Consider the following 121,896-nt stretch of genomic DNA (forward strand, 5'->3'; position numbering starts at 1 on the left):
GCTAGTAAGCTCAGGGTGCTGCTGATCTTGATGAGAACTAACATAGACTCAATGTGGAGCGTATGGGTATCTCCTTTGTCTCTGTGTCAGTGCAAGTGTTGCCCTTCCCGTTTTTTCCCTCACTTGCCTCAATCTATGTGACCTTAAGACTGTCAGGTGTTGTGCTGAAACCAGTGGCTGATGTAGCCCTTACCTAGAATTGCCAAACCCAAAAAGCATCCTCCCTCAGCCATCCTTACCCCTCCCTGTACTATCCCTGGCTAATCTAATATCCCTTCTTCCAGCCGAGCCCTAGCTCAAAAAACCTGTGAAAGCTATTTGCACACTCTCCCTCTGCCTCCACTTTCCTAAGAGTTGGGGGGCAAGAGTGTTTTTTTCAACTGTTTAGGATGAGCTTCTGGGATTGTGGGTAGTGTGCAGGGCAACTAATTAGTGGCTGATGCCTCAAGGGCTTAACTTGCACCTCTTGATCTAGCAATGCCTTGATAACAACTATTCCAGCAGTACCTGGCTGAGCATGTGGGGCCTTGTGAAAGCCTTTGAAAATCCTGAATAGGCAGCCACCCCCTTAACCATGCCCAGGCACGCTCTCTGGGAGCTTTCAACCTCTGGAGCAGGGGTAGTCAATTATTTTTGTGGAGGTCTGAATTTCTCGGTCAAGGGACAGTCGAGGTCCAGACAGAGAAAAACAACAACAACAATAATAATTAATAATAAGTAAATAAAAAGATTTTGGGGTCTGTTCAAAAGCTTCTGGCAGTCTGGTTTTGGCCCGCAGTCTGCCTTTTGACTACCTCTGCTCTAAAGCATTCAGAGGGTTTAGGCACTACTACCAAGCTGCTTTGAAAATCCTAAATGCCTGAACATACACTGAGTCCCATTTGCACTGTGCAGCAGGCTACATACTTTTTTTCTTGCTATCTATTTTTGCAATGTGAAGACCAAAGGCTAATTAGTGGGAGCTGATCAGGCTTTTAGATTTACTGGCTGATCTCCATCCAGGTCCTCCAAGAGTCTGGATTGACATTGCTTATTGAAAGAAATGTCTCTGTATCTTTATATAACTAGTATTAAAATTATTAAACGAAAAAATCCAGAAAACATATCACCAAAGCTAAGCTGTTGTTAATAAACTAAAAATAAAACAATACAACAGTTAAATCAAATCAGGATCAAATCAATAAATTAGCCTCAATATTGGATTAACCATCAGATTAATACACACACAAAATAGTCAATCCATATAAATTGTAACAAGGAATCTAAGGAAATAGCTGTCCCTTTGTTTATAAACACTCACTAAAGAACTATACCTAAGTCAATCAGATCTATAACTCAGTGCCAGTTAAATAACTTAAAACAGAAACCAAATTATTATCTAATGTCTGATCTACAATCTCAGAGCCAATTATAAAACGTCCTCCTTAGATTTCAGTTCTTGCATGGTGAGTAACCCTTCTTCCTGTCCCCTCCCCCACAGAGATTGTGTCATACAGACTTTAACAGAACACTTCAGGTAACCAGAAATTTGACAAATCTTAATCTACCAGAAATTCCTAATGATAATTTCAAATCTCTTAGCACTTTTGAAAACACTCAGATTAATTTTATGAGACTCATATTTAGGGCTGCTTAAATCTTGGTGTGATGGGGTGCGCACCCTCACACAAGCTCTGAGCAGGTTAATGTGGGCCAGAAGGTGCCAGTTAACCTTAGGTGCTGCACCTGGAGAGGAAGTTAGGGATTGTAGGGTTGCCAACTCTGATTGAAGTTATTCCGGGAGATTTTTTCCCCCTAACGTGACATAATGTTATTTTCTTAAAATAGCCTATTAAAATCTCCTGGATTGCTTTCAATAGTCTGTGGGAGATTGATTCTGAATCCAGGAGATGCCAGGCCAATCCTGGAGGGTTGGCAACCCTAGGGGATGGGTAAGGCCTACTGGCAGATGAACCCCAGCTGAGGAAGGAACTGGGATAGGATTATAAACCAGGAAGTGAGCAGAAAGTTGTAGGGAGGAGGCTTGTAGTCACTCTCTAGAGGGCAAGGAAGCTGACAAGGTACAAGGAGGCAATCTAGGAGGAGAGTAAGACCTGGGATCCTGTTCTGGAATGAGGATTCTGGTAAGAGGCCAAGCAGGGTGAAGTAGCCCTGGTGAGCAGAGGAATCTCTGACAGGAAACCTGAGATAGACAAGCAGGTAGAGAGGTGGGGTAGGAAGGAACCAAGGGAAACAGCATCAGACTCTGAGGCGTTTATACCGATTTTAGCAGTGTTAAACCGATTTAACGCTGCACCCGTCCACACAACAAGGCCCTTTATATCGATATAAAGGGCTCTTTAAACCGGTTTCTGTACTCCTCCCCGACGAGAGGAGTAGCGCTGAAATCGGTATTATCATATCAGATTAAGGTTAGTGTGGCCGCAAATCGACGGTATTGGCCTCTGGGCGGTATCCCACAGTGCACCACTGTGACCACTCTGGAAAGCAATCTGAACTCGGATGCACTGGCCAGGTAGACAGGAAAAACCCCGCGAACTTTTGAATTGCATTTCCTGTTTGCCCAACGTGGAACTCTGATCAGCATGGGTGGCGATGCAGTCCGAAATCCAAAAAGAGCTCCAGCATGAACCGTACGGGAGATACTGGATCTGATCGCTGTATGGGGAGACAAATCTGTTCTATCAGAGCTCCGTTCCAGAAGACGAAATGACAAAGCATTTGAAAAAAAATCTCCAGGCTATGATGCAGAGTCCACAGCACAGTGCTGTGTGACAAGCGTAACGGAAAGCCAAAGAATCAAATGGACAGTCATGGAGGAAGGGAGGGGGGACTGAGGACTCCAGCTATCCAACAGTCCCCGCAGTGTCCGAAAAGCATTTGTATTCTTGGCTGAGCTCCCAATGCCTGTAGGGTCAAACATGTTGTCCGGGGTAGTTCAGGGTATATCTTGTCAATTTACTCCCCCTCCCCCCCCCCGTGAAAGAAAAGGGAAAAAAATCATTTGCTGACTTTTTTCAATGTCACCGTATGTCTACTGCATGCTGCTGGTAGACTTGGTGCTGGGGCAATGAACAGCAGCATCCTCTCCCCTCCCTTCCCTGGTGGCAGACGGTACAGTGCAGTAGGACTGGTAACCGTCCTCGTCATCAGCCCGTGAGTGCTCCTAGCTGGCCCAGGTGAGGTCGGCTAGGGGCGCCTGGGTAAAAATAGAAATGACTCCCGGTTATTCCTGGCAGATGGTACAGAACGGCTGGTAACCGTCCTCATCATAGCAACTGGGGGCTGAACTCCATCAGCTCCCCCCCTTTCATGTCTAAAGAAAAGATTCTGTACTGCCTGGACTAGCATAGCAGCGGGATGCTGCGCTCCTCTCCCCTCCACCATTTAATGTCCTGCCTGGACTATCCTAGCAGCTGGAGGCTGCCTCCCCCTCATTTTATCTCACTAAAAAGTCAGTGTTGCTTATTCCTGCATTCTTTATTACTTCATCACCTAAATGGGGGGACCCTGCAATGGTAGCCCAGAAGGGTTGGGGGAGGAGGGAAGCAACGGGTGGAGTTGTTGCACGGACACCCCCTAGAATGGCATGCAGCTCATCATTTCTGTGGGATCTGACGGAGCGGCTATGCTCTCTGGTTCTCTAGTACACTTGCCCCATATTCTAGGCAGGACTGACTCTATTTTTAGATACAACATAAAGGAGGAAATGACCTGGGGAGTCATTCCCATTTTTGTCTTTGCGTCCCCGGCCGACCTCAGCGAAGGTCAGCCAGGAGCACCCATGACAGCAGCAGACGGTACAGAACGACTGATAACCATCTCTTCTACCTTGCAAAGGCAAATGAATGCTGCTGTGTAGCGCTGCAGTACTGCCTCTGTCAGCAGCATCCAGTACACATACGGTGACAGTGACAAAAGGCAAAACAGGCTCCATGGTTGCCATGCTATGGCGTCTGCCATGGCAATCCAGGGAAAAAGGGCGCGAAATGATTGTCTGTCGTTGCTTTCCCGGAGGAAGGAATGAGTGATGACATTTACCCAGAATTACCCGCGACACTGTTTTTGCACCATCATGCATTGGGATCTCAACTCAGAATTCCAGTGGGCTGCGGGAACTATGGGATAGCTACGGGATAGCTGCCCACAGTGCAACACTCCAGAAATCAACGCTAGCCTCGGTACATGGACGCACACCGCCGAATTATTGTGCTTTGTGTGGCCACATGCATTCGACTTTATACAATCTGTTTTACAAAACGGGTTTATGTAAAATCGTAATAATCCTGTAGTGTAGACGTACCCTGAGACTGAGCAACCCTGGACTGCTAATCGCAGGGGCCTGGATTCCTCTACCAGCCACTGGGAAAGTGGCACAGGACCTAGAGATGTGGAATGAAAGATTGTTTCAGGCAGCATCTGGAAAGTTTGTCTGGTGAGACTTTGATAGTCTGGGGTGGGGAGAAGAGGCTATATAATGACCTGGCTGGAGGGCTGAATCAGGAAGAGAGAGTATACTGAGTCATAAGGGGAGAGAGAGGAGACACAGAACAAACAGAGGGGATGAGAACTAATTCCCGGACCTGGACACAAGGAGATGCCTCGGGAGTGGACCAGTTTACACTTGGGAGCTTTATTTTCAGGTGCCTTCCCCATATTGGCTTTAGGGATGCACACACACCTGCATGCACACAGTCACACTTTCACACCCTACAGTAAAAGAATATAAAAAGTTTAGCTCATCCCCCAGATGATGAAGAAAAAATTAAAACAAGATACTTAAGATAACTGTGAACCCCTCAGCTCTCAGTCTTCTGGACTCTCAGAGAAAAGGAGCTGAACTGCAGTCAAGGAGCCAGACAGTGAAATTCTGCAGGCACAGTGCTTTGGGCCTCCTATGGGTTCAGGGAGAGACTGGTCAAAGGCTGGTGTAGCCTGGTTGTTGATGCCATGTGTGAAGGCTGATTTCCCCACTCTGGCACTTTGAGTGCAGAAAGTGGGGGCCCACAAGGATTCTAAAAATTAATACTGGCCACTCCAGGCTTGTATTAAACTCCCAAGGTTACAGCTTCTTTCTGACCTTGGAGGGGTACATGCTGCCACCACCCAAGTGCAAAACCTCCTTTTAGAACCCAGAAGGGCACACTTGGGAATTCCTTCCTATGGGGTACCCTCAAGCCCTTTCTCGTGCTCTCTCACAAACACCACACATGCACATGCACACCAGCTGAGAAAGAAAACAAAGGAAATCAGCTGTTGCCACCAGCTAATTAAACAACATCTGCACAAGCCTCTTAGGGACACAAATCCAATTCTGTTCTTAAAAAAAAAAGTAAATTTTATTAAAAACAAAAAGAAAGAAAATACATCTGGAATTTAGGCTTTTTGCTAGGTTTATAAAAACAATTACAGGGATTAAGCATCAAGATAGATTCTTGAGGTCCAGTTTAAAGGCTACAAGCAAAACAAAAGCACCTGGGGTTAGCACAGAGGAGTCCACAAGCCATAAAGAAATAAGAGAGAAACCTAACCATGTCTTCCTAAACATTTCTTGATCTACTTACATATCTGGGGTTTCCAATGAGTAGTTTCTAGGTATTATCTGATGATTTTCATATCTGGCCCAAAGCTTTTTGCAGCATAGTTCCAGCCCTGTTTCTGCTCTGTCCCCTCTCTCTGGAGAACCACCACAGACAGACAAAAGGGAATTTTTTTTCCCAATTTTAAAAAGTTCTAGCTTTCCCATTGGCTCTTTTGGTCAGGTGCCCACTCCCTTCCTTTTACCTAGGGACTTTTTTAACCCTTTAAAGGTAAAGCAAATAGAGAACAGCTACTAACAGGGATTTTATAGCTAACGGGCTGGCTGGGTGTCCATAAAAGGGAGCTACCCCTACTCCCTTCATTTATCACGCCATGGCTTCCTCTCCCCAAGATGACTGGAGATTCTGGAAGGTCAGCCTTCCTTTGGGTGGCTTGTTGACCCAAACGGTGAGGCTTCTCAGCCTTATCTTTGATTCTTATGATTTGTGAGCTTTGCTTACCTCATCTTGCAGTGCTGCTGTCCAAGGCTTTTGGACAAGACAGGTTTGAGGCCTACCTGGGAGCTAAAAATAGTCTCAGGGGTATGCAAAAACACTGACTGTCTATGGACCTCTCTCCCTCCTTCCCTAAAAATTAAAAAAGTGGATAGATGAGACCATTATGTGGAAGTTGGCATGATCTTACCTGACATTGTCTCACCAGAGTTTGACACAATACTGTAAAAATAGCTGATTGCGAGGGTTCTTTTTCAACAACCAGTCACTCAAGTTTCATTCACCAGCAAAATTAAAAAAAATAAATTTGCATAATGTATGACTTTTGTCATTCTTACAAACATGACAACATCCAGTAATCTTTCTAGTTTGGAACTTGGCTATAAGTCAAACAGCTTGTCTTCTGGATTCTTCATCTTGACAGAGAAAAAGTTACTCTAAAACTTATCAAGAAGGAAACCCATTTAAGAAATCAAGTATTTAATGTTTATATAAGGTCTGGATTCCCATATATGCTATTTTTCTCAGCACAAGCAACACCCATTTTTTGTACTGCAGTAACCATCTGAAGGACCTGTGGTAGAAGGGAGACTGTGGCCACTGAGATCTCCTTACAGCAGACTGTGACTGGAGGGCTTGTTGCCTGATCTACATTGCCAGAAGTTGGCATAGACCAGTGTTGAAACTGCCCCTACATCTTACAACAGTGATAGTGAGGGGTTGGAGCAATTAATAAAAAATTAGTGCCAAAAGGTTCTAATCTCAACCAGGGCCCGTTTGTGCTAGATGTTGTACAAACACCTAAGACATGCTCCCTGGCTCAGAAAATTTACAATCTACTATATAAGAGGAAGAATGCTCCAGGGCTTAGGACACTAGCCTGTGATCGGGAAGACCCACGTTCAAGTCCTTGCTTTGCCACAGGCTTCCTTTCTGACCTTGGGCAAGTCACATAGGTCCAGATTTTCAAAGGTAAAGATTCAGAGGTGCTCTGATACTATGGTGATTAGGGGGTGGGACACATAAGTACCTATGATAGATAGGTAAGAGAGATCAAGTTGCAACAAGTTAGCGTAACAAACAATGGAACGGAGGAGCTAGGAAAGGGGTCTGAGGATACAACAACAGGAACATGTGGTTTCATAGACAAGCTGTATGAACTTGATGCCTCTGTATCATATGAACTTTTCTGTTAGATCAGTCAAATGAGCTTTTCTCTGCTGCTGCTCAACTTAGCATTGTTACTTGGCTGATTGCTTGTAGGTCTTCAGGAGGGATTTGAAGGAGGAAGAGGCAATTGTCTGACAGAATAGTTCAACTACTATTAAATACTGTAATATTATTTTACCTGGTGTTTGGGGACCTAAAAATGCAGTGCATCAAGGCGGCCTTGGGTAGGCCCTCTGCAGTGGAGCAGAAGGTGAATTTTACCCTGATGTCTGCTCAGGATTGTCCGCACCAAAGTTGCCCTTGTAAAAGAATTCAAGCATGTAATTTTTTTTTCCAAAGGGGGGGAGAGGGAGAGAGAAGATTTGGAGCCACTAGCTTGATACAAACATTAAAGGGATTTTGCATGCTTATGTTTCTTTCCTTAGAGACAAATTGTACTGTTTTAGGTTGCTATGGTTTCTGGTTTCCTTGGTTACCCCTTTTGTGGTGGGTTGGGGGAACACATGGGGATGAGAGGAAGGAGGAGTCCAAAAAATGTGGGAACCAATTGAAAAGAGCATGGAGAATGCTAATAATGTGTAGGTTTTCCTAGGGAGAAACAACAAAAGGCAAATATCCTGGCTTTGTTTTGTCCTTTTAGGTGGGTTTTTTTATTATTATTAAAAGAATGAAAATATTGTGTAGTGTAATTGGGCTACGGTTTTCTCTGAAGATGAATATTTCAGATTCCCTTAAATTTAGAATGATGAGAAAATCAATTGATAGAAAAGAAATATGGGGCAAAAGGAGGGTGTGCTCAGCTGTGGACATCTGAAAGTGCATTGGTGAAACTGTATCCTAGAAGGAGCATTCCCAGTTGCTTCACAGCAATGAGTAAAGAACATAATGCATCCTATTCCAAAAAGGATAGGTAGGTAAAGCTCACTTTGTCATCCCCCACATTGTTAGGTTCTAATCCTGCAAAGCCTTACACAAGCAATCCTTATGCAAGTATCCCCATTGAAGGCAATGCGACTGTATACCTGAGGAATGCTTGCAGGATTGGGCCCTGTTATCAGTTGGATTAAACCTCATAGAAACTGCTAGGTATAACAGTTGCCCTTCATTACTAACAAATGTAAGAAACAACTGAGCTCCTTTATGGAACCAGCTAGCTGAAACAATAACAGCCTCCACCCAAACACAGTCACACAGCTGCCAAAAACAAAGGCACACGGGGATGGAGGGATTTCTCAGGGGCGTATGGTGTATGAAGTCTGTGTATCAGTGAGAAGTCAAGGACAGAACAAGCACTAGGAATGTGGCCACTAGAAAAGCCTCATGAGAGAGTTTTGGGGCTAAGAACTGTCTGGAAAGGAGCTTGGAATCCTCAGCAAAGAAACTGTCTCCTGCTGATTGACTCCTGCTTTGTTCAGGGAAACAGGGTTTTGTACATCCTTTGTAAATAAACAGGATGGCATCAAATAAATATTTGACTCCAACATCAGTTTCCCCTCCTAACTGAAAACCTGAAAACAACCTTCAGTTACACCTGAAGAAGTGGGGGGGGGGTTTACCCACGAAAGCTTATGCCCAAATAAATCTGTTAGTCTTTAAGATGCCATCGGACTCCTCATTGTTTTTGTGGATACAGACTAACACACCTATCCCCTCTGATACTTGAAACAACCTGCTGCATCCCAAATTTTGGCTAACCATTGGCATCAAAAAGGGTAGCTTTCAATTGACTGAAGTAGTGAAGTCAAGGGAGTTTCGACTGAGTAAGGACTAAATCAGGACTGCATAATCTGCCTTTACATCACTATGTGTGTCACCAGTTGTTGGAAAATAAATCCAATCTGATCCTGCATGACAGATTACAAAGATTCACCTAATATCCAGTGGCACAGTCAGGCTGTTCAGCAGAGCCGGTAAAGTTCAGGTGCTATGCCAGTTGTGTTGAGTGGATGAGGAGACCTGCTAGTTGAGTGTGAAATAGGTCAAAGGAATGAGTTAACTAATAAATTATATTAATGGAAAGTTCTTTAGGGAGCTTTTGTATTTATAGTTCTGTGGAAGAGAAGAGAGTAAACAGGAGACAACTAGGAGAAGAGGTGATGGGAGGAAATGGCAAGGACTAGGGTGTGGGAGAGCAGAGAGCTGAAAGAGAATTAACCAGAAAATAATATGAGCTGAGCAAGGAGGATCAAAAGTCAGCTCTGTCCCTCTCCCATACCCAATTACATTAAGGCACAGTGACAGAGGCCAGAACCAAAAGCCATTGAAGTCAGTGAGAGATTCCCCGTTGACTTTAATGGGCTTTGGATCAAGCCCCCAGTCTAGTATCTAGTATAGACTCATACCACTGAAAATGAGACCATTGCCATGGACACTTTATACCCATATTTGCTGGAACTATCATTTATGGTGCAGTTTCAAAAATATTCACATTTGAGCCAGAAGCTAGGAATATCAGAAACCTTAATACAGCATCAACAAGTTTAGAAAAGTTTATCATATGTAATATTAATAACAAATGCATATATATGCACACAAACATACCATGAGATTCAGGTTGCTTTTATTCACAATTTATTTGTACATGGATTTTTAAAGACTAATTTGTTTTTTTCTGTTTGCATGAAAAGTTGGAGAATCCATAAGACAATAACCTTCCTAGCATGTACAAAGCAACTTTCCTTTCATAGTTCAAATTCCTCCTCAATATGCTTTCTCATGAATCCTTTCAATACTCATTGTCCAAGTAACGATGTCTGCATTTGAAATGGCTTCTGGAGTGTATATTTATGACCATGTACCATATTGCATATGTATGAATGAGATTGAAAACTCCTTGAGACAGGGACCTAGTTTTCCATATGTGGAGGTGTAGATCTGTGTGTATTCAGAGCAATCTATAACGATATAATAACTTATGTGGTTGAAGAAATCATAATGTCCATGGGATGATATCTGACTGTGGCAGAAGAATTCAATGGCTGTGTTTTTTGCCAAAAAATGTCCTCCATGCTCAGTGGTTCAGCCCCACCAATGGTAGTAATGGTGGCAGCACCACTGTAAACAAGGTGCAGGCAGGTGCTGGCACTTTGACTACTATACCATATAACCCTGCTCAGTGCGGGTCTAAAGGACATTTGGTAAACACCCTGGCAGCTGCAGTATCCCTTTGCGCACTCCGGTTTCCAGTGTTGTTACCATCAGTGGAATGGAGCTGGACATAGCAATGGTGGAATTTTTATGGCAAAAAGCCTGGGGTAGATAAGGCCAATAACTAGCATGCTTCCAAATACAAGTGCTTTCTTAGCAGTGCCACCCACAGAATAAACTTAAGAATGGGATTGGTAAATGTGCAGAGTGATAGTAAGAAGGTTCATGCTGTGTCAATATCTTGGAGCTCTGGCTTATTTGTTTCATATCAAAGCTAAGTATACATCTTATTGCTGACTACAGCTGAATTCCAATTGAGTTCCATTCTGTGAAAATGGAAAGGCAACCTTCATCAAAACATACAATTGTTGTTGTTGTAAAACTTCTTCAAATCCAGTTACAGTTCTGATAGCTTGAAAGATATTCTTCAGCATTGTGACGTGTTATAAATCAGGGCTTTTATGTATCACAGATGGAGCAATAAATGCCATAATAGATTTACTGGTTATTGCTGCTCTGATAAAAGGGTCATTAGAAGTTGTAGAACTCTAAACGTTAATGGGAAGATGTTGTAAATACTCAAGTATCAGAGGGTAGCCGTGTTAGTCTGGATCTGTAAAAGCAGCAAAGAATCCTGTGGCACCTTATAGACTAACAGACGTTTTGGAGCATGAGCTTTCGTGGGTGAATACCCACTTCTTCAGATGCATGTTGTAAATACTGTAAATGAAGAGAATGAAAGAACGTGATATATTAGTCATCTGAGATAACTTCTTAATTTATAACCGTTTTCTAACAATGCAGAAGAAGCAGGGGGTTGCCTTTCGAGGAAATAGAAAGTGCAAATTCAGTTACTGCCACTTATAAGAACAACCTTTGTGACAGCTCCTGCACAGCACTGTTCTGATAGGGCCTAATCTAAAGCCCATTCATATCACTGGGATTTGGATCAGCCCATATACTTAGGGTATGTATGCACTGCAGTTAAAAACATGTGGCTGTGCCAGCTGACTTGGGCTTGGGCTAAGGCACTGTTTAATTGCCCGGAACCTCCCACCTCTCAGGGTCCTAGAGCCCGGGCACGAGCTCGAGCCCAAATGTCTACACTGCAATTTAAAAGCCCTTAGTGCCCGAGGCGTGTGCCTGAGTCAGCTGCCATGGATCAGCTGCTGGTTTTTAATTGTAGCGTAGACATACCTTGTGTGGACTGCACTCAGAGCATATATGAAAGCTTAGAATAGCGCATACATAATACACTGCAGACTTTACTATGAGTATTTCTGAGTGATACATTCACAAAAATAAACTTACTCATCCTGAACCTGTAGCTAATCAATGGGCGTTTTCCCTGAATCAGAACTGCAGGATTAGACCTAATGATGCTAATTTAGCAACATGATTTGATTTAGCTGGTCTGCACGTAATGTCTGACCAACGATCCCATAAAAATTCAAATACGAAAATGGTCTTCAAATGGACACCCTCAATTTCCAAAACTGCTTATAGGCAGAGCTGCTGGTGCTGCCTGTTATTAAGGTTGCCCGACTCATCCCATTGTAAGACTGTTTTCAGAGGTTAATAACATTAACTGTTTAGGCTAAATTTTTCCATGTGAGGATCTGCCTCAGGCTTATTATTTATTAATAACAATAATAACTTCAGACAAAGCAGTTCTGTGTTTCTCAGAACTAGGCTAGGGGAAAATACATTGTTTTGCCTATGTTAGAAAGTTCTAGCAACCTTTTCTTTAAGAAGATCTAATGCTCCCATGCTTTGGGTAGGGACTTGAAATCTGATAGCAATGTGGCCTTTTTGTCAGGCATTTGCCTTTTGGGTCCCCAAGAAAGTTTGCCCAAATTTGGCAAGTTATAAACCTTTGAAAAATTGCAGTTTGCACGTGTTCTATAAAGACTTCTTAGAGCTTTGCAGCTAAATTCCGTAAGATTCCATCCACCATGGGATGGAAGGTTGCCTATGCAACTTTAATTTGGCCCCCTTGTGCATATGTATTAACTATGGTCTTTAATTACATGGTCACGTATTAGTTTTGCACAGGATGGACCTGCTCAGGATTGTGTAATGAAAGTTGCATGAGTAACCTTAATTCAGGCATTTCTTAATTTTTGAATGCTTACTGAAGTTGTTGCAAAATCAATATTCTTGGCTTCTCTTATTGGTAAGTGTTGCATGTAGCACACCAGCAACACATTGCGGATTTTGTTCTGACCTAGTGAGAGAGGCATATCAGTTCTATTTATGCAACAGAATCTGACCAGGGATATTTCAGAAGTGTTTTCAGTAATAGATGATGATCTAAGTGGTTTAGCATTCTAACTGGAGAAGTAAAAGGAGGATAGGCAAATCATTTGTTAATTTCTCATTGAGTCCATCTATGGAATCTAAATGTTTTATAGCATATAACTTATATATAACTTAATTATAGAATGTAATGTTGTTGTTATAATTGCTGTAACATGCATTAGAGCACTTTGAAAGATCAATCCAGCAAAATTAGAGTTGTCTGAATAATGAAAACAAAATCACTTAATATTTGTGTAAAGGGTACTAAGGTTTTTCTCCGTATGAGCTGTGGATCATGTTTTATTTGAATAGTCAGATAACTGTCAGATATTAATGAACATATTCTCAAATCCTTTAACTTATTTGTAACAAAAGACCATTGTTGTACATTATGTTCTTGTTTTAAAATGTTTCAATCATCCAGTCAAGGAGCAGGAACAATGCCATACATTTACGGTATTTTAGGATTGTGTCTTAGGTGACCAACAACAAAATACAAATAACAAAGCATGAACAGTTAAAGAGTTTGTGAACCACCCACAGGGTGGAAAATCTTCAGCTAAATTATCTGTGAAACATTTACAAATAATGGAGATAATTAGGACCAGTTTATGACCTGAAAAAGTGATGATGCATATTATTCATAACAAATAGTTTCACCACATGTAAGTACCATACAATTTTTTTTTAATGATGCTGACGCATGTCAGAAAATAGTGAGGGCGAGACTCTTAAACCAACTGATCAATTGGTCTATACCATTCAGAATTACCTGATTTAGGTACTGATCCTGCAAAGACATAAACACGTGCTTAGCTTTATGTACTGGGAGTAATCACATACCCTAGAGATGAATTTATCATACATTGTATCACCAGTGATACCACTGTGATAACGCCGTTCATTTCATTTTCTACTTAATTTCATTTCTAGTTCTCAATAATAATACAATATTTTGCTTTTATAACACTAATTATTTTATTTACTTTTTGGGAGCAGTGTGATTGGCCTTGCTGCCCCTTATCAACTTGAGTGGTAAGCCAAAATTTGAGGCCCTACAGGTTGTCTTTATTTAGGGTTGCCAATTTTCTGATTGCAGAAAACCAAACACCCTTGCCCTGCCCTTGCCCTGCCCCTTCTCTGAGGCTCTGCCCCCACTCACTCCATCCCCCCTCTTTCAGTCTCCCCAACGCTCTCTCACTCGCTCATTTTCACCGGGCTGGGGCAGGGGATTGGAATGTGGGAGGGGGTGAAGGCTCCAGCTGGGGGTGCAGGCTCTGAGGTGGGGCAGGGATGAGGGTTTCAGGGTGTGGGAGAGGACTATGGGCTGGGGCAAGGGGTTGAGGTGCAGGAGGGGGTGAGGGTTCTGGCTGGGGATGCAGGCTCCAGGATGGGGCCAGAAATGGGGGGTTCAGAGTGCGGGAGGGGGCTCCGGGCTGGGGCAGGAGGTTGAGGTGCAAGGGGGGGTAAGGGCTCTGGCTTGGAGTGCGGGCTATTGGGTGGGACTGAGGATGAGAGGTTTGAGGTGTGGGAGGGGTCTCAGGACTGTGGCAGGGGGTTAGGGTATGGGAGAGAGTGAGGACTGGTTCTGTGTGGTATCAATGGAAAGGAACCCCTAGATATTGAACTCGGCCCTGGTTGCTGCTGGCTCCACCTGGCAGAAGGGTTACACGCACATACAAAATGGGAAATGACTGCCTAGGAAGGAGTACTGTGGAAAGGGATCTGTTAACAATTTTGTATCTGCTTTATTTTTCTCTGTTTATGCTCTTTATCTTTTTGCAGCTCAGGAGAACGATGATAAAAAAGATTAATCAGGTTTACTTTTTGTTTCTAGTACCTCCTGGTTCTCCCGTGCTTGCACAATATTGCACACTTTTAACACCAAAGGAAACAAAACTGTTGATCAAAAAAGGAATATAAAGTCTTAAAACATTCCTATTAATAGCAGGTTTTGTAAAACTTTATTTTAAACAAAATATAAATGTTGGACAGAGAATACTTGGTTGTTTCCCTTTAAATGATCTGGTTTTGTGAATACATTATCAGCAAAGGCAAAGCTGGCCTGCTGGCCTTCAGAGAGCAGCACTTCCACAAAAAAACAATTTTATTATCACAGTCACGTGGTCTCAGATAAACTACAAAGACAGATTGGGGCAAGGAACAGGCAAGAAATCAATACACCATTATGAAACAAAAGGCTGTTACTCTTAGGAGTGAAACAGATAAAAGAGAGCAAATCAGCTGACCTGTTGTTCACTGAACAATCTAATGAAAGAAAATTAGTGTGCTGGAACCTGACAGCTACCAATGATTCAAAAACAATTTAAAGCTCACCTACTAGGTTGGGAGCTATAATGATATTTTTAAAAATATGTTGCATACCAAAAAAATGGCAGACTAGCCCAAAATAATTACCCTGAAGTGGCAAACAAAGGGCCCAAACTGCTTGTAACCCTTTTAAAAAATGTTATTCTTCAGTAGTGATCCAAAATATTACAGCTTACAATGGTCCTACTGCAGTATTTGAAAGTATTGCTGTTGAATAAATGTTGGTTGGTTGGCTTTGCTATGATGAGGGTGGCAATATATATGTTACTTATGTTGGTAAAATAATCCTGAAAATGTTTTAATTAAGTGTGAACATATGGGTTTTTTTCTGCCTGGTATGCCACAAATCAGTTTGGGGCAAATTCTTCTATATGTTAGGTTTCCTTTTGAGACATTTCCACTCCGTTTATCAAGAACACCTCATCCAGTTTTGCTGTGCTGTAACGAGGTCGAGGTGAGTGAGGCACTTGCCTCAGGCGCAGAAGGTGAGGGGCACAGAAAGTCTCTTCTTTGGCTGCAATTCAGCGGCAAGTCCTTTCCTCTGAGAGGGACTGAGGGACCCGCCGCCAAATTGCCGCCGATCGTCAGCAAGGGAGAGGGGCGGCAAGTCCGGCTCTTCAGAAATTTGGCGGCGAGTCCGTCAGTCCCTCTCGGAGGGAAGGACCTGCTGCTGAATTGCCGCCAAAGAACAGCAGCAATTCGGCGGCAGGTCCTTCCCTCCGAGAGGAAGCCACCGCCAAAGAGCTGGACGTGCTGCCCCTGTCCCTTGCCTCGGTGCAAAAATCCCTAGTTACGGCTCTGCAATTTTGGGAGAACACTTCATTCTATTCCCTGGGATCCACAAAACTCAGTTTGACTCCAGCTCATTACTCAGGTTACTTTGTTAGGCATGTAACAGCTCTTTCCCCGCATTGACTTGGCCCAGACAAAGTGGTACCACAATTTCAATTCATATAATACACCACACAGTTGATATACATCTTTCCCAGCTACTGATATCTATACTTCTTGCATGTAAAGACCAAACGTCTTGCAGATTGCGTGCAGAACAATCACTTTGCAGATTGCATGAGGCAACCTTATCAGTTCAGTATGTTTCTGCCCACTTTATTTACTATAAACATACCCACAATAATTAATTTAGTAAGTTTCTGCCTCCCTTAGGCAGATTTGATCAGTTAGATCTAGTCATAGATTGTAATTATCTATGGAAATAGAAAATTGGCACACATACAAATATGTTGCACAAGTTCGTATTTACTGAGTGCCATTTATTTATAAACAGAGAAATCCAGCATTTATTACTACAGCTGTACAGTCCAATTGTACGGGGAGACTTTGGAAAACCAGTAAAGTGCCTGAAACCACTATGGCTTATTGTTAAAGACAGCCTAGTCAGCAAGCTGTTAAAAGCAAGTCTCAGCTTGACCAAGGCAGGAGGGGAGGGGGATTTAGGGTGCCACTGAAAGGGCAGCTTGACCCCACGTCCTTCCTGATAAGAATTGGGTTAAAATTTGCTGATACATGCGTTTTCAAAGAGTAGGATATGCCCAGGAATGTTTATTGAGGTCTCAAGGCTGCAAGTTCTGGAAAAACCCACATTTGGTTAATCAATAATCAGAAGGAACCTTTTGCTTGAAACTGCTTATTTAACAAGGTTTCTTTAATTACTAATGTATAAATAAGGGGAAAAAGCTTGAGACAGGTGGGACTCGTTTCGGGACTGTCCTCTCCCCCTGGATGCATCTTCTGTTCCCTAGCAGCAGATGGGCTACCGCTGTATCACTCGAAAGCCACACTCAGCTTTGGTAATTATCAAGGGTTGGGGGTGTTTTACTAACTTGTTGCAGACATGTGTAAGTGCTTGAGACTAAGTAAAGTTTAGCTTTAAGTGAAAGCACTTGTGTTGTCCTGTTTGTACCAGACATCTATCGGTCGGACAGCCGTGTCTCCCCTGATTTATTTCCTGACGCCTCCTTGCACAGAGTAAAAGTTACCAAGAGCTTTGGGTTGAAAGAACCCAGGGTAACACAATCATGTTTGGAACTTAGATGCTCATATTAATCAGTTTATATTACAGCAAATCAATGTATTATTCTTTGTCACAGTCTGAAATCACAGGTCAAATTAGCACAGAGTAGACTGAAAAGAACACAAGGTGCCAATATAACAATACAGTGCCATAACATTTCTAAGTAGGGCTGTCCATTAATAGCAGTTAACTCACGCGATTAACTCAAAAAAAATTAATCATGATTAATCGCAGTTTTAATTACACTGTTAAACAAGAGAATACCAATTGAAATGTATTAAATATTTTGGATATTTTGCTACATTTTCATATATATTGTATTCTGTGTTGTAATTGAAATCAAATTGTATATACTTTTTTACAAATATTTGCACTGTAAAAATGATAAACAGAAGAAATAGTATTTTTCGATTCACCTCATACAAGTACTGTAGTGCAAACTTTGTCCTGAAAGAGCAACTCGCAAATGTAGATTTTTTTTTGTTACATAAATGCACTCAAAAACAAAACAATGTAAAACTTCAGAGCCTACAAGTCCACTCAGTCCTACTTCTTGTTCCGCCAATCACTAAGACAAAGAAGTTTGTTTACATTTACAGGAGATAATGCTGCCCTCTTCTTATTTACAGTGTCACTAGAAAGTGAGAACAGGTATTTGCATGGCACTTTTGTAGCTGGCATTGCAAGGTATTTACATGCTGTATATGTTATGCCCCTTCATGCTTTGGCCACCATTCCAGGGGACATGCCGATGATGCTCGTTAAAAAAAAATGTGTTAATTAAATTTGTGATTGAACTCCTTAGGGGAGAATTGTACATCCTCCGATCGGTTTTACCTGCATTCTGTTATATAGTTCATGTTATAGCAGTCTCGGATGATGACCCAGCGCATGTTGTTTATTTTAAGAACACTTTCAATGCAGATTTGACAAAATGCAAAGAAGGTACCAATATGAGATTTCTAAAGATAGCTACAACACTTGACCAAAGATTTAAGAATCTGAAGTGCCTTCCAAAATCTGAGAAGGACGAGGTGTGGAGCATGCTTTCAGATGTCTTAAAAGAGCAACACTCTGATGTGGAATCTACAGAACGCAAACCACCAAAAAAGAAAATCAGCCTTCTGCTGGTGGCATCTGATTCAGATAATGAAATGGACATGCATCAGTCTGTACTGCTTTGGATTGTTATCGAGCAGAACCCATCACCAGCATGGTCACATGTCCCCTGGAATGGTGATTGAAGCATGAAGGGACGTATGAATCTTTAGCTCATCTGGCATGTAAATATCGTGCAACGTCAGCTTCAACAGTGCCATGCAAATGCCTGTTCTCACTTTCAGGTGACATTTTAAACAAGAAACGGGCAGCATTACCTCCTGCAAATGTAAACAAACTTGTTTGTCTGAGCAATTGTTTGAACAAGAAGTAGGACTGAGTTGACTTGCAGGCTCTAAAATTTTACATTGTTTTATTTTTAATGCAGTACATAATTCTTTTTTGTACATAATTCTACATTTGTAAGTTCAACTTTCATGATAAAGAAATTGCACTACAGTACTTGTATAAGGTGAATTGAAAAATATTATTTCTTTTACTTTTTATAGTGTAGATACTTGTAATCATAAATATAAAGTGAGCACAGTACACTTTGTATTCTGTGCTGTAATTGAAATCTATATATTTGAAAATGTGGAAAACATCAAAAAATATTTAAATAAATGGTATTCTGTTATTAAGTGTGATTAATCATGATTGATTTTTTTAATCACATGATTAATCATGATTTATTTTTTTAATTGCTTGACAGCCCTATTTCTAAGAAATAGCAACCCTCCTGAGAGTGGCATATGTGGCACTTATTCACTTCAGTGCCTCCCATTTTGTTTTAAAAGCCATCTCTTTCAAATTATATAGGCCAAATTCTGCCTTGATTTAATAACTGTTTCTGTGAGTTGCTCAGCTTTGTGACACTTTCTTGGTGTGTTCAGGACTGTAAGTCAGTTTGTTCTCTCTCTCCTACCCCCGGCCTCTAACAAGAAGAAAATTTGCTTGTGCTTAACTGCATGTCGGCTCTTTGATACCACCAGGTTATTAGCCACTCAAACAATCTTCTCAGGGCTCTGCTAGCCCTCACTTTGCCTTACAGATTAACAGTAGGTGAACCCAAGCCTCTGGTCCCCTCCAAAAGCATTACCCTCCAAAAAAATTACCACATTTGCTGTCCCCAAGGGAACAGTATACACACAGCTTGACTGATACAACTCAAGATCAGTCCTTTATAAATATCACAGCACTGAGATACATTTATTATCAAAAGCTAAGATTTAAGAGATAGTGAATAAGAATAGTGGAAACAGAAATGGTTACATATAAAACAAAAAATATGTCATGCTTCTTAGAATCTAAACTTAGATTTAACAGGCTCAGTTCCTGCTCGAAAGGAGTTTCTCATCTAAAGCAATCTTCCAGCATCATCAACCAACATGACTAGGATCTAACTTCTATAAATGCAAAAAGTGCTGTCCTTTTTGCTTCCTTGGTGAAGGATAAAATGGTGTCCTCTTGCCTTTTTCATATACCCCTAAAGTTAATTGTTTTGTCCCCAGAATTATGATGACCCCTACCCCTGGGATTTATTCTCCAGTGTCTTGGCTCCTGTTGGCTTCCCATCCCGCTGTTGACTTGTAAGTAAATGGGGTTTCCATTGTGTTGGCCTATAATGCTTAACGTACATGGCCGACAGACACAGATGAATCAATGTCCTTTTTTTTACCTCAAAACCTGTTAGTCAGCCCTGTCTGGGATTTATACTTTAAAAGAGTGGTCCCCAACCTTTTTGTGGCCAGTAGCACATTCATGTTTTCAGCAGAGTGTGGCGGGCACCAACAATTACTCACATACAGGGCTGGCTCCAGGCACCAGTGGAGCAAGCATGTGCCTGGGGCAGCACATGCTATGGGGTGGCATTCCGTCCATTCTGCAGAGTCGGAGTGGTTTTTGCTTTGTTTTGTTTTGTTTTGTTTTTGTGTTTTGGGGTTTTTTGGCGCCAGTTCTGGGCAATGCAGAGAGAAACCGGGAGGACAGAGAACACCAGTGCCCACAGCCTGCAGCCCCAGAGTTCTCTGTCCCCAGGTGGCGCGGTGCCGCGGCTTCTCTCCCCTGCTGGGCACTAGGCGGGTGCAAATAAATGCCCTGGCGGGGGCTATGGTCCCCCCCAGGCACCACATTGGGGACCACTGCTTTAATACATGTGTTGAATACATTGTAAAAGGGGGATTAGAGGGCCAATCTGCCTAGTGGTTGGAGTACTTGCATTCCTGCCCCCTGATTCTGTGGTCGAGTTGCCTCAGTCTTTAAGGCAGGGGAGTAGGAGGACTTGGGCCCTGCCACTTCACCAGGTCCAGCCCAGGGCCCTGTGAAAGTCAACCTCTCAGTAGGGGTACCTCCCAGTGGGAACTCTTTGTCCACTACCTTGGGCTACTTCCTACATGGCCCCTACAGGTCAAGTTTCTGTGGTAGCATGTCAGTAGTAGTGCCCGCTTATGGGCCCTAGGCAGCATCCTGTTGAAGTCCCAGGTTCCTGTGGGCAAGTCAGCCATAAATTTGGTGGGGTCAGAACCCTCACAAGGTCTCCATGCTTCGGTCACCCGGATTCCTCTTAGTCCAGATGCTCATAGGCCTCTTTCTCTGTCTCCTGTGGCCAGGAAGACAGTGCTTGGTTCTTGGTAGCTGCTTCAACTACCAGGCTAGTGAGCCTTTCTTCAGGTGGGGAGGCAGCTAGTTCCTGCTTCTTCACCAGTCAGCCACAAACTAAGCCAGACTCCCTCCTTTTCTCACCCCTCCAGGCCTGGCATTGGCTGCAGGTATAACAGGGCAGGGCTACCTGGGTCCAAAGGTTCTCTTTAACCCCTTCCATGTGGGTGGGTGGTTTCTCCGCTTCACCACATATAGTGTCTTAAATATCATCCGTACATACATCAGGCGTACTTATGAGGATCAATGTGAACCTGGCTTTTATTGATAGCTCCTTTGACCCTCTTTGGATAAATACTATGAAAGCAATGTGTTTGGGTGCAGTAAGTTTGTCAGGTCTGTCAAGAGTTACTGTTACAGTTGCCACTGAGGGGTTTTTAGGGTCACAAGCTTCCATTCAGTTGAAGGAACTCAATACCTCACCAGAAAAATCACAGGGCTGGTCTGTTACACCCAGCACAACCCCACTGAATCCAACAGAGTTGTGTGAGTTGTAAATTGGGACAGATATTTTTGGCCCAATATTTCTCCTAAAGCTCATTAAAAATGGGGTGGGGAGGAATTGGGGAAAAAATGTCCCTCCATTTGTTCAAACATTTCTAATCAGCTGTATTATCTATATCAGTTGATTTTTGTATTAACCTTTCTGAGGAAAAGTAGGAAAAATGTAGAAAACTCATTTATCAGTGTGATAGTTTGTCACATATTTAAGGCCCCTTTTTTCTTCTTCCAGTTATACATATATTCTTTGTCCAGCCTGTCCTGCTAATTGTAAAGTACTTAAAGTTAAAACTTACTATAGGAGGCAGGTGGTTGGATTTGCAGCTCTACACACCTAGAATTATTATTATTATTTTTTCACCGCAGTGCCAAGGAACCATGGATCAGGACCCCAATGCATTAGGTGCTACACAAACACAGAACAAAAAGATGGCCTCTGTTCCAGAGAACTTACATCTCATCAATCCAAGCCCTGTGCAGTCTTTGAATTTAAGAACGTTTTTAAACACTTAAGAAACCTTATCAGTATAAAATTAATTGACCTCTTGATTATTCAGTGTTGCTGTTGGCTTTCTATAATTTATAGTAAAATCCTGAGCACCTTATTCACATGTCTCAGTGTTAGTGGGACTCTTTGAGTAAATAAGGCAATCCAAGTTTGGCCCTTAGTGTTAGTCATTTTATCATACTGAAGTACGCCAGGGTAAGAGTGTATGATTGCTGTTGCCTTGGGACCCTTGTCTGAGTAAGATGTGCACTGTATCCCCTGAGCTATCTTAATGAGAATGTTTATATTGATTCATGAATAACCTAGCCCATGATCACACAATTCAAAGGAATTTTCTCTCCTAGAGGGAATCCATGTTTTGTCTCTGCCTATGTCTCCTTTACTCCCTCTAGGGTGACCAGACAGCAAATGTGAAAAATCGGGATGGGGTGAAGGGTAATAGGAGTCTGTATAAGAAAAAGACCCCAAAATTGGGACTTTCCCTATAAAATTGGGACATCTGGTCACCCTAACTTCCTGCCACCTCTTTTTAGTCTTCTTTCTTTTCCTTTTATACTGCTTTTCCTGGTGAGGGTCATGGTGGCAGCATGGAGAGTAGGGAGGACCAGACTTCCTTTTCCTCTGCAACAGGTTCCTCCTGGGGGACTCCCCAGTGTTCTCAGGCCAGCCGGGAGATATAATCCCTCCAGTGTGTCCTGAGTCAGCCTCGGGGCCTCTGCCCAGTGAGATGTGCCTGGTAGAATTCCAGTGGAAGCCTCTGAGGGGACATTCTTATCAGGGGCCCAAACCATCTCAGCTGGCTCCTCTTGGTCTGGAGGAATAGCAGCTCTAATCTGAGGCCCTCCCGAATAGCTGAGCTTCCTATCTTGAAGAGCCAGCCCAGCCACTCTATGGAGAAACATCATTTCCACCGCTTGTACCCGCGAGATCGTCCTTTCAGTCATTATCCAGAGTTCATGACCATAGGTGAGGATGGGGACATAGAGTGACCTGTAAACCGAGAGCTTCATCTGAGAACTCAGCTCCTGCTTCACCACAACACATTGGTACAGCGCCCGCATCACTGCCACCACCACTCCAATTTGCAGGTTGATATCCCAGTTACCATCATTTGTGAAAAAGACCCCTAGATACTTGAGCTCTTCCACTAAGGGCATCTGCTACCCCCTGACCTGGAGAGAACAGTCCACTTTCTTCTGTGAGAGAACCATGACCTCTGATTTGGAGGTGCTGATTCTCATCCTAGCCACTTCACACTCAGCAGTGAAACATTTGAGTGCACATCAGAGATTGTACTCTGAGGAAGCAAAAGGACAACATCATCTGAAAACAGCAGAGATGACCCCTCCAAGTTCCCATACTGGATGCACTCCACAACTCAGCTGCACCTTGATATCTCTCCCATGAAAATCACAAACAGAAATGGGGACAAGACGTGCCTTTGGTGGAGTCCAACACCCACCTCAAATGAATTCGACTTAATGCCAAGAATATGAACAAAACTCTGACTCCAAGAATAGAGGGACAAGATAGCATGCAAAAGCGGCTCTGGCACCTCATATTCCTGCAGAACTTCCCATAACACATCTTGGGGAACATGGTCATATGCCTTCTCCAGGTCTACAAAACAAAGGTAGACTGGATTAGCAAAGTCCCACAATCCCTCAAATATCTGCGAGAGAGCAAAGAGCTGATCTGTTGTTCCTCAGCCAAGATAGAATCCACATTATTCCTCCTGAATCTGAGGTTCAGCTAATGGGCATAACCTCCTCTCCAGCAGCCTGGCATAGGCTTTGCCGGGGAGGCTGAGGAGTATGATCTCCCTATAGTTGGAACACACCCTTTGGTCTCCTTTTTTAAAGGAGACCAACCCCAGGTTGCCAGTCCAGAGGTATTGCACCCGCCTTCCATGCAACATTGAAGAGGCATGTTAACCACAACACCCCAACATTGTCCAGTGCTTGCCACCTGTCTCTGCCAAATCTGATTAATTCAAGGGATAAGCCAAAATTCCCTACCAATTCCTGTTCAGCTCTGATTCTGTTGACATCCAACCCCACCAAGGAATCAAAAAGAAAGTAATTATCTACTTGTCTCAACAAATGTCATTCACTTTGTTTGCAATCCTTAGGGCAGGGCCAACTGTTCAATTATGAGTTCAAAGTTACATAAGTCTGGGAGGGATGAGAACAACAATATTCAAACATGCTCTTGAACATTGACGTGTACAGGAAAAAGTAAGATAGTCAACAAAGCTTAACCACAAAGGCTTGTTCTCAAGGTTCTTCCATCATAGTCACAATGTCAATACCTGGCACTTTTACTATAAATATGCAGCAACATGTCATTAGTACAAAATCTCTTCATAAATTATTTGGTTAAGCTAGTTTTCCAATGAGTCTACTGATCAGAATGCCTGAAGAATGCCTCTTTTTTCTTTTTTCTTTTCTTTTCTTTTCTTTTCTTTTCTTTTCTTTTCTCAGTACAGAAGTATCTGTATAGTTAATTCAAAAGTTACCTGCAAGATTAACAGGTATATGCAAGATCTCCTTTTTCCTGGGATTAATACATTCATATCTACCATGGGACTTTCTACTTCAACAAGGATTGGATAAACAGCCCACAGCTTTCTCTGTTGGCTTCCATGTGCCTTTGCACAGTTCTTACTTTTGCACACTTTCCTGACAGCAGATATAGTAATAATAATAATAATAATACTTTGTGCTAATATGGCTCCTTTACAACTAATACGGACATTTCTCCCTCCTCACACCCCTCAACATGGGAATGCATCTCCTTTTCAAGGTAACCAATTAGGTAGGGCGGGGGAAGGCTGCTCTGCCTCTCCCCCCCTAAGTTTCATACAGGAGGTGTGTTCCCAGACAGAGCTCTTAACTGCTCTGCATTAGTGTGGAATGTGAGTTCTGCAGAGAGGTGCTTCTCCCAATCAGCGGCACTGCTATGGGTACCCACATGGCCCCACAGTATGCCAACATTTTTATGGCTGCCTTAGAACAACGTTTCCTCAGCTGTCATACCCTAGCACCCCTACTCTACTTGCACTGCACTGATGACATCTTCATCATCTGGACCCATAGGAAGGAGGCCCTTGAGGAATTCCACCAGGTTTTCAAGATATTTCACCCCACCATCAACCTCAGTCTGGACCAGTTTTACACAAGAGATCCACTTCCTGGACACTACAGTGCAAATAAGCAATGGTCACATAAACACCACCTTATATCGGAAACCTACTGACCACTATACTTACCTACATGCCTCCAGCTTTCATCCAGACCACATCACATAATCCATGTCTACAGCCAGCCCTAAGATACAACTGTGTTTGCTCCAATCCTTCAGACCGAGACAAACACCTACAGGATCTCTATCAAGCGTTCTTAAAACTACAGTACCCACCTGGGAAAGTGAAGAAACATTGACAGAGCCAGAAGGGTACCCAGAAGTCACCTACTACAGGACAGGCCCAACAAAGAAAGTAACAGAACATCACTAGCCATCACCTACAGCCCCCAACTAAAACCTCTTCAGCACATCATCAAGGATCTACAATCTATCCTGAAGGACAATCCCTCACTCTCACAGACCTTGGGAGACAGGCTAGTCCTCGCTTACAGACAGCCCCCCAACCTGAAGCAAATACTCACCAGCAACTACACACCACATAACAGAAACACTAACCCAGGAACCAATCCCTGCAATAAACCCCGTTGCCAACTCTGTCCACATATCTATTCAAGGGACACCATCATAGGACCTAACCACATCAGCCACACCGTCAGGGGCTCGTTCACCTGCACATCTACCAGTGTGATATATGCCCTCATGTGCCAGCAATGCCCCTCTGCCATGTACATTGGCCAAACTGGACAGTCTACACAAAAGAATAAATGGACACAAATCAGACATCAAGAATTGTAACATTCAAAAATCAGTAGGCGAGCACTTCATTCTCTCTGGACACTCAATAACAGACTTAAAAGTGGCCATTCTTCAACAAAAAAACTTCAAAAACAGACTTCAATGAGAAACTGCAGCTGGAATTAATTTGCAAACTGGACATCATCAAATTAGGCCTGAATAAAGACTGGGAGTGAGTGGGTCACTGCAAAAAATAATTTTCTCTCTGTTGATACGAACACCTTCTTATCAACTGTTGGGAATGGGCCACATGCACCCTGATTGAATTGGCTTCATTAACACTGACCCCCCACACACACTTGGTCAGGCAATTCCCGTCTTTTCATGTGCTGTATATTTATACCTGCCTACTGTATTTTTCACTCCATGTATCTGATGAAGTGGGTTCTAGCCCACAAAAGCTTATGCCCAAATACATTTGTTAGTCTCTCTCTAAGGTGCCACAAGGACTTATTGTTTTTGCTGATTCAGACTAACATGGCTACCCCTCTGAAACCTTCTCCCAGCTTGTGTCCCTGAGGCAGGAAGTCAGAGTTTTGTTTATAAACAGAGGAAGGGTGATTACGATAAGAAAAGGCTGGTAATTAACTTAAGGGTCTGGAAGTCCTTAGATGAACCTGTAAAACAGGAATCCTGCGGCGTGGGGAAAGGGAAGAGGGGGTTTGAAGAGACAACTTAGGGGACTCAGAAGAAATATAGCCAAGCCTTCTGAGCCAATGTTACATTCAGAAAAGAGGAAGATGTGAGGGGCATAAGTGAAAAGAAGGGGCTAAAACCCAGGGAAGGGATAGCAGTGGTATAGAGAAGTTTCCACTCTACCTCTGGTACTTATGTGGCCCCATCACTGTAGTATCTGAGTGCGTCATATCACGGTGAAGTAGAGCAGTGCTGATATCCCCATTGTACAGATGGGGCACTGAGGCACAGACAGACTGACAGCCAGCATGGGCGGCTCTATGTATTTTGCCGCCCCAAGCACGGCAGTCAGGCTGCTTTTGGCGGCATGCCTGCGGGAGGTCCGCTGGTCCCACGCCTTCTGCGTACCCACCGCCGAATTGCCGCTGAAATCACGGGACCCGCCGTCCACCACGCCTTGCTGCCCCAGGCACAGGCTTGGTGCACTGGTGCCTGGAGCTGCCCCTGACAGCCAGATTATCAAAGGTATTTTGGCACCTAGTGGGATTTTCAAGAGCGCCTAGAAGGTTAGGTGCTTTGTAAACCCCACTAGATGCCTAGCTGCATCTTTGGGTGCCTAAAAACCTTTGAAACTCTGTCCCTAAGGCACTGACCTGAGGTCATACAGGAAGTCCATGGAGGGCAAGGAGGAAGTAGAACCCAGGTCTCTCAGGGCTAGCTCTCTGTCCACTGGACCAGCCTCTCTCTCTGCTGCGTGCTGTGAAAAAGAGGCCTCTGATGGATGGGAGGAAAACCAAGAAAGCCAGTTCTCTGACACTCCAGCAATTGGTCCCAGATGATTGGGAACGATGTCACGGTTGACGGTATGAAAAGCAACACAGAGGTCAGGAAGGATGAAGAAAGAAAGAGAAATGAGAGTCTGATGAGAGGAGAGCACTTAACCTCCAATGGGTGGCAGGTTCTGCCCCAGACTAAGTTGTACAGCAATGCCTGCTGTGTGATTTTAGATTTTAACTGAAAACCATTTTGTTTTGTCATTTTTTGTTCTAAGTTTGAGAAAAGGGAGGAATGAGAAAGTGTTGTATGAGTATCAGATGTGATTATACATCAAATTCTTAGGGTTTCAGCTGTATTCAGACCAATTCCAGAACAAAGAACAGAAATTGTACAATTATTGCCATGATTTGTAGTATTCACTGGGCACGATCTGTGCGCTCAGCACTGTTCAGAATATGCCAGAAAATGTAGTCCCTGAGCTAATGTATATAAGATGTGTAACTCTGAATAAGATGGCTCAGATATTTAAGTATGAACTGTATAGTTATTGACCACACATGTTATCACATGTTCACTGTAATGTTTATATCTATGAAGGGAGGTATTGATGGCAATAGAAGTTTTACTTGATTAAGGACTAGAAGATTTGACCCTCCAACTTTCTTTCGAGAGGAAGAGCTGCCCAGAGCTCCTGTGCCTGTTTAGTTTCCTGTGCCTGTTTAGTTTCCTACTTGCAGTGGCCCTGATATACCTCAGAAGTCTCACATTTTTCCCCAACTTTAAAACGTGGAGGTTTTTTTGGTGTTTGATTTAAAATATTCTCCTGTGAAAACAACAACTCAATTGCTGTAGTGTTGTGTTTAAGAGCCTTCTGGAAAGTAACTAGCCTTTAAACAGAAGTGAAAGCAGTATTGCCAACTCTCATGATTTTGTCATGAATCTCGTGATAATTATTGACAAAGAGTCCTGGGGCACCTTATAGACTAACAGATGTATTGGAGCATAAGCTTTTGTGGGTGAATACTCTCTTCGTCAGACATGTATCTGACGAAGTGAGTATTCAGCCACAAAAGCTTATGCTCCAATACATCTGTTAGTCTATAAGGTGCCCCAGGACTCTTTGTTGCTATTTACAGATCCAGACTAACACGGCTACCCCTCTGATACATGATAATTATTGTTTTCCTTAAAGCCCAAGCTCCTGGAGTCAAGTGGATATGTGATCATTCCAGCTTTCATTCTTAAAGAAAAATGAAGTTTCTAGCCCTTGTGGCTGTGGCGAAAGCTTCAAAATGTGACCCCAGTGCACCTTAAAGGCTCAAAAAGCAAAATGTAAATTAAAAAAAAATCAAATCTATTATTTTTACATAATCTCATTATTTTAAAGCCAGTCTCCTGATTTTTGGTGAGCCTGATTCTTAGTTTAGAACATTTGGGGTTGGCAATACTATGTGACTTGAAAGTGTCAGTTTCACTCCTGTTTAAAGTCAGTTTCTAGTCTATTATTTTATTGTAGTGGAGTAAGACCCCCTAGAGCCCCAGGCAGGTGCAGTATAAACTCATGGGACCTTGCCCTAATAGGATGTTTCCGAAAGTTAAATGATCTATTCCAAGCTTGTGGAACTGCAAAAAAGTGATAGAAAGTAATCTAGTCTTTTCTACAATTATTTCAATTGTTGTATTCAAGAGTTAATAATAAAGTAGGAATATACATTAATTTTTTAAACCTAACCAGTGTCCCTTAAGTGAATTGACACGATGTCAGAATAAGTATTAGAGCTGAATGGGTCTAATATTTATTTAATTTTCTTTCTTTTTATATGGGAATTTGAAATTATTATCTGACAGGAGCACTGTATCTAAGTTATTATCTGTAAAAAAGAGTTTTCAGGTGCCCAAGTAGTCTCTGGAATCACAATTAAAGTTGCCCCTCCCGCCAATCTGAAACAGTGCCCCTGCTCCTTTTGAATGGAATAAGATGAGATCTCTGCTGAGCAGTATTAGGTTGTGCTCCGCTGTCTGTCTCTCCAGGTTGTGGCATGTCTTATACTTAGCTTATAAGGTCTTTGGGACAAGGACTGTCTTTATGTTCTTTGTTCAGTGCCTACCACACGAGGACCCTGATCAATGACTTGGGCTCCTAGGTGTTTCTACAATATAGCCTCCTTCCCAAAAAACAACAAAAACAACCTAATAATAATGTTATGTGAAACCTCCCTGAAGCTGGTGGGTGTGACAACCCGTCAATCATGATAAATGTAAAAAGTAATTAAGCTCCTTCATGGAATACGGATTTTTCCATGTGGAGATTTTGTGCGCAGCAAGCAATGTGAATCTGCAGTGCACCCGGCCTGCCATGCACTAAGTGACCACATGGACCCCGGTGCCACACACTAAATGTTCCATAGTGTGCTTTGATCCATTGCTGTTTGAAATGTAGTGTGTGTGGCAGCAGGGTCCACAAAGCCACAATTTATATGCAGCAGGCTGGTGCGCTTTAGATTCACAACTGGCTTGTGCACGAAGTCTCCACATGGAAAAGTCCTTATTCCATGAAGGACCTTAATTACTTTTTATGTTTATCATGATTAAGTCTCTGTATGGACAAAGCTCTAAGACAGCTGAAACAATAGAAGCCACCATGCAAAACACAGTCCACATCCAAGGCCTCTTAGGAATTTGAGCTATGTGGGCAGAGGAGTTTGATTGGGGGCTGAATGCAAATAGACAGGGGATAGGCATTGTTTGAAGGGGAGGGGAATCTGCACCAAAACATCAAAAATTCTGCAACAAAAAACTAAACATAAAAATTCTGTGTACAATATTTTAAAATTCTGCAAGTTTTGTCAATAAATAAATATGGAGGTTCCAGCATGGCAGTGGGGAGCATGGGCCACTGGCTGCACAGAGGTGGGAGATCCCCCTGAAGCCCTCCCTGCCCCCAGGACAGGCACTCAACAGTGAGGTTGCACTCAACCCTGACACAGCGCAAGCGCCAGGCTTGCGAGAAACACCCCGGAGCCCTGACCCTCTGAGCCAGGCGCACCAGATGTGGGCAGGCAAGCTCAGCCCAGCAGGATCCAAGTGTGGAGGGGCTTGGTGTGGGGTCAGAGGGTTCTGTGTGGGGCAATCAGGATGCGGTGCAGGGGAATCTGGATGCACAGGCTCATTGGGGGGTTTCTGGGTGCAAAGATAATGGAAATCTGCAGGAGAATCCAGGTGAAGGTGGCTGGGGCTCAGCTGGGAGGTCCAGGTGCTGGAGGAGTGGAGCTTAGTGAGATTGGGTTCCAGGTGCAGCTGGTTGGGGCTCATTGTGGTGGGGGTTTGATGAGCCTGCTTAACGAGAGAGCTCCAGATGCTGATGCTGCCGCCACCTAGGAGACACAACATGCTGGGCTCCGACTCCCCCCCCATCCACTTCCCTTGCCCATCCCCTCCGCCTTCCTCTCCCCCCTGCTCCTGTCCCACTCCCTGTGCCCTATCCCACACCCTCCCTTCCCCGCTGCCTTTTCACCCCACCTCCTTCACCCATTTTCCCAGCCCCCCTTGCCTGCCCCACTGCGGGCACACAGCCTTGCACAGAAAATAGGTTGGCTCCTAACAAACCTAGAAGGGGAGCATGACTGACACTAGGACCTAGGAGGTGGCATCCAGCTGCAAAGTCAGCAGAGCTGGGCAACACCCTCCTTCATCCAGGCAGCTCTACACTCACAAAATGCAGGGGGGAGGCAGTGGGATGTAACTCTATGTTCCCCCCACACACCTTGCCTCTGTTTGGGGGGGCAAAGACCCCCACCTCTTCCAAACTATGCCCATGGGCATCCCCAGCTCCCACTCCCAACGAGGCTTCCCTTTGCTTCCCCCTCATTTTCTGCAGGAAATCAAAGAAATCTGCAGGACGACTTGAATTCTGCATGCACATGGTGGCACATAAATCCTCCAGGAGGTAAAGTGTGCGTGTGTGGGGGCGTGGGGAGCGGAGTAGCATAAACTCCACAGATGCACATAATGAAGGCAGCATGAAAGCCCCAAGAGACAGCTAGAGAAGCACTTGTAGCATGACCCTGAAAAAGAGGCTGAGAGAGAGCAAGCTTTTGGGTAGAGTGCTGGCTATAAGGAGGCTTTGAACGGTGAGCAAAGAAACTGTCTCCTGGTATTTGATTCCTACTCTGTTCAGGGATAGAGGACTGCACCTTTTTTTTTTTAATAGGATTACATCAAAGCAACTACTGACTGTGTCATCAATTTCTCCTCTTAATGGAAACAACCCACAAGAAATCAAAGACTAACTGCTCATGTCAAATAGGAGTAATAAAATAATAATAATAATAATAATAATAATAATAATAATAATAAAGTTTAAAAAGAAAAGTCATCTTTGCTGAGAATAGTAGCAACATTTTTATGGTATTTTCTGTTGCCAACATTCAGAGTAAGTATAATGTAAGGGATGCTGGGGAAAGCCTTGAGGATCATAAGCAAGGGAATTTGAGCAAAAGTTTAAAAATATATAGCTGATGGTGACCATACTGTACAACCAAGAAGCAAATGGGGCTAACGGGGGACTGGCAGAAACTTGGAGCAATGAGGGCTGTGAGGATTGTCATGTGATGGCAAGTGTGGGGAAGGTTTATTGGGTTGTTGAAGAAAAAAAGCTGGATTGTGAAGAGCTGTGAAAGCAGTGTGTCACAGATGGAAAGATGTGGAGTTTTTAGATGGGGCAGGATCTAAGTGATATTTATTGAAACAAAATAGCCAAGTCTTGGGATCGCTTGATTGCTACCCTGGCAGGGGGAAATGCTACTGTCAATTATCGGAGAGGAAGGGTCATTTTGCAAATGGGTAGGTAGTATTTTAGTGTTGCCCCAGTAATGCTGAGAACTTTGAAATATGGATCAAACCATTCTCACCAATCAGGCCTCCTTTTTCCCCAACAGATCCAAAGTTTTGCATAATTAATTTAATGGCTTGCCTTCATGAATTATCATTGGAATAATTCCTAAAGCTGGGACCAGTTCTAGGTAGAAACTCATTTGTTGTACAAGCAGGAAACAAAATATTATGATTCACCGCTCTAACTAGTCTAAACACGATAGGCAGAGCAGGCTTCAATCACTGGTGATTCGCAGGGAAAAGCTTTTTATGCAACAGTTTAGTTTTGCATAATTATCAGGTGGGTCATGTCCTGCATACTTGTTACATCTATTCATACCATTTGTTTTTCGTAATTCACTGTTTCATAAAAAGAGTTATCCCAGAGGATAGAGGTGGCAATAGGAAATAATTTCAAATGCTGCAATTTAATTCACACAGCTACAAGCCTGGGGAGAGTGAATACCAGCAATGACATCAAAACCATGATGATGCCAACCATGACTCAGGCAATGCAAAAAAAAAAAACAGAACAAAGCTGCCCTACTGCAAGGGTTCTGGGGTTCATGCACCTTGTTAGCCCTCTGCCTTCCACAAGAGGCCGAATTGCTTGTGCTTATCTGGGTATCAGCTCCCTGACATCTCTAGTCTGTTAGCAATCCAGTCAGTCTCCTCAGGGCAATGTCAGCCCTACTTTGCCTTGCAGGTTAACAATAAGTGTATTCCTGTAGTATTCAGCTCCTTATCCACTGAACACTCACAGAATTACCATGTCAGCTGTCCCCAAAGGGACAGTGTACACACCAGCTTGGTATAGTGGGGATGTTGAGAGCCATTGAACCAAACTGTAAACCCTGTATATGACGGAAACCATTCCAAGCCCAGGGGTGCGGCTAGTTCCAGCACCTATGTTAGGATCAGCTTCTTTATAACACCAGAGCACTTAGATATATTTATAGTGAAAACAAGGAAACGTTTAATATCAAAGATGAGATTCAAGTGATATTGAGTAAGAATTTTGAAAACAAACTGTTACATAAAAAAAAAATAACTCGGTTATTGAGACTATACTTAATAGGCTAACCTGTCTAAATAAGTTTATCCCACCTCAAATGTTTCATTCAGCATTTCAACCAAGCCTCATGGAGCTCTGTTTTGATTAATATAATTGGATTGCCCGATTCTCAAGTGCAGGATGCAAGGGTGTCTCCTTGCCTTCTATTTATACTCGCTGAAGTTCATTATTTGTGCACAAGGCCAGGCTAACCCCCACGGTTTGTGTTTTTCTGTGTGCTCCTTTCCTGTTGATTTCATAGGTAAATGGGGCTTCTAACGTGTTGGCTTACAATGCTTCATTTACACGTGAACCAAGATAGGGGAATATACATCCTTTGTTTGGCAGAAACCTGGAACATATTTTCACTGTATGTACATAACTAGTTGCATGGTATCTGTACATACATTTAACAATGATATTAATAATCAGTGTGATCCTACTTTTCATTTAAGATCACATGACATCATTTATGGATAAATACCTGGAAACCATTGTCCTAGGTGTAGTTAGTTTGTCAGGCCTGTTAGGCATTGCTTTACAAAACAGTGAACCCATTGCCAGCTGGCACCAATAGACCTTTGTCACACCAATATTGTGAACTCATATTCCTTCATACCTGCTTGACCCACCTCTGCTTCTTGGAAATGCACAGCTGAGATTTTCAAAGCTGCCTGTAAATGGGGTGTCCAAATCCCTTAAACTACTTTAAAAATTGCACTCTGTGTTTGAGCCATACACAATCCAGGCCGTCTCTTGCTATTGTATAGCAAGTTCAATATTCCAGTATACAATATACAGTTCAATATCCCAGCTGAACTACCCATTTGCATGGTATGTGGCTCACACTGAAGTCTGTTACTATGGTTCCTTGGAAACACAGAACAAGTTGCTGAGAGCTGCCAAGTCTGAGCATGTTTTAGTAATGTCAGAGACAATCCTTGCAAAGGGTAATATTACCAATTTGACGTCAGGGGCGTTAGCTGCATTAATGATTGATAATCTTCACATGTCAGGCCAAATTCATCCCTGTTTCAACCTGGGAACTCCTCCTTATGCCAGCAGTGAATACGGTTTGTCAAACTGAGACTATAGAACAAAGTATCTGATCCTTTGTGCGGTCAGTGGAGGAAGAGTACATGGTTAGTATTATTTAATGAAACACTAAAATGGGAATAAATTAAATTTAAATTGAAGTTCTATGCTGAAAAGAGCTTATATAAAAAAGACACCTTCTTATTCAGTAGACCTGCTCTCTGTGTGTAGTCAGTCATATCTGCTGAGAGTTGCAGCAAAAATAAATTTTTTCACTGATTTCTACTCCTGTTAAACCTGCAGAGACAACACTGTTAAATGGGAGTGAATTGGATTCCATTACTACTTTCACATCATCAACAGAATTGTTTATTAAACTCTAATCAGATATACCTGTGCAAACCCACTGACCGCACTGTCCCTGCACAGGTGTCACTGAGGACATAATTTGAAGACTGAGATTGCACAGCTATTTAAATAACTTTGATTAATGATGACTGACAATACACAACAAGGGAGAACCCAGCTTGATGCTCAGAGCATAGGCTAAGTGTGCAGGACTGACTGACTGGATAAAAATACCTTGTTACTTAGAAACTGAGCACATTTAATTCAGAGTCTGAGAGACAATAAATATGAAATCCCACAATGTCATTTTAAAGAGTTACTTTTCAGAATAGAACTACACTTTTAAGTTCAAACAGCACAAAATGCAAGGCATTATGAGTGTATCACAATCTGTGTATCACAATTCAGTTTACAGAAAAAGTCCATAATAACCTGCAAAGAAACAGAAGATTTGAAGGTGCAATTTAAGAATGGAAAGTATCGTGAAGGGTTCAGAATGGGGGACAGAGTCCCAGACAGATGGGATAGCATGAGCAAAAGAGCAACCCCCCACAAAAAGTGAGACAAAAGAGAGGAAAAGTATAGGAGAAGTTGAGTGAATAGATGGATTTGAAATCAGAGCCTGTGGACAAACCCTCTAAGGGTTTAGGACAGCCTCACAAAAGAGTACATTGCAATAGTTAGAATATGAAGTGGACAGGTGAAGGCATGGACATAAATTTCAGAGATAGAATCAAGGAAGTAACTTGGAAATGTTGGAAGAAAAGGGGGCTTTGGAGTGAAAGATGACTTCATCATTGCTGGCCTTCGAAACCAACAGAGCTGGTAAAAAAAAAAAAATCAAAATTCCAAAATATTTGACAAAACACAGGGACACACTTTTCATGAACTTTTAAAAACAAATTGTTTTGACCAACTTTGGGAAGAGAGTTAAAGTCTGAGTTGAAGAAAGTGATAGTGGAGTCAGAGTCATGGACAGCGAAGACTTTAGTCTTTGGTAACAGGAAGCTGTGGTTTAGCCAAGAGCTGACAGAGGTAATAGGAGGTGCAGAGCTGTGTGTCATCCACATAAAAGTATTTCAACCTTTGACAATAATCAAAGAAACATCTAAGAAGAGAAAAAGACGTGGGTCAATGACAGAGCCTTCAGCCTCTTCATACTGCTGTAACAGAGTGGGGGGAGTGAGTGGATAACCATTTATTACTATAATTTACAGTTATTTCTGGTAGCACATACAATGTGCTATGTGCCGTACAAACGAAAGGGCAAGGTTCCTGCACGGAAGATCTTACAGTCTAGAAAACAAACACAGAAACAGACAAATGGAAGGGGGAAATGGTACTATAGGCAAATAAAGGCACCAAAGTAGTGATTGGGCAAGTCATCTTAATATTATGTTTTTTACAGTACCCCTTCAAAAAATAGACATATAAAACTATTGCCAATTACCCCTTTACCATGACATTATTAGTTGGTTGTTTTCTTATAGTCATCAAAGTAGATATGAATTTGAATGCAATGTGTCAGCCAAAGAGATCCCTGTACTTTGCATATGGGGAAGCATCACATGCTGGAAAAGAGAGAAGATAGGCCCTCTCTATAGTGCTCTCAGGAGACTGCACCTAGAGCAGCATTTCTCAGATGCAGCCATGGTGGCCGCATGTGGCCACCAGGGCTTTTCATGTGACCATGACAACCTCCTGGATGTTGATGGGGGTGGTGGGCAAAGTATTGGCCTCTTCTCCTTCCCCTCCCCCCCCGTTGTTCCTGGAGGTGCTGTTCTGCACAGCCACTGGAGACAAGTTGAGCACAACACTGCAGGAGCAAGGTGAGTTCTTGACCCACCTTGTGGTGGGGCCTTGGTCTTCAGCCTTGGGGTGGTTGGGCGGCGCCATAGCGGGTTCCAGCAGCGGGACTTTGAAAGCCTGGCCATGAGGCTTTGGCACCGACTCCCGGCTCCAACTATATGGCTTCAGCCTCTGGCTCCAGCCACTGGCTGCTGTCTCTGGTCCCGGGCTCCAGCTGCATGGCAGCAGGAGCCAGTCCTGAGTGCTGACCCCTGCCCCCACTGTGCGGCAGTGGGCTCCGACTCCTGGCTTCAGCTGTGCAGACCTCAACTCTGATCATGCAGCAGCGCATGCTGACCCCCCGGCTCCAGCCATGCAGGCTCACCACCACCATCTCCCATCACCCCAGGCCCCCAGTGCTTTCCCCAGCCCTGCATCCATTCCCTCATCTCCCCTGGCCCTCGCTGCCTCCCCTTTTGATACCCCCATCCAAGGCTTAGTTTGTCCTGGGGCTTGCTGAGAAAAGTGGTATTAACAAACATGCAAGATCACTTTTCACAGCAGACTTATTAGCTAGCTGGGAGGCTGTATAAATGATACAGTACTTGTATGTTTGTTAATATCACTTATCACAGCCTCCCAGCTAGCTACTAAGTCTGCTGTGAAAAGTGATATTAACTAACATACAAACATCACTTTTCACAGCATTATTTTTATTATTGAGTCCACAAAACAAAAACCTACATAAATTAATTACAATGATTTGGATATGTATATGTGCATATTTATTTGTTTTTCCTACAGCTAATTAAGTATTTTAGGAAAAAGTGTCAGTGCAGCCACCAGCAAGAGTTGATGAGACCACCAAAAAAATTGCTGTGAGAACCCCTGACCTAGAGTATCATGTTCTGTTCTGGGCATCACAAAACCAGTAAGAAATAGATGAATTGGAGTGAGCTTAGACAAGAGCAACAACAATTATTAGTGATCTGGAGGTGGAACTTAGGAAGAAAGAGTGGAAGTGCTAAACAAGTATATAGAATGAAGAGTCAGCTAAGGGGTCTCATTTTACCCCTCACTCCAATTTTGGAAACATTTTAAAGAAACTTTCATCAAAACCTGTGAAGAAGTGCTGTGATTCAGAAAGAAACACCATAATGAATGGTTGCCTGAGGATATATGGCAGAAAATAGAAGAAAGATGTAAAATAAAACTGAAATCAAGCAGGAACAAGAACAAAGAAACAGTGATTCCAGCAGAAATATGCTGCTAAGAACAAGAAGGTCAAAAAAAGTGCTAGGAAAGATAAACGAGGTTTTATAGACAAAATGGCAACAGATGGACAGGTCGCTGCAGCACAAAATGACATGAAGACACTGTATAACCCCACTAGACAGGAAGAACAAACACCAGTCAACCAAGACAAGTAGGACAATTTAGCAATGAAGACATCAGAACAATTAAATATATAGAGACGATACTTTAGTCAGCTACTGAATTGTGAGCCGGTGGTCAACATCCACCCCTGCACTCCCACCCGATATAGAGGAAGGAGAAGGTCTGGATACCAAACGAGGACTTGTCACTAGAGTAGAAATGGAGATGGCAGTCAATCCGTTAAAGAGTGGAAAGGCACCAGGTCTGGACAACATCTCAATGGAGGCCCTCCAAAAAGATTCAAAGAATACAGTAGGCATTTTGAAAAACCTCTTACAAAAGATACAGGAAGAAGAAAAAATACCAAACAAGTGGGAAAATGGTCATATAGTGAAGCTGCTGCCAAGGAAAGGAGACCTCAGTCAGTGCAAAAACTTGAGGGGCGTTCACTTGCTGTCCATGCCAAGTAAAATACTTACATGCGTTATCCCAGACAGACTAAAGAAGGCAGTAGAGACAAGGCTGCAGCAAGAACAGGCAGGGTTCAGACAGGAGAAATCATGCATAGATCAAATAGCAGTCCTGCGTATCATCACAGAACTGTTGCTACAGTGGCAGTCACCGCTCTCCGTGAATTTAATAGATTTCAAAAAGCCTTTTGGCACAGTGGATAGAACAGCCTTATGGAAGTTGCTACACTATTATGGAATCCCCCCCAAATCTGTAAATATTATCTAGAGCCTCTATGAAAATATGACATGCCAAGTAATACATAACAAATTGAATAAGCCATTAGGGGTAACTACTGGTGTCAGACAAGGATGTCTTATGTCACCCATGACCTTCCTAATGGTAATGAACTGGGTAATCAAAAAGACCACAGAACAGCCAAGATGTATACAATGGACTTTCACAAAGAAGCCGCAACACCTTGTCTTGGCAGACAACATCAGCCTGCTGTCCCATATCCACACAGATATGCAAACTAAAACTAATGCTCTCCAGACCCATGCACAGTAAGTAGGGCTGAAAATCAACACCAACAAATCCAAAACCATGAGAACAAACACACAACAAGAAACAACAACAACACTTGCTGGCACTGACATAAAAGGATTTAGCACTTCACATATCTCAGCAGCATCATAAGCAAAACAGGTGTTCACTTTGCCATCGCTGCCAACTGCAACCATTGTTCACTCTGCTGCTGTTGGCCATTGCACCATCATTTACTCTGCCACCCAGGGCCGGTGCAACCATTTAGGCGGACTAGGCGGTTGCCTAGGGTGCCAAGATTTGGGGGTGCCAAAAAGCACCCCCCAATTTTTTTTAAATGGTTGAGCAGCTGCTGCTGGGACAGAGAGGGAGTCTGAGCTGCCAGCGGCAGCCAGAAGCCCAGGGCGCCCCCTGGGTCAGGAGGCCGCCGTGGCAGCCGGCAGCCCAGGGTGTCCCCAGGTCAGGGCGCCTCCGCGGCAGCCCGCAGTCCAGGGTGTCCCCTGGGTCAGGGCGCCGCCGCGGCAGTCAGCATCCCAGGGTGTCCCCAGGTCAGGGCGCCGCCGCAGCAGCCGGCAGCCCAGGGTGTCCCCGGGTCAGGGCACCTCCGCGGCAGCCCGCAGTCCAGGGTGTCCCCTGGGTCAGGGCACCTCCGCGGCAGCCCGCAGTCCAGGGTGTCCCCTGGGTCAGGCCGCCGCCGCAGCAGCCAGCAGCCCAGGGGCTCCCTGGGTCAGGGCGCCGCCGCGGCAGCCCACAGTCCAGGGTGTCCCCGAGTCAGGGCGCCGCCGTGGCAGCCGGCAGCCCAGGGTGTCCCCGGGTCAGGGCGCCTCCGCGGCAGCCCGCAGTCCAGGGTGTCCCATGGGTCAGGGTGCCGCCGCAGCAGCCGGCAGCCCAGGGGCCCCGTGGGTCAGGGCGCCGCTGGAGGGGGCGGCAGGCAGCTCCCGTGGAGCTGCTGCAGTGGTGCCTGCGGAGGGTCCATTGGTCCGTGACTCCGGTGGAGCTGCCGCAGTTGTGCCTGCGGACGGTCGGCTGCTTGCGCGGCTCCGGTGGACCGCCCACAGACACCACTGCGTCAGCTCCACCAGAGCCATGGGACCAGTGGGTGGGGTGGCGAAATTGCCGTCCGCCTAGGGTGCTCAAAACTCTAGCGCCAGTCCTGCTGCCACCATTGGCCACTGTGCCATTGTTCACTCTGTTGCCACTTCTGTGCTGCCACCTACCTCTCTACTGCCATCCCACATTCTGAAGTATCACCACTTAGCCCAGGTCTCAGCGATTTCAGAGGACAGTGAGGAATCTTACTGCCAGTTCAGGCTGTGCAGTCTCCTTCCCTGCAATACTGTCCCACACTGCATCTAAGGGCTGGTCTACACTACAAACTTAGGTCGACATAAGCTACGCTAAGTCAATTTAATAATGTAGGTGTCTACACTACTGAGTCCCCTCTGCCGATCTAAGTGGCCTGTAAACTCAACTTCTGTACTCCACCTCCACGAGAGGTAGCCCTTGATTCGACATCCACGGCTTGACATGGGGATATGTAGGCACTGCGTTGTGTGATTTGAATGAATTGGCCTCCTGGAGGTGTTCCACTGTGCTCTGTTGTGACCTCTCTGGAGAGCACTTTCAACTCCACTGCATGTCAGCAAGGTACACAGGAAACAGCTGCTTGCTCCCTTGTTAAAGCCCCAGGAATTTTTGAATTTCAATTTCCTGTTTGATCAGCATGGAGAACTTGCCAGAACAGCTGATCATGGAGATCAAGGCCGCAAACATGTTCCAGCGTGGAGTACACAGGAGGTGGTGGATCTTATTGCTGTGTTGGGAGAATAGTCTGTGCAGGCAGAGCTCCAATCCAGCAGAAGCAGTGCTGACATCTTTGTCAAGATTGCGTGGGGAATAGGGGAGAAGAGCTACGCCAGGGACACGCAGCAGTGTCACATGAAAACAAAGGCGCTTCTGCAAGCATATCATAGAATCATAGCTAGACCTATACACCTTTGAGGACAGTTCTGCCACAGACTCAATTAACATAGAATCATAGAATCTCAGGGTTGGAAGGGAACTCAGGAGGCATCTAGTCCAACCCCTTGCTCAAAGCAAGACCAATCCCCAGGAATAACACATCCACTGTTTTCCCCTCATCCACAGAGCCAGTTATCTCATCATAGAAGGCAATTAGGTTAATCAGGCATGACTTGCTCTTGGTGAATCCATGTTGACTGTTCCTGATCACTTTCCTCTCCTGTACGTGCTTCAAGACCAGCATACCAGAAGACAAGAGAGGTGAACAGTCATTCTGGTTCTGCCCCACAGATATGCTGCTTTTATGAGGAGCTGCATGCGATTCTAAGTGGCGACCCCACCACTACCCCAAAACATTCTATGGATACTTCCCAGGAGCCCCAGGTGATCTCGAGCAAAAACAAGGACATTGTTGGTGAGGAAGAAGAGGAGGAGGAGAAGAATGTGAGCCAGGCAAGCAGAGGTTCCATTCTCCCCGACAGCCAAGAACTGTTTTTAACCCTGTAGTCCATCCCTTCACAGGACCAGTTGGCAGCAGAGCATTAGGTCAGGGAAGGCACCTCTGGTGAGTGCACATTTCCAATCAAACTGTAGGGATTACATGCTATTATTTTTTATGGTTAATCTGAACAAAAAAGTAGGTGGTCGGTGGCCACTCCAGCTACATGCTCTCCGAAAAAGACTGTTTATGTGCATGGGGATGGCCCAGGAATCCCCGATGGAGATCTCTAGGAAGCTTTCATGGCAGTACTCTGTGATCATTTGCAGAAGGTTTCTGGGAAGGGCTGACTTCTTTCATCCACCATGGTAGGACACTTTCCTGGGCCACTTCAGTATTAATTCTGCTGGCATCATTACAGCACACAGCATTGCAGCATAAGGACCAGGTTTGAACCCAGACGAATGTAGAATCTGCTCCCTTGCTGCCTCTGTTACCCTCAGAAGAGTGATATTGCATAGAGTCACCTAGGGGAAACAGGGGAAGTTTTCAATGTGAGCCCTTAAACTGCAAACAGTTCAACAAGTAATTTGCCCGTTTGGTGAAATCTGGGTCACACAACCATGCTTTCCCAAACATGTTGTGGTTGTGGTTGGAAGGGATCACTGTGTATTGCAAGCAGCATTGAAAAAAAGGGGAGGTGGCAGCTTCCTGTTTGTCTTCCTTCCCCACAACCTAGTATCACTCTTATAAAAAACAAACTACTTGGGGGGCTTTACACTGGTGCCTGTCCTCAAGCACCATCCAAGTTACTAGGGGAAAGGGGGCTTTTCTCAGGTTTCAACCTGTGATTCCCAAGGATGTGTTCATAAAAGCAGCAGCACAAGATCTCTCGCCCAGGCCTCATGGCCTGGTCTTACTCACCATGGCTGGAGCAGCAAAATGACTCTTGCAATAGCCACCCATTATGATTACATTGTGGCTTGCAGTGAAGTGTATTGGGGGGGGGTTATAAAAAAAATTAACCTTGCTCCAGAAACTATGTATCCACTATCAATGCTACCCTTGTGCTTTGTATTCCTTGCAGCCGAAACCTTGTCCGTCAGCGCATCCTCCACACCAGGACAGAGACTTTCCCAGATTAGAAGGCAGAAAAAGAAGACTTGCGAAGACATGTTCAATGAGTTAATGCGCACCTCCGAGAGTGACAAGATGGAGCTCAGAGCATGGAGAATTACACTGTCCAAGAATCTGGACCAATGGTTATTTTGCAGTCTGGAAAGCAAGTCTCTCCTTGCAGCTTTCTGAACAGACCTGCATTCCTAAAGATGCTTGCATCATGCACCTTTCCCAACCATCCCACATTGATGTGAGTGAAATGGCACCTGTGATCCACCAGGGCTTGCAACACCATTGAGAAGTACCCCTTTCAGTTTATGTACTCTTTGGCAAGGTGGTCTGGTGCTGTCTATTGCCCCCACCGCAGTTAGGGAACCCCATCACGGCAAAACCATCCACTATGTCCTGCAAGTTGCCCAGGGTCACTACCCTTCTTAGCAGAAGTTGTTGGTCCTGCAAACTTGGATCACAACAGTTCCCACAGTAGATTTATCCTTCCAAATTAATGCCCCACTGACTAGTAGCAGTCTGGCATTGCAAGCTTCCACAGAGCTATTGCCACTCACTTCTCCACTGTCAGAGCAGCTCTAATTTTAGTATTGCTGCGCATCAGGGCTGGGGAAAGCTCTTCACACAGTTCCTGGAACGTGGCTTTACACATTCGAAAGTTCTGCAGCCACTGCTCATCATTCCATAACTGCATAATGATGCGGTCCCACCAGTCAGTGCTTGTTTCCCAGGCCCAGAAACGGCACTCAGCCGGGTCAAGGTGATGCGTGACTGTCACCAGCAACTGTGAATTGCTCCACAATGTGTCTTTCAGAAGGGCTGCTTGAGTGTCATCACACTGTTCCATGAGGCAGCTCCTGTATCCACTGTGTAAATACTGCAGGATAAGACACAAGGTGTTTGTAATGCTCACAACAACAGTGTATAGCTGAGCGGGGTCCATGCTTTTCAAGGTGTACTGTTGGTGCAAGTAACCCAGGCTTACGAAAAAGCTTTGGTTTGTTTGCCATTGATTTCAGGGTGGGCAGGAGGGAGGGAAGGAGATAAGTGCATCATGGGAGGCTAACGCCATATTCCCATAACCAATCGCGCCAATGTTTTGGTCCCATATGGCATTGCAAGCCTAGCCCTTAATTCCACTCAGCTACGTGCACTGTGGGATAGCTACCCACAGTGCAGTGTTCTGTGCATCAATGCAAGCCCTGCTAGTGAGGATGCATTCCATTGCCACAATGAGTGTAGTGTGTACACGCAAGATCAACTTGCTTAAATTGGAGGCTCAATATCAACTTACATGAAGTCAACTTAACTTTGTAGTGTAAACATGGCCTAGACTTAACACACACACCTGGTTATCAGAAATATCAGCCCTACCGATCTCTGAATAAAAAAGAGACTTTGAACTGAGTCTAACCACCTTTGTCTTTAAACACTGATGAGGGAAGAGTCAAATGGTGTTTGGGACAGACCAAGCGGAAACAGCTATTCTCCCCTCCTCTCTGTTCACTGGAATTTGGCATCCCTACCACCTGTTTAGCGAGTGAGTTCAGTTTAGGATGACCCCCTCAATCAGGTCAGGCTACGTACAGTTCTGCTGCACTTTACTCAGACAATGAGGATAATTATATTTCATTACTTCTGCACTCACTACTAAAATGATTTGTATCCCTACACCACCCAAATGTGATCACTTTGGCAAAGTGCTCCCTTTGCTGAATACCTAGGTAGAGTAGTTGTGTTTATGCAAATATAGTCTGTTCCTGAAGTCTTTCCTCCTAGCTCACCACTAGATGTTAGGGGAGAGCATTCAGACCCTGCTTACATCTGGAATGAAACTCGAGATAGCTAGGACACAGATGGAGGAAAGTATTGAATAACACAGCGTTTCCCAAAGTTTTTTGGCCACAGAACACTTTTTAGCCTATTACGGAACACTTATTATTTTGTAGTCGCTTGGTTTTCAAGTAAAAAATCGTGTTATTTATGCTCAAATTTATTTTATAAAACAAAGCAACAATACAAATTTAAAATAACTTGAACTAACAATTTCTAACTGGAAAGCGCATATAAAGTAGTACAAAAATCAAGTGCAAGAGTCTTTCATGGAACACCTATTCACATCGTGCAGAACACCAGTGTTCCGTGGAACACAGTTTGGGAAATGCTGGAATAATAGAACACGAAAGGTGCTGGATTGGAGTCCCCTGGCAAGAGGGAACAGGGTAGACCAATGACAACATGGAAATGTACAACTGAAAGCTATAAACATGACATGAGAAGAAGCTCAGACTGCAGCAAGAGACCACCTAAGATTGGAATCAACGGTGAAAGCCTTGTATTTGCATGGAATAAATAAGCACATTAGTCAATTAAGTCAAAAAGGCTGATGATAATGGTGTAAAACATTTGATGGGTGAAAACACAAAAAACAGAGAGGGAGTATTTAAGGTGGTACAAAGTGGAATAGTAGCAATGATAGGATCATGGGTGGTGGGTGAAACCCTGCTTTGGGGAGGCTACGCCACCCGCCCTGCCCCTTCCGCCCAGGCCCCGTCCCTGGCATGCCAGAGCCCCAAACTCCCTCTGCCCTGTAAATGGAAAAACTCTGAGGGCCCTCCCCCGAAACCAGAGGAGCCCCTGCCTGCCTGCCCCAGCCACATCGGGCTGAGCCACCACCACCGGCGACCGCCAACACACACACCCCTCCCCAGAACCACCAGCCTCCCCGAGTGCCAGGCCAGCCCCAGCACCATCAGAGTCGGGTTGGCCCCAGTGCTGGGCCGAGTTGCTGGCCCCCAAATCCCTGACAGCCCCACCCCCGCCAGAATCGGGCTTGGCCCAGCATCAGGCCAAGCCAGCAGCCTCCCTGAGAACCAGTTCCTCCTGCCCCTGAGGGCCTCCCCACACACACACCAAGCCCAACCAGCCCCAGCACCCAGCCAAGCCTCCTCAATTCGCCAGCCGCTGGCTCCCCGCATCACTCCTCACTCCCCCAGCCTGAGGAGGAGGGACACGGTCAGCAGCGGAGACCTTTGGGTGGGGTGGAGTAGAGGAGGCGGTGGGGGTGTCGGGGAAGGGGCGGACCACCATGGCCTAGCTGTCCAGCGACAGGTCGGTGGCAGTCCCAGAGAAGGCTAAGCTTTCCCTGGCCTATTATACCCGCTACCCATAGATAGGATGAAATTAAGACGAGGAAAAATTAGGGTCAATTAGATTTATAAATTATTTTCTAAGGGTAGGTGTGGAAACCACAATGGTTGGGACATCTTAAACAAAAGTGAACAAAAAATATAGAAAATATACTGTAGGGCAAAAATTCTGAACAGTTAGGGGAAAGTGTAGATGAGAAAACTGGTGCAGTATTTTTATCTCTAGTTTTTAGTATAATGATAGATAGGAAGAGAAAGAGATGCAAAGTCACTTGTAGAACTAAAAGGAGATGCTGGAGAGGTACCCTAGGATTCATGCCTGAAGAGAAACATGCTCGAAACACAGGTCCAAGTTCTGATCTTAGTTTCATTGGTGTAAATCACTGGTAAAATAACCTCTCAGCTCCTACTTGAGATTTCCCTTTTTAATGCATCTCACATTAGCACATTAGCTCTTTTGGCCTGAGTGTCATTCTGGGATCTCTCGTTCAGCTGATTATCTTACCAAATCTGTTTCAGAGTCACTGCTTTCCAGGATAGAGTCCTCCATTCTATAAGAATGACCTACATTTTGTTCTTTGTTTCTTTGTTCCCAGATGTATACATTTACATTTAACCATATTGAAATGCATAGTGTTTGCTTGTTCCCAATTTGCCAAGTGATCTAGATCACTCTGAATCAGTGACCTGTCCCCTTCATTATTTACCACTCTGCCAGTTTTTGTGTCATCTTCAAACTTTATCAGTGATGATTTTATGTTTTCTTCCAGGTCATTGATAAAAATATTAAATATTGCAGGGGCAAGACCCAGTCCTTCTGGAACTCCCATTGAAAACAGACTGCTGAAAGATTATTCCCCATTTACAGTTACATTCTGAGACCTATCTGTTAGCCAGTTTTTAATCCATTTAATGTGCGCCATGTTAATTGTATATTCTAGTTTTTTAATCAAAATGTCATGCAGTACTAAGTCAAATGACTTTGAGAAGTCTAAGTATATTGCATCAACACTATTACCTTTATCACAAACTCACACCTTTATCTGAAACTTGTAATCTCACCAAAAAAAACCCCAAAACAAATCACGTTAGTTTGACAGGATTTATTTTCCATAAACCCGTGATGATTTGCTTTAATTACGGTGTCCTCCTTTAGCTCTTTATTAATCAAGTCCCATTTCAGCCACTTCAGTATCTTGCCCAGGATCAATGTCAATCTGACAGCCTATAATCACCTGGGATATTCTGTTTACCCTTTTTAAAAAGTGGCACTATTAGCTTTCTTTCAGTCTTCTGGAACTTCCCCAGTGCTCCAAGGCTTGCTGAAAATCAGTGTTAATGGTCCATTAAGCTCCTATCCAGCTCTTTTAAAACTCTTGAATGCAAGTTATCTGGACCTGCTTATTTTAAAATGTCTGACTTTACAATCTTCTGTTTAACATCCTCCAGAGATACTAGTGGAATGGAAAGACTGTCATCATCACCATATGATGAGATTGATTCATCTTTTTCCAAATATAGAACAATCATATTGACTGAATACCTTTTCCCTTTTCTTGATCATTTTAGTATTTATGTCTGGTAATGGATCAATACCATTGTCAGGGTTCTTTTTGTTCCTAATATATTTTTAAAAACTCTTTTTTATTTTCCTTAATTCTGCTGGCCATAAAGGTTTTGTTATGGCCTTTAGCTTCCCATATCAATCTTCTACAGTTCCTAACTTCTGATTTATATTCATTACTATCTACTTTTCCTTTCTTCCTATTGTATATTATATTTTTATTTTTTACAGCTGCCTTCACTTCCCCTCTAAACCAGGTTGGTTTTTAACCAACATGGCCATCTTCCAAAGTTGTGGGATTGTGGGTTTTTGAGCATCTAGTAAAGTGTTCTTAAATGATTCTCAATTACTCCCAGCTGATTTGGTTGACAATTGTTTTCAGCTTTGTGAAATTGATCCTATTAACAGGGCCAATGCAAGGATGTTTTGCGCCCTAGGTGAAACTTCAACCTTGGACCCTCCCCTGTCCCCTTGCCCTGAGGCACCCCCCCACGGCAGCTCCCTCCCTCCACCCTCCACCCTGAGGCACCCCCCACCCCACCTCACCCCTGCTCTGCCTCCACCCTGAGCACGCCATCGCTGCTTCACTTCTCCCGCCTCCCAGGCTTGCGGCACCAATCAGCTTAGGTGCTGCAAGCTTGGGAGGCGGGAGAAGTGAAGCAGCCATGGCGTGCTTGGGGAGGAGGCGGGGCAGGGGTGAGCTGGGGCGGGGAGTTCCCCTGGGTGCCCCCCCCACTTGCTGCAGACAGCCCTCCCTGCGCCCCCCTGCCCCAGCTCCTTCCACCTAAATGCCAGCGGTGACCAGGGTGGCCGAAGATCCAGTCGCTGCCGAAGAAAATGCCGCCCCCCAAATCCTAGTGCCCTAGGCGACCGCGTGGGTCGCCTAAATGGTTGCACCGGCCCTGCCTAGTAACATACCAAGAACGTATATTATTGGTATGTTTGCATATACATGCATGTATATATATACACACCAATAATATATTATATAATATAAAAAACCAAGTGTGTGTGTGTGTTGTGTATTATGAGTATTCCTACTGCGTTCAGTGAGTCTATATACTGCATAAAGTTACTCACATGCTTAAGTGTTCACAAAAAATTGGAACCCAATTTTAGAAGTGATGTGACAAGGCAAAGTAACAAAAAAGCAGGTATGGGGCAGGTTCAGGAAGGACAAGATTTGCAGCATAAGATCATGCAGTTACTTGGGTTAGTTACATGCATACTTTGATGAGTCAATTAAAAGTATTTTAACAAATAATACTTATTGTTATTGAACTGTCATTTATCCCAGAAAGTGCTTGTTTAAACATACAATAGAACAAAGTTAAAAGTGAAATAAAATATATCAAAAAACAATTACAGTAAAATATATAGTGGATAATTTATGGACCATTAAAGACATAGGCAAAGCAAGTCTTTTAACTATTCAATAAATAAAGATCTGAAAAAGTATTTCAAACTTTATTAAAAATGTCCAGGAAACCTCTAAATCTCATTTTATGCTCCACTAGAATACACAGATTAATTTCCTTTTGGCTGCTGCTAGACAAGTAATCAAATTGGTTTTCCAGTAGTTGATCAGACATTGGCCTGCCGGAGAAAATTCAGTTCCCTAGAGGCAATTCCCGCAAACCTCTTCAGATGACTTGTCAGACAACTTTCTTCTGAGTCTTATAAATAAATTTATAAGCCCTGCTGCTCCACTATGCCTGTGCTGTACTCAGAAGTTGTGGAGAGGCCTAGCTGCAGGGAGTTGCTTGGGGTTCCCTGATTCAGAACCATTTAGCTCCAATACAAAGTCAAGGCTGAATGTGGGCAGCCCAACCTTACATCAGTGGAGAGCTGGAAATAGCAGAGCTCTGCTCTGTCGTTCTCCGCTGCCCCACCTTGCCCTGGTCCCAAACAAACCCCAACATACTCAAACATCATGAAACCAAATCATAATAGGTATTACCTAAGTGTCAGTTATTTTGTTCCAATTCTTTCTAACCTACCTCTTTGCAAATTACAATGTCTTAAGAAGTATTTAGAAACTCAGAATGTACACTTGCTTCAAAAGATGGTGGATCAAATCTTGCAATGCACCCTCAGTCCTCATTCAGTTAAGACTCGCTCAATGAGATGGCAAAATTTGGCCTAGACCATATGGAAAGGGAATGTTGCCTGTGATTCTGTAGTGCATCCATGGCTGCCTAACCACACACACCATGAGGCCTGATCCAACACCCATCAAAGACAATGGAAAGTCTCCAACTGATTTCAGGGGACATTGGATCTGGCCCCCAAATCCTCAAGCCTTTCAATTTGAGATTATATGATGGGGCTGCCTGACATAACAGGGAACTGGACTCAGTGACCCAGAAGGCCTCTTCAAAACCTATGTCTTATGAGATAAAAGAATAACTAACTCTGTTTAATATCAGAGGGGTAGCCGTCTTAGTCTGGGTCTGTAAAAAGCAACAAGGGGTCCTGTGGCACCTTATAGACTAACAGATGTATTGGTGCATAAGCTTTCATCGGTGAATACCCACTGTGTCTGACAAAGTGGGTATTCACCCACCAAAGCTCATGTCCAATACATCTGTTAGTCTATAAGGTGCCACATGACTCTTTGTTGCTTTTTAACTTTGTTAACTATAAGTAGCAGGCTTCTGTAGTCTCTGGAGTTAGTTACTATATGCATAGCAGACAAACAAAGCAGTGTATTATATACTCCCTCTGTTAGACAAATTCATGCTCAGCATCTGATGGGCCACAGGAGTTCAAGCCCCCTGTGAAATAACATGTAACAGATGTGGAGTGTCTGTATATACGTGGCTACCGCTGCATGACAAAACAGAACCTGGATGGGAACTGCCATATTGTAATGAATCCATGGCTGCATACCCCAGCTCATCATCAGGAATAGAACTTGGGACTTCATCAGCAAAAGTTTAAGTACCCACTGCTTGAATGTAACACATACTTTTTCTCATCTTAATATTACCCACGAAGTGGTAAAATTACCGCTATGCTCTACAGGACTTGTAGAATGACAAACTCTTGAATGGAAGACCTTATAACTGAATTAATACACAATACAGGAGATGATAGTGCAAATGCACAAAGACATGGAAACACCATTGGTGGGGATCAGAGTTGGATTAACCACTAGCCACGGTACACCCATGCATATGACTCCTGTGATGGTTCTTGGGGTAGACAAGCATGTGAGTCAACTTGTTATGCCACCTCGAGCAAGAGAGGGTCTTTTTTTGTGCTAGCTGGGTGTCAGTGTAACCCACACACCACCTGAGTGTGGTGTTCTGTCCCATCTACTGGCACTGAGACCACTTAGAAAGAGAGATAAAATGAGTCTGCTCTACTGCCTTTGCTAACAGCCAGTTGGCTTTTAGCTCATGCGATAGAGATTCATTTGTTAAGCTTCAGAAGTCCCAAATTCAATCCCTCCCACCTATGACCGGGGTCTGTCGATGTTACATCAGCTTCCTGACACCATCAGTCTTTCAGCCACTCCAGCACCCTCCTCTGGGCCCTAATTTTGCCTTACAGGTTAACAACAGATGCACCCCAGTATCCAAGCTACCTTAAATAACTCCCCTGTGATAGCCAGCCCTTGACACTGGCTACTCACAGAAATTCCAGTGCAGTGCACCCGTTTACAGTTTTACTTTAAACCACTGCTCCTGTAAACCACATGGCACTTGTGAGCACTTACGATAAAACAAAATAAGGTTTATTTAAATAAGACTAAAGATATAACTAGAAATAAGAGAGTGGCAAAAACAAGTGGTAACAATACAAAGCAAAATCATAAAATGTGATCCTGGGTCTACACTTATCAATAGTTACCTTCCCTATCAATAAAGTCGATTTTCAGTCTCTATTGTAGAGCTGGCTGGTTTTTCAATAACCAGTATCCAAAATGTTAATGAAAGCACCCTTGCTTCCCAAGGCATTTCCTCAGTGAAGGGACATACACTCTGCTATAGTCTTTTGTTCCTATTCATGACCATGGCACAGCTAATTAGCGGGCAATTAGGGAAGGGTGACAACTCTCTCTTGCTTAGATGAGCCATTCTCGTGGGGATTAATTTCTACTCCAAGTCCATCAAGCTCACTTTCACTATAAATACATTGTTCTTTAATATTACCCATATGTACATCTCACAATAGTTATAAGTCTAGAGAAATTACAAGCTTTCTGTAGACATGTCACACGATATCCCTTATGAATAATTACCCTTCAAGAAATGTGTTTGGTGTAATGAGTTTGTCAGTCTGAAGTGAGAGCTGTTTCCAAAAAAATAGGGGACCTTTTGTCATGGAGTCTCTGTGACACAGGTATGGAGTCATATGAAGACATTACAGTGACATCATCATGTACAGCCTGTAGCATAAGGCTGTATACTCCCGTGGAGCAAAAAATGACTATATAGAAAGCTGTGATCTCAGTCCCATGGAATAGAGACCCCCAAGGAGAATACCATCCCCGCGCTCCCTGGGACAGAAAGCTCTGTGTTGAAGGCTCCTATGGCACTTTAGCAGAGCCCTCAGGGATGGGATGGCCAGTTAGTAGCATCTACAGTACCCACAAAGCACCTCTGCTGTTTTGACAGGAGGCACAACCACCCAAAGCAAAATGTCTGTCCGTCATATGAAACAATGCCATCACAGTGTCTGTGTGTTTTCTTGTGGTGGTACAGTCCAACCTGTGAGGAGCAATGTCATGAGCAGATATTTCATAGGAATGCATAGGCTCCTACTGAAGACTTGCAATGATACAAGGCCCTTTTTTCAATCAGTTTTTCACATTTGCCTTTCCCAATGTGTTTACAACCTTTACTGATAGCTGCTCTCCATTCAGGTCTGTCCTTGGAAGTTACGAATGTTTATGCCACATGAACTGAAATTCTTCTGAAGGATGTCTTTCAAGCATTTATGTTTTCTGAGTCTCAGCTCACCATAGAGGACTTTTGCCGGGAGTCTATTCTCACGCATTCTGATAACATGACCTGTCCATATAAGCTGAGCTTTGATAATCATTACCCTGTTGCTGCTTGTAGCAAAGGGTAGACATAGCAGAGGCAGGGCCCTAAGGCTCTTGTATGGGATGTGGAAACGGCCTGGATTGCTGTGATCCATAACTTCATGATAGAACAGGATTTGAAGAACGATGCTCTTCACCCAACTTAGAAGAGCCTCTGCTTTCTGTATGCCTATGGGACATATGAAGTCAGGGCTGCGTTAAGAGCAGAGGAGGCAACACTGACAGTTGTGACAATGCAGCCGCAGTTTTTAGCCTTGTTTATTGTGGAATTGCCATCTCGGGGGAAGGGGATATTAAAACTGCTTTCTAGTTACAATGTTGTCAACGTTTGTGATTTTTATTACAAGTCACATGATAGTTGGTGTTTTCTTGAAGCTCCAGCTCCTGGAGTCATGTGAATGCATGAGAATCTATGCTTCTGCTTTGTTCTTAAAGTATATTTCTAGTGCCGGTGTTGCAGAGAATAGCTTGAAAACACAACCCAAGTACATCCTAAAGATTCAGAACCTAGAATGCAAATAAAAAGAAACCCAGTATATATATCTGGGAAAAAATATGATTTTAAGCTATGGTGGTATCTGAGAGCTTGTGGCTTGTTCACTCAGCACCCCATTGGCTTTCCCCTCTGGGTGTGTGGGCGAGTCTCAGAGCTTTGGGCAGGGTAGATTAGTGGAAAAGGAAGTTCCCCCTATGCGAGTGGAAACTGAGTGAGCATCAGTATGTTCCCTTCCCACCCATCATACCGGAAGTGATTTGAGACCCAGCGTTGCCTCGGTACTTGCACTTGTGTGCTCCGGCCACCTCCCTGCTCCCTGAGACTAGGGTTCCCCCTGAGACGGCGGCGACACCAGGAGCAGCAGGAAGGGAGGAGCGGCCGCCCCTGCTTGTGTGGTGCAGCCGATCCGCTCCCGGGACCACAGGGAGGAGAGGCCGCGGGGAGCGCGGACCAGACGCCCTCGCCCTGGAGAGGGCGGCGGGAGGAGCAGGCGGGAGCCCTTGCGGCTCTGCCGGCGGCTGGCGATGGAGGAAGGTGAGAAGCTTCATGGCGTGTGCCCCGTATCACCCTCCCCCGGGGCGCTAGGCCGGTCGCGGCTGTGGGCCGGGGGGAGGGGGCTGGCGCGGGGTTGGGGCTCTGCCGGGGGGGCGTTGGGAGCCGCGGGGCCTGCGGCGGGGGAATTGGTGCCGGTGACAACGGGGGCTGCTCCTGCGTCGCCGCTGCTTGACGCGGCCGTGAAGTTCCCGGGGCGAGTCCGTTCCGGGGCGGGGGTGGGGGCGGTCACTGGCCGTTTGCCGTTGGATGTGCGGTGTGGGGTTGCCCCGGGGATGTAGGTCGCAGGTGACTGTAAAAGCCGCAGCGACGCCGATCGTGTGACGTGAAATGGCAGGAGCAGGGGGTCAGTGGGCGCCCCAGGCTCGTGTAGTTAAGCGCATGTTCTCAAAAACATGCACTTAACTACATTTCACAAGGGTTTTAACTGCCTCCGTGAGCCTGCGCCGTGGTGTTGTTTTGCACCAGTTGGAAGAAAGCATCAGCACCCTCCGGGCACCCTGCGCTGTGTGAAGACAGAGCTGAACTTCTCGTTCCTCAGTTTGCTGCTTACAGACCACTTGTTGCTTTATTAATTGCAAATCTGTGGCGCTGTCTTCGCTTCTGTGTACTCTGCAGTGACTTACTGATCACAAATCCCCCTACTCCGCTAGTTTCCTTTTACTCTGAACCACACTAGATGAAGCAATGGTAAAGCTTAAAATCATTGGATTTCTAAAAGTTCTGAAATGGGAAGTTTCTCTAATTGCAAGTACAGTAACTCCTCCCCTAACATTGTAGTTATGTTCCTGAAAAATGCGACTTTAAGCAAAACGATGTTAAATCTAATTTTCCCATAAGAATTAATGTAAATGGGGGGATTAGGTTCCAGGGACATTTTTTTTCACCAGACAAAAAACAATATATAGATATACACACAGTATACATTTTAAACAAACAATTTAATACTGTTCACAGCTATGATGATTGTGAAGCTTGGTTGAGGTGATGAAGTTAGAGGGTAGGATATTCCCCAGGGAATGCTTTGCTGCTAAATGATGAACTAGCACTTGGCTGAGTCCTCAAGGGTTAAAACGTTGTTAATGTAGCCTCTCACACAAGACTGCACGAACACTAGTGAGGGGAGACAGCATAGCAGACGGAGGACGCACACCTTGTGTGTGGGAGAGAGAGAGATGCACACTGTCCCTTTAAGTAAGCTGACCCACTCTTAAGTGCATTGTCTTTTTAAGTGGATCAGGAAGTTGAGACAGCAGCTGCTGCCCCAAGCTCACATTCTCTCTCTCTCTCCCTCCCCCCCTCCCTACCCCTTCCCCCGTTGGTGTTCCTTCTGTGCTCTAGATGGAGAAGGAGTAAGTGGGGTTCAGGAGCTGGGGGGAATGGGACACCCTGACATTAGCCCCCACATTCCTCCCCTGCACAGCAAGCAGGAGTCTTGGAGCAGCTCCATGTCAGAGGGCAGGAGCAGCACATGGCAGTGTGGGGTGGGACAGCTGAACAGCCAGCAATAGCCTGCTGGGTGGCTGCAGCACAGGGAATTTAGGGAAGTGGGGAGCTGATGGGGCTGCCCGGCCACCCTGGTTACAAGTCCCCACCAGTTTGCTGCAAGGGGCTACTCTTCCTGCAAGCAGTGGACAAAGCAGGAAGCTGCCAAACGATGTTAGAAGGGAGCACTGCACAGCTTTAAACGATCACGTTCCCTAATTGATCAGCAACGAAACAATGTTAACCGGGACAACTTTAAGTGAGGAGTTACTGTATTGATTTTATGAAAAAAACTGTGGCACTTCTGGAGCCAGAGAACAATGATACCATATCCAGATGTTCCTAAATCGGGATGAGTTTTATGTTAGGAACATGGGACTATTCTTGTCGAGATGCCGCCATTTTAAAACCAAATACATTTACTACTGTAGTTAAAGTATTACTGTATTTGAAAGACTAGGGAGAAAAAGATTTTTTTTTTCAATGTATTTTGTTTTGAAATCACTCTGTGCACAGTTTTCCCTTGTTGCTTATGTAGGTATAACCCTTTTCACCCCCCAAAATAAAGAAACCACAAAAATCTTGTAAAATTACAGAAGTAGGCAGGGAGTTTTAAGGGTTGTGCTGGATCCTGAAACTACTGTTGAAATCTAGTCAGTTTCATAACATGAGTTAAGTTGACATTGTCCCCTTGTAAGTTGTTTTAGCTCCTACAGAAACACTTCATCATTCCAATGCTGCAACTGACCTGGATGGGTGAACCTGTAAAATCAATGGCTCTCCAAGTGCGCACAATGGTCCAACTCAGAGATCTAATCACATATAATTTCATAGTTTTTAGGATAAACCAGAAAATCTTGATTACTGTCTGCTGGTCATCACTGTTGCATGAAAGTATCCAAAAACGCATTGTTTTGGTATATGGTGCTGAATATCCAGAAGTAACATCTTTTATACAGTTGTCAAATCTGTAATCTCAACACTGCACGTGTAAAATAATCAAATAATTCTGAGCTATAAATGAATTTAACCCAACATCATTTTACAAACAATTAAAGCGAAGCCTTCTTGATATGGCTGTGCAGAAAGTAAGTTGAACAGCGGAGGTCTTTTAACTAAAAGTTGAAGACAATTGTACTGGGAACCTTGGAACACTATGAAGTGGTCATTTAAGATGAGAAGTTGCTGGAGGTGAAGGAACTAGAGCAGGGGTTCTCAAACTGGGGATTAGGACCCCTCTGGAGGTCATGAGGTTATTATGTAGGGGGTCGTGAGCTGTCAGTCTCCACCCCAAACCCAGCTTTGCCTCTAGCATTTATACTGGTGTTAAATATATTTTAAAATATTTAATTTATAAGGGGGGTCACACTTAGAGGCTTGGTATGTGAAAGGGGTCACCAGTACAAAAGTTTGAGAATCACTGAACTAGAGGCTGTGTCATAAAACCAAAATCCTGGACTTATTTTTAGTTGTCACCTTGCTTGTCTTTTATTTCAGCTAATTAAAAGGACTTACAGAAGCAGAAACAACATTTTTTTCTCTTGTTTAAGGCAACTGCAAATCAAGCAGACATAGCATATGTGTATATTTTTTTTTTACTGATTTTGGTAGCTGCTGAGCAATACAAAAAAACAATGTCCAGATCACTGTGTTGATTGATCTGTATTTATATCAGAATTGGAGGTTTTACGTTTTTCTCTTTTGGGATTTTTCTGTGATTACTGATAAATTCAGAGTTTGCTGCAAGCATCTGTTATCATTAAAATTTAGATTGTTTGCCAAAAATATATATATATGTAGGCACTAGTTGCAGTGATATCCTACTGATATTGCTTTGGTAATAGCTAGTATGGCAGAGTAAGGCATCTAAGATTTCTTTGTAAAATGCACACAAAATATCAATAAACACTTATTGCTCACCCAACCATGGAGATTTTACTTTTTCATAGTGTAGAAACATAAATTATGTGTCTGTTCTAGTGTAACATTACTATCTAACTTTTTTTTAATCTCTTCGGAGCAGGGTGGGAACTAACTCTGTTGATATTTATTTAGATTTTTATACCATGCCACCATCATCAAATTTAAGCGCGTTAGAGATTTCTTTTGTCAATCATATTCCCAAACCTGCTCCCATTGAAGTAGATGGAAACTTTGTATTGAGTACAAAAAAGACTGTCAGATTATAGATAGATTGTGTGTGGTTAGGGATAATTATATATTTTACTGAATATATTTTAAAACATCATTGTGTTAAAATGTGTTTCCTAATAAACCAGACACCAGTTTGAACCGTCTATTTGTATGTTATATCCTTTTCCTGTACTTCTAAGTCTAATGACTGGAAATTGAAGCTAGACAAACTTAAACTGTAAATAAGCGCAATTTTTTAACAGGGAAAATAATTAACAATTGGAAAGGTTTACCATAGGATGTGAAGGTTGATGTATTTAAATTAAGATTGGATGGCTTTTTAGAAGAGATGCTCTAATTGAGCCCCCGGTTACTGGGTGAAATTCTGTGGCCTGTCTTATGCAGTAGGTCAAACTAGATTCATAAAAGTGTTCTCTTGTGGTCTTAGTATCTAAGAATTATCCTGTTTGCCCTTTAGATTGAAAAATCAGGGTGGGGGCTTACACTTTATTTTTGGAAAACATTATGGATTCTACGGAAAATAATAATAATGAGAGCAGAAACAGGCCTTTAATCTTACTATGTGCCCTCATTAAGTGACTGACTTTTTAAACTATATGAGTTCTTGGTTAAATTAGCATGTATGGATTTAATTAGAGTAGACTTGGAAGTTAAAAAGGCTATCACTATTCGTCTTTATCTTTTAAAATCTTAACTATATAAAAGTAGCAGTAACAGACAGTTCTTTTAAAAAGCAATGTGGGCCTGATGCTGGTCTAATTTACACTAATGTAAATCACAAGTCAATGAAGTTACGCCAGTGTAAAAGCAATGCGAGGACAGAATCATGTCTATATGCATTAATTTAGACAACCTGCTTTCTCCATTATATGCTAAAGTAACTATAAAATAAAATAACAAACTTCCAATGCGGGTTCTAGTGATGTCACAATCCCCAAAGCAAACTTTAATGAATTCTCAAAAGGATCTCATAATGGAATCCATATGTATTACCCTCTTGTATGTTAGTTATGTGTTCAATATAAAGGTAGAAAATTGATTTAACACATTTTTGTTTAATGGGACTTTTATTGAATATACAGTGTGAGGTTGCATCAGTAACAATAACTGCTGTGTAGATTTCTTAGAAATGATACTATATATTTCAATAACTTCTGGGAATATTTTAAGGGGCAGCAGATCTGCGACAAAGAAAGAAGCAAAATTGCACAGAAACTGACAAAATGGCTCCAGATGAGAGAAACAAAGAAAACCCAAACCTGGGAAGATCGCCAAAATGTAAGCAGCAGCATTTTCTGTTAATGTCTCATTTTTTATTGTTCTTAAACTATGTAAATTGTATGGAATTATGTTTCTAGTACAATAATTATAGAATAATTATTTTGAATGAGATTCTTTGGATGATTAAAAAAATACACATGCTCTACAATCTACTTATGGTGCAAGTTTGTATATCATGAAGTAAAATGATAGTGCTTGATCGTTTCAATTTTTTGCAATGTGCAAATGCATTTCTTCTTTATAGAAAATCTCTGCTTAAATTTCATTTTTGTGCCTGTTTAAAAATAGAATACTCCATTCAATTTACGTGTGTGTGTATTTGTACACACTTACATCCTTTAATGGAGTCTGGAATTTTCTAGTAGCTTATAAGTTAGGATGGTTGAATTGATAGTTCTGCAGCAGGAATAGAGGAACTAAAATAGTTCTAGTTTTTTAAGAAATAGAACAACTAAAAGCTGTTGTTGTTTTATGTATGGCAGTTCAATAACTTTAACTTAAACATTCTGAATACAAAATAGAGGGAGATAGAGTTGAAATGGGTGCTGATTGAATTAAATAAATTGGCAAATTCCAAAGTAGCTCTGCCTTATCATTCACGAAGAAGAAAAAGGAAACAGTAATGTTAAAGTATTGGTGGCAATTTTCTTGAGAGCTAATGAATTGTTACCTTCTGTTGCCTATATACATCTATTACAGTATGTGTAATAAAATCCAAAGTTCAGTGTGATTTTTCTCTAGGATGTATTTCCTTCACTAGATTGTTTCAGAAATCATGACAATTAATATGGGGGTAAATTTTCAGCATGATGTGTAGGTATTTATCTATGAAATCCCTATTCAGCGTTAGTGAGAACTGAGAGTAAAACCCCCTTTCAAGGAATGCAACCCTGCTATATGGTTTCTTCATGTGTCTGTGATGAAATAGGTTAATTTTAAGGGCCTTAACTTGTTGAATTGTAAGTAAACTAGTCATAGTGAATTTAAAAAAAAAAAAAAGTTGGCACATTAACAAGTGCTGTATTTCTCTGGAGTAATTTTGCTTTTTAATATTCTTTTACAGATGTCTTATTTCAACGTTTTGCAAAGCTTTTCTTTGGCTGTGTTGCAGCTGTCACTAGTGGGATGATGTATGCTGTGTACCTCTCAACATACCATGAACGGAAATTCTGGTTCTCCAGCAGGCAGGTAAAAAAGTAGAATAGTTCTGAAATAATGTTTTTTAATTCTTCCAATTAATCAGGATGCCAGGTTCAAACTTCTGGTTCCTGCTTTCAAATCCCTAAATCATGTAGCCTTTGCTTACATTTGTGACAAGGTCTCTCCTTTGTATCCTTTCTGTCAATAATGCCAATCTTAATTTCCCTCGTCTCCTCTAATATATGTCTTCATGCCATTTTCTGGCCTGTTCTTTATGGTTTGAACACCCTTCTAAAGTCTCTTGGAGAAGCCTGCATCCTCAGTTCATTCATATCACTCCTGAAAACTGACTTCTGCAGCAGTGCCTACATAATATTGTATGCACTATTAAAAAAAAAAATCCTAAAATGGAGCCACCCACATGCACATATGCCTCAACTGAGTAACTGCATAATGGTGGATATAATATATGTCTGTCCTTCCCTCATCCCATTCTGGTGGATGCTGTATCCTCGCTCATCTAAGTTGCAAACTGTCTGAGAAGGGACCTGTCTTATCTGCTGCTAGACATTAGAAACTTCTTGGGTTCTAATTCCAGATTTGACCCCAACTCCCCCTGTGTCTTGAGCACATTATTCATGTGCACCTGTTTTCCCATATGTAAAATGGAGATAATGCTTTTTTTACAGGGATTTTGGATTCCTTAGTAGTTAATATTTGCAAGGCACCATACTGATGAGAAGAGCTGTTATACCTTATATATATATATATAAGTATATAATCATCTAAACAAGCTTTGCTGGTTTCCATCTGGTGTTCTTGTTTTGACAACATCAGTACACTCACTAGGTTTTATACTTCTCGTCTTGTTGAGAAAACACTCTTTATGGCCAAAATAACCTAGAAGTTTAAGAGGTGTGCTACACCCATACGATGTGTTTTACCTGTGTTATGTTGGCAAAAGGTGCTGTACTATATAAAATCTGTTCTAGATGTACTAGACCTACAAATATTTGGAAACCCATCATGTTGATTTTTGAGGTGCCCCTGCAAAGTGTTGTACGGACAGCTGGTAGTGACCTCTATATTTAGGTTGCTTAGGGCTTTTTTATTATAAGATACTTGTGACCTCTTTTTAAGATACTTTAATGCCTATGTTGTTCGAAGCAATTCTCTAAAATTTTGCATGAGGAAAGCCTTTTCTTTGTCCTGTGAAATTCTGTTCAGGTTTTGCTGAGATCCAAACTGAAAATCACCATTTCTCTTGTGTCACTTGCATTGCTCAGAAACTATTTGGCAGCATTTCAAAATAATATGTGAATATGAACATTCTAAAACCAGGCGCATGTCACCAAAGCAGCAACAGTGGGCGCGACACTGGGAATGATAGAGCCTGGCCAAGCTTAGTCTGACTGATTTACCATGTGGTTTTGGGCAAGTCGCTTTGATTCTCAGTGTCAGTTTCGGGATCTGTACATTATAGGTAACACTACATATATGACAGGGGTGCAGTGAAGATCAATATTTTGAAGATATGGATTCATATCCATATGCTATATTACAAAACTAGCCTATCTGAAAATATGTGGGCTTTTAGAAGAAGAAATTATCGGGGGTAAATATATATTTAATTATTTTATTTTCTTCTAGGAACTTGAACGAGAGATTACATTTCAGGGTGACAGTGCCATATATTACTCATTTTATAAAGAACTGCTAAAGGCTCCTTCCTTTGAAAGAGGTATGACAAATATTTATTCTAGTCACATCTATATAGGTTTTTATACCATGCTTATCACCAGAATATCTGAGTTCCTTCCAGTAGTACATTAAACAACATGACAACACATGTATCATGTGTTGTTTGTTTTCTCATCCTCTTCCCAAAGGGAGATGCATGTGCAGTGAAGAGTCTTGTTTTAGTAGTGGTGTTGTCGGAGGAGCATACTTGTTGAGCATGTTCTTCATTCTGTAACTTTAAACAATTGTCTGGAATTTATTCATGCATGTTTGTTTGTTTATAAATATACATGCTGCTTTTTTAAAGATGTGGATGATCTTTAATTTCTCAGTGGTTTTTCCCTTTCTCATTTTCATGTTAACCTCAAAATGTGATTAAGAAAGTATACACCGAATTCCATTGTTTGGGAAGGGATAAATTGCATCAAGTGAACAGTTTAAAAAATCCTGATGTATACCAGAATAGACTATTTAAGCTTTAGGCAGTGAACTTGGACTCTAAATTTAAAGGCTAGCTCAACAGATGTTTATAAATGGAAATAACTTAATGCTGACTTCCTCAAAATAATCAGGGTGAGGTTGCAACTAGCACAGTCCTTCTTCCTTTTAAATAATGTGTGGGTGTATCAGTCAATAGTCTTAATAGTCTGATCTACTGCCATCCTGCTTTTACACAACTATTACTGTTGTTATTCCTACAAGCAGGATAACTGATTTTAGAAAAAATCTTTTCTGCCTTCAGGTGTTTATGAGCTGACACACAACAATAAAACTGTATCGCTGAGGACTATAAATGCAGTGCAGCAAATGACATTGTATCCAGAGTTGATTGCCAGTGTTTTATATCAAGCATCTGGTAGTGAAGTATGTGTATCTCTTCTGCTTTGCTTTTATTTTTACAGTATAATATGGATAAGAAGTTTTGTTTGCTATGTGTGTTGAAAGGATGTGGTCTGAGCATAACACTGGGATCCAGGGTCTCCTGAGCTCTAATCCAGTCTCTGACAGGCTCTCTGGGCTTGTCTATGCTAGACTTCTATACTTAATGCTGTTTGTTCTTTACATTTGTAGCCTGTTTCAAAAGTGTGGGGAATGTCCATGCTAGCCTTTACATATGTTAACCCCTTGAGTTAACTGAGAGTCAATTTGTATGTCTGCAGAAGTTTATTGTAGACATATCCCAGGTGACCTTGGGCAATCACAATTTAGTCAGTCAGGCTTACTTTCACAAAAGGAGGATTAAATAATGTTTTGGAAAGGACTTTGAAATGTAAATCTACCATACTGATTTAAATTGCTTCTGCAATAAAGGCTGGAAGGCCCTGCACAGTCCAGCCAGCTTCTATTTTGAGCAGGTCTACACTTGGAAAGTTTTATCATCATAACTGTTGGTTGTGGGGGTGGGTTTTCCATTCAGTAACACATCTAATGTAAATGCAGCTATACGGTTTAGAAGTGCCTTATACCAATACAGCTTATTTTGGTTCCCAAACTGAAATAAAGTATACTGGTATAAGCACTTTTATACTGATATAACTGCAGCCTGGTCAACAGTACAAATGCTTTGCCAGTGTAGCTATACCAGACAAGCCCCCTAGTATAGACACAGCTTGTGCGAGCAGAAGGTGTTTTTCTGTTGGCATAGTAACATCACCCCTCCCTGAATATATTGTGGACAGAAGCACTGTTCTTTCAACATTGCTGCATCTGCACTGAGGTTTTGCTGGCATAGCTATGTTGGCTAGGGGCTGCGGGTTTTTTTCACATCCCTGACCAAAATAGCTACGTTGTCAAAACTTTGTAGTGTAGGCCTGGCCTCGCTCTATGCTTTTTTCGGGGGGTATGGGGAGAGATTAATCAGTTATAGGTAAATGGCAAAATATTTACACTTAGACAAGTCCATCTGTAACCTCATCTGCCATGCTTTCACTTTATCAAAGTTCCTCCTTTAAACTCTCTCCCTTCAAGAGGCCTATATACTTAAAATCTCACTGCAGTAAGGTGTTATCAAAACTGATCAATGTGAAATCCTCACTATTAATACAAACCCCAGATCATAGCACCAAGATGTGTGCTAAACTCTGATGTTAATTCACTCTGTTTTGTACACACGCACACACACTCTCTCTCTCTCTCTCGGAGCATTTTTATGTTGTATACTTAAAACATAAGCTCTTATGATAGGGAACATATCTTATCTGTCTATAAAGTATCTAGCACCCTGTTAGCAGTATATAGTCATAATTTACAATTTCAGCTCAGTTGCTGCTATGTGTCTTTACTTTTATTTGTAATTTCAGGAGGTTATCGAGCCGGTGTATTTCTACATTGGTATAGTTTTTGGACTGCAGGGAATTTATGTGGCTGCATTGTTTGTAACCAGTTGGGTTATGAGTGGGACTTGGTTGGCAGGAATGCTGACCGTAGCATGGTTCATTATTAACAGGTAAGAAAAACACCTATTATGTAATCTAGTTTGTCAGTAAGGCATTTTAAAAATATTTGTAGAGCTGTTCAGAACATTTTTGTTGAAACATTTTAAAAAAATGTTATTTAATTAAAGCTGAAACGTTTTATGGAGATATATCAATTTCAAAGTTTTTGATGGGAAGGTGTTTGAAGTCCAAGATGGATTCCCTGGTCACAGAGTGAGAGAGAGCAGATGTTTCAACAAAATTCTGTTTGGCAAAAACATTTGAAAGGTTTTGTTTTTGTTCCAGTGTGGAAGGAAAACAAATTTCAGAACCTTGACAATTGCCATGAAATGGAAATCTCATGCTCTGGCCAGCTCTTAACTGTTTTGGTTGTGGTTCTCTTGCCTTGAACTTCATGCCCTGTGCAAGTGTCTTCAAAGCCTCTTGGCTTTCTGAATCTGCTTTCCGTAGCAAAGTAGAATCTCTCTTATCTAGAAGATCTTGTTATCCAAATTTGTTGTTTAATGCGTCACTTACCTGAAAGCTCCCTGTTATGAACCCCTATAAAGTACGTTGAAGAGTTTAATGACATGAACTGGTTCCGAGAATAAACGATTGAGTTTAACTCCTAATTTTGTCACTGATTTACTGTGCATCTCTGATTTATTATTGGCTGTAAAGTACTTTGAGATTCTTGGAAGGAAAGACCTATGGAAGTGCAAAGTACTAATGATGTACAGTAGAACCTTGTTTATCTGACTCTCCGTTATCCAGCTCTCTGTACCAACCAGCCAGCACACGCAGGTCCAGTCTCTTCTGTGGCCACTAGATGGCATTCCAGCCACACACTTTCCCATTCTCCACATTATCCGAATTTTTGATTATCCAATCTGGACCTGGTTTTAGTTAGATCAGATAAACGGGGTCCTGATGAATTTAAACTGAAACTTTTGAAGAGCACTTTGTTTGAGGAAAGGTATAAAGTCATCACGGTTCAGGCTGTGATCAGCAAATAAAAATGCTATTCATTGGCTGGCTGAAGTACATGAAGTAGAAAAGGAAATGGTAATGGTGAATAATCCTGTATTTTTTCCATGAGCAAGCAAAATTAAACAGGTTTTGAAATTGAAAGCAAAAGTGGATACAGAGCTCTGAATGGACCACTGTGAGGGTATCTGGAGAAGCAAAAATTAGATGAGGGTAACTTTTTTCAAGTGTCTAAATGATTTAGGAGCCTATATCCAATTTTCAGAAGTGACTTAGGCACTTACACATCCGTTTCACTGAAAGTCAGTGGGACATAGGTTCCTAAGGGACTTAGGCACTCATATTATTTAGGCATTTTTGAAAATGTTACCCTGTGACTCAAGTTGTGTGGAAGCTGTTCAGTCACTATTTATAAGAAAATCCTAATGTTTTTCTGGTCTTTCCACCCTATCAATCAGTAATTTCCATTTTGTCAGTAAAAGTCTCAGAAGTAGGCAGAGTATCAACAGGTGCTGGATTGCTGTTTGGTAATGTTACATGACTCCTGAGATGACATGCAGATATGTTTTAAGCAGTTGAGAAAGTACTTGTCTAAAACGTATATTGCGTAATAGTTGTAAAGAATCTATTCTCTCTGCCATAGCCCATACTTCATCTAAATGTGAAAGGCAGCCCTTATGGGCCCTGACCTACAAATCTTAGTCATCTGAGTAGTCCTATTGACTATTTGTATGCATAAAGTGGTAGAATACTTATAGCTGAATAAAGATTTTAAGTCCCTCCATTTTGACTATGTTAAACTTGTGACTTTTATCAATAGTAAAATAGATTTTTGTTTCTAGTAAACAGTGCAGTATATTAAAACACCAGTAACAGGAATCGTTTGCTAATAAGATATCTATGATAACCAGAATTGGTTTCCCATAATATTTTTATTCCATAAACAACTTAATAGTTCTGTTTTGTTCTTCTACGCTTTGTTTTAGGACAGATACAACAAGAATCGACTACTCCATTCCTTTAAGGGAAAATTGGGCATTGCCATATTTTGCATGTCAAGTTGCAGCTCTTACAGGCTATTTAAAAAACAACATAAATTCTTCTGCTGAGGTAAAACACAAGTAGTTTCTTAACAAAATGCAACTAGTAGAAATATGCTCCGAAGTAGTTACACCTTTATTACCTTATTGTCTTTCTAGGCAGAAAAAGAAGAGAAAAAATTGTTTGCTTTTTGCAAAGCAGCCATCTGGAGTACACCTAGTACTTTAGTTTCACTGCAAAGTGAATGTTCCCCTGTCCTCTAATGTTACCATGGTGGTTGAGGGGAACAGTATGGGAATCAACCTTACATTAATGCCACCAACTCTCTCACTTTTGAAATTTGTCAAAAGTTGTGTGGGGGTTTGTTTTTTTGAGTTTTTTGGCTGCATAAGGTTATAGAGAATTTGGTTCTTTCCTCACCATTCAAGGAGTCGGAAATGTGGTGGTAGATACCTCTTCCTATCCCTTGTCTAGGTTGGTAATTTCTTCTGACATGTCTCATATGATTTTGACTGCTTCAAATATGACCTCTCTTCACTGAATAAAGACTAAACTGGGGAAAAGAAGAATTCAGCTAACTAAAAACTAGCTGCTTATCAGTAATATTAAAACCCCTTACCGTGCCCACCCCCACTATCCAGTGCAAAGAAAATGAAACTCCCTTCTGAGAAAATGATGAACTCTTATTTTAGCATTTTAATTCTTTAAAGAAATAATTTACATTACTAGTGAACTGATTTTTGTTTATCTCTCAATTTTTCTTATGGCAGAAATACATGATAATTAAGTTAATGTTCTTCTGTGTTTCCCTAGAGGTTTTGCTACCTTTTGGTGAGTGCTTCAACATATACTTTCATGATGATGTGGGAGTACAGTCACTATCTGCTGTTTGTCCAGGCTGTCTCTCTCCTCCTGCTGGACAGCTTTGCCCTTGTGAAGACAGATAAGGTATTCCGACTCTTCAAACTATTGATTGTTTGTTTGGAAACTTGAATTAAACAACTACAGTAACTGCAATGTTTTGTTTCCACAAACTCCAAAGGGCATAGATTATCTCTGTTTGTGAGTTAGAGCCAAACCTGGAGTCCAGCTAAAGTGCACATAACACTAGTCATGAGAATAAAGTGACTTTAAGCTCATCTTTACCCTCTCGTCTTCTGGGGATCAGGGGTTGGCAGGGCCTGGTCTTCTGGTGTAGAGCAATTTGAGGCTTAGGAGAGCCTGAGGGCTGCTCTATGACTCACTAGCTGTAACACCCCCCTCCCAAAAAACAAAACAAAACAACAACAAAACAAAACAAAAAAACCTGGGGCCTGGACTGTAGCCATGAATTAGTGTACAGCCACATCTGCTTTGCTCCGGTCATGTCCCCTTTTCCTTTGTATGTGGCAGCAGGGAGGGGAGGTGCCTAGGGGCCTGTCTGCTGGCTTTGTACTACTGGAAACTCACTTTGCACTGAATGATTCTCTCCTATAGTTGGTTAAGCAGCCTTTATGGCTGGATAACTTATGTAAACAGGAGGTTCAGTAGGGGGAAATATTTAAAGTTTGGAACTACTCTGAAAAATGATTGAATATAAAAATGAATAATCTTTTATTTAAGTTCTTGTACTGTATCCCTCAGCATGATATATATGTGTGTGCCTTCCAGATTTCAAAAAAACCCACAAAAGTAAACAACCTCCCCCTCCCTAAATATAGAGTGACCTACATCAACAAATTAGCTTCCTTTCCATTCCCCCACAGTAGGGAACAAGTTATGCACACCAGCTCTTACATGCTTTAGTCCCAAACTGATGGGGCCATATTGCTGGTCTATTGAAGAAACGACTATATTTTAAAATGCACATTATAAATTCTTTCACTGTATATTTGCAAATACATAAAGAATTGTAAGTATCAGAATTGCTGGATTCTGTTTACCCAGAGGTAAGTAATGGTAAGCAAGTTGCAGTACCTCCATGTGAACATTCTAAGTAGTGTGACATGGTAAGGTGATGTCAAAGTTAGACTCATGACTCACAGTTTGTCAGACCACTCTGTTTTATTAGCACAGCGCTCTGCTAATAACACCCAGATAATGTGAGCACCATGCAAGACACAAACTATCTTATTTATACAGATAAAAGGGCGAGAACTTAACAAGATAACAAAAGAAGCAGAATCTGATAAGTTTACCTGGGCTAGGCATGTGGATCTTATTTCCTTACTAACTATTACTGATCTTCTGTTAATGTTTCGCCATTAGCACCATTGTTTATGCCTAATATCTCTTTTCCTGGCACCTGTATTTCAACATTTCTTATTTCTGCTTAAAGGTACATACAACATTTCTTTAATCTATTCTTATTTTTACAATATAATTCATTCTACTTTCACAATCCCTCCTTTTGGTCAAGCTTACGCCATGACCAACAATTACTGGGTTCCACAAATCAATCGTTCTTTATTTCTTCATCAGCGATATTTAAAATCATCATGTTAGCACACTGGTTTGGGGCAGCTATCTGTGTGGCATGTCTTACACCATTTTGGATGCAACAGGAGATTAACTGAAGACATACAAAAATCATTAGGATTCCAAACAGAATAGTCAGGGCTCCCTGAACAACCAGTTTACTATGCCAGAGAAATTGAACAGGTTACTTAGCCACTTCCATAAAGAACTCGGCTCTTCATGGGGAAGATATGTGGTTTGTTCTAAGTGGCTAGCGCGATCTATTACCTCATTGGTATCGTCACGTATAAACACAACAACATTGTTTTCCAATGAGAGCACATGTCCCTCCTTTGGCCACCAGCACTATGTCCAATGCCTGATGGTTTTGGAGGGCCACCTGTCGGATCGCCCCTATTTCTTTGGCCAGGGCTCTTAAACTTTCTCCAGTTTTATTTGCCATTATTTTAACTACTGCTTGTAACCTCAGGAGCCTTTTTGCATGGTGTATTAATCCCCTAAGTGGGATAAAGGAACTGCCAATAGCCTCTTCCCATGTGTCATTACTGTTCCATATTGTGTTAAACGGACAAGGTCCTCCAGTGAGGTCTGGGGAATTGAGTGGGATAGCCAGGACAGGAACACCAGTTTGAGAATGGGCTGGGATGTGGCTGCAGACCCAGCATTTAGAAATATAAAGGGTCTGAGCTATCCACAGTTGCTGCTGGATAAAATAATTGTCATTGTGGACTCCCCAGACCTTAAGACACCAGAAGCCAAGGAACAGGCACCACCAGAGGTGCATGTTGGAGGCAAGGCCCTTCTGGTTCTGACAACCTCAACTGAGGGAACTGCAGTCATGGTTTTACGTCCACAAGGCAGCAGGCGCTAGGCTCGCTACTGCTCCTTCTTGGGCCTTGCTTTAGGTCGTCGTCTGCTTCTGGCAACCCTTACGAGAGCGTAGATTGTAAGGTATTGCAGGCTGTTCCTCTACGTCTTCTTCTGGAGTCAGAATTGACTCTGCGTGGTCCTGAGGTGATGATTGGTTTGCTGGAGGTGGTGCATTCTTACACTGCAAAGCATGTATTCACTCTGCAATGCCAGACAGTTTAACAGCCGTCTGCATAGTAAGCAGTACCTGATGATTCTTTGATGCTCTTTAAGTCTCTTTGCTGCTTTCCTTGACTCTGGCTATACCAATGGCCTTCACACCTTCTCTTTTCCTGATGCATACACTTCTCATTCACACAAACAGATTGAGAATACAAACTAGTAGTGTTTTATATCGAGCAAAAAGGCATTGCAAATTAAACCTTGCTAAGTTTTACAATTAATAATCAAGACAATTTACATTGAGACCTAGGCCTTAAGTAACTTAGAGAAACACTGAACATAGACACAATAGAGAATCCTGTCTCTTACTAACTAAACCTTAAAACAAAGAGTTAAGAGAGGGCCCAATTTGTAATGCATATGGGAGAACAGAATCTTATAGTCCCAGAGGGTCATTTCTTTCTGCTATTCATAAAGGGTGGCTAGCAGGATGAAATCAAACTATACATTAATTCTTATGGGACATTATAAAATCCTGCTCCTACATATCCCCCTTTTGACACTAAGACTATTAATCTCTAGTGTCACTTCTTATTTAGTCCATGTGATAGAAAATACTGGGAGGTGATTTGGGCCTGTGGCTTTAGCTTTGCATACATTCGTTTTATCCACCAGCACATCTTAAACATTTCAATTAAATACATACAATTTAAAACCAAAAACAATTAGGGGTAGTAACATTAATATGCCAGTAGTTGTGTGAGACCATCCAGAAAATATGTTATACCAATGGTAAGCTGTTATGTCTTTCTATAGTGGCAATTCTTAACATGTCCCCATGTGCGTGTATAATATGAATGGTCCTGTTTCCCACGTTGTTTTTTTTCTAGGAACTATGTTACCTTTTTACCTTTTAACAGATGATTGGTAACTGTTTGCCATTCAATGCCAAGATTGATAGAGAACTCAGCTAAATCAGTGCTTACAGTAAGCTGAGACTCTTTTGTTGTTGTGGCAAATAATAAATGTGATTATTGGTAAACACAGTACTTACATTACATTTACATTTGTCTACTGGTGGGTTGCTAACACTTTTATCCTTTTAAAACACTTTTCCCCAAGAATTAACACATACACATAGGCCATTATACAGTACTTTGGTCTCATTATTCATTTTATCCCACATACAGGATTGTAGTGAAATGTCTTTACTACAGGGCTTTGGAGCAACAGGCATGGATAAACATACCCACTTTTGAGGAGTCCACTTGGTACAACCTCTAGTGTCCAATAGTTTCTCTTCCTCCCCAGCCCACTAGCTCGAAGTCCGGGGTAGGGGGTAGCCAGAAGGATCCCATGTACTATATGGAGAGTGGGCTGACTTTCCATATCTTTGCTTCCAGAGCCTGTTGGTGTGCGATTTTAACAACAATTTCTTCACTTAACAAATTTTGTCTCACTGTACTGGAGACATACTGCATCCATTTATATTGATAGGTATTAAAAAATAATTTTTTCCTTTGCTTTAACAGATGCATTAAAACCTTAATATTTTCTGATATTACCCAAAACATCTTACGTTCTAAATATCTGCATTTCAGTACATTCCATAGCTATCACGATGTTTTTTTTCTTTCTTTTGTTCTGTAGCTGGTATTAGCTTTTTATGATTTTCTGAAAGACAAAAATAACACTTTTCTACCCCTTTTGGGGTGGCATTGATTATTGCTTAAATATTCTGTTCATTTACAAATACCCTTGCTGATTGCAGGCAAAACAGAGGAATTACCCCCATATTTTTCTGTGTTTTTTGTTTTATAGGCCAGGTTTTAATGACTTCTACTTTTTAAGAGTTATGGGGAAATTATCCCACTGTTTAGTCATTAAATCCATGAGGTGGTGTACCTCAGTTTTTCTTCTTATATAGCAGACCAAGTTTGTAATGTTTTTCCTGCTGTGTTAAGCTTTAAGTTTATTCACAGGTAATAGCTGAGAAGCAGCATTACCATATTACCTTCAAGGATTTTTCCAAAAATCATACACACTATATGTTGTTACAGGGGTACTTACTAGCATTAAATTTATTTCAATGTCTAAGATTAACAATAGCATTAGCGTTAAATCTATTAAAGGTATCTTGTTATATCATGCCTTTTATTTAGGCAATTTGTTCGATGACCAGGTATGTTCTTTATTTGCAGCTTCTTTTGTGCTGGCAGTTCTCACCTTTCTTTATCAGTTTGCATCAGCACAGGGTTGGCTTTTGGATTCAAAGCCATCAGCAGAGCTCAGAGACTCTGTCTTAACACAGGCCTAGTCTACACTACGCGTTTAAACTGATTTTAGTAGCGTTAAACCGATTTAACCCTGCACTTGTCCACACAACGAGGCCCTTTATATCGATATAAAGGGCTCTTAAAACCAGTTTCTGTACTCCTCCCCGACGAGAGGAGTAGCACTGAAATCGATATTACCATATCGGATTAGGGTTAGTGTGGCTGCAAATCAACGGTATTGGCCTCTGGGTGGTATCCCACAGTGCACCATTGTGACCGCTCTGGAAAGCAATCTGAACTAGGATGCACTGGCCAGGTGCACAGGAAAAGCCCCGCGAACTTTTGAATTTCGTTTCCTGTTAGCCCAGCGTGGAGTGCTGATCAGCACGGGTGGCCATGCAGTCCCAAATCCAAAAAGAGCTTCAGCATGGACTGTACGGGAGATACTGGATCTGATCGCTGTATGGGGAGACAAATCTGTTCTATCAGAGCTCTGTTACAGAAGATGAAATGACAAAGCATTTGAAAAAAATCTCCAGGTTATGATACAGAGTCCACAGCACAGTGCTGTGTGACAAGCGTAATGGAAAGCCAAAGAATCAAATGGACACTCATGGAGGAAGGGAGGGGGGACTGAGGACTCCAGCTATCCCACAGTCCCCGCAGTCTCTGAAAAGTATTTGCATTCTTGGCTGAGCTCCCAATGCCTGTCGGGTCAAACACATTGTCCGGGGTAGTTCAGGGTATATTTTGTCAATTTACCCTCCCTCCCTCCCCCCCCCGTGAAAGAAAAGGGAAAAAAATCGGTTTTTGACTTTTTTCAATGTCACCGTATGTCTACTGCATGCTGCTGGTAGACGCGGTGCCGCGGCACTGAACAGCATCCTCTCCCCTCCCTTTCCTGGTGGCAGACGGTACAGTGCAGAAGAACTGGTAGCCGTCCTTGTCATCATCCCATGAGTGCTCCTGGCTGGCCTCAGGTGAGGTTGGCCGGGGGCGCCTGGGTAAAAATAGGAATGACTCCCGGTTATTCCCGGCAGATGGTACAGAACGGCTGGTAACTGTCCTCATCATAGCAACTGGAGGCTGAGCTCCATTAGTCCCCCCCCTTTCATGTCTAAAGAAAATATTCTGTACTGCCTGGACTATCATAGCAGCGGGATGCTGTGCTCCTCTCCCCCTCCCGCCGTTTAATGTCCTGCCTGGACTATCATAGTAGCTGCAGGCTGCCTCCCCCTCATTTTATCTCACTAAAAACTCAGTGTTTCTTATTCCTGCATTCTTTATTACTTCATACTTCCTCACACAAATGGAGGAACCCTGCAATGGTAGCCCAGGAGGGTTGGGGAAGGAGGGAAGCAACGGGTGGGGTTGTTGCAGGGGCGCCCCCTAGAATGGCATGCAGCTTATCATTTCTGTGGGATCTGACACGGAGCGGCTGTGCTCTCTAATACACTTGCCCCATATTCTACGCAAGACTGACTCTATTTTTAGATACAACATAAAGGAGGGAATGACCTGGGGGGTCATTCCCATTTTTGTCTTTGCGTCCCCAGCCGACCTCAGCGAAGGTCAGCCAGGATCACCAATGACAGCAGCAGATGGTACAGAACAACTGATAACCATCATCTCATTGCCAGTTTACAATGGCATAGCAGAGGGTACAGAACGACTGGTAACCGTCTCTGCTACCTTGCAAAGGCAAATGAATGCTGCTGTGTAGCGCTGCAGTACCGCCTCTGTCAGCAGCATCCAGTACACATACAATGACAGTGACAAAAGGCAAAACGGGCTCCATGGTTGCCATGCTATGGCGTCTGCCAGGGCAATCCAGGGAAGAAGGGCGCGAAATGATTGTCTGCCGTTGCTTTCATGGAGGAAGGAATGAGTGACGACATTTACCCAGAATCACCCGCAACACTGTTTTTGCACCATCATGCATTGGGATCTCAACCCAGAATTCCAATGGGTGGGGGAGACTGTGGGAACTATGGGATAGCTACGGGATAGCTACCCACAGTGCAACGCTTCAGAAATCAACGCTAGCCTCGGTACATAGACGCACACCACTGAATTATTGTGCTTTGTGTGGCCGCGTGCACTCGACTTCATACAATCTGTTTTACAAAACCGGTTTCTGTAAAATAGGAATAATCCTGTAGTGTAGATGTACCCACACAGGGATCTGAAAAAGAAAACACAGCCTATTACCTATTGCAGCTCTTTTTGGAGCCCTAATAGGATTTTAATTCAGCAGCATGTTTCATTTGCATTTCTTTTACCCATTTCTACAATATACACTGCACATGTCCTAGGGAAAATGCACATTTCTTCTATATTATAACTTTTAAAACATTAGCCATATCAATTTTTACGTAAGGTGTAATGGTTTCTTTTGTTCTTACAGAGTTTTTAAGTACCCTTGTCAAAGTGACAGTCTGATTACAGAGAGCCATTTTAAGGCTCAGTGTTTTTAACATTGCTTTTTTTTGTTTTGTGCACGTCACCTCTGCTGTTGCTTCAGAGGGTCACTGTTAATTTCTTATTCTTTCACTACAGTTCTTATCTGCTATTGTTACAAAAAAAACAACCAACCAAACAAAAAGACTCCAGAATCTCTCCCTATTCTCCTGATTTTGACTGCCCTATTGCAGCCATGACTTGGTTTTTATTTAAAAACATTTTAAATTTTGTAAAGAATCAAGTTACCCCTTAAGGGTTAAATGCTGAATCCCAAAGCCAAACAACACTAATTACCTGTGTCTTGCAAAAAGGTCTGTCAGTTTTGCAACTCTGAATTAAAGAGTCAAATGAATTTTTAGTGGCATTAAAAACAAAACCAGTTTATCTTACACCTACAAAACAGAAGTTTTACAAACCAGATGTGCTGGTTTAGATTCTTAGAACTTTATATATTTTGACAGACAAATAGATACATACACATTTTCTTTTCCTTGACATTCCTCTACACTACCTTGTTTTTACATAGCTGTATATATATTTGGATGATTTACAGGCATTCTTTTGAAAAAGGGCCCATTTTTTATTCAGAATGACTGGCTGCAAAGAAACCAAGAATTCTCTCTTTAACATGGTCCTTTTTAACATTTTCACAAAATTTAACTGCTTGATTCTCTCTAGCCTCTGTAGAGTTAACTTTTCACTCTCTTCCCTTAAATCACTTGTTTTTCTCCCAGAATGACACTTTTATCAACTCAGATTTCACCATTTTAAGTATTGTTCCAGGGATTCATGCTGGCACTTACTGCTTTTTCCTACTCCTAACACTATGTCCTTAGGGCTTCCAACCTGTTTTTCAGTTTCTTTATCTGTTGCTTGCCTGCTTGTCTGGGCCCAATCCTGCTTTTTTCAATGAACCGTTTGTGAGTGATATTGTGGTTATTTCACAATTTTTTGAAAAATGTTCAAGGAAAGGGACCAGGAAGGGTGGGGGCTAGTTGAGGAGCCCATCTTCCTTGCTGAGTTGGTAGTGGAACACCTAAAGAATCAGTTTTTGAGGCAGACAACAAAAGGGAACAGAACAAGGGGCTTTTTGTCCTTTTTACAATGAGATGGGAGTATGAAGGGGGTTGGGATCGATCCGGGGTGGGTTTTTTTGAGAATGGGGTAAAGGGGAGCACTCGGTCTGGTGGTGGGAGAGGAGGCTTTTAATAAAGCTTTTAACTTATTATTTGAATATTTGAGAGAGGCTAGTTTTGATTTTATCCACCTACGATTTGCCTCTTCCCACCACTGCATGAAACAACCTCTCCTTTAGCCAATTTAGTTTTAGGTTGGCCGAGTTTGTCTTTTAAGACGTCCACTCGGTCTTTGTTCCAAGATTTAAACAGTGGCCACTGAGTTTTGGGATCCCCCTGAATTAGCCTAGACCATTTTTCCAGAAATTTACAGGAGTCCGGACCCTTTTTACGAGAGTCTGAACCCATCCTAAAATACATAAATGAGTTCATTTAGGGAACTGTCCCAACTTAGTCGTCTGGTTACCCATACAGAAGAACTTCACACACCAATCGCACAAGAAGGAAATTTGGGTTTGTCAGAGCGATACCCAGTGCAACACACAAAAGGAGCCCACAGGCTACTGCCTCGGTCGCCCTTGCTTTCACATCAAGAGTTTTACCCAAAATGCGGTGCGGCTGCGATTGTGCAGGTTCCACTCACTCAGACCGTGGGGAAAGGAACCCCTTGGTCGGCCAATCCCCGGACGGAGACGGCACCCAGACTCAAACACTTCACAGGGAGAACGGATAGACACAGAGACAGGACAGTCCTCAATCCGGACAAAACACAGAAATAATTACCTGACCAGATTCCTGATGTCAGATCCCTGGATCCCTACCAGAACAGAGTGGGAACCAACAGGTTAGATGGCGTAGACTTCACTGGTCATGCGCCTTTCCGTTCTGGTGGAGGACCGCTCGGGCCAAATGCCAAGGTGCCGGCCGCCACGCTCGTCCTACAAAAACAGTCAGGAATCACACAGCCCCAGTGAAGATGGTTGCCATTTTGGAAGGGCCTCCAAATTGTCAAAGTTAGACTCAGGACTCACAGTTTGTTAGACCACTCTGTTTTATTAGCACAGCGTTCTGCTAATAACACCCAGATAATGTAAGCACCATGCAAGACACAAACTATCTTATTTATACAGATAAAAGGGCAAGAACTTAACAAGATAACAAAGGAAGCAGAATCTGATAAGTTTACCTGGGCTAGGCATGCATATCTTATTTCCTTACTGACTATTACTGATCTTCTGTTAATGTTTCGCCATTAGCACCATTGTTTAATGTCTCTTTTCCTGACACCTGTATTTCTACATTTCTTATTTCTGCTTAAAGGTACATACAACATTTCTTTAATCTATTCTTATTTTTACAATATAATTCATTCTACTTTCACAGTGATATGCAAGTGAAGTGGAAGAAGAAAAGTATCTCGTAAAACATAGCCTTTTAGTCATGCACTTTTACAAGTGTGCTATGGAGTCACTGAGCAATAATCATGGAACCCCACCAACACTGCTTTTACATACCTACCTTTCAGAGTAGAACTGTACTTTCTGATATCTCTGGATGGGAGGATGGATGTTTAGCTAGAGTCTGTCTTCTTCAACATCAGGTTAGCAGGGCAATGCTGTTTACATTTTACCCTGTACAAGCAATTTTTGCAACAGACAAAGGTGGAACCACTTTTAAAATACTGAATTCTTAGGATTGTGCAGTAAAAGGATTCACAAGTTTCTGTCACTTGTAGTTGTTCCCCTGTTTTGTAAACAAGATATGAACTCTAGGTTTGTTTTATTTTTATTTTTTTTTCCCCAACAGGTGCATGAAGTTTACAAAATCTATCTGTTCTCCCTGTTCCTGGGATATCTCTTACAGTTTGAAAATCCAGCTTTATTAGTATCTCCATTACTAAGTCTTGTAGCAGCTTTAATGCTCTCTAAATGCCTTCAGGTAATTGGGATATCGTTTTCTGATTCAGTGTGTAGTTTTCGTTGTTTACAGTGAACTCCAAATAATTCACGTTTTTTAAATGTTTATTTTTGCAGATGAATATGAAAAAGGGCACATTTATTTCAAGGATGCTAAAAATAATGTACTTTTACTTGGTATTTACGATATCAGTGACAATGAATTTCTTACTGAAGGTAAGATTTACCTTTGGAAAGAGATATTTAATTGGTTGATGTCCTCTAGGGAGGGATGCAGTTATGTCTTTATAAAAGTAATCTTAGCAAAAAAACCTTTTCAAATGATGCTTATCCTGTGAAACTGTTGTTGGACTAAGTTAATGGAAAATGGAAGAATTAAATCTTTAGCCACTTTTGCTTTATGGGGAAATATACAAATTAGGGCTGTCAGTTATTCACTGTTAATTCAAACGATTAATGCAAAACAAATTAACTAGATTAAAAAAAAGTCATGATTAGTTGCAGTTTAATCGCATTGTTAAAAAATAATAGAATACCAATTTATTATAAATATTTGTGGATGATTTTCTACATTTTCAAATGTATTGATTTCAATTACAACACAGAATACCAAGTGTACAGTGCTCACTTTATATTATTATTTTTATTACAAATATTTGCACTGTAAAAAAAGATAAAAGAAATAGTATTTTTTAGTTCACCTCATACAAGTACTGTAGTGCAATCTCCTTAGCATGAAAGTGCAACTTACATACGTAGAAGTGTGTGTGTGTGTGTGTGTGTGTGTGTGTATTATATATATATATATATATATAATAGTGGCACCCAAAAACAAAACAATGTAAAACTTTAGAGCAGTGGTGGGCAATCTGCAGCCTGCAGGCAGCATGTGGCCCATCAGGGTAATCTGCTGGCGGGCCGCAAGACAGTTTGATTACATTGACCGCCGAAGGCAGAGCTGCCTGCCAGTCCCAGTGGCTGCGGTTCGCCGTTCCCAGCCAATGGGAGCTGTGGATGGCCGTGCCTGTGGCAATCAATGTAAACAAATTGTCTGACGGCCTGCCAGCAGATTACCCTGACAGGCCGCAGGTTGTCCACCACTGCTTTAGAGCCTGCAAATCCACTCAGTCCTACTTCTTGTTCAGCCAATTGCTAAGACAAACAAGTTTGTTTACATTTACAGGAGATACTGCTGCCCGCTTTTTATTTACAATGTCACCTGAAGTGAGAACAGATGTTCGCATGGCACTGTTAATTGAATGGAAAAATACTGTATCTTTTGTTTACACTGTAAAAAAAGATAATAAAAAATAATAAAATAAAGTGAGCACCATACATTTTGTATTCTGTGTTGTAATTGAAATCAATATATTTTGGAAATGTAGAAAGATATCCCAAAATATTTATAATAAATTTAAATTGGTATTCTATTATTGTTTAATAGTGTGATTAAAACTGTGATTAATCGTGACTATTTTTAATCTCTTGATTAATTGCGATTTTTTTAATCGTTTGACAGCACTAATATAAATGTGAACAAAGTGAAAATATATAGTTGCCTCTCATAACTCAAGTATTTTTATCCAAAATAACACCTTTTGGGTTGCAACTAAAGCCCAGTCTACTCTGTCCTAGAAACAGTCTGTGAATCATATTTTAAATTGTTTAATAAATGTGCCTCAAGCACAATGTCTGTTATGGCTTGGCTGGCCGGTGTGAATGGGGCAAGCAACCAGGAATAGGTGTGACATTTTAAGATCGACATTAATTTTCAGTTTCATCTGGAACTCGGGAAGGGAGACACTGTCTTAGTGGGAGTCATCGGGGCTGGGATTAGACAATGGGATTTTGCTTTGGTTTAGCCTTATGTTTTCGTGACTAAGTACCTCTTCTAAGCCAAAAAAACCCAAAACTTCCTGCACTGGCTCCCTCCCAAATTCTTCTTGGGTGTATTACTTAAGGTAGGTTTAAAAAAAAAGTCAATACTCGCAAGATTTGTGAGAGAACACTCAAACGCCTTCCTTTGGTTGCTGCATTCAGTGTGGATCTTATGCTCTTGGAGCCACAGAAAAATTGGCTGATCTTGTAAAATGCAAGAACTGAATTATCTAGCCAGAACAAAGTGAGTTACGAAGTGTGTGTGAATGCTAAGGGATATAGTTTATTGGAAGGTCTCTGAAACACCCACAGCTTTTGGCTAAACCAGGGCTGTGTTCACTAGGGGAGTCAATTACCATCCTCTTTGGTTTGCTCTGTGCTGGGATTATACCCAGTTTGCAGCTTTCACCCTGCTGGTGGCTGGTCTGGTGGAAGCTGGCTGGCAACTCTTCACTCTTCTCTCCATTTGAAGAACCGGAATGAAGTGAAGAGTGTACAACCTTCTGGGAAACACTAAGAAAAATTTATTTAAATGAGATTTTACTGTATTATGAAATTCCTGAATTGATGACATCTTTGATTTAACTATATTTTTGGGGTGCTTTGTTACTCCCTGCACTGTTTTGTAATCTGAAGGAAAAGAAGGCTGTGTTACAGGTACTATTTAGTTATCTTCACTTAATTTTTTTTCAGACATTTGTTCCCCATAAAGAAAATGAACATGTGTTGAAGTTCCTTGAAGTAAAATTTGGATTAAACACAACTAAGTAAGTTTGAGCTATTTATTTACAGCTGTCTAAAATACATAGAATTTTGAAATTACTTTGAAAAATACAGCATTTAAATGCAGATGCTCCTAATATTTTGTAGGAAAACTTAAAAACTAATTTTTTACCTTCTTTTAAAAAAAAAAAACTTGGGAAATTCGGCACATACAGGATATGCTTGGGGTTTCTGGAATTCTGTAGCTTGGGGTTTTTGGAATTCTGGCACTTCAGTGCCATTTCCTGCAGCAAGGGTAAAAGTTTCTGGTTAGTTTTTTTCAATATTTAAACCCTGCATCAGAGAGCCCTGAAAACATCCTACTTCTAACCAATATTTCTAAGCCTGGTCTTCACTTGGGGGGGGGAAGTGGGGGAATTGATCTAATTTATGCAACTTCTACATGAATAACATAGCTGAAGTCGACGTATTTAGATCGACTTACTGTGGTGTCTTCACCATGGTGAATCAACTGCTGCCGCTCCCCCGTCAACTCTGCCTGCACCTCTCGCAATGCTGGAGTACAGGAGTTGACGGGAGAGGGCTCAGAGGTCAATTTATCTAAAGTAGACACGATAAATTGATCCCCGCTGGATCGATCGCTGCCCGCCAATCTGGCAGGTAATGTAGACATACCCTAATAATAGTGGGAGACTAAGATGATGATGGGAAACCATGGAGCTAAATTCATGTAGTCTAGAAAAGGGAAGACTCTGGAGAGAGAGAGAGAGGGCATCAACAATGAGTATTGTTACTTCAAACGTATTTTTGTAAGTAAATGGAGGGAATTATTGAAAATTTTGGAAGATTGTAAGACAAGGTGCTGTAACCCTTAAGATGAGAAGAAAATGTTAAGGCTTGATATTAAAAATGTGCTTTTAACCGTAATAATTGGGCAGAGAGCTAGAGTACCAGAGCCAATGACAGGCACCATCACTGCAGATATTCTAGATTATTTTAAGCAGCAAAGAATCCTGTGGTGCCTTACAGACTAACAGATGTTTTGGAGCATGAGCTTTCGTGGGTGAATACCCATTTCGTCAGATGCATGTAGTGGAAATTTCCAGGGGCAGGTATATATATGCAAGCAAGAAGCAAGCTAGAGATAACGAGGTTAGTTCAATCAGGGAGGATGAGGCCCTGTTCTGTAGTTCAAAACCACTTTCTTCTCCCTTGGTTTTCACACCTCAACGGCTAGAACAGGGCCTCATCCTCCTCGATTGAACTAACCTCATTATCTCTAGCTTGCTTCTTGCTTGCATATATATATACCTGCCCCTGGAAATTTCCACTACATGCATCCGACGAAGTGGGTATTCACGCACGAAAGCTCATGCTCCAAAACGTCTGTTAGTCTATAAGGTGCCACAGGATTCTTTGCTGCTTTTACAGATCCAGACTAACATGGCTACCCCTCTGATAGATTATTTTAGATGAGACATAGGTAATGATATTGAAATATGCACTTTGTTGAACTCTGAGAGCTCCCAGCACCTGAGACCAATGCTTACAAACTCTATACAGGAAGTGCTACCGTCTCCACTGAAATGCACTTGCCTCTGTACAAAATGACTTCACAGCATTCCAGGACAGGAAGTAAAGAATACAATTACATACAACTGAAATTAATGGGGGAATTTTGGGAAGGCAGAATGTAATAAGCTTAGCCAAGACACAGTGATTAACATTCCTATTTTTCCTGAAAGCTCCAGAAAGGGTCTTTAATGGCTACATTTTGTCAGGATTTTGGTTTTATCTCAACTAACAGGTGCTTTAGAGATCTGTATATGAGACTTTTTACAGTGATTGTATTATTTCACTTTTAAGACATGGAGTTACTCCCCTTAAATCAGTGATTGAGACAATGGGATGAGAGTCCTCCTGGATAATTGTGAAGATTCCCATTAGAATGATGGGAGCTTGATCTGTACTCTCACAATTTCCTGTCTCTCTTGAGGTTATCTGAGAAGTCCTGTTAAAATCTCTCACAATCCATTGCTTCTGGGAACAGCGCTAGAAACTGTGGGATAGGTACCAAGTGCAACTAAATATGTCTAGAACAGGGATTGTGGCACAAAAGTTGTTAAAGTGACTCCTCACTAGTGCCCACTAATGTGGACGCAGTGCACTGTTCATCCTTAAACTGGTTCTGTCCAGACACATTGACTGAAAATGGTTTGATTCTCTAGAGTAGATGCAAAAAGAAGAAAAGAGGGAGAAGAAAGGGAGTGGGAAGTCCTAGTAAAGATACAGGAGATGAAGACATGGACAAATTCAGTGCATCATTTACATCATCGGTTTTACATTCCAGTAGAGGATATTGATTTTTAGCAATACATAAATTAAAGACTAGACTTTCTTGGTTCTCTGGTTGAATTCTTTTGTGAGAGGAAAGAAGGATTGTCAAGTGATTAAGACCCAGGACTGGAACTTGGGAATACCATGTTCTTTTCTTGGCTCTGCTGTAAGTTATCTATGTGATCTTCGATGAACTAGCTCAGCTTTCAGTTTCCTTCTCTGTGAAATGGGGATGAACACACTTTCTTTCTTCAAGAATAAGTCATTAGGTTTAATTCATTGATATCTGTGAAGTACTTTGTGATTCCCCAGAATGAAGTTTTTAGAAATGGATTTTTCCCTGTATAGAAGTGCTTATACAATGTTATAACCTGCTCTTTTCAGATCACAGAATATACATTTCAAGGATGATCTTATGAGCTGATTTTAAAAAAAAACATGCCTGCAAAACCATTATATATTTGGAAAAAAATTGTTATTGGGGAGGAAATATATTAATTTGGATTCAGCTGAGCAGATTAGCTAATAATTTTTTTTTGTGTGGTATTTCTGCCTTACTAGGAACTTTACAGTGAACTGGCTTCTTTGTCAAGAATCCCTTCAGACACCATCTCAAGACTTTTTTTTGCGGCTAACTCAGTCATCTCTATTGCCTTTTTATATTTTAGTATTAATTATCTGCCTTTCTTCTGTAACTCAAGTCATTTTTAGGAGAATTAGGTAAGTGGTTTATTTTTTATCGCTTATTTTTATACAGCTAATTTGACGATTATTAAATTATATATAAACGGTTAGTTGTAATCTTCTGATAGACCAGGGTGTGTAAAACTGTATAAAACTTTTATGAATTTATCCATAGCTTGATAGCAAATATGAATGGAAGAGAGCTCCATAGATAATTCCCAGATAGGTAGTACATCACCAACCCTTGCTGCCAGAAGAGGGGAGGTCTGGATCCTTCTAAGAGCTCCTTCCGTGTCAGCCTCTGACTAGTGTGTTTCTGGTAGGGAGTAGGAGGTGCAGAGTCTCCTGGCTGCTGCAAGAGGATTTATGTTTCTCTAGCATTTGTCTCCACCACAACCTCTTGGCTGCCATGAATAAGGTGGAGGAATGGAGAGGATCTCCAGTAGTCGGGTTTTCCTCTGTCTTTTTTGGCCCTGATCTCCTATTATGAGTGCCTGTGTCTTCTGCTGCTGAGCAGGGGGAGGGATAGCTCAGTGGTTTGAGCATTGGCCTGCTAAACCCAGGATTGTGAGTTCAGTCCTTGAGGGGGCCATTTAGGGACCTGGGGCAAAAATCAGTACTTGGTCCTGCTAGTGAAGGCAGGAGGCTGGACTCAATGACCTTTCAAGGTCCCTTCCAGTTCTAGGAGATTAGGTATATCTCCAATTATAAAAAAAAAAAAAAAAAAAAATGCCAAGCAGTAGAGTAAAACTGACCTGATTTCTTTGTTTCTCTGTGGCTCACAAGATTCTGAAAAGAACCAAGTGTCCTCTTTGAATATGTCTTCACTGCACTGGGGTGTGTGTGTGTGTGTGGCAGATGTAGGCATACCTGAGCTTGCTTTGACTGAGAGAGCTCACTAAAAATAGCACTGAAAGCAGGGCAGCTCAGGCAGTTGTATGAGTTAGCCACCAGAGTACAAGCCCGCCTAGGTACACACTCAAGTGTCTAGCTCATACCACCACTTGTGCTGCTGCAGCTGCGCTACTATTTTTAGTGAGCTAGCTCAAACAAAGCTAACCCAGGTGTGCTTACACATGCTGCAGTCAAATCCCCTGAATACAGTGTAAACATACCCTTATTTTGAATCTGTTTTTGCTTGGTAAAACTGTGAACAGTAGAAGAGGCAATGGAACTGTCTGCAGGCTTAGAATGGCACCACTGCATAGGTCCTAATATAGAAGTTTATCTTTGAAATCTTAAGTGCTAGAAAATTACCTTACTCATTTCTGAAGTAAGTTGTGCTGAATGTAATGAAAGGTGTAGATTCCCTCCTGTGCCAGGTCAAGCTTCCCACTTGCGAGGGGCATAGATGAGAGTGGATTTTTCAAAATCTGTCAGACTTTTAGGAGCTGAAGATTTTGCCATATTTATTGGAAAGTTGTTTCCCCTGAGATTTGTAACAAGTAATCAGCTTTGATGCATAATGATTTTGTCAGTTTTAATTTTCTCATTCTTCAAATTGATTTTCACTTGTAATAAGCATGACAACTTTGTGACAAGCAGTGGCTTCAATTTGTGCAACAAAACTCTTTTTCAGAAAATCTAAAAAAAGTCCAAACATTGTTTTTTGATTATGAAGTATTAATAGTCTTAGTTCTCCATTTTGTCACAATGAAGTTTATTATTGTGATGTAGCTCAAAATAATTTTATGATTGAATAAAATCTATTCCTTCCCATTCCACCTCTCACCTTCTGAGTTGATGAATGGATTTGTTTTATATATGCAGGATAGCAACCTAAATCTGATACTGCTAGGATCTGTAATGATGAGATTGAACTTTCTTCCATCTCTTTTTCTGTCCTCAAATTATAGGTGCAGTTACACTGATTCTACAGCTTGCAGTTGGGCTTATAATATGACAAAGCATAGTTTAACTTAAGTACAGCATACTTCAGTGCAGAATAGTTACATGTGTGAAGGCTTGTTACTCGTGAATTAGATTCTCTTTTAAAGTTATTTATTATTTTTGTTATCATAATGCCTAGGAGCCCTAATCATGGACCAAGTCATGGAACCAGACAAGCACAGAACATAGACAGTCCCTGCCCTCAAAGAGCTTACAATCTAAATACAAGACAAGAGACATAAGATAAATACAGACAGATGGACAGGGTTACAAGGAAACAATAAGATAATATTGGTCAGCATGATAGATAGTGGTATCAGCACACCAGTGGCCTAACTGTTGTCAAGTGTTTTATAGGTATCACAGCTTGAGACACCATGTGAGATAAATGCTGTTTCATTTTCTTCCAACTGCAGTGGTGAACCACTCAAAGAAAAAATTACACTTGACGATGGCCGAATTGGAGAGAGGCCAGAGATAGCTTATCATGTAATCCACACAATGTTAATGGGTTCTCTTACAATGATGTTGGAAGGGTAAGTTTTATATTGATATTTCTGTTTTGAAAGTGGCAAAATATTACTAACTGGACATAGTACTTTAGTCACCCTTTTAGAAGTTGTCCAAATTGTCCGCCTCCCACATTCTTCTCTGAAACCCATTTGACATACAACACTACTAATTACTCTAGGAAGTAGCTCAGTGAGCTTTGACCATATATCTCCCCCACGCCCGCCCGGGGTGAGCTTTGACCATACATCTCCCCCGCCCCCTCCCCCCCACACAAAAGTAGACTATGCTTAAGTATCTTTGGTTTCTTGAATGCATTTTTTTAGGTTTTTCCCAGCATAAATCTGAGACGTTAATTGGAACAAATTTTTAATCATTCCCCTGTTGGTCTTCAAATTCAGCTGCTGTGCTAGCATTCTTTTTAAATTCTAATGTTCCATTGAAATCTTATGTAACTTTTTGATGCACCAAGTAGTTCATGGTTAAGGCCATTCTTGAATTGTGGGATGATTTGTCCAATAATTGCTGCTGAGTTGTGGACAAGCCATGGAAAATTGTGGGAAAGTAATGATGGGCCTATCTGTGGTAATAAGGTCCATTATTAGTTTTCCACGATTATTTGCTGTCAGGAGCCCAGGGCTGAGAGTGGAGGCCCCTGTTGTTGGCCGCCCGGGGCTCCTACTGTCAAAATTGCAGTGGAAGCCTAATATTACAGGAGCTGCAATTTCCAAAATATTGCAAATTAAGGAGGGCCTTATTCGTGGTGTATCATGGAAACTAGAAATGGAAAAGACCTCTACTCCTTGTCTATTTAGGACATAATGAGATGTGCGTTTTTACATGTCAAGCAACAGCAAAGCAGTTTAAAAAGATATTCTGAACATTTGTTCTTATGACACTAGATGTAGTGCTGTTTAAACTAAAACAATGGCATTTTCCAGACTGTCGGCCAAATAAATTTTAGAGACAGGTGTGTGTTTGTGTCTGAAGTCTGAATACAATCTGTGCAATGTCTCATCTTTGGATTTTTGTGGTGTTTCTCAGCATAAAGTACCTGTGGACTCCCTATATGTGTATGCTTGCTGCATTTGGTGTATGTTCCCCTGAGCTTTGGATGACGCTTTTCAAGTGGCTTCGACTGAGAGCTGTACACCCAGTATTGCTGGTGAGTCATTGTTACCAGTCATTTTTAGCCAGTGTTGGCAGTTGTTAGAGCTAATGAATACATCTCTTTTACAAGGGGTGAGTAATTGAGAATTCTAAAGAAACATTTAAGATTAGAAAAATAGGGCAGCCTGGATAAATTTATATTTAATTGTCGGGAAAGATTGAAAAATTGTCAAACTAAATAATAGCTGGAATTATTCATATAAGATTTGTTGAGACCATTTGTCTGCTCATGTTTATGCTACAGCCTCTAAAAGGCATCAGGGTTTAAGAGGGATAAATGCTGCTGTGGGAACCAGGACCATTTCTTTTGTAATCCCAGCTCTACCACTGATGCGATGAATGGTAAATCACATCTCTTTTCTGCCACGTGTTACCATTCTATAAAATGGGGATCATATCCAGTTACTCTGGGTGTTCTGAGGAATAATTATTTATTGAATGTTTGTGCAATGCTTTGGACATGTCACTTGCTATGTAAATGCTAAGCAGTAGTGCTCTGTAAGAATTGCCAAGGCAGTTCTTCCAGTTGTAATGTAGTTGATACCAGGTTATGTAAAAACATCTATTTGTTTCTATTTCATGTTTTATTTTATGCATGCAATTAACTGATCTACTGCCGTTTTAATTGTCAATAGATTGCTTTGCATACATTCAGTACTAGAAATTACCAAAACCATGTTATACTACTCCTTCTTTGCAAGATCAGGTTGATTAGCTGGAATGCTGCTGTGCTGTATAATAGACTGTTTTTGTATTAATACTGTGATTCTGAATGAGAGAATAAATACAATTAAAGGGAATTTAACTGCACTTTTCATTTTTTTTTCTTTGTCTCTTGATCACATTAGTGAGAGAACCTATTCACTCTTGCTTCCTTCCCCAGTTCATTTATGCACTTCATCACTGTTACTTGAAGAATAAACTATTCAGACCCAATACTACTAAAGTTAGTGAGCCAAATTCTGCAGTGTTTAATCAAGTAAAATCCTGTTTGTTCATACTGAGTTTTGCTTGACTAAGAACTGTAGAATTTGTCATTTAATGTTCATGTCTGAGACTCGTTCTATTACAGCTGACATCTTTTAAATGTGCAGTGTTGTTGTATATGATTTGGTCCAAGAATATTAGAGAGATGAGGTCCAATAAAAGATACTACCTATCCTACCTTGTGTCTCAGCTTTTAGGCAGAAACAATAAATATCCAAGGTTCCATGTGTGAGGAATAAAGGAGCTATCAGTAATATTTTTTCTTTTTTTTTTTTTTTTAATATTCTAGGCTCTCATTCTGAGTATGGCAGTTCCAAGTATAATAGGTTTCAGCTTGTGGAAAGAGGTAAGAAAAAGAGTATTTTAAGTGTTCATTGTAGGCACAGTAAAGTAATGTCTTGCTGGTGAGAGAAGATAGTGCCTATGTGAAGTGTGCTCTAATGAACACAGTTCTTTAAAAATAGCAAATAAAATCATATATACTTGTATGTATAGGGATACATAACAATTGTGGCTGGTGCAATTAAAAAATGCATTAGTCTGTTGGCTGAAAACAAACACATTCATTTAAATTTTGGATTTATAAAGTAAAGTGATTGTACAGAGAGAATATTGCAAAAGTTAAACATTGAAACATTTTAAAGAGTATGTCATCCCATGCATGTTTTCACTGAGAGGCAGTTAGTTAAGTTGGAAGTAGAATTACAGAAGGCAGTTGCAAGTGCTTCATTTGAAAAGCTCCTGTCAACAAGAAATGGACTTCTTAGTTTAGAACCTTATGTAGAAATCGTCTAGATGTTCAAGTACTACACTAAAGGATACCATTTAGGCACTTGTATAGTTGTGTCCTGATTTTTAAAAAAAGTTAAGTTCTATATTGCAGTAGTTCAGAAAAGCTATTTCTAAATACTTAATTGTTTTTTAACAGTTTATTTATTTGAGAAGTGTTAAAAGGTTTACAAATCCTTGCCATGTAAATATCAAAAACAAAACAATCATTACAATAGTGAGCTTTTGTTAAATAGACATTATACAGGAATCAGATTGCTCTTTTAATAGGTGTTATCATATTACAGAGTGAATAGTTGTTAAAATTTAAGTTTGGTAAATAGCAAATGTATCTGAAAATTGTAGCTCTTCTCTGTACTGAGATGACATGAACACAAAAACAAACAGATATAAACTGGCCATCAACAAGTTCAGGCTCAAAATTAGGCAAAGGTTTCTAACCAAGGAGTTAAGTTCTGGAACAGCCTTCCAAGGGGTACGGGGTGGGGGCAAAAAACCAAATGGGCTTCAAGACTGAGCTTGATAAGTTAATGGAGGGAATGGTGTGATGGAACTGCCTACAATGGCATGTGGCGCATCGGCAACTGCCAGTAGCAAAAATCCCCAACAACTGGAGATGGGACACTAGATAGAGAGGGCTCTGTTACTACAGAGAATTTTTTCCCAGGTATCTGCCTGATGAGTCTTGCCCGCATGCTCAGGGTCTAACTGATCACCATATTGGAGTCGGGAAGGAATTTTCCCTTGGGTCAGATTGGCAGAGACCCTAGGGCAGTGGTTCTTAACCAGGGGTATGCATACCCCAGGGGTATACACAAGTCTTGCATAGGGTACATCAATTCATCCAGACATTTGCCTAGTTTTACTAAAATTTCATACAGACAATGAATGACTTGTTTATATTGCTCTATATATTGACGTGTAAGTACAGTATTTGTATTCCAATTGATTTATTTTATAATTATATGGTGAAAGTGAGCAACTTTTCAGTAATAGTGTGCTGTGACACTTTGTATTTTTATGTCTGATTTTGTAAGCAAGTAGTTTTTTAAAGTGAGGTGCAACTTGTGGGTACGCAAGACAAATCAGACTCCTGAAAGGAGTACAGTAGTCTGGAATGGTTGAGAGCCACTGCCCTAGGGTTTTTTTTGCCTTCCTCTGCAACATGGGGTATGGGTCACTTGCAGTTCTAAACCAGTGTAAATGGTGAATTCTCTGTAACCTGAAGTCTTTAAACCATGATTTGAGGACTTCAGTATCTCAGCCAGAGGTTAGGGGTTTATTACAGAAGTACATGGGTGAGGTACTGGGGCCTGCAATGTGCGGGACGTCAGACTAGATCACGATGGTCCCTTAGTGATTAAGGTACAAACATCTGATTCAAATGGTTTATTATTGACATTCTGATACAATGGTATGTATAGCAGTAGAGTAAGACTTTCTTTACACATCTTCTGACTTCACATATGCTGCCAGTGCATTTAGATTGGCTCTCTGAGAAGCTATAATGTCCAAAAAAAGAAGTTGTCAGATATAAATCTATTTAAAGTAAATAAAACTTGTTCGGTTGACTGGGGAATTCTGTACTTCAAATTGTTCTAACAGGACTCTTAGGGTTTGGACACCTAGTGGGCTCCGTATGTTACAAATCCAGTTTAAGAAGTTTGTGTCATTATACCATAGAACAGAACTGAAGGAAAGGGTGACAAAGTTGCAAAATGTTAAAAAGATCCAGATGTTATAATAATTTTTCTCTCAAACTTCCATAATTTTATACTGAAGAGAATTGCATTGGGGTCATTTGAGGACCAGCAGAACACTTCCAACACAATGCATTACTAGATTAAATTACATAGTATTGTTAGACCTACCTATTGAGGGACAACTGCAATTTAGTTTACTATTGTATGCTTCAAGTTACTGTCTCAAAAACCAAAGGGAAAAAGTTTGTGGGTTTTGTTTTTTTTTAATATAAAGGGTCAGATTCACTCCTGGTCTAAATCCTTTGTACTAAAACATTGAATTTGGACCAAAATATAGAACAGTTTTATTAGACTTTAATTGATCATCTGTAGCAATATTTCTTTTGTGACTGTAAAGACTACAGATTACTCTTATTGCTATATTTAAAGTTATAGTGTATATGAGCGATCACATTGGGCTTACCATGGTATGTAATAAACTTCTGTTTATTTTCTTCAGTATTTTCCTAGGATAATGACAGAGCTTTCAGAACTGCAAGAATTTTATGACTCAGATACAGTAGAACTCATGATGTGGGTAAAGTAAGTGTGAGTTCCTGGATGTATCTCTGTTTTGTTTTGCTCAAGGCATTTTTGTTTTGAGTAATAACAGCATATTTTATCATAAAACATAAGAACAGCCATACTGGGTCAGACCAAAGGTCATCTAGCCCAGTGTCCTGTCTTCTGACAGTAGCCAATGCCAGGTGCCCCAGAGGAAGTGAACAGAACGGGTAATCACCAAGTGATCCATCCCCTGTCGCCCATTCCCGGCTTCTGGCAATCAGAGGCTAGAGACACCATCCCAGTGCATCCTTGCTAATAGCTGTTGATGGACCTATCCTCCATGAACTTATCTAGTTCTGTTTTGAACCCTGTTGTAGTCTTGGCCTTCACAACATCCTCTGGCAAGGAGTTCCACAGGTTAACTGTGCATTGTATGAAAAAAATACTTCCTTTTGTTTGTTTTAAACCTGCTGCCTGTTAATTTCATTTGATGACCCCTAGTTCTTCTGTTATGAGGAGGAGTAAATAACACTACCTTATTTACTTTCTTCACACCTGTCAAGATTTTATAGACCTCAATCATGTCTGCCCTTAGTCATCTCTTTTCCAAGATGAAAAGTCCCAGTCTTATTAATTTCTTCTCATATGGCAGCTGTTTCATTCCCCTAATCATTTTTGTTGCCCCTGTCTGAACCTTTTCCAATTCCAATAAATCTTTTTTTAAGATGGGGCAACCACATCTGCACGCAGTATTCAACATGTGGGCATGCCATGGATTTATATAGAGGCAATATGATATTTTCTGTCTTATTATCATCCCTTTCTTAATGATTCCCAACATTCTGTTCACTTTTTTGACTGCTACTGCACATTGAGTGGATGTTTTCAGAGAACTATCCACAATGACTCCAAGATCTCTTTCTTGAGTGGTAGCAGCCAATTTAGACCCTATCATTTTATAAGAACAAAAGAACAAATGGATATAAACTGGCCATCAGGAGGTTTAGATCTGAAATTAGATGAAGGTTTCTAACCATCAGAGGACTGAAGTTCTGGAACAGCCTTCCAAGGGGAGCAGTGGCGGCAAAAGACATATCTGGCTTCAAGACTAAACTTGATAAGTTTATGGAGGGGATGGTACGATGGGATAGCCTAATTTTGGCAATTATTTGATCTTTGACTATTAGTGGTAAATATGCCCAATGGCTTTTGATGGGATGTTAAATGAGATGGGATCTGAGTTACAACAGAGAATTCTTTCCTGGGTGTCTGGCTGGTGAGTCTCGCCCACACACTCAGGGTTTAACTGATCGCCATATTTGGGGTCAGGAAGGAATTTTCCTCCAGGCAGATTGGCAGAGGCCCTGGGGGGTTTTCACCTTCCTCTGCAGTATGGAGCACAGGTCACTTGCTGGAGGATTCTCTGCACCTTGAAGTCTTTAAACCATGATTTAAGGACTTCAATAGCTCAGACATAGGTTAAGGGTTTGATACAGGAGAGGGTGTGGGGATTCTGTGGCCAGCGTGTGCAGGAGGTCAGACTAGACAATCATAAAGGTTCCTTCTGACCTTAAAGTCTATGATTCTATATGTATAGTTGTGATTGTTTTCCAACGTTCATTACTTTGCATTTATCAACATTGAATTTCATCTGTCATTTTGTTGCCCAGTCACCCAATTTTTAGAGATCCTTTTGTAGCTCTTTGCAGTCTGCCTGTGACTTAAGTATCTTAAGCAATTTTGTATCATCTGCAAATGTTGCCACCTCACTGTTTACCCCTTTTTGCAGATCATTTATGAATATATTGAAAAGGATGGGACCGAGTACAGAGCCCTGGGGGACACCACTATTTACCTCTCTCCATTCTGAAAACCTACCCTTTGTTTCCTATCTTTTAACCAGTTACTAGTTCATAAGAGGACCTTCCCTCTTATCCCATGAAGCTTACTTTGCTTAAGAGCCTTTGGTGAGGGACCTTGTCAAAGGCTTTCTGAAAATCTAAGTACACTATATCCACTGGATTCCCCTTGTCCACATGCCTGTTGACCTCCTCAAAGAATTCTAATAGATTGGTGAGGCATGATTTCCCTTCACAAAACCATATTGACTCTTCCGCAACAAATTATGTTCACCTATGTGTCTGACAACTTTGTTCTTTACTATGGTTTCAACCAGTTTGCCTGGTACTGAAGTCAGGTTTACCGATCTGTAATTGTCAGGATTACCTCTAGAGCCCTTTTTAAAAATTGGCATCACATTAGCTATCCTCAAGTCATTTGATACAGAAGATGATTAAATGATAGGTTACAGACTACAGATATTAATCAAAATCCAGTTATTAATCTGAGTTTTCCCTCCATACTTGATTATGTGATTTGGGAAGAGAAAGAAGACAGGGATTATGGGCTTGATATTACTTCCATTTAAAGCAATAGGAACTTGTCATTGACTTCAGTGGGAGCAGAAGCAGCTCCTGCATTGTATGTGACTTGCTTTCATATAACTTAATTACCAACCTTAATCGCCAATTAAAAAACTTCAAGTTGGTGAATGTTATATTCTTAGTTCTTTAGATGCTGATTTTGTAATAGCTATTTGCAAAAAAACATTGGTGGAGACAAATATCAGGCTTGATCCTGCAAGGTGCATAACCACTTACGTTTTTAGCTGTATCAGAGCCAGAGTGCTCAGTAACTGGCAGAATCAGCACTACTGATGGAAGGAAGAAGAGATTTAAGTAAAGCAATAATGTAATGTAATTGGTTCAAGACTTCCACTTTGACCAGGAGGCTGTCAGTTCTTGTCCATGGCTAGCTGTGTTGGTCATAACTAAGGCTACGTTTTAGTCACAGGTATTTTTAGTAAAAGCCACGGACAGTAAACAAAAATTCACAGCCCATGACCTGTCCCTAACTTTTACTAAAAATACCTGTGATTAAAACTTGGGTGGGGGGGCTGCCCCGGACCACTGCAGGTGCTGGGAGAGGGTGGCCTGGGTGTTGGGGGTGGGGGGAGGTAGAAGCATGTGGCCTGGGACCCCCGCTGGTGCTGAGGGGGGTGGGTGGGCAGGCAGCGATGTGTGGCCCGGGACCCCCGCTGGTGCTGGAGGTGGGTGGGCAGGCAGTAGTGTGTGTCCCAGGACCCACGCTGGTGCTGGGGGTGGGGGGGCTGATGGGGCCGGCACGCTACCTACCTGCCTCCATGCCTTCCCCACCCAGCAGCAGCAGCAGACTCCGTTTGGGTGTAGGAGGAGACAGGGCATTGGGGCATGGGATGGGGTGAGGCAGGCTCTGGGTGACACTTACCTGGCTGAGGGGCTCCCCAGAAGTGGTGACATCCCCCTCACTTAGCTCCATCCTAGGTAGAGGCGTGGCCAGGCAGTTCTGTACACCCCGCCCCCAGCAGCTCCCATTGGCCACAGTTCCCAGCCAATGTGAGCTAGAAAGCCAGCATTCTGTCCGGAGGCAGTGTGCAGAGCTGCCTGGCCATGCCTCCTCCTAGCAGCTGAGCGAGGGGGATGTCGCCACTTCTGGGGAGCCCCCCAGGCAAGTGCCCCCTAGAGCCTGCCTCACCCTGTCCTGTACCCCAGTCCCCTGCCCCCTCCCACACCCAAACTCTGCTGCTGAGGCCGTGGTGGCTTGAGACTTCCCCAGCAATGGCCACTGCGCCTGGCGCAGGGGCTGCCTGAGCTGCCCTTGAGCCAGGTGCACCAGCCGCTGCAGAAGTAATGGAATCCGTGACCTCTGTGACAAACTCGCAGCCTTAGTCATAACAAATAGTGAGAGTACAATTGAATCTTACTTGAAGAAAAAATAATTTATTTTTACAGATAAACTCTCTCTCAATGAGGACTACAGGCCCTGTTTGGCCTTTGCCCAGTGCAACATCTGTTCTGTTGATGCTCCTAGAACTTGTGCCTTTGAGGGTAGAATTGGGCCTCCTGTGTTCAAATAGTTTAGTGACTTTAACTGTATGTCTTCAGAAAAGACTAGGCTGATAATTATGATGTTCCAACCAATTTCTTCTTTTTGTTAATAGCAGTGTAGGATATTTGTCACCCCTGTGGATCTTTATGGCAGCAAGTGGAACCATGCCAAGTGTATAATGACTTTTGCATTAGCCTGCATATATTACACATCAAGTACATAATTAATCATGGTGAATTGCTTTGAGATATGCTCAACAAAGAACAGTCTGACTACCACTTTTTACAGCTGTTTGTATTTTGAATGAAAATGGAAATTTTTCAATTCATAACTGAATATCTTTATTGGCATCCGCTGGCAGGCCGCGAGACAGTTTGTTTACGTGTCTGCGGATGGTCGATGTAAACAAACTGTCTCGTGGCCTGTAGGTTGCCCACCGCTGAACTAGAGCCTGCTAAATATTTGTGTGACCTTTTTTGATAGTCAGGATGTCTAAATACATATATGTCTTTTACCAGTACATCTTCAAATAAAATAAAAACTTGCCAGGGCAGAACATATAAAAATATTTGTTGTGTGGTGGGACTTGCAGAAGCTTTTAATTGCTTTTTGTCGATAAGTTAGGTAAAATAACAGAGACTTATTTTCTGAATACATCTTCTGAGCTACTTTTATATAAAAATTTGTATCTCTTTTATAGGAGCTCTGCTAGGTGTATATAAATATATAGCATCTCTTTTCTTGTTCTGCGGTTTCCATTTTTTCTATAGTTATTGCCACATTTCTTTTCCTCCTTTACCCATTCCTGTGTGTGCTACTTGGCATTCTCCTGTCAGCCCAGAAGATAAGGATCCCAGTTCCTTCAGGACCAAGTGCTGTTTAATGGATTAAATGATGCAGAAGTGAATGGCAGTTAGACAACCCTTCTCTCCACTCTCTTCATCAGGAGGCCTTCTTAATCAGCTCATGCTCCTAATAAGCCTGGGCTTCCACCTAGCAATGCAAAGTACTTTAATCATGCTGCTAGGCCACTTCACAGCTGATTGCGAAGAAGAGTAATTTCAGTTAAATGTGTAGTTAGATGCATAATAGTATCTTCATGAGCTGGAATTTTTACCTTAGCGGGCTATAAGATTCACTTGGGTTTTAGAATTGATATAAAATATTGTTTTAGAAAATATGTCCTTGTACTCAAATGCATGAAGTGATGTGGTTTTGTTTGTTTGTTTTGCAGAAGACAGGCTCCTGTTGCTGCTGTGTTTGCTGGAAGTCCACAGCTAATGGGTATGATTAAGCTGTGTACTGGATGGATGGTGACAAGTCTACCTTTATATAATGATGTTGATCTTCTACAAAGAAATGAGAATGTTAGTATCTGATTCCAAAAATGTATTGTGGTATCAGTGTTTCATTCTTCATTCATTATGTGGAAAATGAGTTGAGGTTAATAGTTTTAAGTTAATATGTGTACGAGCAATGAAAATTATACATGTCAAAGAAGATAAGTGAAGGCCACCTGATGGTCTTGTGGAGTTGGAGTTCCAACATGGGATCCAAGTTCAGGTTTCTGTGTTCCTTGTTTCCCGGACCATCTGGGGTAAGGAATTTTTATTATTTATGTATGCTAGTGCCCACCATGTGGTAGGTGCCTTCCAGACATTAAAGAACAACGGAGTTTACATTCTAAAGATAGACAAGTACACAGAGGTTGGGGAAGAGTAACAATAATAGATTATATACATGGCTGCTTGATTCACCATAAGCAACATGGCAGAAGTGGGTTTTAAGAGGGACACGTTAGGAGAGTTGTGGACTTGCTGATGAGCTCAGGGAGGTTTTGCCATGCATAGAAGACTGTGTGGCAGAACACTCAGAAACACTGAGTGAAGAGCATTGAGGGTCAATGTGAACCATGACAAAAGAAGATAAGTAAAGATGGACGGCGTTTTATAGAACTGTGAAGGTGGTGTCAGAAACCTTAAATTTGATGTAAGAGTGGCTGGGGAACAAAAAGAGAGATTGAAAAAGCATGATCATATCAGTGGGCAAGAAAGATAAATTTAGTGACTGCATTTTGTCTGGATTGAAGAGCAATGCATGTGTTTGAGAAACAAGAGAGGAGGATGTTTCAGTAATCAAGTCAGGATATAATGAGGTCCAGAACGAGAGATTTGGCTGTGGAGATGGAAAGAAAAGGACAGATCTTGGTCATACTAAGAGGAAGACTTAAAAGAAGTTGTAGGACTCACATAGTGCCTGGATGTGTGGGGTGAGGAAAAGGGAAGAGTCAAAATAACCCTCTATGCCTCAAGTTGGACCCACTGGTATAATTAATTGTTCTAAAGTTCTCCCATGAATGGGTACACAGGAGTGCAAAATAATATTAACTCATTTCCAAAACAGTAAAAATCTCACTTTTTGTATACTGATATTGTATGTATATGTATGTGATGTGTCTGGTCATTTGGTAAATTCAAGGTAGGTCAAATTCAAGGTAGGTCAAATTCTTGGGATCCATTTAATTTAGATTATAGTGATTTAATTTTTCTTGCACCTGTGTAGGATTATAATTTTTCCCCATCTAGAATCATTCAATATTCAGACCCAGTAAAGTCACTGAATTTATGACACTTTCTAGTATTGTAGTATGCATTGTGTCCTCATTTATGTATTCACCTCTATATCCCATGAATTAATTTCCCTTGATTGCAAGAGAGGTTTTTTGGATCATTATAAAAATGCTGACGTGAAGAGCTAACTTTCTGGCTTCTGACATGGTTCTGGGCTACCAGTTGAACTCCTCGGCAGAAACAGACCTGCATCACTGGAGTCTAAGACAAACATCTTTCAGTTAAGATGTTTTGCTACTTAACTGAACCATGGAGCACAATTGACATCTACTTTGGCCATCCGTGCTGGAATTGTGTTGTAGTCCAGGCCCGAGGATACTATGTAAACAGTTGGCTTCAGAATAGTGAAACGTCGGTAGGCCTGAAAAACACTAGAAATTATTTTGTTGCCAGGCAGTCTTGTTTGAGAGTACAACAGAAAAATAAATTGGAGAGTTAGAGTTAAGTGGTTGGTTGAGGAGAGATAATTTCTCATTTTACTGGGTTTAACTCCTGGACACTGTTACCTTCTGTCTTCTCACTACCAGTAAATGCTGAGGGTATATTTACACTGCATATGCCAAAGCAGCACAGCTGCAGCTATGCCACTGTAGCGTAGACCTTTGCTACAGTGACAGCAGGGGTATTTCCGTCGCTATAGTAAATCCACCCCCATGTGAGATGATAGCTCAGAATTCTTCTGTCGACCTACTGGTGTCTATACTATGTCTTAGGTTCGCTTGTCTACATCTCTGAGGGGTGTGAAATTTTCACATCTATGAGTGATGTAGCTAGGTCAACGTAAGTTTTAGGTGTAGACCAGGCCTGAGTCTCAGTACAACTTTAGAAACTGCATTTTGCCAGTAATGTTATTTTTTTAACAGGAATCGACTGCTTCACATGATTTCAGGTGCCCTTTGGCTTATTTTTCCTTCCATTCCTCTCTTGCCTGTTGATCTCCAATAAGTTGTTTTTCCTGACACCAAAAAACAGAATCTAAGCAGACATTTCCAAAGTCTTTAGCCATGCACTTCCGTAGTAGTGGTCAGTAGCCGGTGCAGAATATCAATGCAGCCATGAAAGATAAAAAAGTGTTCCAAGTTTTATGTTTAGAAGGACTTGCCCAGTCACCTACTATTACCACAGGGACTGTTCTGCAAGGAAATTGAGATCAGAACTCTAAATAGGTTCCTCATTCCCTGTCTGAGGGTGATGCAAAAGTATAGTAGGAGAGTAGCAGTGTCTCATTCTCTAGGAACTCACCAGCGGACTTCAAAAGCATGTGACGGACTCCAGAGTTAACCATGTGTCTTCTCCTTCATTTGAAGAATAATCGGCCCAAATGTGAAGATGAAGAAATTAAGTGTATTTGAGTTGTGTGGGAGGAGGGGCTGAGCTGGGAGCAGAGTGGAAATAGATTTTCAGAGTTCCGCTGTTGAAGGAAAGGCTGTTAAAACAGGATTTCCCAACCTCTTATGGCAGTTTTACCAGGTTAGCAGCCCAAGACCTCAACTATAGCAGAGTCTACAACTTCTCCCATTCAGCTTCCCATGGTCTTATCAGCTATGGAGCTTTTGCTGTCAACAATTGTCGTAAGCTAAAAATACTAGCCTACTAAAGGACTGACACTGAGGCTCATCTTTTAAGATTCCTCCTCCTTATCTTGAGAACCAGTCACAGAAGCCTGAAGGGTTATTCATGAAATCCTGTAGTGTCATATACCAGTGCTTGTAATCTATAGTTGCTAAATACTCTTGACAAATGTCTAGTGCACCAGAGACTTTAAACCTTATGACTAGTCTCCAGAAATCCATTTCACTTACAAAAACATATATTACCCTTCTGGAAATGTATTGAGTAGCAAATTTATACAATTATATTTTTTAAATAATTTTTTATAATTTGATATATATGTAACTTCTTATTCCCAATTACCCGATGTATTTAATATGCGTTTAATTTTCCATGGATTTAATTTGTATTAAATATTTGCTAATCTACAGATTTATCAAATCTATTCAAAAAGATCTGCTGAGGATATTTATAAGATACTCACATCCTACAAAGCCACCTACCTAATTATAGAGGATTCAATTTGCAATGAGGCTGGACCTGTGAAAGGATGTAGGGTTAAAGACTTACTGGATATTGCTAATGGTCATGTAAGTAGCACCTGGAAAAAGTCAAATGTTTGAATGAATAAAGTAATTAGTTAAATTTAAAGAAAAATGAAATTAATGCCACAGGAATACTTGTTTTGCCAGTTACAGTTGGCATGCAGTTTGGACTTGATAAATATCTTAGTGAATGTTAAGCTTTTGTTTTGAGAACACGCTTCTTCTTGAAATTTTTGAAATATCTGACCTTTCCCCCAGGTTGTTCCTTAGCCCTGCTGAGTAATCCCTTCTGATATGTTGGCACCTAACTGTGTTGCTTCCCCACCAGTCATTAAATATCTAAGCCTATACAATTGAATGATTTTTATATCTAAAATAACTAGCAAAGGTTCTCAAAGAGGTTCTGTTGAGTATGTCCTCTTAGGCGTATCTCAACTATGATATAAGGTGTATTTTTAAAACGTTTTAAAACCCTAGTGCAGACAGAGCAAAGTTGTGTTGTAATGCATTAACCTGGTCACCTCTACCAGCTAACATATTACAATAAACGTATTCTATCTACACTAGGTATTTAAAATATGGTAGTTACAATGTTTTAGGTAAACAAGCCCTTAGATACCACTGGGAAGTATGAGCACCAAATAGGGAATTAAAATCTGCTTAGACTTCTTCATACTGGATTCTGCTTTTTGCCTTTTCCAGATTTAGTAACTCTTGCTTACTCTGTTGGTAGGGCTTGGTTTTGGTTTATTTTGGGGGTGGGGGTGGAGTTAGAGGGAGTTAGTGGCTATTAGTATCTTCAGTTTCAGTGAGAAGTCTTTCCAAAAAGTGAGTCTTACAACTTGCTCTGAAAAGGATCAGGCTTTGACTCAGAAGATACAAATGCATGGATCACTATGAGTGCATCTTTGAGAGGAAAGGACATAGTTTACTGACAAGTTGTCAGTGAAAGCAAGCATTTCTTGCCACTCTTGCTGCCCGGGTGTCCAAGATTTGCAATGAGTCCAATAAGACTGAGACTTCATACTACTGTGAACAAGGAGAGAAGTTAGCATCATTGGCATTTTGAAGTATATTACTTCAGTCTCACAGGTTTCAATTTAAGCCAGACACTCTTCATCTCAGTACTAATCACTTTAAATCACTAAGAGATCTTTGTAACTGTTAATTCTGTTTGTTGAGAAGAAGGAAGGAAAGTGATTGTTAGGCACTCATTGATGCCAGCCATGCACATGTCATCTCACCAAGGGATTTCCTATAAAGATTCAGAGGGGTAGCCATGTTAGTCTGGATCTGTAAAAGCAGTAAAGAATCCTGTGGCACCTTATAGACTAACAGACGTTTTGGAGCATGAGCTTTCATGGGTGAATACATCCGACGAAGTGGGTATTCATCCACGAAAGCTCATGCTCCAAAACGTCTGTTAGTCTATAAGGTGCCACAGAATTCTTTGCTGCCTATAAAGATTGAAGAGGGGGCAGAGACTAAATTAGTCTCTCTCAAATTCTGCATGTGAGAACTGTCAGAGATGAGGACAACTGCCTACTACAGCTCTCTGGGTCTATTTAGAGGAATGGTTAAAACCCATCATATTGCTGCTCCATTCACTCCAGCTAAGCCTTACAACTGTGTCAACAACACCGAGTGATTAACTGTCAGAGGCTGCAGAAAGGCTGTTTGTATAAGGAATGACATTTGGTCTCTATCAAGAACCATAAGAAGATCATCAGTGGCTACTAAAGACATATTCATGCAGTATCTTAGTCTGAAGACTGATAGTGAGGAGTCTGGGATGTTAGCAGTGATATGTGATGCTGACATTTGTCTCCATCTTCTGATTTTGCATAGGAAGAAGAGGTTGTAGACAGGGTGGTAGTTTGAAAGATTTGTCTCTTTATTGGCTTTCCCAAGAAAGTTAAGAATCTGTTTAGTAGGTATTGGCCTGGACAGAGATTCCAATGCACTTGTGTGTATGATGGAGCCAAACTTGGTCAAGGCTAAGAGGAGGATTGCTACTGTCATTTCTCATTTTGATGCCTCTCTTTTTAAATAGGGAATATATATATAAACTTTGTCTCTTTCTAATATTGCATTGCATTCTTGGGAAAAGATACAAGCTCTACTTCATTTATGTTAAGTATTATAAACATTACTTTTTGATTTATGCAGGACCTAGAGGGATCTTAGAGAAAACAAAGTCACCTTCCAAAGGGAAATACCCAAGATAATGGCAATAGTCCAGTTTCAAAATGAAGACTAGTCCAAGATTGCCAGCATATAGGGGTGACTCTCTACCCACATAAAAAGGAAAAAAAATTGCTATGATCATTCTGTGGCACAAAAAGATTCTAAAACTATGATTGCTTGACGGTGTGACTTGCTTTATTGGCATAAGACGGCAAGGAGTATATTTATATACTGGCAAATGAAACATGAGGAGAAAATCTCATAAAAAGCATGCTGGATTTGCCTCACTGGTTTCATATTCATTTTATGATGTAGGATATATCACATGTAAAGCTTTTGATACTAAAAGGTGTCTGAAACAGCTTGCATATGAGGAGAGATTAAAAAGATGGTGACTGTGCAGCTTAGAAAAAAGATGACTAAGGAAGGATCCGATAGAGGTCTATAAAATCATGAGTGGTGTGGAGAAAGTGAATAGAGAAGTGTTATTTAACCTTAATGTGGTACAAAGGATCACCCAATGAAATTAATAGGCAGCAGATTTAAAAACAAATATAAAGAATTACTTCTTCTCACAACACACAGTCAACCTGTAGAATCATGGTGAGGGGATGTTTTAAAGGCCAAAGATATAACTGGGTTTGAAAAAGAATTAGGTAAGGTCAGAGAGGATAGGCCTATCAATGGCTATTAGCCAGCATCGTCAGGGATGCAACCCCATGCTCTGGGTGTCCCTAAACCTCTGACTGCCAGCAGCTGGAACTACACTACCAGGGATGGATCACGATTTTCAAAAAGAGAGATAGGGCCAACTGTGGCAACTATCGAGGCATTGCCCTCCTCTCCAGTGCTGGGAAGATTCTTGCTAGAATTTTACTGAATACCTGCACCCTCTTGCAGAGGAAGTACTTCCAGAGTCCCAATATGGCTTCAAACCATCACAAGGCACCACCAATACGATTTTCACAGCCAGGCAGATCCAGAAAAGATATCAAGAACACCAGAAGCTATATATGGCCTTTATCTATCTGACCAAAGCCTTTGACTCTGTTAACTGTGAGGCTCTGTGGAAAATCATGTCAAAGTTTGGCTGCCCAAGCAAATTTTTCACCATTCTAAGACTCCTTCACAACCAGATGACTACCTCCATCCTGTGCAATGACTCTATCTCTGAGCCTTTTGTCATCCGAACTGGCGTAAAACAAGGTTCTGTACTGGCACCCACCCTTTTCTCCATTTTCTTAGCAACTATGACAACATTAACCCAATACCATCTACCACAAGGCATTGACATCCAATATCAGACTGACGGCAACCTCTTCAACCTTTATTGTCTCTGTGACAGAACTAAAGTAATATCAGCAACAATAACCGAACTCCAATATGCAGATGATTATGCTGTAGTTTCACACTCAAAGGAGGATTTACAAACAGCCCTTAATTGCTTCTCTGAAGCTTACAAAAGCCTAGGGCTAACTCTGAACATCAGCAAAACAAAAGTTCTTCAACAGCCAGCTCCTGGTCAATCATCGGACCCAGCAAGGAAGATCTACATTGACAGAGAAGAACTGGAAAATGTAGAACAGTTTGTTTATCTTGGCAGCCTTTCTCACAGAGAGAGGACATAGACGTCAAGATTCAGCACAGAATCCGCTGTGCGAGCCTTGCCTTTTGCAGACTGTCTCGCCGTTGTTCAACAATCACAAGATCAGAACACACACAAGACTTTTAGTCTATAAAGCGGTGGTGATCCCAACTCTCTTCGATAGTTGTGAAACTTGCGTGACTTATAGAAAACACCTGAAACACCAGCACCAGCACTTTCTTCGGAAGATCCTCAACATAAAGTGGGAAGATTGCTGCACTAATGTCAGTGTCCTCACAGAGGCCTGTATCGTCAGCATTGAGGCCCCGATTATCCAGCACCAGCTGAGGTGGAGTGGGTATTGTGTTTGCATGCATGATGTACACTTACCAAAATAATTGCTGTACGCCCAACTTACCAAAGGGGAAAGGAAATGGGGAGGCCAGAAGAAATGCATTGGAGGCATCCTCAAGATGATGTGGCATTGATACCACACACTGGGAGACAGTAGCCCAGGATAGGAATAACTGGCGAAGATTTGTCCATGAAGGAACATCCATTTTTGAGGAAAGTCACCTTGCCCTGGTTACAGAAAAATGCCAGAAAAGAGAGGACAGATGACTGTCACGCAGCACTCATGGCCCAATGCTGACTTCCAACACTATCTGCAATTTCTGTTAATGAGCCTACGGCTCAAGGATTGGACACCAAAGGACCCATAAAAAATAAAACCCGTGAAAGAGATCATCCTCGACCTTGAGGGATCAACTGTGACTCAATAATTGCCCTGTTCTGTTCATTCCCTCTGGCTGCTATTGGAAGACCAGGATACTGGGCTAGATGAATCATTGGTTGGACCAAGTATGGCCATTCTTATTTTTTTAGCTACTCAGACACTTCAAATTCAGTCTTCCCAACACATAATGTTTTATCTGTCATTCTAATCCTTTCCTTCTGTATAAGTGACAAATTCACTGTCCTCCCTGTCTCCCAGGCTTCATGTTCTGGGGTCATATTTGATTTTTCTCTCATCATTTCCCACTTCTCCTGTCTTTTGCTAAGTCCTGTTCTTCATTTTTAATAGCACCAAAATCCTTCCTTTCCTTTCCTGTAAAACCACTGTCCATGCCTTTGTCATTTTTTGCCTTGATTAATGTACTTTTCTCCTCTGCTCCTGCAAAAAAAACAACGGCTGCAATCTGTTTTCTCTCCTAGCACTGGCGTCAGACTACTGTGTTGTTCCTTTTTGAATCCCTTCATCTGCTTCCTCACTTACTTCATCAGATGCAAGCTCCTTACCCTCACCTTCAAGTTTCTGTGTGATCTTGCCCCCATCTTCATCTCTGTTTCCATTTTCTCTTACTTCCTGTCTGGCTCCCTACGCCCCACCTAATCCTTTTCCCTAATTGTTCTTCCTTCTCTTCCAGCTCTCAGGCCATGTCTACAGCTACAGGGTTGCAGCACCCTAGTGTAGGTGCTTCCTACAGCAATGGGGAAGGGGCTTTTCCATCAGCATAGGTAATCCACCTTCCCAAGCAGTGGTAGCTGGGTTATCAAAATAATTATTCTATTGGCCTACTTGTGTCTACACCAATGTTTAGATTGGCTTAACTTTTAACTATAAACCAGATATCAGCTGCACACCTTCACCCTCTGCTTGTTAACAACTCTCCTGTGTTCATCTGTCAAGCACCTTTCTTTTTCAAATCTTTTCCTAAATCCCATTTCTTCAGCAGTCCTTTTGCAGGATCCTTCTCATCACTAATTTCAACATCTTCCCTTTATCTGAACTGTTATTCGACATCTTATCTTGTATTCACTTTTTCTTATTCTTTGACTATAAACTCTTCATTGCCAGGAATGCAAATACATGATCAGGTGGCCAAAGAGCAAGCAGGGTTGAATGATTTATGGTACCTTTGTGAGGTGAGAAGGCAAAAAAATCATAGAATTGTGCAAAATGAAGAATCTGACTTTTTTTTCAGTGGCCCTGTTAAACTTTTTAGATTGTTTTTAAATTGTATGAGGTTGTAGGTTCAGGGTTGATTTACCTAGTCCATGGCTATTGCAAGCAAGAAGAGGAAGAGGAACTTCTCTGCAGAGTTGTACTTTTTATTTCTGCTTGCCTTACACCCCTTAAATTTCTCTGACTTGAATATTCTCTGAATCTTTACAGGTCCACATTATGCTGGAGGCTCAGTTTAAACATTTATGCAGCAGAAAACTATTTGAAATGGCTTGACTGGCCAACGTGATAGGAATAAATCATGGTAGAACCATGTTTTTAAAAAGTTGTGATAGCCTATTCTCATAGCTTATTAGAAATAAACTGATTTACTAGTATACAAGTGTGGCTCAAAGTTTTCTGTTTAAGTAATATTTAAAAACTTTTGATAGTTTCAGTTTCAGGCCTAGTTTACACTATGATGGTTAGGACAACGTAAGCTGCCTTCATCGACCTAGCTGTGGAAGTGTATTCATTTAAATTTGGCTCCCGCCGACATAAGTGCCTGTACATCAGTAACACCACCTCTCCGAGCAGTGTAGAGTTATGGTCAGTGTAATTAGGTCAACGCAGTGTCAGTGTAGACACCGCGTTGCTTAAAGTGACTGTTTCTCGTTTCCAGGAGCCATTCTACAATGCCCCGCACTGACAATATAATCCATGCAAATGTTCTTGTCGAGGACCCACACTGCCAACACAAGGAGCCAAGTGTGTGCACACAAGTGATTTTAATAACTGGTGTGACTGTGTGCTGACATAAGTTAGGTTGACATAATTTTGTAATGTAGACATGGCCTTACTCAACAGTTATTTCTAATTAACTTTGTGTCAGTAACTTGAGAGTGAGGCATTCACTTCACTTATCCCCAAACTAACAGGAAAGACGGCGGGTCTCTGTAACTCTTTGCTCAGTATTAGTCAATGCTATAGATGTGTGTGTAAAACAAGGCTGTATTAAAGAAGAAAAGGGGAGGCTAGATGGCTTAAGGAACGGATAATGAGATGTGAAGCCTTTTGCCTTTAGGATGACTGGTTTGAATAAACTTCATGGCTGTGAAAAGAATGAGAAATACTTGTGGCACCTTAGGGCTGGTCTACACTAGTGGGGGGTGGGGATTGGTCTAAGATACATAACTTCAGCTATGCTATTCGCGTAGTTGAAGTCGAAGTATCTTAGTTCAACTTACCTGGCCGTCCTCCCGGTAGCAAGTCGACTGCTGCAGCTCCCTCGTCGATGCTGCTTACTCCTCCTGGCAAGGTGGAGTACGGGCGTCGATTCGCAGATCGATTACTACCCGCCCCCTTAGAGACAAATTTATTTGGGCATAAACTTTCATGGGCTTTGGTTAATTGTGGGTCATGTTTTCAGTCTCTGCAAGGGGGTCAGTGAATTAATCGGTCTTGGAAAGTGAATTTCTTTCTTATCCCCAGAGTTGCTCCCTGCAGGTCTGATTTGAAGTTGGTTGACAGGGTGATTGGATAACTTTGCATTGCGCTGCTCATGCTTTCTACTTCTATCTTATAGAGGATTTTTGTTTTCAGGGCTATTAATGTAGCACTAGCATTAATGAATTCAGTCATTAAGTTAAAAAAAAACAAACAAACCCCAAAGCATAGGGGGAAATATTTTCAGCCACTTACGTATATTTGTGTTATCTCTATTGGAATTGTATAATATAGAAATGAAAGACTAATTATATGTTCTGTGTTTAGATTTCTCTTAACAAATTTCTTCTCCTCTGATAGGTGGTTTGTGACGAAGGTGACAGTTATGCCTATTCTAAATATGGACGATTTTGTCATGAGATCAAAATGAACTATTCTCCATATGTGAATTATTTTACTCGGGTATACTGGAACAGATCCTACTTTGTGTATAAAATCAACACTGTGATATCCTTCCAATCTTGAAAAATCATGGAGACTTCTTTTTGAAGATTGACCATGTATGGAATTAATAGACGTTTCTATTTTAAAAGTAGCTTTTTTGCAGATCGAAGTAGGATCATACAGAATGCTCATTCTGTTAGTTTACCAAACTGGAAATGGACTACAGCTCAACAATCAAGAGTACCATCCTGTAAGGAAATGTGAGCACTACTCAATTTTACAGTCTCTACAAAGTGTGACCGTCTTCCATGATTCTTACATTAGTTTTTCCCATTTTGAATCATCCTAATTTTCATGGAAATAAAATGTCTAATTTAAATATTACAACAAATAATTAAATAACTTCTAGATGGACCTACTTTGGAAAATACAGAAAACATTCAGACATTTGGGGGTGATTTAAATTCAAGTTGTTATATAGCTTTCATTTTTTAGCATTTGAAACCATCAAAGTGTCCTGAGTAAGAGACCATGCAAATAGTTTGACTTTCTGTTAATAGGACTGTCTTTAACTATGTGCATTCCTGTTACACACACATTCAAACATTTTCTGGGTGTAGGTATAGCATTTTTTTATGAGCCAAATCCTGAAGATTTTACTTAGACAAAACACCCATAAATTTGAATTCAATGCACGGACAAAGGGGTCCACCTACATGGACAAGTTGGCAGGATCAGGATTTTAATTTGGACTGAGCAGATCTTTGGGATTTGGCCACGTTAGATAATATATACTTATTCATTTTAATAGATATTATGTAGTTAGTCTTGGTAAAATATTGCCACAAATTTTATTTAACCCCCCCCACACACACACACACAATGAAGTCATAGTAAAACAGTTGATAACTACTTTTTAAATATATGCATATAATGAATTAAGAGTATACTGTCATGGTAATTTTTCAAAATTTTAGAAAATATTTTGCCCCCTAACTTTACTCCTTTCCCACATCATTCTAGTCAGTTTTCTTAATGAATTCTCTATTTATGAAATTTATTTTGTTGCTTCTTGCTGTGCTTCTGCTATAATGGATGTTTGTTTGCATCATATTTTTGGCCTGATCTTGAAGTCCTGAAACAAAACACTGCAAAAGAAATGAACATCTTGCCTGAGGACTGCAAAATCATTCCCGCTGTGTCTGCTGGAAAAATGTAAATCCAAAGAATTCAACTTCTATGAAGTGAGCATATACAGCAAGAATATGGTGCATGTGTATGCTTACCATTTCCTCTGTGCACATAGGTTTATTTATTGTTATACTAACAGTGCTGCATTATCAAACAACTCTGGAGTGATCTTTTTTTTCAAAATGCTTTGTTGTTGCAAATGTCATATCTGTAGTCCAGTTTTCATTTCTAGATGTGCTAAGTTTTGAGGCCTGAAAACCTTGACAATGTTTTAAATTATCCACTTTATTTGAAACCATGGCTCAGATAAATCCATTAAACAAAATAATAATGGGCTTGGTGATCTGAAGGAAAAATGGTTTTTAGTATAATTAAGTGACAGGGTATAGTAAGTAGCCTTATATCAGATGTAGCCTTGACATATCCATTATATTTAGAATGGGTGTGGGTGTTTGTGTATTGTATATAAAATCCATTCACAATATGCACTGTGTGTGTGTTAATACACAAGTGCATATGTGTATCTGCACTGAACATTTTTCAGACTTTCCAGGCATTACAGTAAACTAATGCATTATCTTCAGCTACTGGAAGCTGTGGGAACATTTTAGTGGTCTTTTCTGTGTGATAGAATGAATGTAGATGTGTTTAATATGTTGAAATAACTCTAGAACTCCATATGCAGTTGGAGTTCATTATGATTGACTGTCAGGGATGTCATACCTGTGTCTCATTCCTAGTAAATGCATGAGCCTAAACGTTCATGAATTCCATTTCGTAATAGCAATAAGGCATTCCAGGTAGTGAATTTCAGGGTGACTGTTGCACTCCTTGGCGGCTGAAGTCACTTAGCCAATGGCCTCATGCCTTATAACAGCATTCAACGTGCAATATTTTAATTACCCTGCAATGCACTGCCTATTGTGTTTTATGCAGTACTATGTGTGTATAGTACTGAGTAGTACATAGTATGAATACATACACACAGAATACATATGTATAGAAAAATACAGCTGATGCTCATTCTATACATCTGAAAATAAATCCCACCTGTAGCACATTGGCCTTTATACGTTTGAATAGACATGTTAGCTCTTTTTTGAACTGTGATATAATATTGTTAAGTGTTGTCATTCTTTTTAAGTAGTGATGCTACTTCAGTTGATTCTGCTTTAGGAGAATCAAAATCAGGAGGATTTTTTTATGTGTTCATTATTATTTTTATGTATATATATTAGAAAAAATTTTATTGCAGTAGCATTGGGTTATCAAGCTAAAGAAAATAGAAAAAAAGAGTCTTGTAACTGTGGGAAAATGTAGCCATTGTAATCCCTGTAAAAAGGCAAAAATATTTAAATAATTAACCTAAAACTTTGAACATCCAATCCAGTTGCTGACCTGCTTATGAAATAGCCAAAAAAAAAAAAGTGTCATCTACTAAAGGTCTATTCTATTTCTATTCTATTTCCCACTTTTTGTGTAGAACGCAAGTTCTGTGGTGTTCCTGGGAAGGTTTGAATAGGGCTTTTCATACAATTAAGCTGCAGTTATGCCCTAATTTGCTTTCCAGCATAGGTCACTAGCATTACAAGCCAACTAAATGAATAAAAACTCATAGTTGTGAGTGTGGGAGAACATACTGAAAAATCACATCTGTTTTACTGTAGAAGTTGCAATCCAGTTGAAATATGTGCCTTGAAAGTTTTATTAAATAAACAAAATCTTTCAACTTGTGTTTGTTTTTGTGAAGATTTTTAATCCATTTCCTTTGTGGTTTATGTGGTTTCAATTGTATCTCATTTTCAGCAGGAAAAGATCCTAGCAACCTCCTCCAAAAGTGCTGCTGCTCTGAATCGCACAGCTAGTCTCTGTGCCAGCCATTTTGTTTATAACCATTGACTCCACCAGCCTAGAAAGAGTGATAAATTTGAATGGCAAGTTGTTGTTTTTGTTCTGGCTTCCTCCTTCCCCCTAGGAGCCCTCAGTGAACAAAAATATTATCTGAAAAGGTTATAGGTGATAGAAGATAAAGCAGTAAAATACTCTTAACCTTTCACCTTTAGATCTCTGGTTTCAGATTTAGTCAGACCACAAGTGAAATGAGGTTGGTAATCTCAGTCTAGTCCCTAAAGCATACTTGTGTAGACTGAGTCCAAACTAACATATAATTTGACACAATTTTGCATTATTGTCTAGAAGAAATATAGGACTGTATTAGCAAGGGTGATCAAGGTGATGGTTAAGATGCTTTGTCCAAATGATGCAACACACTTATTAATATATTGAAAGCGCTCTTTCAATATTCCTCCAAAATAAATTATTATTTTAAAGCTAACTAACAGCCTCCATCCTTATTAGGAAACAAAAACTAGAGTTACAAAGAACAAGTCTTTAATGGACATTTTAGGTTTTTCCAATTACTCACCTTGTTGCACATTAAAATATAAATAGTAAATCTTTAAGGATGAAATCTTGCTTGCCTTACTCATGTAATTAATGTCCATTCAAATATCCCTCTGGTTTCACAGGAATAAAAGCTTCAAGGTGAAGTCCTAGATTTGTAAATTTTCAGTGAACCACATGTTGATTACCGATGTTAACTTTATACAACCCCTGTTTCTTAACCAAAATCAATAGGAAAAACTGGTATGTGTGTGTAGATGCATTTAGAGAGTTCTTCTGTCATCTTTTGGAGACTTTAAATGTGTAGTTATTATTACCAATGGCAGTTAAACTGCTAAATCCCCTTGTATTGATATGTAAATAGATTCCAAAGTACATTGGAATAAGGATGTAGCAAAAATTGAACTTATTTCAATTCAAGTAGAGGTGGCAGAATTTGATTATTGTGATGGATCATATAAATATTTGTTTAAGCTTTTTTTTTATTTTTATCTAGTGAAATGTTCACAGTTGTGAGAAGTTATTGGTGGGTCAGACAATTATTTACTGAAAGTAGATTTTAAGATTCAAAAAGTTAAATCTTTAACTGTCAAACACATAGCTGATTTTGACAATCAAAACGTTCACTCTGAATACTCTTAATCAAACTCTAATAAGTTCTTAGGCAAAGTAAGAAAAATGCTACCTATCATCTGTAAGTTTTCAATTATGGATGGAAATACTTTTTGTTGGTTTTGTGTGTGTACAGTGAAGTCAATGTTTACCTACAGTTACTGATAAAAATCTAATCCTTCCAAGCCTAAATACTGTACAAGGAACATTTAACGGAAATAATACCTCATCTTTAAGTTGTTTAATTGTGTGCTGAATATTCTTAACAGTGAATGTTTGTAAAGTAGTGGAAGCTAGAAGAACATGCAGTGCATGTTTATATAGTGATTTTTTAAATTACATTATCAGTGTAGCCAAATATGTTTGAAGACTTTTCTGAATTGTTTGGTACTTTAATTGCTGTTCATGTGTTACTAGAACTGGTGATATTTTAGACATTAACACAATTAAATGCATGTGTAGTGATGAAAGTGATGAGATTATGAAGGTTTTTTTACTTGATGGGGAAAGGGATGCTTGTAGTGTTATAGAAAATTTTAACTTTGAGAACAGAAACATCTTGTTGGCAATGTTTTATTTTTTCCTGTTGACACTTATTGGTAGTGCATGTGGCATAATTAACATATCTAATCCTGTGCAAACATTTAATGACAAATATGAAAAGAATTGTACTGACTGTCTTCGGGGACAGATTACTCTCAATACACTTAGAATACAGCAACTATTTTCTCCTCTCCTATATGGATGCTCATCTACCATGACTCTTGGTGCAATCTTGTTTTCAGATATCTGATTAAACAAACAAAAAAAGACTATATCCCCAAAAATATATTCCCCCATTAATTTTCCTAAAGCAACTCAATCTTCTCATTATGGAAGGATTTGCCATTACACCATATTCTCATAATTTAAGCACCGTTGACTCATTCCATCCCACATGAGTATTAGCCAATTCTTGTTGTTTAGTCACATTGAGGGTGACTACATCAAATCCCAAACTCCAAAAAGTGCAGTTCAGAGTACTCATTCAGATTTTCATTACAATGAAATCTAAACATTAGGTGACCCTTTCCCCCCTTCGTAGGTACAAATATCTCCAATGCTTTTCCAAATCTTTGGCTTTAGACATTCCCATATCACATTTTTGCCATCTCTCCTCCCTCTCCCCCCAATATTTCAAATTTTACCTCAAAATGTTTTTCTTTGTATCTTGTTTTGTTTGGTCCTCTTTCTTCTGTTCTGTCCCACAAATAGTTGACTGTATTATTCCCTTTGATCCATACCTCCATCCTAGAGGTGTTCCCGTACATGTATATCCATGTATCCCTAAATTTTCCCAAATATTCAAAAAACATAAAAGCCAAAAACTAGATTTCACCCTTTTTGAATTATGCAGATCCTCAATATTGAAGCCATGGCCATTATTCTATAGGAATAATGTCTGATGCTTCTGGCTATATTATTCTACCTCTATTTTTACTCAAGGTATGTTTTTTTCCCCTAAAATATAATGCACACAACACTATTCTTCTATTAAGCATAAAATTCAGAGCAAAGCAAGCATAAGCAATAAACCAGTTATAGAAATTGTAGCACTGTAAATCCAAGGTCCGTACAAGAAAATCTCCAGTGCAACTGGGCATTCCTTTCCCTCTGGGAGATAAACTAAAAGCAAAAGAAAGGAACACTATTTAATCTTTAGGTCATAACTAATTGTGATGTGTGGACCCACTTTCCCTTTCCCCCCTTGTTAATCTGCACTGCAGTAGGTGAAATTTTATTCATGATGGAAAATGGTCCAATCCATCTAGACTCCAGGACATGATTTTTTTAATGTTAATTTCAAATACATTACTCTGTCTCCAATTTTCCATAATTTACTGACCTGAGCCACACAAGAATCCAGTATCTTCCTTTTTCAGTGGCATCAGTCAGTTTAAATTCCATTTTCTTAAGTTCTATCAGTAACTCCCTTACCCACTGGATAACTGATACCGCCTCTTCTTCTGGGTACAGTAAAGGGCTCCACAATCTCATAGGCCATCTGTGACGCTCTGTACCTTGGGGGAAAACACCCTGCACCCCCATCTTCATCCTTATAATATGATTGTGTGGTATCCAATGCGAAGTTTGTCTTCAGAAGGCTTGTGATGCACTGAGCATTGTTATAGTAATGTTATAGGTTTTAATTTAATATATAGTTACGAGGCTGAAAATATGTCCTTACGGTTTAAAACAAGCCCAGGCAAAACTCTCCAGGAGCAGAGGGGCAGTTCACACCTCATCAGGGCATGTATGGGACAAACCAACCCAGCTTCACAGGAACAAAGGACATGGGCCTAGGCAGCAACAAAGCATCTGTTGGACTCTTGAGTGACTCACCCCCCCCTTCCCTTGGTCAGTTTGGGACTACGATGAGGTAACGCTCACCTGACTCTGAAAGGGTGGAGGGGCACAAAGCCAAGAGGGAAGAAAGGACATGATCAAAGGGAGAGACATTTGCCATGCTCTCTTCCACCTCCATCTAGAGACACCACCATCAAGTGACTGAAGTGCTGATCAAAGGGGAGAGCCTGGCTGAAGGGCAACCAGCCAGCCTGTGGTAAGAAGCATCTAAGTTTGTAAGGGCACTGAAAGTGTTACGATCAGCTTAGAATGTTTTGCTTTCATTTGACCAAATCTGACTTGTTTTGTTTTAACTTATAATCACTTAATCTCTCTTTTGTAGTTAATAAATTTGTTTATTCTATCTGAAGCAGTATGTTTGGTTTGAAGAATGTCAGAGACTCCCCTTGAGATAACAAGTCTCGTATAGATCAATTTCTTTGTTAAATTGATGAACTCGTATAAGCTTGCAGCATCCAGCTGGCATAACTGGACACTGCAAGGTGGAGGTTCCTAGGGTTGTGTCTGGGACCAGAGAGATTGGCTAGTGTCATTCTGTTGCACAATCCAAGCAGCAGCTGGCCAGAAGTGTTCACTCACATTGCTAGGAGCAGCTTACATGGCAGAGGCTGTATGTGAACAGCCCAGGAGTGGGGGTTCTTTTTCGAGTGCTTGCTCGTATCCATTCCAATTAGGTGTGCGTGCGCTGTGTGCACGTTCGGAGACTTTTTTACCCTAGCAACACTCGGTGGGCCGGCAGGTCGCCCCCCGGAGTGGCGTCGGTATGACGCCTGATATATACCCCTGCCGGCCCACCCGCTCCTCAGTTCCTTCTTACCGCCCATGTCGGTCGTTGGAACTGTGGAGCACGGCTTAGCTGTTCTCCACCTCCTTAGCGATTCGCTCTCTTGTATAGTATTGTGTATATAGTTCTTTTATTGTAGTTCTAGTTAGTATTAAAGTTAGTTTTCATAGTTCTGTATATAGTCAAAGAGGATCGGGGGTTTGCCCCTTCTCCTCCCCCGGTACCAGGGCCCACGCCCAGTTCACCAGGTTTCAAGCCTTGTGCGGCCTGTCATCGGCCGATGCCCACAGGAGATCCGCACAACTCCTGTCTGAAGTGCCTAGGCGAATCCCACCTTGCGGACAAGTGCCGGATCTGCAAGGCGTTTAAGCCCCGGACAAAGAGGGAACGGGACATTTGCTTAAAACAGCTTTTGATGGAGGCAGCTTTGACTTCTCCATCCTCGGCACCGAGTCCGGCACCAGGACCAAGCGTCTCTTCCGCACCGGACCGCCTGGCACCGACAAAGGCTTTGCTCCCCCACCCTTCACCGGCCCAACACTCCAGCTGGCACCGCTCCCTCTCCCCGAGGAGCAAGAAGCACAAGGCTCCTGCGGCAACTACAACTACGCTGCAGTCAGAGCGTACTTCCAAGATGGACTGCCTGGCACCGTCATCTGCCGCGGCACCACTTGTCTCCACACCGTCGACTCCAGCTTCACAGGAGCCATTGAGTCCGGTGCCTACCAGCTCCCCAGCACGCTCTGTGGTTGAGCTCGTTGCGCCCTCCACGCCGGAGATCTTCTCCGTGGCGCGCAGCCTTATCGCTCTGACAGAGCCCGAATTGCCCCAACCCCTGGCACTGCCGGTGCGGATTATTCAGTCGCTGGGCAAGCCCACCATGGTGCGGCCACGTTCACCGGGCACCACTGAACACCATCGGTCCCGCTCCAGATCTCGAGATCACTCTCGGCCTCGTCACTGCTCAAGATCCCGGCGCCGCTCGCAGTCCCGGTACCGTTCTCCACAGCACCGGTCGTACTTGCGGCACCGCTCGAGATCCCAGTCGCCGTCGTGGTACTCTCGGCACCGGTCCAGATCGCAGCACCGACGTACTTACCGCAGCCGATCCCGGCACGACGACATAAGGCACCGGTCGACCTCCTGGCACCGCGCTGGTAGCAAGTCCCGGTCCCGATCCCGATCCCGCCACAGCTCCCGGTACCGCTCACCGGCACCACGTAGAGACGAGCTCTATGGGCGCAGAGACCTGGCCCAGTTAACATCAGCTCCTCTGTGGCCATCGCGTCACCTGTCCGCCTCCTCACATGCAGACAGCGCCTCCTACGGGGGCTCAGATGCACAGGCCCACCCAGACCATGGACCACCTCAATGGTCCTTTTGGAGGCCTTGGGCCTATCACCAAGCCCAGGGTGAGCCTATGGGCCCAGCACGCTCCAGCCACCCAGAGCACCGTGCACCAGAGGCCACAGTCAGCCGGCCTCCCCCCTTGGGTACAAAGGAAGACCCTGCGCATCCCCTTGCGCAGCAGGATGTCCCAGAGACGGAGGTCCCCCAGGACGAGGCTTCAGTACAAGAACCACTCATCCCTGGGTTATCTTCCTCCTCTTCCCCGGATGAGGCGGTAGCAGGCACAGCATCATCGGGGCCCCCGACGATGGACCTTCGAGCGCATCAGGACCTTCTGCGGCGTGTTGCCCAAAATTATAAATCTTCCCGTAGAGGAAGTTCCTGAAGTGGAGGACCCGGTGGTTAGCATACTATCCGTGGAAGCACTGACCAGGGTGGCCCTCCCCTTCATGAAATCGATCCAAGCCAAGGCAGATACCATCTGGCAGTCCCCGGCTTCCATTCCACCCACAGCCAGGGGAGTGGAACGAAAGTACATGGTGCCGTCCAAGGGGTATGAGTACCTCTACGTGCACCCCGCCCCCTGCTCGTTGGTGGTACAATCAGTCAACGAACGGGAGCTCCATGGCCAGCAAGCTCCCGCGCCAAAATCTAGAGAGGCCAGATGCATGGATTTGCTGGGCTGCAAAATCTACTCTGCGGGAGGCCTTCAGCTCCGTGTGGCGAACCAGCAGGCCCTCTTAAGTCGATACAGCTACAACACCTGGGAAGCTGTCGGCAAGTTTACCGAGTTAGTTCCCCAGGACTCACGTCAGGAGTTTTCAGCTCTCCTAGAGGAGGGGAAGAGGGTTGCCAGGACCACACTGCAAGCATCTTTAGATGCCGCCGATTCGGCAGCCAGAACGCTCGCATCTGGTGTAGCCGTGCGTTGCATATCCTGGTTACAAGCGTCCGGCCTACCGCCTGAGCTACAATATACTATCCAAGACCTGCCATTCGACGGGCAAGGTCTTTTCTCACAAAAGACAGATCCCAGGCTACAGAGTCTGAAGGATAACCAGGTTATCATGCGTTCACTGGGAATGCACACACCTCAGACTCAGAGATAGTCCTTCCGCCCACAACCCCAGCGCCCTTACCCCCCGCCTCGACAAAGACAGGATCTGGCCCGGCGACGAGACCGCCCGAACCGCAGACATCAGTCTGGACCTCAAGGGGGTAACAATTCCGGTCCCGCCAAACCACCGCAGGGACCTAAAGCAAACTTTTGAGGGTGCGCCCGAGAGCAGTATACCAATTCCCTCCCTAGATCCTCTTCATTTTTACAACCGCCTCTACCTGTTCCTCCCGGCGTGGTCCCAGCTGACCTCGGATCGTTGGGTCCTACGCACGGTGAAGTTTGGATACCGTCTTCAGTTTATTTCTCCACCCCCCTCCCACCTCGTTCCTCTTCAGGGACCCCTCTCACGAGCAACTCATCATCCAAGAGGTTCGCAAGCTCCTCTTGATCGGAGCTATAGAAGAGGTGCCAGAGGAGTTAAGGGGCAAGGGATTTTATTCCCGGTATTTCTTAATCCCCAAGTCAAAAGGGGGCCTCTGGCCCATCCTGGACCTACGAGGACTGAACAAATTCATCAAAAAGTTCAAGTTCCGCCTGGTATCTTTAGGAACCATCATTCCTTCCCTGGATCTCGGAGATTGGTATGCCGCTGTCGACATGAAGGACGCATATTTCCACATTGCAATTTATCCTCCGCACAGGAGGTATCTGCGCTTTGTGGTGAATCAGGGTCACTACCAGTTTACTGTCCTTCCCTTTGGTCTCTCCTCGGCCCCTCGGGTCTTCACCAAGTGTATGGCGGTCGTCGCTGCTTCCCTACGCCGTCGTCGAATACACATCTTCCCTTACCTCGACAACTGGCTTATCCGAGGGACTTCGGAGGCGCAGGTGCTCGGCCACGTCGCCATCATCAGGAAGCTGTTTGTGAGTCTAGGCTTGACCATCAACTTGGACAAGTCCACTCTGGTGCCTATGCAGAGGATAGAGTTTATCGGGGCAATGCTGGACTTCAACCTTGCAACAGCCAGTTTACCCCTGCACCGGTTCCAAACCATAGTCTCCCTGGTCAAAAGTCTGCAAAGCTTTCCAATCACTTCTGTTCGTACTTGCCTCGCTCTCCTGGGGCACATGGCTGCATGCACTTTCGTCACGAGGCATGCAAGACTGCGCATGCGCCCTCTGCAAACCTGGCTCGCATCGGTCTATCGGCCAGGCAGGGACGCCATAGACAGAATCCTGACGATTCCACCGAATGTTCTAGGCTCACTCGACTGGTGGACAATGTCATCCCAAGTGTGTGCGGGCCTACCGTTTCATCCTCCCCAGCCCTCTGTGTCCCTAACAACGGGCGTGTCCTTGATGGGCTGGGGTGCCCACCTAGGGCTCCTGTGCACCCAAGGCCTCTAGTCGCCATGGGATCTGATGCTCCACATCAATGTGCGAGAGCTGAGAGTGGTCCGTTTGGCATGCAAAGCGTTTCAGCGCCATTTACACGGCCGTTGTGTTGCGGTGTTCACAGACAACATGACGGCCATGTATTACATCAACAAGGAGGGCAGGACCCGGTCCTCCCCTCTGTGCCAGGAAGCAATACGCCTGTGGGACTTTTGTATAGCCCACTCCATACATCTAGTGGCCTCCTTTCTCCCGGGGGTACGGAACACCCTCGCGGATCACCTGAGCAGATCCTTTCTATCCCACGAATGGTCCATTTGTCTGGACGTTCTTTATTCTATTGTCCGGAGGTGGAGATTTCCCCACATAGACCTGTTTGCATTCAGAATGAACAGGAAATGCCAGGTGTTCTGCTCTCTACAGGGTCGCTCCCCGGGCTCCCTGTCTGACGCGTTCTTGATCTCGTGGACGGGCCGCCTCTGTTACGCCTTTCCACCCTTCCCTCTTGTCCACCGAGTCCTGCTCAAACTCCGAAGGGACAGAGCTCGCCTCATCTTGATCGCTCCGGCTTGGCCGAGGCAGCCCTGGTACACCATGCTGCTCGACTTGTCCCTGGCAGACCCAATTCCCCTGCCTCTTTGGCCGGACCTGATCACACAAGACTTCGGCAGGATGCACCATCCGGACCTGCAGTCCCTCCATCTGACTGCATGGCTCCTGTCTGGTTAAACCAGTCAGAGTTGCGCTGTTCCGCCGCAGTACAGCAGGTGTTGCTGGGTAGCAGGAAGCCCTCCACGCGCTCGACCTACTTCGCAAAATGGAAGCGCTTCTGCCACTGGTGTAACCAGCACGGCCATTCTCCGTACTCCGCATTAGTCCCCACTATTCTGGACTACGTGTGGTCTCTCAAACAGCAGGGATTGGCGATCTCCTCTCTACGAGTACATCTGGCAGCTATATCCACCTTCCATCCGGGCGAAGCTGGCAGTTCCGTTTTTTCTCACCCTATAGCGTCAAGATTCCTCAAGGGCTTGGAATGACTATACCCACAGGTCAAACGGCCTACCCCTACCTGGGACCTGAACTTTGTCTTAACCAGGCTCATGGGGCCCCCTTTCGAGCCTTTGGCCACATGCTCGCTGCTGTACCTGTCCTGGAAAGTAGCTTTCCTAGTCGCTATCACCTCGGCTAGACAAGTCTCGGAGCTTCGTGCACTGACTGTGGATCCTCCATATACTGTGTTCCATAAGGACAAGGTACAGCTGCGACCACACCCGGCATTCCTCCCTAAGGTCGTCTCCTCCTTTCATGTTAACCAGGACATCTTCCTGCCAGTCTTTTGTCTAAAGCCACATTCATCGTGACGGGAGCAACAGCTCCATTCTTTGGACGTCCGAAGTGCTCTCGCCTTCTACATCGAGAGGACCAAGCCCTTCCGCCGCTCGCCCCAACTATTTGTGGCGGTGGCGGAACGTATGAAGGGCATGGCAATCTCCTCTCAGCATATTGCATCTTGGGTGACATCCTGTATTCGGACATGCTACGACTTAGCTCATGTTCCGACTGGCCATCTTACCACTCATTCCACTCGGGCTCAAGCCTCATCTGCCGCGTTTTTGGCCCATGTTCCCATACAGGAAATCTTCCACGCAGCCACCTGGTCTTCTGTCCACACCTTTGCATCGCACTATGCATTGGTCCAGCAGGCTAGAGACGATGCCGCCTTCGGCTCAGCGGTTTTACATTCCGCAACGTCTCGCTCTGACCCCACCGCCTAAGTAAGGCTTGGGAATCACCTAATTGGAATGGATATGAGCAAGCACTTGAAGAAGAAAAGACGGTTACTCACCTTCGTAACTGTTGTTCTTCGAGATGTGTTGCTCATATCCATTCCACACCCGCCCACCTTCCCCACTGTCGGAGTAGCCGGCAAGAAGGAACTGAGGAGCGGGTGGGCCGGCAGGGGTATATATCAGGCACCATACCGGCGCCACTCCAGGGGGCGACCTGCCGGCCCACCGAGTGTTGCTAGGGTAAAAAAGTCTCCGACGAACGTGCACGTGGCGCGCGCACACCTAACTGGAATGGATGTGAGCAACACATCTCGAAGAACAACAGTTACAAAGGTGAGTAACCGTCTTTTCTCACAGCACTGTTGGCAGCAATCTGAAATAATGATCGCTTGGGTACTGGCTACCAGCCTTATCACCTTCTCTTGGGAAGGTGTGACCTTCCCCTGGCATTGTCTGGACCAGGGATCTGCTAGGCCACTCCAATTCTTGGCTCTGGGAGCCAGCCTGGATTGGAGTGGCCTAGCAGATCACTGGTCCAGACAATGCCAGGTGAAGATCACACCTTCTCAAGAGAAGGTGATAAGGCTGGTGGCCAGTACCCAAGCGATCGTTACTTCAGATTGCTGCCAACATCATTGGCAATTTATCATCCCCATCTTTGCCAGTTTCTTGCACTACTTTGCATAGAGCTTATTTAATAGTTTGATTCATCCTTTCTACTGTCCCTGATGATTGAGGAGGATAGGGGATATGTAGTTGTTGCTTTATTCCTAAAGCTTTTTAATAAACTTCTAATTACTCTGCCTACAAAATGTGGCCCATTATCTGAAATAACTTTTGGAGTTCCATATCTACTAAATACTACTTCCTATAACTTTTTGGCAGTGGTCTCTGCAGTATGACTTCTGGTGGGAATCACCTCCACCCATCCAAAAAAGGAATCTACCATCACTAATAAATACTGATTCCCCTTTGGGTCTTAGGCAATTTATTAATATAATCAGCTTGTATTCTACTCCATGGCCTCACCAGGGCCACCCAGAGGATTCAGGGGGCCTGGGGAAAAGTGGAGGAACTGCAGTGCTTGTACTCACTCGGCAGCAGTCCGGGTCTTTGGCATTTGGGCGGTGAGGAGCCCTTCAGTTGCTCCACGTCTTCCGTAGCACTGAAGGGCCCCCTGCTGCTGAAATGCCACTGAAGACCCGGACCACCGCTGGGCCAGGGCTTGTGGGGCCCTGGACAAATTGTTCCACCAGGCAGCCCTGGGCCCCACAATTCTTTAGTGCAACAAGGGTCCTGAATTTGGTGGTCTATTTCCATCTTCTACACACCTTATGCAGTTTTTAAACAAAGTTTTCTACATCCTCTCACACCTTAGGCCATATTCCAATTTGTTTTACCTTAAAGAGAGTATTCTCTATTCCTTGGTGGGCCATAGTGTGACACACACTTCAAAGAGAACAGATCATTAACCTGTCAGGTACTCACTTTACCTCTCCTGTTTTCTTATTCACTGCTTTAGCCGCCTTGTATATTCCAGTTTCCCCATCTTTCCTCAGGTTTAACCTCTTGTTTTATGGCTTGAGCACTAGTAACTACCATAACTGCCAAAGGTTCCTTTGCTGCTAATTTAGCTAAAGCATCCGCTTTATCATTCCAATATCTTTCATTCTCTTCTTGCGTTTGATGACTTTTAATATGTCTTACTCTTCATTTTCCTGGGTGTTTTTTCCAAATCCTAGATAGATTTCTAGTGCTCCTTTTGGACCAAATTTTTCCCCTCAGCTCTTTCCCAGTAATTTTTTCCAAATTTTAATCTAGTAGAATAGTCCTTGTACCACAAACTCCAAATCCATAGAGACAGTCTGCAACATTTTGTTCTGTTTAAGCAGATCACTAAGAGCTCAGACCTCTGCTCCCCAAGCTGAAGTCATACTCCTACACAAATAGTTCTTGACCTTATGTTCTTGCTTCAGTTGCCATCTTACAACACGCGTATTCATGTCAAGCATATGTCATTCATACCAGGCCTCAATGACCTATTACATATTATATGAGATAGAAAGCTGTTGTTGGGATCTATTTTAGACTTAATTCCTCCTTGTTGGTCAGAAATGTGAAGGCAGAAAACTTTCACCCAAATTGCTATCATAAAATGATAGATTTTTGTGATTCTAAGGCAAGGAAGGGAGTGAGCAGCAAAATAAGGACAATAGACTTAAAAAGAGCGTATTTTAACTCAGAGGTAGGTGTGATGGGTTGGGTCACAGAAACCCCCTTGGGGCTGCCAACTGATGTGCCAAGATTACTTCTGCCCCTGCTTTCCTGCTCTGGCTGCTTGGACTTCAGTGCCCTGCCTGGTTTGAGCCAGACCCAGGGTCTGAACCACATCCCCTAATAGCTGTAGGCTTAACTAAAAGCAACTTACAGAAGTGTTCCTGTCTTTAACACTCAGATGCCCAACTCCCAGTGGGGTCCAAACCCCCAAATAAATCTGTTTTACCCCGTTTAAAGCTTATGTAAGGTAAACTCAAATTGTTTGCCCTCTATAACAGAAATATGCACAGTTGTTTGCCTCCTCCTCCAGGTATTAATATATACTCTGGGTTAATAAATAAGATTTTATTAAATACAGAAAGTAGGATTTAAGTGGTTCCAAGTAGTAACAGACAGAACAAAGTGAATCACCAAGCAAAATAAAATAAAACACAAATCTAAGCCTAATACAGTAATACAACTGAGTACAGATAAAAATGTCACCCTTAAAGATGTTTCAATAAGTCTCTTTCACAGACTGGACACCTTCCTAATCTGGGCACAATCCTTTCCCCTAGTACAGCCCTTGTTCCAGCTCAGGTGATAGCTAGGGGATTCTTCATGATGGCTCCACCTTTTCTCTGTTCCACCCACATATCTTTTGCGGAAGGTGGGAATCCTTTGTCCCTCTGGGT

At 42.2% G+C, this 121,896-nt stretch overlaps 1 protein-coding gene across 2 annotated transcripts; it reads left to right on the forward strand.

Annotated features, from left to right (window-relative positions):
* Nucleotides 1–52,720: 52,720 nt before the first annotated feature.
* On the forward strand, nucleotides 52,721–108,875 carry DPY19L4 (dpy-19 like 4). Of its 2 annotated transcripts, none has more exons than XM_050940875.1 (19): nucleotides 52,721–52,994; nucleotides 57,822–57,929; nucleotides 58,996–59,120; nucleotides 60,723–60,813; nucleotides 61,555–61,676; nucleotides 63,113–63,258; nucleotides 65,200–65,323; nucleotides 66,068–66,202; nucleotides 76,365–76,496; nucleotides 76,592–76,690; nucleotides 79,046–79,119; nucleotides 81,974–82,132; nucleotides 84,403–84,522; nucleotides 85,541–85,661; nucleotides 86,943–86,999; nucleotides 89,645–89,727; nucleotides 94,853–94,985; nucleotides 98,231–98,389; nucleotides 104,293–105,861. In XM_050940875.1, the coding sequence occupies exons 1-19, from the start codon at nucleotides 52,985–52,987 to the stop codon at nucleotides 104,356–104,358; spliced, it is 2,064 nt and encodes a 687-aa protein (XP_050796832.1). In that variant the 5' UTR covers nucleotides 52,721–52,984; the 3' UTR covers nucleotides 104,359–105,861. The 2 variants fall into 2 exon arrangements, with proteins under 2 accessions (XP_050796832.1, XP_050796831.1); XM_050940874.1 differs by lacking the exon at nucleotides 104,293–105,861 and adding an exon at nucleotides 105,868–108,875 and having other exon boundaries at nucleotides 52,723–52,994.
* Nucleotides 108,876–121,896: the final 13,021 nt, after the last annotated feature.

The sequence above is a fragment of the Gopherus flavomarginatus genome, chromosome 2 (assembly GCF_025201925.1).
Source record: "Gopherus flavomarginatus isolate rGopFla2 chromosome 2, rGopFla2.mat.asm, whole genome shotgun sequence".
Lineage (NCBI taxonomy): Eukaryota > Metazoa > Chordata > Testudines > Testudinidae > Gopherus > Gopherus flavomarginatus.

Excerpts from the sequence above, each read along its gene's own strand:
- DPY19L4 (XM_050940874.1), top strand. Across the intron at positions 82,133-84,402 it reads GTCATTTTTAGGAGAATTAG|TGGTGAACCACTCAAAGAAA; the intron begins GTAAGTGGTTTA and ends TTCCAACTGCAG. Across the intron at positions 98,390-105,867 it reads TGGATATTGCTAATGGTCAT|GTGGTTTGTGACGAAGGTGA; the intron begins GTAAGTAGCACC and ends CTCCTCTGATAG.